A 144179-nucleotide genomic window follows, 5' to 3' on the forward strand; every position below is an offset into this window, starting at 1 on the left:
ACATAGTTGGCACACATAATTACATCCAACAAGAAGTTATTGGGCTAAGAATTTCCCTTAAGCATGCATCGGCTAATTTCCATTTCTCTTCTATTTTTATGCTCTGGAAGCCCATTCTCTCATGCCATAGATGTGTATGAGAAGTTACATATTTAGCCACATCAGTACCTTCTATAGCAGCCTATTGTGCATAAATGTCAAGATGATATAGCCCTCTATCAAGTGTTCCAGTAAGTACAATATAGTGATTGTACCGATTATCATAAATGGCATAGAGATAACCATCAAAAAGAACTATGAAGCCATGTGTGGAGATGGCTAAGATAGAAATCAAATTCTTTTTTATACCTGGAACATATAAGTTTTATGGTTTCACCTGACACCATAGTGACAAACACTTGACCAATCCCTTTCATAGGATACGTTGCATTATTTGCATGATTGACAGTGTCCCCCTTTGGAACACCACTCAATGTGTGAAAGAAATTTTTGCAGGAAGTGATGTGCTTAGAAGCACCACTATCAAAGTACCAGTAATCTGAGGCTACAAAAGATGAATCATCAAAGTAGGATTATAATGGCACTCCACAATAAATGCCCACAGCCTCTGTATTTGTGACATTAGCAGCTGGAGTATTTGTGAAACAAGACCTTGTTGTCTTAGCTATCCATGCTTCTTCTTCTCCAAAGCAATATACTTTCAGCACTTAGAGATATCATGGCTTGGTTTCCTACAATAATTGTAGTGTTTCTTCTTCTTCCTGTCAATAAGAGAGGAAGAGGATGAGGTACCAGATGTAGGTTTGGGCTTGCTGTAAATTTTCCTCCCTTTTCGTTTGCCCCTATGACTAGTAGTAAAGGCTTGATCTACATGAGTAGAAGCAGCCCTGTTTTGATGACTCTGCTCCTCTTGCAGAAGTAGGGAAACAAGCTGATTAAAAGAAGAGTGGTTGGGGTTACCCATGGCCACTTGTTTAAGTGTTGTAGCAAATCCCTCATATGAGGCAGGGAGTCCATCGAGTGTGGTGGACACAACCTATGAGTCTAGTACAATCTCATCAACATTGATGAGCTGCTCTCCTCGACTTATGTGAAATAGGCATCCATGCTATCCCCTTTATTCATCTTAACATTTTCAAATAAGCAACTCTAGCCTCATTGCATACGTAAGAACTTTTTAGTAATTTTGGGACAATTCCAAGTCCCAATGTTAAATGTTGCAAATTTCAGTAAATCTGACAAAAGCCCCAAATTTGGAGAGGGCAATTATGCTAAAAAGAGGGAAAATTGGTAAAAGCCCCAAAATAAGCTATAATTTTGCAAATGTAACCATTTCTTGCTAACGTCATTGAAAAACCCCCACTTTCATATCAAAGTAGCCAAGCATCACTGCTATTTAGGAAAATGTGACAAAATAACCTGGAAATCTAAAAATATCCTGCAATCTGCCAGCAATAGATCCAAAATCTCCAAGTGTGACATAAAAGAGGGTGAAAATCTTCAAATCCAACTGTACTATAGGCAAATCTGAGTCAAGAGGGAGAAAATCCTAGCCACATGGTGCTAGAGCAGGTTGGAGTAGCTGGAGGAAGGCCCAAATGACTGAAAGAGTCCAAATCTCAACAAAAAATAGTCCTAAAATGGTGGAAATCAACTTTGATGGATCATACAATTCCTGACAGCGTTGCGAACGTGTATGTATAGGTACATACATGATGGGGACTATGTGATTCTTTCATCATGTATCAGAGCCTTGTTTGCTAAAAGAAATATCATAGTCTAAGTCAAGAGATTAAACAAATGAATTACTCCTAGATTGAGGAAGCTTAATGTTCAATTAAGTACCATGTATTTCTAGCTTAGAGATGTTTACCTCAAAATGGCTAACTCGATGCCTATCTCCAACCTTGGGGAATTTGACAAGCTTGACATGGTCCAACTATACATTGTGGAAGATGAAGGCCTGAAGTCAATTGGTTGTCAAGGGAGTCTAGAAAATCACTACCCAAATGGAGTTACTCGAGGAAATGTTGTCAAAGTGATGATCATTATGATAGATTTGATTGTTGTGCATGATTGGGTAGAGAGAAATGTAGAGGCGTACATCATCATTGAGACTACTACCGACACCATCTTTTCTCATATTCAATTGGTTGGATTACCCACAAAAGCTTGGAAGGTGCTCAAGGAGATGCTTTAAGTCAGTAATAAAGCCCAAATACTTGACCTTGAGATAGATCTTTACAACAGGAAGACGTATGAGGGAGATTTCAATGCAATCTCTAAGGTAAAGGTGGTCCAAAATCGATTGGCTATAGTTGGTTAAAAAATGGAGTCATTTCTCATTGCCATGGATGTTTGCATGCTTTTCTAGAACTACAAAGGTTTTGTGATACTATCACTACAAGACAAAGGTGGGCACCATTTACTTTTGAAGAGTTGGTTTCATTGCTCCTACAAAAAAGGAAATAGTTGTGTCACAAGGTAGGTCGCTCAGCATTTTTGTGATTTTTGTTACTAATGCTTCGAGATTTGGCTAATTAGGCTCTATGTCTTTGTCAAATGGCTCTAGAATGCAAGTCCTTTGGGAGGGCAACTGCTAAAAGCCATATCTACATCTTTTATTTGCTTTCTTGAATCCTTAACAATGGTGATGTATTTGAGCAGCACGCAAAGTTTTGTCTAGAAATTTGATGTCAACAAATATGAAGATATTGATGAATGAAATTGTTTTTGTGTTTAAATATTGGTGAAGCTTTGGTGCATTCTCTATCCATAGAAGGCCATTGTCATGCTGGCTACCATGATGCTAGAATTATGTGATGAAGAAGAGGTGTAGCATCTTGCCAAGGATATTTTTATTTCTTTTTAATTCTTTCTTGATGGTTTGGAAGTGATGGACAAAATACCTTGCTATAGTGATTGGATCTGAATGTAAGAGATGTCAAACGGATGGCCCCTCATCTTCATCCATTGAGCGCTTGATGTCAGGGTTGATTTTCTCCAAGCATTGTAGGAGCTTCTATCTTTTAACACATGAAAATGTGACGATGAATGTAGGAGGGCCGAACTATCAAATCAATTTCCTACCTTTTCTTTACAGTCCCTGAAGTTCATATTGCTTTGAAGTCTTTATAGTGTGTTCTTGAATTGCGTAATTGATCAATGTTTATATCTTGCCGAACATCTTGTGGTCTTAGTTGTCTCCCTTGTAGTTGCCCTTTCTGTAATCGTACCTAGGTCAATGATAGGACTTTCAAAATTATTATATTCATTGTTTTGAAAAATAGATTGTTCCTTACAACTCTTCTATCCTTGTGTAGTAGCTCCCACTTTGCAACCTTTTGGTAGTGATACTTTGTTAATTTATGATATATCCTTTGTTGTCGAAAGAATAACATCAAGAAAGACATCTTCTCACCTAATGAATCTTTGAACAAACTAAGAGGTGAATGGCCTTCAGATGGTGAAATATGTGCAATGGAATTGCTGTAGTCAACAACTTAACGCATGTATAGGCCATGGAAAAACGTGTCCATTTTAAGATTTTCATCATCATTATTTTGGCATTGTTTCTATGGTTAGAAGATGTAGATTCTATTTGTTGGATTTCTTGCAAAGATCTAATGTGGTTTATCCACTCATGATTGAGTGTTGCATTATTTTTGACATATAGTGGTGTTGAGAGGAGTTCATGAAGCGCTTTCATTGTCAATAATGGTCGAACAATACCACTGATGTAGGAATTCTTGTATTCTAGTTTTTGCTTAATACCAACCTGTTAGATATCAATACTCCACTCTCATGTAACTATGCGAGAACCAGCTAACTCTACTTGTAAGCCCCCCATATGAGGAGAAGGCATTTGAGTAGCTCGGTTATCCGGTAGGTCCTAGTTTAGACACCAAATGGGGGCCATGTGTGGCCTGATGGCTGGATGGAGTTGGCACACTGCCAACTAGGCTACATGCAAGTGTGGGAAGGCATCCCATGACTGACCGCATTGAGGGTAGATGGAGCATTTTCTAGGGCAGCCCACTCTCGGGTTGCGGGGCCCGTTTGGAGCCCCAGATGATTCCGGATGGCTCTGGGCCGAATGGAAACTGTAGCTTAGTTGCTCTATTTTACACCACGGTTCTATCGTGTGGTCAGTGGCCTATTTCGAGACCGACCCCCAGTCAATTGTTTTGGGTGGACTGGGTCGGTCACCCAATTGGGTCTAACTGAACATGACTGGTGGCTATATAAGAGCAAGCCCGTGAAGCCCATTTCATCACTAGCTATAGCAACCCTGATTCCTTAGCATCTAGCCTCTATCCTCTACTGTTTCCAGCTTGCCATCGAAGCTTCTTTCATAGGAGTGCACGGTTGGGAGGCAGCACCATCTATTGTATCAGTTCTACAGTAATCAAATTTTTGATTCTCCATACTATCTACTTTTCTCTCTTGCATACGAGATCCTATTATCTATTGAGCACAAACTTTGTATTGTTTTCTTACACAACCAACATGCATCAATTGTCGCTCAGTGATCGTGGTGGTGCTTGTTGTGCTTTGTCCGTGCTTGCCATGACATTAATGAAACTTTCATGAAGACCATATTAACCCTCGTAGTTTAGCTCTCAAATTTGCATAAAAGGTATTCTTATGGACACTAGGTGTGCCTCAATGGCATTGAGCTTTGAAACATATTCGGTGCTCCTATTTAGCTACATTTTTGAATTTGCAAAAATGTTTGGCACCTGACCAGCATTCAATGACCATGGATTTTTTTTATGCATGTGCATTTTTAGAAGTAAAGGCACAATTGGCATCATTAGATGCACTCCTTAGTTTGTGAATTCCAATTTGCTTTAGTGATCAAAGCCGTTTCTTGAAGAATAAGTTCCTGCAAGAAATGCATGGGTTGCAGGGCATGTCAGCTACAGGTTGAAGTATTTTTTACTTTGACTTGTTGTGGATTACATGCTTGATTACCTGGTGTGGATGTTGGAAGGATTGGAGTCTTTGCTTCCTTTCGTAGGCGATAAATTTTAAGGCATATTTGTTTATTTGTCATCATTACCCCTGGGCAAGGCCTCTTAGATTCACCAAGAATGTCTTGATTAGAAAGTGCCCTTTTAGGCTCTAGCAAAATATGCAACATGCCGCATTGATCTGGAAGCCAATACACATGTTGTCAATGACAGTGAACATTACTTTTGCCTACAATCATTAAGGGACCTCTATCAAACATGTCATAATAGCAAGATGGCTTTAGGATTGCTTGTTGATACGTATCGGTTGTAGGTCCTTGTCTCAATCTTTTAAAGCTCTTTATATGTTATTATTAGCCAAGTCTAATCCATGAGCCTTGCGATCATATCACAATTGTGATGGAACAACATTCTAGAATTTGAACTCGTCCTAGGATCATTGAGATTCTTTGTCTTAGAGTGAGATCACTAGAATCAAGGCTATAGCAACCAATAAAAAAGGTCGCCAGACTAGCATTGTTCATCAAGTAATCCAGGAAGACATTTTTATTTTGAGGGAATGCTTGGAAAAAGGTTGAATCAATGCTCAAACTATTAATTGCTTCTATAGTTAGCGATTCCATTAGCGATTCCATGCTGTACAATGAAGGACTCAAAAAACAAAAGAAAGGAGTTGAAAAGCTTCATTATATTTTCGATTCCACATTGTGATTGCAAAGCATTTTATCCTCAAAAGAGTTAATATACAAAGAAGACTTCTATGTGTTTTTTAATTCCAAAACTACTAAAAAGGATGTGATGTCCAAAAGTCATAACTGCAAATAGTTTTTGTGTCAAAAAGACAAGATGGAATACTAGACAAACTATGGAAATTCTAGTGATATCCTTTCTTGCAAAAGCTTCTATGTGACATGAAAAACAAGTGATATTTAAACAGTTCTTAATTTTTGCAAAATAGAATACTACACAAGGCTTTATAAAGTGTAGTGGTAGCTTTGACAAAGCAAGAATTCAACAATTCTATCTCCAAAAAGAGGTTAACAGCTTCATCCACAAATCATCTGGTGATTAAGAAGAAAAGATGACAAGAATTCCAAAAATGATGCAATGCTGGAGGGTTCTAAAGACTCGTGTGTATTTTACACTATGAAAAATAATTACAAGTTTAAAGCTATTGCGGAAGATTTGGCAAAGCAATGTTGACATTAAATTTAGAAGCTAAGATCCAAAAATTGCTTTTCAGCTTTAACAAAAACTATTCCAACATTGCTTCAAAATCTTAGTTCTATACATTTAATACTTAGAACTCTGATTGCAAAAGATCAAAAGTAATTCTATATTATCCTATATTTCCAAAAGTGATCTCAAAGCATATGATACCTACAAGAGATTATGCTTAAAGATCTCTTTAGTATTTCAAAACAAAATGGTACACATGAGTATATCTCAAATTGCCAAAGCTGATTGCAAAGCATGCATTTTAAACTTGTAAATCAGATTACAAAAGATGAGAAATAACTCTATATTATCTCATATTGTAAAAACTAATATGCTACTATTCTCAAAGATCTCTTGAGCTTGTAGCATGTAATTTAGACTTGCAAATCTGATTACAAACTAGATCCAGGTAGGTACCTGTATTGATGATTGAGACTATGAAGAGCATGTTTTATTTTGATTTTTTGATTTACGTAAATGTTATAGAAAGAAGCAAGTCAAATGGCTTAAGCACAAAGTGATTTGCTTATAGCATTTAGTTATTTGAATTGTACATATAACATTTTTCAATTTGCATTCAACACAAGTTATTTGAATTTAGCAAATACCAATTTAAATTTAACACATAGCACTTTGCTTTTAGAAATTCCAATTTAGCATATAGCAAATTGGATTTGGTTAATAACTCTTTGCATTTTACGCATAACAATTTGCATTTAATCTTTGCACATAGCACTTTGCACTTAACCACATGTATAGTGTGGGGGGCACAGCTGTCTGATCACTGTGTTTAATGTTTGGCATGTCATCATTGAGATCTCATCAATTATTATGGTTTCTACATTTTGCAATTCTATGTATCATTTGTCTCACACTGCTAAGGAGGCACAAAACATATCGTGTCTCTTTGATAGAGCAAATCGATGATAGTAGTTGCTAATTGACTTAGTCTCATTGCAGCAGCTCCTGTTGTTGCTGCTAGAACAATGGATTTTCCTTGTTTTACATAATTATAAGTAACGTACTTGATCATAAATGTCTTTCCTAAACCAGGAGTACCATAAATGACATGAAGTCCGTTGGGTGATCCATTAATCTTTTTGTAAATTTCTTGTTGTTCATAAGAAAGAGTTGCATTTTCGAAGTCCTTGAACTCGTTCATCATTTGAAGTAATTTTGTGCATGCTATGTTATGTATATTGGTATCTTCATGAAGGTTGGTTGAAGCCATGAAAGAGTTTTGAATAACACATAATGGGCTTTTTTGGAGTATCATGTTTGTTAGTTGGTGGCAATTTTGATCAATTAGCAAGTGCACTTTGCAATATTGATTGATCAGAGATTCGATGTCTTCTTCTGTTTTTACAAGGTCTTAGATATGGCATTCTAAGAATTAAGATTTCATATGATTGTTTTAAAAAATAAGCTTATTCTCATTTCTAAAATTTATGTTCTTTAGTAGAAGGTTGTAAAAAAATACTTCAAAATGATGAGCAGGGTGGTAATCTATGAAACATACAATCCATGTTGATGGATATACAAAATTTTTTAAAGAATCTATGATAGTTATGTTATTTTTGTTTTTTTTCTTTGACTTTTGGACATTGTATTGTTTCCAGAATTCATAGATGGTCAAGTTCTCCATGACACTTAGACGACCACAATATGTATCTATAGGATGCATTATAGAAACACAATGTTCACGAAGGTATTTGTGGTGCATAGATGGGGGAGAGGAGTTAAGGAAATGCACAAATTCGCTTCTTTGAATGGTAAATATTTGTAAGCATGACAATGCTACCTCTGTTGGAGATGTTGGCTTTGAAAGAATGTATGCAGATATCATTTTTAATTTAATTGGATCTAGATTATCTAGTCCTAGAAGTTTCACATCACCAAGATTCAAGTTCATGTGTCCTATGGGTTCGGTTTTTATAACATATCTTAGAAGGTAATATGATAGGCCTGTGTTGGTTATTTTTTGAATATTCATATGTGCTTGCCATAAGAGTAATATTCTTGCATGGTATGGAACAACATTACGATGTTCTAGCAATGGATGGAAGTAGATCCATCTTTGTGTGAGAGGATCTAAAGTAGGTTTAGTCTCTAAATGTATAGGATATGGAAATCCACATTTGCATTTGTGGTTTGTGCTTGAGTCAAATAGATTGCATGTTGGCCTACATGTGTGGATTTGTTTTCTCTTTACCATATAGTTAAGATTTCTTTGAATTGAATTCTTTGGCCAGTTATTAAAATCATTTATGTAAGGGATATATGCATCTATCTAGTTTGATACGATCTCTATGTCTTGTTCATCTACCCATGGCATTATGTGTGCATGCATAGATCCTCAATTTTGTACCTCATATCTTATGATGTGATGGTTGACTCTACCTAGTAGTCCTTTATCACACAAAATATATCTTGCTAAGAATTGTTGCTATCTAAAATGGAAGAGCACTGGGCATTCAACTAGACAATCTCTCCATGTGAAGTTTTTATTGAATTGTTTAGCAATGGTTTCTATTTGATCGATTTCACACCATTCCATGGTTGATACCTCATCTACAGTAAGTGTAAGGAATATATTGGGAAGGCCCCATGTGTTAACCATTGCCATTAGATCTTTTAAGTTTCTACGGTGCCATGAAGGAGATCTAGGAATAGAACTTGGTATCTGAAACTTAAGAATACGTCTAATTATCTCTTGTTCAGATATTCTTGGATCTTGTCATCTTTGTTGGTCAATATCTCTTTGTAATACTGTAGTTTGAGTAGAGTTTGCTATTATAATAGATTGAAGTATTTGGTACATCAATAACAAGTATGCTTTGTAAAGAGTGAACACGGAGAACAATGTTGATATTCTCATTTTTAAATATACGTTGAAGAACATCTTGCCATCATAAGCACCATATCTGAAAGGATAGAGAAATGGGAATAATGCATACTCATGTGTTAATTTGTCACATTGTGACAGACCTTCCATAGATGTTATGAGTTGACGCTCAATAATTCTTGTTGAATCATGAAGTACAATTGTGCCGACTTGATGCGATGTATTTTTTCTGAATGATGAGTTGTAGGCAGCATGTTGATTTGTTCTAGTAATGACAAGTAGTTGTACTCATGTGTAATTTTCATAAGATCGAATGGTGAGTCAGCAGAGTGTCTTTCAAGAATATCAGAAATAACATCAACAAACTAAAAAATTCACTCGTTTCTCCCAAAACAGCTACTTCTGTCAATCTTGCATTCAATAAACATAGCAGTTCGTCTCCTATCTTGCAATAGAATGAATTGCTTCGCTATTTTTAACAAGTTAATGCTTGTAATGCTTCTTAGATAAAGATGGTTTATGATGAAAACCTTTCGCATTTGTCCACTCTGTACTGTGGAAGGATGCAAAAGCGTGATTGCAGAACATAGCGTTGATAAAAAACTGTTGAAACTGCACCCCCACTTGATACAAGGTTTTTAAGATCAATTTCAAGCTAGTGTCCTACCTTCCCATACGAGCCCCTCATTCGCTACATTTGATGGTGATGCTTCATGCGAGAAGCCTTTCACTATTTTTCAATGGTCTCCAGTGAAAATGCTTGTACAAACTATTGATTCCTCTGAGGGTGTTTGAGTGACATTACTGATTTTAACTTTGTAAAAGAACCTGTGTTAAATTCTATTCTATGACAAAATACACAATATTGCATCTTCGAAATATATTGAGAAGTAATTTGGTTCCATTCTTTTAGAAATTTATGGATGACTAGCCATGAAGAGAAACTCGGTTGTAATCATCTTTTATGCTAATGTAGGAAGCACGTTCTCTTCTTTCAATAAGTGAACTTTTCATATTTGTAAAGTAAATTATATGTTAAAGTAGAAGCACCTACTTTATTTTCTTGTTGTAGATCAGAGTATTAAAAATGACTTGAAATTCACCAATTCGAATAAAATATCAAGGTTGTTAACACTTTATATTTTTCACTCAAAATTTATAACATCTTTAGTTTATGTTGATACCAATTTGAATATAGCATATAGGAATTTGAATGTAGCATATAGCATTTCGAATATAGAACATGGTAAATAGCTCTTTCTTTTTGCACATAGTAGTTTGTGTTTAGCATATATTTTTTGGAATATATTTTTTAGCTATTTGAATTTGGGATATAGCATTTTTCATTTATCACTTTGTACATATTTGGTAGCAATTTGAATTTGAGATATAGCACTCTGAATTTTGTATATAGCATTTTGCATTTAGAATTAGCACTTAGCATTGAGCGACTAGCATTTTTGCATTTAGCATATAGCACTTTGTATCCAACACATAAACAAATAAACTTAACCACATTCGTGTAGGGGGAGAGTCGGCACATTTCCTCTCCAAAAATTATAAGACCAAGGAATGTGCCCTTCCTTGGGTTCATATCATTTTGCATTTTGCACATAGTATTTTGCATATAGCATGTAGCAATTTGAGTTTGGGATGTAGAACATAGCACTTTGCATTTTGCACATGGTACTTTGTTTTTAGAAATGCATGATTTTGTATTTTGTACATAGTATTTTGCATATAGCACATAGCATTGAGCAACTAGCATTTTTGCATTTAGCACATAGCACTTTGTATCCAACACATAAGCAAATAGACTTAACCACACATTTGTGTGGGGGGAGAGTCGGCACATTTCCTCTCCAAAAATTATAAGACCAAGGAACGTGCCCTTCCTTGGGTTCATATCATTTTGCATTTTGCACTTAATATTTTGCATATAGCATGATATATAGAACATAGCACTTTGCATTTTGCACATGGTACTTTGCGTTTAGGAATGTATGATTTTGTATTTTGCACACAGTATTTTGTATATAGCATGTAGCAATTTGACTTTGGGGTATAGAACTTTGCATTCAGTATATAGTAATTTTCATTTAAGTATTAGTGTTAAAATGGCTAACATGCCATATCAACATCTTGGGTGGTTCTTGTTCTAGGGGGGTCAAAAGTACTTTAGAGATCCTGCATAGGGCGACACCGAGAGCCCCAATTGATGTAGAGTGCAATGATCAAGCATGTGCCCCTCTTGATCACAAACTTCTAGATGCCAAATCAAAGGCTGGCACTAAAACTTCTCTCTACACTATGGATTGGTTTGGAAGGGGAGGGGTACCATCCCAAGCAACAAAGGATTAACTGATGTGGAGGACCTGATGATAAGCCAAGCTTCATCCATATGGGCCTAGCTGCATGCTATGTATGTCTTATATTTAATGTCCACTGTTGCTCGGGATCTCAGTTTTTATTGCTACTAGCTAAGAAGGATTTCAATATCCAAAAGAATTGGTGTGGAGTTGTCATGGTCACCTAGCATCAGCATGGACAGTGGTTGATATCAGCAATACAAGTCTTCATCAATAGTGCAGGTTGGCAACCAATTCGAAGTTGCCATAGGGCCTACACAACAGATGCAGTACATAGCAGACATCCGACTACCATGTGGCAAGTTAGGGCTGCTCTAGATCAGTTGAGAATCACCAAGGATCCTACACTTACCATACATAATGATGGTCAACACTCTAGACCATTTATACTGTGGCAGGTTTCTACAAAGGCTGAAAATTTGAATGTACAAGGTTTTATCACATCCTATGTTTTGAGTATATAATCTTACAAGCCTGTCGAAGCATACGATAACTTTTCAAGGGAGACACAGAGAGTTGTACAACATTATGGGAAAATATGAAAGCCAAAAAGAGTAGGATGCAACCCAAAATGGCTCCCTTTTCACTGTCGTGCTGCTTTAATCTTGCCAGATATAAATACAATCTCTTTATGGACACCCCATAAGAAACATTAATATGGACATATGTCTATGGACATCTCCCAGTGAGTTCATAGTAGACACTGCTTCATACTTGTGACTTGTCCCTATTTGGGCTCATGGATAAGGTATTAAAAGATAACATGAAGTCCACATATGCATGACTAACATGGAAATACCTTTAGACATGTGGTAGTACGTTAGTCTTTGTTAAAGTGAATTAAATGGATGTATCTTTACATGCATGTGATTTGTATCCACTTGGGCCTTGATTATGTATTAGGGAGCATGTATTCCAAGCCATGCATGCCAAACATTCATCATTTGAAGCAAATATTGGAGGTCAATCTTGCAATTTTCCACTTATAGTTTGGGAATGAACGTGGCCTTCCTATGTGTACAAAGTTCTTTTTTTTGTGTTGCCCATGACACCAAATTGCTAGATTGACACAAGCAATGGTTGTATATAATGCTATTCTTTCAGCATTTCATTCTGCAAGATGACTGCAAAGTAGAAACCAAAAGAAAATAGGCAAGGAAGATGCACGCTGATGTTTCTTTTGGACTAATTTTCTCTTCTCCTAATCGTGCTAGGTTGTACACAGAATTAAAGATGGAGCCTGAAAAGGAAATAGGCTAGTAAAGTAGCATGCAACTAAGAGCTTCTTAAAGAGAGGGCGGATGCAAAGTTGGAGGGTGGGAGATGCTATCCATGTTTCTAAATGAAGGGTTATAATACTTGCAATTGAATGTTGACAGAAACACCTTTTTGGAATCTTTAGATTGATAGCATTTCTACAACTTTGTGTCAAACCAGACCAATGGTAACTACATTGCAGTGAGGTTTGTATGACTGGCCACCTAAAAGGAAGTGATTGACAGGGCATTTGTCAAGGTCGATTGTGGCAATATGGTAGTGTTATCCTCTGCAGGTGTTGCCTGAAGATGAACACAACTGCTACTAATAGAAAGCCTTTTTCTGCTTCTTTTTGTGAGCTGATTGAGACACTTCAAACTGATTGGCAAATTGACGTACTCAGAAGCCATTAGTATGTACCTTGGTCTGACCATTTTCCATAACGAAAGGAACACTGCATATTCCCTCCTCTAGACACTTTAAAAGAAGATCTGGGATCCACAAATTTATGGAATAACTTGTCAACGACAACATTGCTGCTGTTTCTTGGTCTCCTCCATGGGCTTGGCATTGCTGTTCTTGTTTGTTGTCTACTTTCTTCCTATGCTCCTTGGCATGGGTCCTCATCTTGTTTTGTAGAAGCACTTGAGCTTTTCTAATTGGAATATGAAAATTTACCTTCTTGCCTGTTCTCCTTTTCTAAAGATCCCTATTTTCCTTTACCCTTGCCCTTTGCCTAATCATTGCGAGCTTTGTCAGTATTTGTGCCATCATACTCTTCATCCAAAGCTCTTCCTCAAGGATCATATCCTCGTACAAGCCAAGCGAAGGTTCACGCATCCAAGTTTCACCCACTGAGGCTAACAAATCTCGAACCACCTTGATTTTATTGAAAAATTCTTCACTTTCTCTAAGTTTCAGGGCATCTAGTTGGGTCTAAAGGTTCAAGAGCCTCATACACTTGTCGGTCTCATACTAACTCTTGAGAATATCCCACATAGCATGGGCATTGGTCACCAAGTGGACTAGTGGAATGAGATTGTCCTTCGTGGTCTAAATGAGCACTACAAATGCTTCTACATCCTACTCGTCCCATGTCTACACCAATGCCAGATTGGGAGGTACTGTTGTTGCACCTGTCCCTGTAGCCTGGGGTTTTGGAAAGGACCCATCTGTCACCTTCCACAATCGCCTTGAGATGAGGAGACTCTTGGCCTTGTAGGGGATAGTTAGGTCCACCAAGTGTGCCCCAGCCAAAGTTTGGCATGGGAAGGTACTTGGTTGAAGAGATTCTGCTCTTCTAACAACAAAGCAACAAAAGACTGGAAATTTGATTGGACTATCCTTATTCTGGTTGGCCTTGGCAATCACCAAGAAGCCACTGATTTACGACTAAAGGCTTCCCACAATGATAGTTACTCAATGGAGAGGGTGGATCTCCTGAGTGAAAGCTATTGACTACTCACTTGATCTCTATGCTTTTCTGCTAGGGAACCCCTAGAACGATATGCTCTGGATTCCCTCGAAACAATATAGCTTCTGATTCCCCCTCATGGCTGAATCTGAAAGGGCTTGAAGGCTTGGGATTGCTCATCCCACATGAACCCTTGTGATATGGAGAGGCTATGATGGTTGCAAGGGCTGCCTGGGAAAGCTGACGACCATTGAAGCTACTGGCTGTATTGCTACTCTGGAAGATGCTGCTAAATGAGGCCTAAGGGCCCTTGTATAGCCAAATGCTGCCCTAGATTTGGGCAACCAATACCCCAACCGAGCTGGGCTTGTATAAAACCCCCTCCTTCTCTAGGGATTGCTGCTAGCCTTTGCCTGCCTGCATGGCTTTCCTGGGGGTTGAACTGCCCTCTTTCCTACTACATACTGCTGCAACTATTATTGCTGCCTGTGCAGCTGCCACATGGACCACCTGCTGCTGCTGGACTATGCCACATCTCCTTTGACTAGATCTAACCCTGGCAGAGGGTTTAGAGCCTCTCAGGCTACCCTGTCATCAAGTAGATTGCCACAGGCACAATCCATATGAAGACAAGAATAACTTTAGCTGAGCAAGAATCAAAACAATCCTACCAATAATCACCACATGAACATACTCCATGCTCAATGTGATGGAAACAATTAGCATCCCTTACAATTATTTTCTGTCGAGCCACCTTCGAAATATATTTGGTGGCAGAATGACAGTTAGAGCACACCCTAAGGTTCTTTGTAATATGAATAAGTGTTCTTGGAGGGGTGGAAATGAGCCGAAAATCGATGAAAGCGAATCTTCTCTCTCTTCCTCATCCAAATCATGAAGCACCACATTTGTGTCAGCTGCAAATCTTGCCTCCTTCATGCATCTATTCAACCTCTGCAAGTCGGCTTGTATCTCCTCATGTGGGGGAGAGCTCCAAGTTGTCCAACACATCTCAAGATGTCCATTTAAGTGCAAAAGTGGCCCATAGCTACCCAAGATGTTGATGTGTCATGTTGGCCATGTGGACTGCAGGTCAAGGTGGAGTGATTGTCAGACCACATAGAACTATATGGAATCAATACAGATATATGGATGTTGAACAAAATTCTAGACCAGAATATTGTTTCATGGACTACAATGATTGCTGTGTGTACTCAACATGGGTAGCTTGAGGAGGCTATTGACCTTTTCAGCCAAACGTATTAGAAAGGAGTGCAAAGGTCACATTGTTTGGATTTATTCCTGCCTCCTCTCCTAGTCCACACTGAGGATAGGCAGCAGGTTGCTATCAAAGCAGCCCATGTAACTACATCTTGCTTAGGTATTTTGTCAAAAACTTGCCTGGCATGGTCTAAACATCCACAATTTCCATAAATGTTGATGAGCATTTCCCATGAGAATATCTGGATGGATGCTACTCTTTGTGATCTGCAAATGCAACCACTTGCCTTTAGGTAACAAAGCCTCACTTGCATATGCCTCCAAAACTGCAATAAGAGTCTTATCTGGATTTACCCCTTCAACTTGCATCTGAAAATATAGCTGGACAGCCTCCTGGCCCTTCACATGGAAGGCATAGTCACCTTATATGGATTTACCCCTTCCATTTGCATCTAAAAATACAGTTGTAGGCTCCCGGCCCTTCTCATGGAAGGCATAAACTGAAATCATAGTACAACATCCCATTTGTCCACAAAGAAACACAATGCTCATCCAGGGTAATAAACACTGCCATTGCATCCTGTAGGCCCCACATTCGCCATACATTCGTACAAATAGGGATTCCAAAATAGTATTTTGCTTGAGGACACTCTCAATAATTTGTCTATGAACACGCTTACCTTCTGACAAGGCCATTACATCCTCTAGGGCCCCACATTTGCCATACATTCGTACAAACAGGGATTCCAAAATAGTATTTCACTTGAGGCCACTCTCAATAATTTGTCTATGAACATGCTCACCTTCTGACAAGGCCTTTGCATCCTTACATCAGCACAATACAAAAGCACACATGCCAGGATCCACTTCAATGCCTGGACATTCCTCTCTCATTTTTGGTGTTGACTCATTCACTGCATTCTGTACTTAACGTTTGTCGTTGTTAGCAAAAGCAACAACAAATGAATAAACTTTAGTGAGGTAAGGACACTAACAAAAGGGCTTCTCTTTAACAATGGGCAGTGCATCATGATGTAAATGTAACAGACCTGTGTACAATGCACGTCACCAGCCTTTAGTGAGGTAAGGACATTAACAAAAGGGCTTCTCTTTGACAATGGGCAGTGCATCACAATGTAAATGTAACAAACTTGTGTATAGTGCATGTCACCAGACAGCCCAAGAGGATTTGCTCTTCGCCTAAACCACACAAACACCATATTCAGTAATAATTCTATTACTTGACAGGTTCTATTAGTGACAATTCAGTAACAATTCTGTTAGTGAGGTAAGGACACTAACAAAAGGGCTTCTCTTTGACAATAGGCAATGCACCACGATGTAAATGTAACAGACCTGTGTAGAGTGCATGTCACCAGACATCCCAATAGGATTTTCTCTTTGCCTAAACCACACAAATGCCATATTTTTCAGTAATAATTATGTTACTTGACAGGTTTTGAGACCTATAGAGGCTCCACACTCACATTTTGAAGATTTAGCTGGCCAAGCAATGCTACAGAAGGAGATGCGAAGGGAGGGTTGGGAGAACTGCATCCTCTCTTGAGAATGGAGAAAAATTTGGGGAGGGCAGTTTTGTCGTCAGTATGCCCACTTTTAAATCTTTCTTCAAGTATAGAGCTCAACTGGCAGAGAGGTACCTCATCATATAAACACATAGACACGAAGTGCAATTCCCTAGTGAAAGGAAATAATTTCACATTGGCACACTATGGACTCTGTGGTACGGCAAGATACACATATCTAGACCAGACAAAGGTATCTAAAAGCAATCTTGGATTCATTTTGTGACATCCGCAACACACAAAAGGGGAAAATCACCCAAATCCAAAAAGTATACAGTTTCAGTAAATTAATATAATAATTGTTTGACACCACGACGAAGCAGCATCAACACCATCGCTCATCCACTATGCGCACTCTTCCCATCCAATCTATAATAGCATCTCCAAACTTCCCACCCAATTGTTCCATCCCTTACTCGCCATTCCATCCCTCTCCTCAGATTTCATTGTCAACAACAAGCCACATCGAATGAAGGAACAACCAAAAACATTGTGAATTTAGTAAACTTCACAAGATTGAAAAGAGGCAAGTAAAAGTACCTGAGATGGCATCCAATCGCTCCGATCTGACCACAAAAAAGACGGCTGATACAAATTCAGTACAGTGCACTTTACAGCCACCTTGCGAGCAACCCATGGTTGATCTTCTCACATGCTTGTACTCTTTGGTGTCCTTAGAATAGAGAGTATCCTATGCAATTCTGCTAGATAGAGGAGCCTACTTTTGATTTTTTAGCATCTGGGTTTGACATCCAAAGCTATTTGCGAAACTCTGATTCCTGGCCATTCCCGCGGAAAGGGCATTTACCCTCAACGTAGCAGCAAGGTCTCCCTCACAATAGGACAAAGAGCCCCAAAAAACTTCATCTTTTGCTTCCCGTTCTCAAGACGCTTGAATTCTACAGAACCAAGGCTATGAGGTGCGAAAGTTGCAGTTGTAGAAGCAATGGTAGTAGCGAGTGCAGTAGATGACTACAACATGTTTAGAGGATTGCAGGAAAGTGCTGCCACAATCCATTGTAGATGGAGTCTAAAAATGTTGTGAATCAAGCCCATAGGCTCCTTGAGGGACGATTATTGAGGCTTCTATGGCAGGGGCTAAGAAAAGGGCAACGACATTACATGAGGGTCTTGGGGGTCCATGGTCGCCCCGAGAAGAAATCTGGCGAATTTTCAGAGGACATCCAAGTTTCAGGATCTCTGGAATTGGAAGCCACAACCTCAAAATGAAAATCTACTGAGAGAGCAACGCAAAAACCTCCATGAACTGCATTGCAACAAGCCAGCTAGCCAGCCCGCCAGCCCAAGAAGAGAGAGAACGCAGAGAAATCTCAAAGATTAGCATGGGGCGACGAAGCAAGAAGCATGGGGGGAGGGATAAGAAGAGCTGGTGACTTTGGCGACATCCTTGACAAGGAGAGGAGGAGGATCTGGCAGAGGCAATTGGGAACCAAGGAAGCAGTTGCCAAATTCTATAACCCTTGGATTAGTATAAATTCAAGGTTTATAAAATAGACACGTGGCTCAACTACAAGCTAGAATTTCTTTTCATTCCACAATGCTACCTGCCTAAAGATAAAAAATAATCTATATTATCTATGATTGTCAAAATTCATTACAAAACATATGGTACTGAGAAGGGATGATTCTCAAAGGTCTCTTGAGCTTGTCAAAACATAATTGTACATAGGGGTATATTTCAAGTTGCCAAAATTGATTCTAAACCATATGATCCAAAAAAGAAAGAGCTTCGAGCACCTAGTAATCTTCCCAAAGGAAAATACTGCATAAGAGTCCAAAATAACAGTAGGTTAGAGTAAACCAAACTACCTAGATTAAACTAAATTAGTAATGCTCCCTCACCAATTCTCTCAATTAACCTAAGCTTTGTTGCCCCCTTCCCTTGCCCCTCCCCCTCTTCGCCACTCAAACTCTCCCTCTCCCACCACTCTGCCTCTCCTCTCTCTCCCACTACTCCACCTCCCCTCCCTCTCCCACCACTCCGCCACCTCTCCCTCTTCCACTATGCCTCCTCTCCCTCTCCCACCACCGCCTCTTAGCATAGTCCTTTGCTTTCTGCCTAGCTCCATATACTGCGTCGATTAATTCCCAACAAGGGCTCGCAGATATAATTCTAAGTCAATTGTTGTTGGTGGCACTTAAGCTTTGATGAGTGCTAGGACGGTGGGAAGTTGGCTTATTTCAGGGCACTGGTTTCTTAACAATATCCTCAATATGTGCATTTGCATCACTTTTGTTAGTGACGTGCAACTTCCAGCATCGAGATTCTGTGGATTGCTTCTACTATGCCTCTTTGCATATGACATCTTTTGGGTATAAGCATTTCTTTAGAGCCAATGAAATTAGCTTTGCAATATGTATGAAATTGAAAACGTACAGTTAAGGTATGCAAAAGTGGCGAATTTTGGAGAGTTTCGCAAGTGCAGAATTCTAGAAAGTTCTGCAGAATGCCCTGAGCAAGTATAAGACGAGGAGCAACATGTTTCTCCTCTAGGCTTCTTCTCCCTTCATCTCCCTCTGCCGGCTACCTCCCTCCCTCTCCCTCTCCCTCTCCCTCTCCCTCTCTCTCTCTCTCTATCTCTCCCTCCAAGCTGCCTTCATCTCCCGAATGCCTCCCTCCCTCCCTCCCTCCCTCCCTCTCCCTCTCTCTCTCTCTCTCTCTCTCTCTCTCTTTCTCACACACACACACACACACACACACACTTACTATTCTCCTTTTTCTTTTATGTCCACTTAATTTTTTAATTTTCCTTTTTTCCTTAGATTTCTTATTTCCCTTTTTTAATTTCCCTTAATTTCTTCCTTTTTAACTATATTTTATCGTAATTTCCCTAAATTTTATCTTATTTTCCCCTGGTCACTTCTTAGTTTCGCTTCAATTTCGCCCGCAATCTTTTTCTTTATTTTCCCTTAATTTTCCTAATTCCCCCCCTCAAATTCCCTTATGTTTCCCTTATTTGTCTCTAATTTTCTCCGTATTTATCCTCAATCTCCCTTATTTTTTCCTAATTCCTCCTATTTTTCCTAAATTCCTCAATCCCCCCGTATTTTCCTTATTTTACTTTTTTACTTTTCCCCTTGTCCCTTATATTTCCCTTTATTTTCTTGTTCGATTTATTACTTCTTAATCTCCTTTTTTTAACTTTTTCTAATTTTTATTTATTTATTTATTTTTCCTTAATTGCTTTTAGCTTTTCCTTTTGCCCTTTATGTCCTTTGGTCTCCTTTTTGCTTTTTCCTTTCTTATTCTTCCTAATTTTCTTTGTTGTTAATTTTTTCATTTTTTCATTTTTTGGGTATTTTCCTCCTTCTAATTTTATTTGTCTACTTATTTAATTTCCTTCATTATTACTTTTTCTTTTCAGATTTTCCAAGTCTCCTTAAATTTTCCTTGTGCTTCTCCTTGCTCTCTTCTTAAAATTTTTAGAAAACTTCTTTACTAATTTTCCTTTTCCTTTCTCTCTAATTTTCCTTGTTATCTCCTTAAAAATGAAAATTTCACGAATTTTTTTCCTTTCCTAGACTATTCCTAAGTTATATCCTAATTTTACCTAAATTTCTTTTCCTAACCTTGTCCTTAAATATTCAAGTACCTTAGTCTCTCCCTAACTACATGGTTTATTTAAACCAAACAAAACCCCCCATGTTCGACAATCTCAGTCTCCCATCTCTCCAACTTTCGCTTAAGTCCCTGCTTTGAATTCCCAAAACCCTGACCCCCTCTCTTCCATGATTGCCAAACTCCCTTGCTTATTTATAGACCTCCCCTTTAATCATTCTCTCCCATCAACTTCTTGTCCTACCCAATCCCTCCTTCTCCCGTTATGTTTCGTGCCCAAAGTTCGCCTCCCATAACCTCGTAATCTGCTCCTCGCCATCTGTAATTCGTGCTCCCTAGTTAGCTGTCACCTTGACTGCCGCACCTCTGCTTAGCGTCCATTACCTGTTCTCCTTCACAAGCCTTGAATGCCCCGTTGCTTAGCCTTGACTGCCCCGCTTCTAAACTACCTTGTCTTGACTGCCCTGCGTGTAGATGCCTGCGATGGCCACGGCTTCACGGCGAACTACTTCTCGATGTACCTGACTCTTCGATATAGGTACTTTAGACTTTAAACATTACAATTCATTGATTAACTTTCCTTACCCCCCCCCAAAAAAAACCCTTTGTTGTCTAAACACTCATAACCCTCCCTTTTTTATTTCTACTCCCTTTGTCCTAATGCCATATTTTACCTCCTTGTCCCTTACCCTCCCCTTACATTCATGAGCATTAACATCCCTTTATAATTCTTTTGTGAACCCCTCTCCCCTTCCTTCCTTCCTTTCTAACCTTTATTTAATTACTTAAAACTTATATACTGCCTATACTACCTATTACTATTATTTTCATTACTCCATTTCTTTTTATCAATCTCTTTAGTGTGACCTTTCCCCTTTTCTCTCTTTCGTATTAGAGAGACATCTATGTTTCATAGCTTGTTAGTAAAACCATTGTTGCCTCATACACTACCCTAGCAATTAATTTTCTAGTTAATGTTTAATTTTTAAAAAATTAAAAGCTTTTCAAAGCTTTGTTTCAAAACTAATCCATTAATTCCCCATTTTCCTCTTTCACATTCTCCTCCTTGATACTTTTTATTGATAAATTACCTGTACAAGGTTCCAAGTTAATTTATTCTTATTCATCACTCTTCTCATAAGCACATTTTTTACTCCAACTATTTTTACACTTACTGGTCTACATCAAGCTTCATAAGTTCGTGTTTAAGCTTTCATTTTTATTGTGACCCCAATAACAAGGGAGGGGTGTTTATGGCACTTGTCTTCCCAACTAAGGTTTAAACTGGTTCTCACCAAATTTCTTGTTCGATGGTGGCAGGTAGGCAAACTCCCCTCTTCAATAAAAGTAATGCTTACTAGGACTTATCCAAGCTCAACTTCTATACAGTTTCCACAAAGTCATTTCTACAAAATGGCCTGCTGTTGGTTTCCTTTTTAAACAGAGATTCACCGGCTTGTACAAACTTTTCTGTTAATGCAATTAGTCCTATTCCATTGTCTAGCTTCGCTCTTTTGTCTTTTCACTATGCAAAGGGGTGTTGTCAAATCTTACACACACACACACACACACACATATCTCTATCTCTATCTCTTATCTATTTCTATATACATAAAGGAGACGATTACCCAACCTACCATGTGGACTTAAGGCTCAGAAAGAGAGGACGGAGGCTCGCGAGTGGTTCGGGAAGGTTTTGGAAACGAAGAGGAGAGGGTTCAAGTGCCACGTGCTGCTCTGTATGGAGGGGAGGGGCAAACTGGGCTGTGAGTCATGGGCGGCATTGCAATCGTCGGGTTCAGAGAGTGGCGTGAAGCCGTACGTCGGAGTTGCAAGGATTGTAGATAAAGAGGGGGAAATGTAGGCTCGTGCACCACGTGTCATGGTGGGAGAAGATCTAATGTTGGTGTGGCTCGAAGTTTGACGTGGGCACTAGCGCAATGGAGTCCAGAGATTGACGCGTACAGGTCGTTGCATTGGCAATCTGACGCCGCAACGAAGATGTGGGAGCTACTAGAGGGGGGACACATCGTAGTTAGGGGGTCAAGTTGGAGGGAGCAGCCGTCGATAGCTTAGCTAACCAGAAGTAGACAGAGGTGCAATGTCCTCGAGAAGGATTGCGAGTGGGCAAGTTGCCGGACTGCGAGTAGGTACATAGACTCCGACTTGCCGAGGGAGTGTGCCGACATGGGCAAAGTATTGTAGAGAGAGAGAGAGAGAGAGAGAGAGAGAGAGAGAGAGAGAATATACATAAATATAATTTCAAAAAATTATATATATTGATATAAATCACATATCTTATTTTATGAATATATTAACACATACACACACAGTGTGTGTGTGTAGAGAGAGAGAGAGAGAGAGATTTCTTTAAAATTTCTCAAAGATGGAGATATGTTATATTTTATTCCTTGAAACTAGAGGGAGCCTATGATTTCAACTTTGAGACCCGGGTCAATAACCCATGATAGACGGTCGTGCTACTGGGAAACCGATAAAGAGCATGTAAAAGGGAGAGAGGTCCTTACTGGTGTCTTTTTTGAGGGAGAGTATTTAATGTTTGGGTGTGGGAAGGATTATTCAAAAGCAATCATCCCAAATGATTGGATATGAGAAGCCCAAAGTGTGAAGGATAAAAGGGACTCAAAGTAATGTGCAAATGCAAAGAAGGGAAGGCCGATTGAGAGAGAGGAGAAGCTGATAAGCAATGCTGGTGGCTACAGATATTCCATTGCCTGTTGCTGCATTGCCATTGCAAACAGCCTTGCAACCTCGCTTGCCTGCCTTTAGCTATGGCTTTGGCTATCGCCATTGCCTCCCTCGCCGCCTTCGCATCGCCTCGCCCTCCCCCCCTCGCTCGTCCCCTTCCCCCCCCCCCCTCTCCCCTCTCTCTGACCTCTTCGATTTCATTTGCTCCGGTCCCTTGCTCTCGCCCGCTGGCCTTGATTCCCAGTCCTTGTTGACCTCCATGGACCAGTGGTTGGAGTTGGGCCTCCGCCTTTCGCGACAGCTTGGATTTAAGGAGCTCTTCTTGACGAACGAGGAGAAAATTCGGATCTACCATTACTACGTCCCCGTTTTCTTGTGGTGCAAACAGCAGCTTGCTCAACATCGGTCCCAGTTCGAGGGGGATGAGGTGCCTCCGTTGGTGGTGAGTACCGGAGCTGATTTGCCAAGTCACTGAAGGTGGTTTAAGGAAGCATATGTTGAATGTAAGAGCAGGAACGGATGAATGTGTGCAAATGAAATTCCCAAATGGAACCTTTAGCGGAAGAAATGGGATCTCTGGGTTGGCGCATTTGACTTTCAAGACAAGTCCGTCTCTCAATGTCCACTCTCATTGTTGAGCTTTGGGTCATTCTGCTTTGCAGATTGGCATCAGTGCACCTCAAGGTTGCGGCAAGAGTACACTGGTTTACTCTCTCGACTATCTTTTCAACTCTGTCGGCAGGTAATTTTCAGCTCCGCTCTCAGTGTTTATACAGCATCCCTAAAAAATAAGCTGGGAGTTTTGAAAAGGAAGACACCTTGGGATCAATGTTTCATGAAGATGGGGAGTGTTTCATGATTTCATATTCCAATCATCCATAATATTCACAACAGATAGACTGATGGATTTTGGGTTTTGGTCAGCCGTGCAATATCAGTCTCCATCGATGACTTCTATTTGACAGCGGATGATCAGGTAATCCATATTTTCTGGTAGACATGCCAGCTTGTATTTCTAAAAAAAAAGATGATTACAAAAGGGCCTTTAAGGCCACAGAAAGATTAAACTGAACATTGACTCTGATTAAACTGAACATTGACTCTGATTATCTCTGAATATCAGATAAGAACTGACTGAACCTTATCATTGTATCTGCTATACCTTTTTAAGTTTCCCTTGAGGCTAATACAGGTGGCTCAGTGTAACCTGGGCAAGAGCCGGGTTGCCCGGGAGGACAAGGAGGAGTGCATCCGGACAGCACAAGAAGCAAAGGAAGCACAAAACTGTGAGGCCCAAGAAGGAAGCTTGCATCTGTGAGGCTCAGGAAGCAAAGGAACACGGCAAGGCAAAGGAAGCAAAGGAAGCCTGCAACTGTGAGGCTCGGAAGGCTAAATAGGACTGAGAACTCATGGCAAAGGAAGATAGGGATCATACACTGCACTTGGCTCTAATCAAACTGTAGGCATCAAATAATTTATAAAGGAATCAAAACCCTGCCAAGTTGTCATTTTTGGGAAGCTCAACTCCAAAGGTACAATGGCAAGACCAACCCCTTGATTTTGATATCTTGGCTGAGTCAGTTCACGAGCTACTTCTTTGTAGTCCCCACAAAGGACAAGTCACAACGGCAAGTGCATTTTTGGCATCCATGGATCTTGCAAGTGAAACCATCAGGTGGTGGCACAAGTAGGGCATCGATCACTATGATGTAATCATGCAATGCTGAATCACTATGAGACAATGCTGGAAATAGTCAGTTATATGTGGACGGAGTTCTTGAAGGACATTAGGACTTGCTTTCTTCCACCCTTGAAGTGCTTTCTTTCACATCGTATCGGGATGGTTGTAGATTTGGTTCTTGGTGCTGTCCTAGAGTCCCAACAAATCGGTCAACAACTGAGGGAAAAAATAATGGGCAAATATTAGCCCAATGGTGAATCTAGAGGCTTCTCCAAGTTACCTGGTCTAATATTTACAGCTTTAAATTTGATAAATTTGCCCAAAGTGAACATAACTTTTCCATACGAGCTCTGAATTTAGCCCCTCGAAGCACTCAAATCAATTGACACAAGTCAAGTGGAGCCTTCTATAAGTTTAAAATTATGAAATTATGGTTTATGAAAACAAAATACTTACACCCATTGAAGCCTTGAAAATGGTAGCATGGGCAAACTCTTGTGACTCTATATTGGAAAAGTTTTGCCCAGTGACCTATACTTCCATAGTTATGTTCTGGAAAGATTTGCCTAATGACCCACGCTTCCATAACTACATTTCCCTCTTATTTTTACCTTGTCACCTATTATGCCAACCAATTCAGTCAGGCAGCCATTTAGCTACAACAGGAGAAGATCACAATGTTTGTTCATGGCCTATGATTAGAGATCCACTGGGATATTCGTAGCTTTTGTCCCAACTATACGACATTGCTTATAAGCTTGCCCCTTAATTTTGAGCTCATGAGCAGGGGTCGTAGACCTAAGTTGAGCCTCGGCAAGAAATACCAGGGCTCGACTTTCTTTGAAGATAGCAGCTCCAATAACGGAAAGAAGCTTGGGAATGGTTAGCAGTCTAGTAAAAAGTATGGGAGTGACAAAGGACACCAATGGCTAAGGAGAATTCCTAGACACCTATGGCTATTGAAAGGGCTGTAGAAATGGGAGACTATGCTCATGTTCGATATTGAGCAATGGTCAAAGGATCTAGTTTTCTTTGTGAAGGTGAACACCAACATCTAGGGCTGTACCAATAACATTGGCATCTGGTGTCTCAATATGAGAGTCTACACTACAACTACATGTCCTTCACCGATTGGGATCCCATACTTTCTTCCACAACTACAAGTCCTTCACCCATTGGGATCCTATACTTACTTTCTTCTATATGGAGGGCATCGTGCTCAAATCTATAGTTTAAGGACTCTAAGAAAACATTATGAAATTGAGTAAGACTCATTTCATTAAACATTGACATTCGGCTACTCTTACATTAGCTAAGTCCACTCGGTCTTTGGACCTCTAAACCAAAGTCGGTACACAACCATTGGATACTTTTTCAATCCATGAAAATCTCTAACTTGGCATCATGTATATGGTGCCTCCACTTCCTAAAAGCATGAATAATAACGATGTTGAAGAATCGTTCACAACAAACTTTACTCTCATCTATCATGCAAAGGTGATGGAGTAGAACTAAAAGTTGAAGCTAAAGCAAGGGAAGCTTTGAATTTGCACAAAATGTTAGCCGGAGTGGAGTTTGAAGAAGGTCGAACAAATTTTCCTATGTTGATTATAGGGCAGCCTAATGAAAGAGCTCAATCTTGCAACCATTGATGGAATATTGGCTAGACGAATAGTATTGATTGGCATGATGTTGGTAATATTGGTCCTTCAATTGACAAACTTCCTTCCTTGATACTTATTATAGAAGTATCAAGTTCTACATTGAAAAATCCTTGAATCAAAGGTGTTGACCATGTCAAGTTGGCTTCGAGAAGGCCTATGACAAGGTGGATTGGGTCTTCTTAGGAGGAGGTAGGGACTCTTGGAGGAGTGGCTTCACGGGATCTCTCTCTCTCTCTCTCTCTCTCTCTCTCTCTCTCTCTCTCAAATAGACTGCCCCTAGGCCCCTTTTGTGTTTGTGTTTGTGTTTGTGGCCGATGCATTAGGCTACTTACTCAAATTGGTAGAGGCTGGCCTGATGAGGATGCACTTACCGCTTCGAGAGAAGGACGAGCACTTGGACTCAAAATTTACGGATGACACGGCCCTCTATGTGGAGGGGTCTACCTTTGTCTTAGAGCTGGTTTATTGTTGGACGAAGTATATTTGTTAGAAAGTCCTGGCTGCACTTGTAAGTCCAACTGGTAAACCAATAACTCATGATGCCCGTACCATGTACAAACTCCCGTCTTAGGGACATCCTCCTCCCTAATACGGTTCTGATGGTACCCCGTATGTAGATCAAGCTTGGTGAAATTATTAGAAATGAACATCCCACCATAGGGTATCCCACTAGCGAAAGATTGATAACGAGCCCATGAATTACATGTGGAGGCATTTCATTATGGAATCAAATGTCATACAGTGTGTGTACTTCACAATCAATGACGTGTGTGTGCAAGCGAGAATAGACAGTGCATCCAAGACAAATATAGAAGCAACACTTATATATTTCCGTTGGTTCACAAACTGGACACAATACATTACCAAAATGTCCTCCTTACTATATGCTTTACACCTCTAGATCTTTGAGCCCGCGTGCTCCTCTGTGCTTATGTAGACTGTTTGGCTTCCATCTTGCTGTACGGAAAGCCAGCCTTATAGTCCATGCACATGCATATGGTACTATTCTTTTTGCCTACCAAAATGTCTAGTGGTCACCAGGGAGATTAATTGGGGTGAAGAACAGCAAGGAGTGCTCGGTTTGTTCTGGATACGGAGCTAGATTTGCTAGGATTCTCGAAATACCCCAATGCTCATGGTCAAAGGGATGCAAGGATATGGATGGGAGCAGTGAAGATTTGTGTGCCTTGATGAGGTGCATGGTTTGCTTTGAGAGCAGACAAACAAGCAGGTGGATCTTAAGTATGTGCATTCTTTGATTAAGCATTTGAACCTTAATAGTATGCTGTGGGGAGGCTCTATGCTTTGGATTTCTCAGGTGATGAGAGACTAGAGGGTTTATTTCTTCCTGAAAGTCAGAGGGGGAGGTGTTGGTGCCTCTATGAAGCTCAGAAGTAGATTGCTAGAAGGTGGAGATGGTGGACTTGTTGAAGCCTTAATGGTGGAGATAGGGACACTGACAAGTGAAGAGAGTATGCGGATCCAAGAAGAGTACTTGCTTATCGGTCCAGGTTTTCTGGAGAGTTTCGGCTGCAGATCTTGTCAGACGAAGGATGGCTTGAAATAGACCCGCGCAACGTTGGTGCTTGGAAGAGACTAGGCTGGTCACGCATTATGAGGGGGACAGTTGGAGATTGTTTGCATCAGGTATGTTTAGGATCACTGGCACAACCGTGAATGAAGATGGTAGTGCCTTGAGGTGCTACTGAGGATTTCATGTGCACTGGGATGGTTCAATTGTACAGGACTAGACCTGGCGAATAAAGAGATGATGATTGAAAGATCGAGAGACGATGACGACCTGAATGTTTCCAGAGGGCTTCTCCAAGGCAGCTAATGGAGCATCTGCATTGAAGAGTTGGGAATGGCCCACGATGTGTTGATGAGAGGAGGTGTTGGAAATTTTGTGGTCACGTCCCCATATGTGAGCCCCCACATGAGAGCAAAGGGGAGGAGGACGTGTGTGTGTTGGAAGACATGTGGGCATTGATTTGGGATGCTACATGGTGAGATCTTGTAGGAAAGAGGGAGAGAGCAAGAGAGTGCTGAATGTAAGTTGCAATAGATGAAGCGAGGAATACAAAAGCAGGGAAAGGTTTTGTCTAAGTGACAAAACCTTATCCTTCACAAACCATAGTTAGTGAACTAACTGGGGTTAGGGGAAAAAACCTCTAAAGAGGGAAAAGTGCCCCTAACCTACTTATTACATTGCATTGGTCACTGCTAGAATATAATAATAATTCTAACACCTCCCTGCAGTGCCAATGTCATGTACAAGGAAATGATCAATCACCAAAAGGAGATAAGTTCAGGGCACTGCGAAATGCCTCAAAGTTTTCACGTGGAAGTGCTTTGGTGAAGATGTCTGCAACATTGTCATGTGTTGACACATAGTGTTAGAAAACAGAAGGAAAGAATCACTCAAACCTCCAGCCAAGATCTCTCCCGCTCTTGCAACACTCAACTCAGATAACTGATCACAGATACAATACTCACTTAGAGAAAACTTAGACAGAGAGAGAATATATTCATCCACCGGATGGTGGGCAGAAAACTGGCTCCAGGGGAGCAATACAAAACTCAGCCAAGTGCTGAGGAGAACTGAAGGAACTCTCTCTGTCAGAAGAGACCAGATCTGAGTGCACAGCACAGCCTATGACTGAGGCTTTCTGTCCTGCACTGGATGCTGGAATGGAGAGAAGTGTGGGCCTTTTATAGGCATTCCCCAGGCCTTCTGGTCTGGCCGACCAGCAGGGTCGGTCCCTTGACTGGTGACCGACCAGAACAGTCTGGAAATCCGACCAGGGTCGGCCCTGGTCGGTGGCCCTGGTTGGGCCGACTGGCCCTGCCACAGGCCCCTATAAAAGGGTGCCCTGTGCAGCCAGTCCATAGGACTATGTATGCTTCTAGGGAGGCAAAGGGCCCCCCCCAATTCACTGCTGTTTGCAGACAGCAACCAGCCCGTGTGCTGGTTGCCAACTCTGTTTGCCTGGGTCTCTCTTTCCCATCCCTCCTTCCTCTCACTGCCCCTTGTCCCCACAAAACGGGGGCTCACAGGTGGGCACAGTGAGTCTCTAACACATAGATCATACTGATCTCTCCTGCATGCAACTTCTCTCTGACATAGTGATAGTGAACCTCAATGTGCTTCGTGCGAGCATGAAACATAGGATTCTTTGCCATTGCTATAGCACTTTGATTATCAGTGAGAATTGGAGAAGGACCCTCCAATGAAAGACGAAGATCAGCAAACAAATGACGCAGCCAAACACATTCAACTGTTGCTGTGAAAGCTGCCCTGTACTCAGCTTCACATGAGGAGGTAGCCATTGTAGATTGTTTCTTGCTCAACCAAGAAATGCAAGCATGTCCTAGAAAGAAACAATTCCCACTGGTGGACTGCCTAGTATCATAGTCTCCAGCCCAATCTGAGTCACTGCAAGTCACCCCCCCTGGGAAACATCAAGCCAAAAGACTTTGTACCTTGCAAGTAATGGAAGATGCGGTTTACAGCCTGCCAATGCATAATCTTTGGGCTGTGCATATACCTGCTCACCTGAGAAAACTGAATATCAGGTTATGTATTGCAGAGATAAATGAGGCATCCAACAGCCTGGCTATAGAGTGTGACATCAATTGATTCACCTACATCATGCATTGTAAGCTTCAGCTCCGGCTCCATGGGAGTGGACATAGGCTTGCAATCATGCATGTTGAATCTGTCCAAGAGCTTTTGAACATACTCGGACTGAGACATAACAATGCCACGTTTCTCTTGAATAAACTGGATCCCCAAAAAGAAATGTAACAAGCCCAAGTCTGACATATCAAATGTAGCTTTCAATTGGACTTTGAAATCTGCAATTACTTCCTCATTTGATCCGGTGAGTAGCATGTCATCTACATAAAGAATGATGACCAAAATATCCCCCCCATTCTTCTTGATGTAGAGGGTGCTCTTAGTGTGCAGCCCCTTGCTGGTTAGAAAGTTATCAATTTTGGCATACCATGCACGTGGGGCTTGTTTTAGCCCATACCTGATGTGCATTTCCTGAAATTTCAAAACCCGGAGGTTGTTTGATATAAACCTCTTCCAACAAGTCTCCATTAAGGAAAGCTGTTTTAATGTCCAACTGATGAACATTCCATTCAAAATTTGCAGCCATTGCTATAATTGACCTGATGGTGGTCATCCTGGATGTAGGAGCAATAGTCTCCTCATAAGCTATGCCCTTTTTCTGAAGATATCCTTTTGCAACCAGCCTTGCCTTGTACCGATCAATGGACCATTTGGCTTTCTTTTGACTTTGAAAACCCAACATGTACCTATGGCATTCTTGCCTGGTGGCAAATCCACGACATCCCAGGTCTGATTTTTATGAATGGACTGCAATCATTGTGCATGGCATTCATCCAATGCACATTATCCTTTGCTTCTTGAAATGTCTCAGGCTCCTCCTCATCAAGAAGAGGACCTGCATAAGCTGATTCAACTGAAAGAGCCCCCCCTTGTGTGCCTTACTACACTACGAGTCCTGCCAGGCAATGGAGCCTCAAGCTTACTCTCCCTGAGAGTCTGAAGCACCAATTCAGGACTGTTTTGGCTGCGTGTATCTCTTGAATTTCTTGCCTGACAAATTCATCCACACCCTGAGATTGTACTAAATCAGCTAGGGGCTGAATCTGTACATGTGGATCTGGCGGAGGTTGCTGTAAATTCTAAGTTTCAGCGGGGGAACCGAATGCTATAGGAAGCATCCCCTCAAACACATCATCTGAAGAGGTTGGAATCTGAAATTCAGCATGTGTATGTGCCCAAGAGACTCCGCGGGTCTTTAGAAACCCAGTATAGCTGCTTATGCTTGGGCATTGATGACGACATAAGTGTTGCTTTGCTTGCTAAGTATGTCTTCCTTTTGTTTTTCTTAAAAGTTTTTGTTTACCTCTTTTTTCTTCTCTTTCATATTCTCTTTTATTTTCTGTGTGGATTTTTGATCTTTAGAACAACAAAAAATCTAAATTTGTATGATTGGACTTATTCTAGTCTTACAAAGGTATATGTGTATGTGCGGAATTTTTAGAGAGTATAACATCTCTACTAACAAAAATCTTGCGTGTAGCAGGATTGTAGAGATGATAGCCTTTGCTTTGTGAACTATATTCCACAAAAATGCATTTGAGTGCCTTATCTGACAACTTGTGTCTAAACTCCACAGGCACGTGGGCATACGGAACACAACCAAAAACTCTAAAATGGTCCACTGAAGGCTTTCTTCCATGCCATGCCTCATAGGGAGTGATTGTCTTCAAAGCCTTTGTATGAGTCCGATTTAAAATATAGTTGGCATACATGAGGCCTTCTAGCCAAAACCTGTGAGGCAACTTCTTACTTGTGAGCATGCATCTATCCATTTCCATGGCAGTGCGATTTTTCCACTTAGCTTTGCCATTCTGTTGAGGTGTAAGCCTCATTGTAAGCTGATGCATGATGTCTTTTTCTTTCAAAAAAGTCTCAAATTCATGAGACACATACTCCCCCCCTCGATCTGTTCAAAGTGTATGCATCTTGAGTCCTGTCTCATTCTCAACCATAGCCACAAAGTGTTTGAAATGCATAAACACTTCTGATTTTGCCTTGAGATCATAGACCTAAGTGTAGTTGGTAAAGTCATCTATGGATGTAACAAAATAGAGATAACACCCAAAAGCAAGTGTCCTCATGGGACCGCAGACATCACTGTGAATAAGCTGTAATTTGCGTGTAGCTTTCACTACACCATCCTTTTTGAAGGGAAGTCTATGCATTTTGCCAAGAATGCAGCCTTCACATGCATGAGGAGGAGGTGACTCCAAAGGAGGCAATGCATTAACCATATCATGTCTCTGAAGTGTCGTTAAGTTGCCATAGCTCATGTGCCCATACCTGGCATGCCATAACTCCGCATTCTGCATCGCAGCAGTGGGAGTGTTAATTGATAATGCAAGATGGGATCTTCTTTTTTCATATAGATCAAGCTGAAAAAGACCCCGATACAAAGTGCCAGACAACATCAAAGCATAGTCATTCTCTTTGTCTCTGACTGCACACTTGTCATCATAAAAAACAACTTGAAATCCTCCTCTATTGAGTGAGGACACTGAAAGCAAATTCTTCTTTATCCATGGTACATAGAGAACATCTGAAATTCTGAAATCTGTGCCATCAGTGGATGTGAGAATAATGTCCCACTCCACACACTGAATAAGAAGAATTATTCGCACAAGTTACCCTCTTTTTGGTGGGTGGAGAATGCAGAGATACAAACAGACTATTCTTGGAAGTGAGGTGCTTTGAAGCACCACTGTCAAAATACCAAGTATGAAGTGTCTCATCGACGCTAAAAGAGCATGCATCCTCTGAAGGATCATAACTGCAAGTTAAGAAAGCATATGGGTCATCACTATTAGTGGCTGTAATATTAGAACTACCCATTGAAAAATCTGAAGTGCAAGATAGAAAGGCATAGTGCTCTTCAACAAAGTTGGCTGCAACATCTCCTCCATCATGAGAATGTGGAACTGATGCATTTGACACAGCCATACCGGTCCCTTTTCTTCTCTTTGGCTATGCGCTTCTTGCACTCTCCAATATAATGACCTGGCTTCTTGCACTAATAACAGATGCCCTTCTTTTTCTGCTTATTTGTATCACCCTTTGCCTTATAAGAAGGCTGTCCAGAATCAGCTTTATGCTGATGTGTGGGCTGATTGACATGTGGCTTTTGCTGCCCTTTACCCTTGGGCTTGAACTTGGAGAGCATAGCATGCTCGCCAGCCCGGGTTGCCATATTTCTACGAGTTTGTTTCTCCTGCAACAGAAGTCCTACCAACTCGTGAAAAGAGAGAGGATTGCTGCCCCCCCTCAATGACAAATTCAGCGAGGTGTGGAAACTGAGATAGGACTCGGGAAGAGAGTTCAGAGTGGTGGTGATCATCTCTGAATCCGGAATGACTTCATCAATATTCAGCAATTGTTCCTTGAGGTCTTGAAGCTTTGTGAGGTGAGAATTCATGGAATCTGCCTCCTCCATATGCGTATGGGAAAGTTCGCGCTTCAGAAAGGAAACCCTGGCATCATTTCTTGCTGCAAACATACTCTCTAGTATCTCCCAAGCTGCCATAGATGTCTTGCATGACCGAATATGAGGTATAATGAACCTCTTGGCACAGAGAGAAATTAATGAAAGAGCTTGTGCATCTCTAGAGTCCCATCTTTTCTGCTCTGTTGTGGGAGTTCTTGGAGCGGGTGCTCCAACTACTTGTGCTGCATTTGTACCTCTACCCTTGCCTCCAGCTGTAGGAGTGACAGGTGTAGTCACTGTATTTGGTCTTGCTTCATCTCCATTGACATAATCCCAAAGATGTCTGCCAACCAAGGTATTGCGGACCATGAAAGTCCACAAGGAGTAGTTGGTGCCATCCAACTTATCTTCTTGTGTGAGAACCCCGAACACCTCATTGGAGTTGTTCTGAGCCATTTTCACTAGATAATCTCAAAAAAATACAGCAGACAGACCAAGTGAAATCCCTTCCTGGGATATAAAATGCACAAGTAAAATCTACCCACAGTGAAAAATACTGTCACAGCCTCTCAAAGGCTCAGAATGCACTTCAATTATCTGGCAAATGCTCTCCAAAATTGCCTGCAAAACTCTCAAAATGCTTTTACACTGCCAAATTGCATCCGAATGCCAAAAGCCCCAATTTCTTCAGGGAAATTGCATCCAAAAGAGGGCAAATTGCTTGAAAACCCCAAAGATGCAAGAAATTGCAGTGCAAAACTAAAAGCCTCAAATTTTGAGCTGAAATTGAGCCGAATTTCACCCAAATAGTAGATCTCTTGCAAAAGCCCCAAATTCTTGGACAACCTGCAAACCAAATGCAATGTCTGTCAAACAATGGCTATCTGCAATCAATGCCTGCCAAAAAAGAACCAACTGCTAGAGTATGCTTGTAAGAATGAAACTTACACAGAAGGCTTGAGGTGTATGGTCACTGTACAAAATCTGTACAGTGTACGACTAACTGTCTGTCGGAATGTACGGAAGCAGCATGTCAAAATGCAGGACAGTACGGCCTATCAGTCTATACGTTGTACGGATGTCCCATGGCGATGTATGGAAGCAGTACGGACCTAGAGCTGATGTATTGAATGCAGGCTTTACGGCAGTACAGACGAAAGGCGCATCCGTACGGCGAATGCACGGTGGCGCAGATGTACGGGTTGGTGCAGGTCCTGTATGGACAACGCATGTATTGTACGGGGCGGAAGGTACAGGCGATGCACAGCAGCTGAACGGACGGTGTTGCAGGTGTACGGACGGGAGTCCGTACACTTGTACGGACTGTACGGACGTGCAGGAGTGGAAGCTGCGAGCAGGGAGCAGGGAGAGCTTGCGGGCAATGGAGCAGTTGAAGTGCGAGCTGTTGAGCAGAGAGCATGTCCAGGAAGAAGTCTCTGCTCTGATACCAAATGTAGGAAAGAGGGAGAGAGCAAGAGAGTGCTGAACGTAAGTTGCAATAGATGAAGTCAGGAATACAAAAGCAGGGAAAGGTTTTGTCTAAGTGACAAAACCTTATCCTTCACTAACCGTAGTTAGTGAACTAACTGGGGTTAGGGGAAAAAACCTCTAAAGAGGGAAAAGTGCCCCCGCAACCTACTTATTACATTGCATTGGTCATTGCTAGAATATAATAATAGTTCTACCAGATCTAACATGGAACAAAGGGCTGCCACATGAACAGCGCATTGGCTGTCATGTGGCAGCATACAGGTAAATATAATGCAAGAAAAGGGGCTGCCACTTGGGTAGCACATATGCTGCCACAGAATCACATATAGGAGCCTTGTAGGATCGCTGGACATTCTGGAGCAGGATGGCAAGGCGTGACAAGCTGGCAGATGACGTCAGCAGTATGGACAGCAGCCGCCTCTGTCTAGTACTGCACGGAGCGCTGCAGCAAGCAGGCTTCAGGGCTGCAGCAGGGCCAGAAAGATTGTGGAATGTCTGCATCCATACGGCGACTGGCTGGAGCATGTTTGGGTCCTAGTTTGGGCCTGTATAGACCCCGACCTTAATCTGGAAGAAGACTGGGCCATTGGTAGACTGCCACATGGCCAGGTGGGACTGACAGAGCAGTTCGCATTTGGGGCTGTATACTCCCACAGACCAGCAGGCTGGCCCCACAGACTGAGGGGTCAGCATGTCTGGACGGTCCATTTTGGAGGGCCTGTGTCCCTATAAAAAGAAGCCCTTGGGCTCACTCAAATCATCCAATTGTGAGCAAATTGGAGCTGCCAGTAGCCTGCCTCAAGGTCCTCTGGAGGAGCACATACATGCAGCAAGGGAGATGACTACAGCAGGGTTCAAAGAGCTCCTGGGTCTTCACTGTTTGGCTGTCTTCCAGGGCAGCAAGGAGGACGACAGTCAGAAGGAGCTTGTGCCTAACCATTGGCTGCACATCAGGGCAGCAAGGAGGTCAAGTCTTCACAGCATACACCTTAGTTTTGGCTGTCCGGGAGGGGCAGCTTGAAGCTGTGATTGCGAGCATGATAGCGAGGCCGACTCAAGCTCTATGGGAGCACGCAGGCTGAGTGTTTTAGAAGTGCTACAGAGTTAGGAGAACATATTATTTTTGGTAGTACCGGGGTCCACATTTTGGTGGTGCTCATGGAAGAGATGTAGAGCCAGCAATATGTATTTCCATCCTATATATGGACACAATACAAAAAGGACAAGTCCAGTGTGTTGTCTATTTACTTGCTTGCACATGTATGTGAAGTACACCTGAAGGAGAGAAGTTGGATTGAAATTAACTGCACCACTGTGTGAGTGCCTGGGTTATAATCTGTGTCTCTATTTTTTGAGAAGCTTCTGCAGCGTACCCTGTTTTGTGATTTTCTAACATGTATATCTCTTGCACAGATTTTACTTTGTTAATGAATAGGATACACCTTTGAAGTAACAACAAGAAGAGTGTTAAATTTCTGGCATATGTTTTGAATCTTAGAACTATGTCTATGCTATGGAACAATAACCTACTGTCAGCTTTTGTGGACAGGAAAAGCTGGCTGCTGAAAATACAGGAAATTCGCTTTTAGAGGTATAAAAAATTAAGTGGCTGAAGGTTGTCTTCGGTTTTCTTGAATGCAAGATAATTCTTTCTTCAGGTACAATAAATGGAGATAATTGCAACTAGGGATTTTCTCTCATGCAATTTTTTGTGCAAATAGCATCTTTAAAGCGTTTAAAGATTTACAAACTTTCCAGCTCAGGGGTAATGCAGGAAGCCATGATTTGAAGCTTGGGACAGAGACCCTTGAAGCTTTGCGTAACTTGACATCTGCAGGTAATGTTATGTGTTTTTAGTGGAGGTTCACAATGCTTATATAATTATTTTTTCATTTGGGTAAGTGAATGAAGTATTAAAAACACTTATTTTCTGTCCACATAGGCAAAAAAGTCAAAGTGCCACGCTATGACAAGGTAGGTTACTTGGCCTTTAGAATTCTGCAAGTCATATTTTATGTGTTCAGAGTTATAAGGTACACAAATATGGATTTCTTAAAGTCTCTTCCATAAAACTGTTATTGTGCAGTCAGCACGCACTGGTCGGGGTGACAGGGCGGATTCTTCCACTTGGCCTGAAATCGAGGGTCCTTTACAGGTATTTGTACTCTATTTTGTAGTCAGGGACCAGTAAAGTTTTGTGCATCTTTTGGGGAAATCTCGACCCCATATTTTTTTTCCATTTTGTGATGGCATGGATAATGTGTGAAGATGTTTGCTAGTATTTTGACTATAAATTTTGTCCATTTAAATATTATTCCTTTGATGCTTTAGGTGGTTTTGTTCGAAGGATGGATGCTAGGGTTCCAACCTGTAGAGGCTGCTGTTTACCAAGCTGTTGATCCTCAGGTGCGCAATGTGTATCCAGTACGTGCATACAGCCACACTCTTCTTATTTTCGGTCCAATTGCAACACTTCTTGTGGGATTGAATGTGGATCCTTGAAGCTGCTGCTTCATTTGTTAGCGAAAAGGTATATGGGACTCGTTCCAGACTGTTTAAAGCAACTTTCAATCATGTCATGGTCAAACTTTAGTGCTAGCCTTCTCCTTTAGTGCTAGCCTTCGTCATGGCTGAGTTTGCCCTTCACCTCCGGAGTGCCGAAGAAACTCAGTACGAAGACTTTGTATAAATGGATGCTCAGGTATGTGGTGTGTGGATTTGTATGTGTGAGAGCATACTTTTATACTATGGTCTACACCCACTGTTGGGCGCTGATGATGTCAGTGGGGATGTCATAGTAGCTAGTCCTTGCTATGTGTGATGGAGTTTATGGTTTTCAATCTTATGAGTGACTATCGTGAGATTGAAACTGCACTATGTTGTGTTTTTAGAGGATGAGTTTGGGAATGTTCCTGGATTCATCTAGGTACATGTCATGGTCAAACTTTCATACAAGATCCTCAGGTTAGGGTAAAACTTGGTCCTAAACGTCACTAAGGTGTTGTCGTTTCTCTTGCATCATGTTAATGTTGAGGAGATAAATTCCAAGACAACTTTTGATTCAGAAATCCTATTCCCATGATACCTGCAAAGACACTCACGGGATCAATTCTAAGCGAGTATCATTCTGGTTGGCTGATTATGCTCACCTTTGCTGGGCCATCGACTCCTAATACTTGTTCATGAGCCTCAAATCTGTCCTGAGCAATGACGGTTTGCTGATTTTATTAGTCATTGAGAGTGGGGGCAACTTATCTCAAGTTTGCTTGGATGTTTTGAACTTTGAAGCAAAAGTAAATGAGAGTCATTTGGATAAGAGCAATATATATCTAGCCTTGTTGTCCTTCGTTTTCCACTTAGGTGCAGCCTTCGGGCAGTCCACCATACCAGATTCCACAATTCCTTTTGCTGAGTGCAGCTTGAACTTGTTCTCCCACAAGTTTTTGTCAATGGACAAGGATTCCGTTGCAATTGTATTCGACAACATGTTTCTTTTTGCAATCATCCTTCTCACAAGGGCAGTCCACCATACCATTGATGAGATCCTGCAATTCCTTTTGATGAGGACAGCTTGAACTTGTTTCCCACAACAACTTGTCAATGGATAAGGATTCGTTGACAAATTGCATTTGACAACATGTCAGTTTGGGCCATCACATTATGCATTTGATACGCTTAAAAAAAAAGGTAGCTAGCCCCCAATTGTTAAAACCAACTTAGATCAATTCAAATGTGTTAAAATCTAAAAGGGGAGGCATGCTGCACCCAGTTTTGTGACATAACTCTGCATGCATATGGCCCTTCGCCAAACTTATGCAAGGATAGGACCTCTTTTTACACTTTCATGCTATAACCATTCTCCATTTGCACCCTCCAATTCAGCCAAATCTTTTGTAGATCTACTGTAGACTGTAAGGTTGCTATCATGGTATGCTTTCAGCATCTTGGTAGACGAATTTCCTTAAATCCTTATTGTAAATGGCTGAAACCATTGCATGCAAATATGATGGAATGATGCACCATTCCTTAAAGCCAATCGTTTCAATTCGTTTAGTCCTGTAGCCTTATGACTCAAATCTGAAATGTAGAGTAAGATCATTCCAGTCCATGCTTAAATGTTGTGCTAGCATGTATTCACGTGCTGAAATACTTTGATTCTTTTTTGCTGTTACCAAAACTTGGCATGCTCCTCCAAATGTTTGTTGTTAGGAGTGCTCTTGATGCCTACAATATACATTCAAAATGTGAAATCTTGCATTGTGGTCAAATTCTTGCATTTGTGACACCCATGTGAACTTTCATGTATCTTCATTGTTGATGAGTTGGAAAAAAGAACACATGCAGCTGAATGGTTAGCGGCTTAGGGTTTCTAAGTTAGATTTAGGATATTTTACCTTGCTTTAGGCATTCAAAGCTAACTTGAGATCATTGTACTTGAATGTTATTTAGCTGATGGGACTTACCATGGCTTAACCTAGGGTTGGATGATCTAAAATAAGTGCTAGTGGAATGCAAGATTTGGAAGGATCTATGGGTTTGAGAATGTGACTCAGGGGTAGGTAATAAGCAAGATCTCAAAGGTTGAGACTAAGTTAATCTAGCATAGGTATAGGTGGAGGGTGAGGTCACATTCGAATTGTTGGATAAGGTCTAGATTGCTCGTGGGGAGAGAGATGTTTTGAAAAGCAAGGCCTATCTACAAAAGTAGACTATCGAGGGCATAATTCTTGTAATTACATTGGGAGCTGGAATCTGGATAGAGCAAACCTAGGCTTATAAATATGCGCTAAGGGCTCATTTTTTAGGATATCTTAGGTAAGGGAGCTCCCAAGAATGTGGTACGTGTTGGGACACATGTTCTGACCATCATTCGATTTGGCTCTATTAAGCCCGCCTACACCACCACAAGCATGAATAGCATGTTGCCTTGCATTGAAACCCAGCTAGGGAGATACAACCGACGATAAATAAGAATATTTGTCTAGCTTGACTAATAGACGACTCTAAGCAAATATGTAAAGGCTAGCTCTAATACCAATACTATTATCCCATTACCCAAGATAATGTCATTCAGCATGAATCCATAAAAAATGCAAGCAAAGCATAATCATAATAACCACGCCCCTAAGGGACAAACTAGCAAGCTCACCAACAAACCATAGCTTCTATGCCATCCCAACCCTATGCTCTAGGCCACTGTGGAAGCTAATCTTCTCTTTAGTGACATCTGCAGGAATTTGGTATTTGTCAAGATAGCTATGTTCTGAAAGAGCATGCAAATACTCTGAGAAGGGGTTTTGGGTTGGAACCTTTATACAAGAGAACAATTCAGGCTGGTGCACGTCTGCTGCCCCAGCTCTTAGTTTTCTTTTTGTAAAAAGAGGCAAGTGAAGATCTTGAATTTCTATTGGTGGGTTTACTTGATGAAGGATTGGCAAATCTTTCTTCTCCAAATACATGCTGCAAGCTAGTCTACTGTGTGGGGTGTTTCAAGCCCTGGTTGTGCTCTTAAATGTAATGACAATACTTGGCATGGAATATATGCTTGTATGAGGAGGCTCAAACATACAACAATAGTGTAAATTGAAATATTTTAGAGAGGATTTAAGGGCATCAGGATTATCCCTAACCCTATCCCAAAGGGGTACACTCCTCTCTGTCCAACATAATATCAGAGTTCATGGCTTCTTGTGCTGGCATCCTTTGCGGTAGTTCTTGTGCTCATCTTGTAGCCTACGGAGAGAGCTATATTTTTTCTTTTTACAACACCTTGATCTGAGCTTCCTAGTTCAAGATGTCACAGTTTGAAGTATTCAGCTTCTTGTGACATGCACTAGATTGGCTGCCCTAGAGTGAGTCAGATGATAATGGAACGTCCGTGTGACGCGTGACACGTGGCAAGGCCACAAGAGATAGACCCATGGAATGGTGCCATGTGGCAACCATCCCCTTCATACATGATGGATGTATGTGGGGGACTTGCCACATCATGTGGCCCCTTAAGATTTGTGTGTGTATCTATATGTATACACATTTATCCACCAAAAAAAAAGTGTGTGTATATGTAGGTATCTAGAGAGAGAGAGAGAGAGAGAGAGAGAGAGAGAGACTTTTCTTAACCTTTTAATTAGTCCTAACCCAAAAATTACCCCAGGAGTGGACAGTCTATAGTTCATCACGCGCAAAATTTTTTCAGGAGTGAACTAAGTCCATAGTTCATCACTTTTTCCAACAAATTTGGTGCATTCTGATTGGGCAGACTGTGTCAGTGTGACACATGGGATGGGGCTGAAGCTGTGGCCTCTGTGAGAACCCACTGAGAAGCTTCGCAGAAAGCTTCCTTTCCTCCACACCTCCACACCTCCTTAGTTAGGGTTTGCTATATTTGGGGCTCATTGTGTGTTTGCAGTTTAGTTGCTGCGTTCCAGTCGTATACTTTCATTTTAGCCAGAATTGGCATTCAGTTTGCAGCAATTTCATTATTTGTGTATGCATTCCTACCTGCAAAGGTGGAGGGCACTGCAGTCTAGCAGGCCTTCCTGCTCGTGTTTTCTCTCATGGTATCAGAGCCACAGGTTGTTGAATCGACCTGAGAATACCCTTGGAGGGCAGTCTTCCTTCAACCTGTACACACGACCTGTGCCAAAACACCAGACCCCTAGAGGATCCTCAATAAGCCTGAGGAGAGAGAATCCTCTACACGTGAGCAGAGAAGGAGGCAGCTTAGTTGTTAGTCAAGATGGAAACCCGGCAATCAGTGATCTGCTGGTGATGCAAGAACTAACGGAATCTACAGATTAGCAATATATAAGAAGCTTTTATTCATCGTCGTGATCAAGAACTGGACAAACTTTGGCGAACCTACAAATCTGCACATTGAATCTGAAGTAGCTCTTAGATGATGAGTCAAATAGAGGTGCCAACGAAGATCTATGTAAGCAAGTCCACGAACAGATCCTAAGCACATATCTGCAATGGCCGCCAGGAGCAATTGCAACAAAAGTAAAAGTCAGCACTACTAACAACGTGATCTTGAGCAGTGTTGACCTGCAAGAAAGAAAGTAAAAAGAGCAAATGAGCAAAGTAAAGCAACGGCAAACTAATCAAGGAAGTGGTGTAAGCATGAGCTTCAGCAGAAAATGGCTTCCATAAAATGGTGACGTGACTCCAGTGACGTTGGCAGCAGCACGGCCTGAGCAAAGGCCATAAAATAATGGTTGATGATTTTGAAGTGGTGTTAGTCTGTGTTCAGTTGGATAGGTAGCAGATCTGCCTTGACAAGAGCACAATGCTGCTCCTACAAGTGGAGAGACAGACAGATTAGAGCAGCGCCTAGAAGTGGCAAGAGAAAGGGCAATGACCCGCGTATGATTTGACGTGAAAAAGGCTAAAGAGCAGATATGCAAGCAGAACATCTACATCTTCAACAAGGCTGATAATAGAGAGCAGCCATAGCTGCAAAGAAAACAGATTTCAAGGTAGAAGGCTGGTAGAAAAATCCTGGTCGATGGAAATACTTTTTTCTGTCTACAGACTGACAAATAACGTAATTGACCTTTGCAGTCTGAATTTTCATATGATTTCAGCATATGAGGTATTCCGTCTGCTTTGAGTGGTCATAAGGCACCTGAAGCCTTGCTGTGAGTATTCTCCCCTAGCCTCGCCATTTGGAGACACATTTTTGCGATGTCATATCCACAAGCACATTGTATTGAGGGCTTATGAAGACACACATTGTGTGTGTGTATTTTCTTGATCATTGAGAACCAGTCTCTTACATTTGCACATCCTCATTCATTGATTGGACGATCCTCTATTTTCATAGAGAAGGGCAATACACATTACCAGTTGTATTACGTGGGCCCTGTTTTATGTTAGGTTTTTCCCCCTAACCACAGTTAGTTTACTAACTACGGTTAGTGCAAGATAAGGTTTTGTCACTTAGACAAAACCTATCCCACTCTTCAGTTGTATCACACTCTTCTATTGCAACTATTGCTTTCAGCTCTCACTCTCCTACTCTCTTGCTCTCCTGCTCACACACTCTGCTCTCTCTCCCTTAGCACTCAGAGAGCAGGAAGACCCTGCTCCCTGCTCCTTGCCCGCAAGCTCTCCCTACTCAAAGCTCCCTGCCCGTCCGTACCTGCTTGCAGCTTTCGTCCGTACAGCCCGTCGTCTGTACAGTCCTCCGTACAATCTGTACAGACTCAGCTCTTGCACCGCCGTACCAGCTCCTGCCGTCAGGTCCGTACAAGCTCACGGAGCTCCAGCACTCCGTACATCGCTGTACAGCCGTACATCTGCGCCAGCCCGTACAACCGTACAACGCGTCAGCCCGTATAACAGTATAATCGTACAACGTACCGTCGTACATCTGCGCCAGCCCGTACATGTGAGTTTTGGGGAGAGAGAGAGAGCAAGAGAGTGAGCTGAGAGCTTAAAGCTTGAAAGCTTAGTTGCAATAGAGAGTGTGAGAGTACAACTGAAAGAGTGAGAGATAAGGTTTTGTCCTAGTGACAAAACCTTAGTAGTCACTAACCATAGTTAGTGGACTAACTGCGGTTAGGGGAAAAAACCTCTTAAAGAGGGAAAAGTGCCCCTAACTAGCTTATTAAATTACATTGGTCACTGCTGAATTATATCTATAATTCTAACACCCCCCTGCAGTGCCAATGTCATGTACAAGGTTGATTAATCACCAAACGGATATAAATTCAAGGCACTGCGAAATGCCTCAAACTTTTCACCTGGTAGTGCTTTGGTGAAAATATCTGCAACATTGTCATGTGTGGACACAAAGATCATACTGATCTCTCTTGCATGCAACTTCTCTCTGACGTAGTGATAGTGAACCTCAATGTGCTTCGTGCGAGCATGAAACACTGGATTCTTTGCCATTGCAATGGCACTCTGACTATCAGTGAGAATTGGAGAAGGACCCTCCAATGACAGATGAAGATCAGCAAATAGACGTCGCAGCCAGACACATTCAACTGTTGCTGTGAAAGCTGCCCTGTACTCAGCTTCACATGATGAGGTAGCCACTGTAGATTGTTTCTTGCTCAGCCAGGAAATGCAAGATTTACCCGAAAAGAAACAATTGCCACTAGTGGACTGCCTAGTGTCATAATCACCAGCCCAGTCTGAATCACTGTAGGCATGCATCTGCAAGTCACCCCCCCTGGGAAATAACAAGCCAAAAGACTTCGTGCCCTGCAAATAACGGAAGATGTGCTTAACTGCCTCCCAATGCATAGTTTTTGGGCTGTGCATATACCTGCTCACCTGAGATATTGCAAACTGAATATCAGGTCTAGTGTTGTAGAGATATATGAGGCATCCAACAGCCTGACTGTAAGATGTGGCATCAACTGATTCTCCTGCATCATGCATTGTGAGTTTCAGCCCCGGCTCCATGGGAGTGGCTATGGGCTTACAATCATGCATGTTAAATCTGTCCAAGAGTTTCTGCACATACTTGGACTGAGACATAACAGTGCCACGTCTCTCTTGAGAGAACTGGATCCCCAAATAAAAGTGAAGCAGCCCCAAATCTGACATGTCAAAGTTGGTCTGCAAAGCAGCTTTGAAATCTGCAATATTATCTTCATTGGACCCTGTGAGCAGTAAGTCATCGACATAAAGAAGGATGACTAAAATTTCCCCCCCATCCATCTTGATGTAGAGGGTGCTCTCAGTAGGACTATTGTGCAGCCCCTTGCTGGTCAAAAAGGCATGAATCTTGGCATACCATGCACGAGGGGCCTGTTTCAGCCCATACAAAGCTTTGTTTAGCTTGCATACTTGAAGTGCATTTACTGTAATTTCAAAGCCTGGAGGTTGTTTGACATAAACCTCTTCCAACAAGTCTCCATTTAAGAAGGCTGTTTTAATGTCCAACTGATGAACATTCCACTCAAAATGTGCCAGCGATTGCAATAACAGATCGGATGGTGGTCATCCGGGATGTAGGAGCAAAAGTCTCCTCATAATCTATGCCCTTTTTCTGAGCATAGCCTTTAGCAACCAGCCTTGCCTTGTATCTGTCAATGGAGCCATCTGGCTTCCGTTTCACCTTGAAAACCCATCGTGTGCCAATGGCATGTTTACCTGGTGGCAAGTCTACAACATCCCAAGTCTGATTTTTCTTAATGGACTGCAACTCATCGTGCATGGCATTCATCCAATGCACATTGTCCTTTGCTTCTTCGAATGTTGCAGGCTCCTCCTCATCGAGAAGAGTACCTGGATATGCTGATTCCACTGAATTAGCACCTTCCATGTGCCTTGCTGCACTGCGAGTCCTGCCAGGTAATGGAGCATCAATCTTACTCTCCCTGAGAGTCTGTAACAGCCAGTTTGGGACTGTTTTTGCTACATGTATGTCAGCAATTTCTTGCTGAACCACCTGTTCCACTGCTTGTGGAGGTGGCAAGACATCTTGTGGCTGAACTGGAGCATCGGGAGGTGGCTGTAAATTCTGATTTGCATCAGAAATATCAGCAGGGGAACCCAAGGCAATGGGTAGCAATCCCTCAAAAACATCCTTTGAAGAAGAAGGCAAATGAAATTCAGCCTGAGTGTGAGCTGAATTTTTTGCAAATATCACATCTCTACTGACAATGATCTTGCGTGTAGCAAGATTGTAGAGATGGTACCCCTTGCTTTCTGCATTGTACCCAACAAATATGCACCTAATTGCCTTATCTGACAACTTATGCCGAAATTCAACTGGCACATGAGCATATGCAAGGCATCCAAAGACTCGGAAATGATCCACTGAAGGCTTTCTCCCATTCCAAACCTCATAGGGAGTTTTTGTTTTCAAAGCCTTAGTGGGAGCCCGATTTAAGATGTAGTTGGCACACATAAGACCTTCAAGCCAGAATTTGTGAGGCATGTGTTTGCTTTTCAGCATACATCTGTCCATCTCCATTTTTAGCCTTTTGTGAAGGCTGTCCTGACCCATTGGAAGGCTGATTTACTGATGTCTTTGCCTGTCCCTTTGTTTTTGACTTGAACTTTGAGAGCATAGCTTGTTCACCTGTATGTGAAGCCAAGTTTTTCTTGGTCTGCTCTTCCTGAAGCAGAAGTCCTATCAACTCATGAAAAGTGAGAGGATTTGCAACCCCCCTCAATGATAAGTTCAGCGAGGTATGAAAGCTGAGATAAGACTCAGGAAGAGAATTCAGAGTGGTGGTAATCATCTCTGAATCAGGAATAATCTCATCTATGTTCAATAATTGCTCTCTGAGATCCTGTAGCTTTGTGAGGTGGACTGACATGGAGTCACCCTCTTCCATATGTGTATACTTAACTCTCTTTTCAAGAAGGATACCCTTGCATGATTCCGGGCTGCATACATGCTTTCTAAGATATCCCACGCTGCCTTCGAGGTCTTACACGACCGGATATGCGGAATGATAAATCTTTTCACTGAAAGAGAGATGCATGACAAAGCTAAGGCATCCCGTGAATCCCATCTCTTCTGCTCTGGAGTAGTGGCTATAGCTGCACCAACAACTTGTTCTGCAGCTGCACCCTGTGCACGACCTCTTCCACCTCCTTGCTGAGGAGGGGTATTAGGTGCCATACCTGCTGGTCGGATCTCACCCCCATTCACATAATCCCATAAATTGCGAGAAATCAGAATATTGCGTATCATAAAACTCCAGAGGGAGTAGTTGGTACCATCCAACTTGTCTTCCTGTGAAAGACCACCGAACTGGAAATCATTCTGATTTTGCTGGGCCATATCTGAGAAAGAGATTTTAGTAGATACAAGACTGAATTCCCTTACTGGGAATGAAATGCACAACTCCAAAAAAACACAGCCAAGCACTGGCTGTAAATGCAACTCAGATTTCTGCACTTGCACTGTCAGAAATCTGTCCAAGAATCAAAAACTCTCCAGAATCTGCCAAAAGTGCTGCAAAACACTTCAAGAAAGGCAGTATGAACTGAAATCTGTAAAATTGCTCTCCCAACATAAAAGCCCCAAAATAGGCCCGAAATCGCAACCAGAAAGGGGCAAATTGATCGAAAGCCCCAAATGTTGCAAGAATTGCGCTTTGTCTGCAAAAGCCCCAAATTTCACTGGGAAATTGCAGTGTAATCACAAAATCCCCAAATTTCTGCAAGAAATTATACTGCAAAATTGAAAGCCCCAAATTTCGAGCTTGAAATTGCAACCAGAAAGGGGCAAATTTACTAAAAGCCCCAAATTTTGCAATTATCTGCAAAGTCCCAAATTTTGTCTGCAAGATTGCAAGCAGAACCAAAAAGCCCCAAATTTTTGAAGTAGATTCTGCAACTTGATTGCAATGTCTGCAACAAACAAGATGCCCCAAATGTGCTCCCAAAAACTAAGCCAAACAATGGCTGTCTGCAAAATGTGCCTGCCAAAGATCACCTGCAAGGAAGGGCTTGTGCGCAAGTACAACCTGTACGGCCAGGTACACACTTGGAGTAAGAACGGTACAATTGTACGGCCGATGGTGTACGGACACTCAACGATGTATAGACCAGCTGTACCGAATGTCCTGCAGATGTACGGCGGTATGGACAGTCAACTAGTACGGATAGAGTACAGTTGATGTACGGACGAGCAGATTCGGGATGTACGGAGAAGTATAGATGTATTGCGAACTGTACGGAATCAGGACCTCTGTACAGAAGCAGGTACTACGACGAGATTGCAGGTACGAGCTGTACGGCGCTGGTCTTGCTATACGGTATGCGCAGGTACGTACGGTATGATTGCAGGTACGAGTTGTACGGCGTTGACGCAAAAAGGTACGGCGAACGTACGGACGACGATCAGAAAGGAAGCGCAGGTACGGCGAACGTACGGACGATCACGATCAGAACGGACAGCGAGATTGCAGGGAGATGTTGGGCTGGAGCTGGAGGTAGAGAGCATGAGCTGAAGGGAGCAGGGAGCACGGAGCTCTTGAACCCGCTCTGATACCAAATGTGAGTTTTGGGGAGAGAGAGAGAGCAAGAGAGTGAGCTGAGAGCTTAAAGCTTGAAAGCTTAGTTGCAATAGAGAGTGTGATCTAGGAGCAGATTGAGGACATGATTGTGGAGCTCTGAAGTCATCAGTGATGTCAGTGAGCATGTATGAGGTGCCTACTTAAGGACCTCACTCTTCTTCATTCCATAATGCAAGTATTCTGAGTTTGTGTCCACTCTTTCCTTTCCTTTCAGTTTACCAACATGGTATCAGAGCCCTTTGATCCCCCTTGAGCCCATTTCTGCCACATCATCTTCTTCTTCTTCATCTTCTTCTTCCCCATTTTCCTCCTTCTTCCCAAAATCTTTGAGAGCTTGGTTCTCTGCCTACAAACGACCATTGCCCAAACCCTCTGAGCTGTAAACTCCTCTAGTATGGGCCAACTTCCACCTGCAAGCAATTGAAAAAAAAACGTCTCTGTTGGCTGCCATTCTCCAAACAGCGCATTTTTTCGCTATTCTTCTATTGCTTAATACTCCCTGCCTGCTTCGCCATTGCCTGAGCCCTCTTAGGAGTAGATGGGCGACCTCAAGACGAAGAGTTTGAGTCATTTTTCAGCTCATTTGGTTCAGTAACGAAGGAGAAATCGTCAAAACTCAGGTTCAGCCTGCAGCAATTCCCCCGGGCAATATCGCGCGCCATTTCGTCCAACCTCTGTGCTGGATCCTCTCTGGTATATGAGCTTTCTTTTGCTTCAGAAAGCCCTCTTTTCCTTGCTTTGAAGAGTGAGCTACAAGCCCTCCAAGTTCAGCCTTTTGGTTTTGACAGTTTTGGATAAGTTTTTGAAGATGATGCCACATAAAATGCTACTCTAGCATTTCTGGTTTTTTGAAACTTTCAATAACATCAGTACAAGTGTGGCTTCAGTTTTGCTTTGAATTGCTAGACCTGGTTTTGATTGGAAAGTATTCATTTTAGCCACCTCTATGAAGCATGTAAGAAGAAGCATCATTGATTGAATATTGGTCACTAGTCTTTGCTACATCAAGTGCTTATATTTTGGAAGTCTTTTAGTTATTTTTTGCCTTGTAAGAGAGAAAGACACTGCCCAATATCTGGGTTAGACCCTCTCATGGCTACCCTATTGATTCTAGAGAAGTTCAATGGAAAGGGCTTCCACACATGGCAGATGAAGTTGAAATTTGCATTGATGAGGGAGAACCTCTGGGGACTTGTCAAACCGACTCCAACCGCTTCTTCTACAGCCTCCAATGTTGGAGAATCCTCAACTCTGACACGACCGGCAAGGGATTCCGATAGAGAGGAAAAAGCATATGGTATCATTGCTCTTGCTTTAGGAGATGATTATATTCACCACATCTCTGACTTAGAGTCTCCTAGAGTCTCCTTCAGAAGCTTGGCAGAAGCTTGACATGATTTTTGGTGCTAGCTCTCACATCTCTAAATTATCACTTAAAATCTCTTTCTTTGAATTGAAGATGGTTAGTGGTACTACTTTGGCAGCTCATCTCAACTATATGCGGAGTCTTATGACTCAATTAGCTTCTATCAACTCTCCTATTACTCCAGATGATGCTATGGCAGTGTTACTTAAGAGTATGCCTGAAGATTATGATCACATAGTTACCACTTTGAAAAATCTTCCTAATCCTAATCTTGAAGGTATTATCTCTGCTCTCCAAGAAGAAGAAAGGCATATGGAGCTCAGGAAAGGCAATGACACTGTTTATGCTGTAAAAGTCCAGAATGGCAAGTATACCCCTTGCAATCACTGTGGAAAGACAAATCACCTTTCAAAGGACTGCTTCAAAATTAATCCATGCAAGCACTGTGGCAAGAACAACCATAATGAGAAGTTTTGCAGAGCCAAAGCAAAGACAGAAAATGCAAATCTACTTTCAGTTGATGAGCCTCCACAAGATGAAGCATCCTTTGAAGATTATGCATTTTAAATCATCTCTATGTATGCTCCAGATCTCTCTTTATGTCAAGGTACTCAGCCTGGATAGTCCTCCAAAATGAATGAAATAAATTATTGTGTTTTGTGTGTTTTGTAAACACCTCTGGTCACCTTATGATGTAGGCCATGTGTATGTTTTGCTCCATGGTACCTCCTGCAGACATTGTGTGCATGTACATGCAGGGGAGATAACCATTGGAAGGTCTTTTTGTATCCCTTTTTGTTTACCTTACACCCATGGGAACCCTTGCTAGCTTGAGATCCTAGCCATTGATAGATCCATGACCACCATGAGATGGCATGAGACACCTTGTGCTAGATGTATCCTTGACATAGCGTGAGGCATTCCCTTGAGGGGGGGTTTGATGGGATATCTCAAGGTGTATGCCTCAGGCACACCTTGGTTTCTATGTGTAAGTGCTAGAGGCACAGTTAGGTTCCCATAAGCATAGTTAGGTGGTGGAGAGCCACATAGGATGATTGAGAGAATCTAGGAGCAGATTGAGGAGATGATTGTGGAGCTCTGAAGTCATCAGTGATGTCAGTGAGCATGTATGAGGTGCCTACTTAAGGACCTCACTCTTCTTCATTCCATAATGCAAGTATTCTGAGTTTGTGTCCACTCTTTCCTTTCCTTTCAATTTACCAACATGTGAGAGTACAACTGAAAGAGTGAGAGATAACGTTTTGTCCTAGTGACAAAACCTTAGTAGTCACTAACCATAGTTAGTGGACTAAGTGCGGTTAGGGGAAAAAACCTCTTAAAGAGGGAAAAGTATCCCTAACTAGCTTATTAAATTACATTGGTCACTGCTGAATTATATCTTGCTAAGGCTAGAGAGAGAAGAGAAGAATGTGATTCAAGTGATTTTCAACGTAGATCTCTGTCTTGCTTGTAAGCCTTAGCAAGAAAAGGCTGGGAGGTGAATCATGGTGCTGCTCCCGTGATCTGCAGCAGGGGCTAGACTAGTAGATAGTGTTTGACAATTGGTATCAGAGCTTGGGCTAGAGGATGAGAGGGGATTTGTGAGCTACGATGAAACGAATAGAGAAGCGTAGGCTATTCGTGAACGACCTGCGACGTGGATTGGACGGGACGTGAAGAGCGAGTGAGCAGCTAACTCTTGCAGCGTAACTTGGTAGCGAACAGCGTGGTGGCTGTTTCTGAGCCGTTGCTGGAATTCGGGATTAGGAAGGTCCTTCGACGTGGGCAGTCTGTGAATTACTGCGGATCAACGGAAAGCCTGGCACGGAAATGTGGCGTGCGTGGAACGGGACACGCAGGTGACTCGAGTAAACGAAGGATGGCGTGATGCAGAGTGGAGCTGTCGTGACGACGGTCGATAGGCTGGAGAGAGTGAGAATTGCGGGAGGCTTTCAACGCGGTACGTGAATTGGACGACGCAAAAGGCTTTCAAAGCGATACGTGGATTGGGCGACGCACAAGACCTCCACGCGACGGGCTGACCTGACGAACCACAGAGAAAGGACCGATTCCTTTGGTAGACTGACGTACGCAAGTGGCTCGTGAACGGGAAGGCCTGCAACGTGATATGTGATTACCGGTATCTCCAAGGTGCAGCCTGGCGTGACGCATGGTGGAGCGCTGCTCGAAAATAGAGAAAGTCTGGTTCACTAGGCAGGAGCGATCAACCAGGGAGCTTCCGCCAACTCTGTGTTTTTTTTTCCTGATTAGTTTCGTTGATGCTCCGCTTACATGAACAGGATCTCGTAAGTGATAAGTCTGCATGAAAGTTTTGATGCTGTAGCAGGGACAGATTGTGCTTGAGACTATGCCTGTATACTTCAGTCTGAGTTAATTTGCAGGAATTTCCCTAGTATAGGGAAAAGCGCCATCTGTGATATATGCCTGCATTAAATGCTTAATTAGTGTGAATGTGGGATTGCAGGAATTCCCTAGTATAGGGAATTGTGTCAGAGTGTTAGCACATTGAATTGTGTCAGTTTGTAAGTACAGTGTTCTAGCGGTGTTTTAAAAAAAAAAAAAAAAAGCAAAACACCCATTGACTTGAATGGAAGCAGAAGAAGGGGCTTCCAGGAGGGACCCTGGTGAATCAGGAGTCTGGCCGACCCAGCAGGGATCGCGCCCAGTAGCTCACACTTTATCTGGCAGAATTGCATTGCTGGAGGATGCCTTGCAACAGTTGTTAGCGCAGCAATTACAAGCCAACGCAGGGCAATCTGAACTTAGGAGAGCGTTACAGAGTATGTCTGCCAGACCTTCTCGAGAAGAGAAGGGAAAGGCTCCAATGGAACTGGAGTCTAGTGTCCATACGGTCGAGCCTAGGAAGGCTTAAGTGCCAAATATTGCCAATTACAGACCGGAAAAGTATTCTGGTCGGATGAACGACCGTAGCTCCGATGTCATTGAGACCTGGTTACACAAATGGGACGAGGCGTTCGCCATTTGTGAGATCAGAAATGACATCAAAAAGATCCGTGAGGCCACCCATATGTTTAGTGAGGCAGCGGATCGGTGGTGGATTAAACAACAAAAAGATGGCATAGCATCCACTACTTGGGAGGGGTTTAAAAGAGAGTTTAGGAAACACTTCTTACCTCCTGACGAAGCATCCCGAGCTTGGGATTAATATAGGAACCTTCGTCAGAGAAATTTATCAGTGGCAGAATACACTGATAAGTTTCGAGAGAGTGTAATGAAGGTTGATGAACCCCTGCCTGAATCAATCCAAGTGAAAGATTTCATATTTGGATTGAATGATCGAATAAAAATGGAAGTTCGGGCTAAGTACGCGAACACGCTAGATGATGCAATAGCTATAGCCCTGAACTACGAGGATGCCAAGGGCAGCAAGCCAAGTGGGTTTGCACAGGTCGGAACCCAGTATGGGTATCCGAAGAAATCTGGGTTTAAGAAGAAGTGGGCTAGTAGAGGGAGTGGTTCCCAGCCGAGTGGTCAAGCCAAGCAGGCGAGACCGGCTGAAACTCCTAAACCAAGTACCACCATTGGAGTGAAGAGGAAAGTAATCCCAATGGCAGCCCGGGCTTGGTCTAAGTCTCCCTTGAACCCAGAACAAAGGGAAAAAGCGAGGAGAGAAGGCTTGTGCTTTGGTTGCCTTCAACCTCATCAGTGGAGAGATTGTCCACGTAATAAAGATCGTCGGATGGCTGAGATGGTGATCTCAGAGTGCGACGTGGAGATGCAGGGAAGTCCCAGAGCGGAAGAGATGCAGATTCTGCTAGCGGGATCTTCTTAGAGGTTAGTACCTTGTTTGTTCTGTGTGTCTGTTGCTAAGTTAGTGACGAGTGCACCTGATAACATCCTATCTAAGCCCGCAGCAACGGGGTATACAGCCTTCAATGATACGGAGTTAATTAAAATGAAAGGGCAAGTGGCCAGTCATGATGTCATTGTGTTGTTTGACTCGGCGTCAACTCACAATGTGATTAACTCCAAGCTCGTGAAGAGGCTGAAACTAAAGACAAGTCCATCTGACTATGCGTATACAGTCAGGATGGCCGATGGAAGTTCACAACTGAAGTATGGGACCAAAGGGTTACCCAGTTGGAGCTTCGGATTGAGGACTATGCTGAGAAGCTTGATTTTGAAATAACCAAGCTTGCTCATGCGGATATAGCCCTGGGAATGGCGTGGCATTCTAGGAAGAATCCAGCCATTGATTGGAAGAAGCACGTATATCAATTCAAGATGAATGATGTGCTTTATGTCTTGCGAGGTGAAAAAGATATACCTCAGGGACCGTTGGTTTCCGTGATGGAAATCAGAAGGGCTCAAGTAGAGTTTTTGTACCTTTGCACAGCATCGGTAGAGTCGGTGAATGATTCTTCGACTAGCACTGATGTTACGCAAAGTGGTGAGATGGCCAAACTGGCTAATCTTATAACAGAGGAGTTCTCTGAATGTTTTAGGGATGAACTACCTTGTGGGTTACCTCCAGAGCGGAAAGTTCAGCATAAGATTGAGCTGATCCCGGGGGCAGAACCTGTAAATAGACCTCCCTATAGAATGAGTTTTACTGAAGAAGCGGAGGTGCGTAGGCAACTGGAAGAATATCTCAAGTTGGGGCAGATTCAACCAAGTTTCTCACCTTTTGCTTCACCAGTGATATTAAAGAGGAAAAAGGATGATACGTTTCGCCTCTGTATAGATTACAGAGCATTGAATAATATCACTGTTAAGCACAGGTATCCGATGGCTCGGATTGATGATTTGCTAGATGCATTACATGGAGCCGTGATTTTCAGCAAGATAGATCTTAAGTGTGGCTACCATCAGATCCGGATGAGAGGCGAGGATGTGCATAAAACCGCTTTTAGAAGCAGGTTTGGTCATTATGAGTTTTTGGTAATGCCTTTCGGACTTACCAATGCTCCAGCGACCTTCGTCATGCTTATGAACGATTTACTACGTCGTATATCGGAAAGTTCGTAGTACATTTCATAGACGATATCCTAATATTCAGTAAGAGTGTTACTGAACATCGTGAACACTTAAGGATAGTGTTCAGTACTTTGAGGAAAGCTAGTCTTTATGTGAATAAAAAGAAAACTATACTGTGTATGGTTAGGCTTGAGTATTTAGGGTTCATAATTACTCCACAGGGGGTAGAAATGGATCCGAAGAAAGTGGCTGCGATACTGACTTGGCCAATCCCTCAGAGTCTGACCGCGTTGCGATCATTCTTGGGATTTGTCCAGTTTTATAGAAGGCATATCAAAGGATATTCCGGAATAGTATCGCCATTGACTGATCTGACCTCAGATAAAGTACTTTTTGTTTGGGGACAGAATCAACAGGAAAGTTTTAACACCATAAAACAAGCTGTGGTCTCAGGACCGGTGTTAAAAATAGTTGATCCCCAGAAACCGTTGTTCCTAGAAACCGATGCAAGTGGCATTGCGGTAGGAGCAGTCCTCGTTCAAGAGGGAAGGCCAGTAGCCTTTGAAAGCAAGAAGCTTTCTCCCTCTCAAAGGAATTGGCCAACTCATGAATTGGAGTTGTATGCTGTTATCCATGCTTTGAAAACATGGAGGCATTATTTGTATGGTTCAGAGTTTTATGTGGATGTAGATCATGATACTCTGAAACATTTTTGTAAACAGCCTGACTTGAGGGGCCGCCAAGCTAGGTGGGCAGAGCTCATGCAGGAGTTTAATCTAACGATTCGGTACCGAAGAGGAAAAGACAATAAGGTAGCTGATGCGTTGTCTCGCATTATGCACAACCTGAGTTTCACGGTATTAGAGAGTGCTCTAATGATCGAGATAAGAGAAACTCAAAAGGTGGACGAGTTTGTCCAGAGCTTATGGCCTAAGGCTCATGTGTTAAAGCCCGGGGAAAGTGAAAAGGATGACCTGGCATCCAGAAAAGGCCAAACTTATGCAAGATATACCATAAGGGATGGTATGCTAGTTAGAAATGGCAAGGTTGTAGTACCTAGTCAGAATGATCTCAGGCAGAGAGTCATTCGACAATGCCATGATAGCCCGTGTGCGGGACATCCAGGAGTCGAGAAGACATATGATCTCGTGAAGCGAGATTTCTTTTGGCCAAAGATGAAAAAGCATATTCATGAGTATGTGACACGGTGTTTCTCGTTGTTGGGGTAAAGGCACATTGCCAACCCTTCATTAAAGATAGGACACCTATGACTGTCTTAAGACAGTCATAGGGTAAACCTAATCCTAATAAAACACAACTGAGTTTGTGGTGTGGCTCATTCATTCTTCACACCCGCACTTGAGTGTCACTCTCTCTCACTCTCACTCTCTTGCTCTTCTTCCCCCTTCACTCCCTTTCAACTGGTATCAGAGCCTACCTAGCCTACCCAACCCTTTCCGTACGGACGTACGGACAGTGCCGTACGGCCGTACGTCGTCCGTACAACCGTACGGACGGACCTCGAGCGGCCAGATCTGCGCAGGGCAGCGGACCAGGGTACGGCGGCGCATTTCGTTGCAGGGCGGCAGCGCATCGCGAAGGCAGGGCGCAGGGCAGCTATCATGCTACGGCGGCGCATTTCGCACGCAGGGCGACGGCGCATTTCCACGCTAGGGCCCTAGCCTCGTTTTGGCGCGGGTCCTTGCTTTGTCCAGCAGCTACTAGCTGCTCTTCGGTGCAAGGGCAGCCTGTGCACAGCATCAGGCTGCGCGAAACCAGAGCGCGCAGCGTGCGCTCAGGTACAGTTATCCGTACCTGTTGTACGGATTCCGTACAGGAGTTGTACTGCCGTACGGATCTCCACAGCGCAGGTACAGGGAGCTGTCTTTTCGTTTTTTTTTTGGCAGCAGGGAGTACATTTTTTTTGGGGGAAGCGTGCCTACTGCAGGTACAGAGAGTACAACAGGTACTCTGCAGGTACAGAAAGTACATCAGGTACTCTGCAGGTACAGAAAAGTACAGCAGGCACACAAAATTTTTTGCAAGAGGAATAGTACTGAAGCACTCTGTTTTATGCGTGGTACATGCATGTACGCGCAAGTACGGAAGTACATGAAGCGTTCCTGATGCATTCCTGAAGCATTTCAGCTGTATACTGTGCATCTGTTGAGGTACAGCAGGTACTCTCGTGTCCCTCACGTTTGAGGTGACTTGTGCCACAGTGGTGGTGTTTGCGCAGTTACTTGTCATTCAGGAAGGTCAGATGCTTGTTTTGCAGAGGCTTCTATGCATTTACTGAGTGCAATTCTCAGTTTTGGGTGACCATTTCAAAGGGCTTTTGCCTGGATGTGTTTGCAGTATATGCCTTGAGGCAGTGTGTAGCCAGGGAGCACACATTTGCTTTGTTTCCGCAGTGCATCTGGTGACATTTGTTGCAGGTCACATTCTTTGTACGCACTTTGAAAATCTCAGTTGAGCCACGCTTGGTCAGGGCGCATCGAGTTTACTCGGTTCCTAACTGCCCATTGTTGACAGTGCTCAAAAGATTTTCTTCTTGGTGTTTGTACGTTGTGATTTGTGTTGTTACTGAGTACACAGGGGCAGTCTATGCATTGCACATTGTCAGGTAAAAGTGTCAGAGAGATTTTCATATTGCATGCTACCTCAGTGTTGAGGTGTTCTCCACTTGATTCAGGTGTCAGATCAAGGGGCTTTTGCCCAGACTTTGTTTGATAGCACTTGGGTTACCGACAGAGATCTTCAGATGCATTTTCTCCCCTTGGTATAAGGGTGATTGCTTGGGATTTATCCCATTTACTGTTGCAGGTTTTGTGACAGGCTGAAGTGTCATTTTTTTTTGGGAGTTTGCCAAGTGGTTTCTGCAATTTAACTCAGTGCAATACCTCATCTGAGGTGGGAGAAGTGATCAGTACAGTCAGTACAGTACAGCAGTGTTTACAGCAGTGTTTGTGGTTTGTCAGATGATTATGCACTGTTAAGCACTTGTTGAGCAGCTGCAGCAGTCTGAAATTACTGTTTTTATGCCTCTTTGAGCACAGTACAGTGTGTCAGAAGGTACAGTATTTGCAGGGTCATTTACTGTTTTGCTGCAGATTTTCCTGACAGTAAAAACAGCACCATTGAGAGTGCTTCTGGCTCTTGAATAGAGCAGGTTTTTTTCTGAGAAATCAGAATTTTTATTCAGTCTTTTTACTTCCAGGGAGTCAGGTACTTTCCTCATCTGATATGGCATCAGGGGGAGGTGATTCTTCAATTCTGAACATAAAGAAACTGGAAGGAGCACACAACTATGCATTATGGGCAGAATAGTGCTTGAATGTACTTCTGTTAAAGAAGATTGCTAAGCCCATAAGTGTGAAGGGTGTCAAGCCATCTGACATGGCAGCTGATGACTGGGAAGAGCTTGATTTGTCTGCGAGGGCAGCTATCATGCTCACTATTTCAGACACTCTTGTGTTCAATGTACAGGCTGAAAAGACCTCTTATGGTCTATGGCAAAGACTAGAAGAATTGTATGCCCAAAAGAGCTCAGCCAGTAAGGTTTATTGGCTGAAGAAGCTGGTCGATCTTCGCATGAAGGAAGGTACAGCTATGACCTCACACTTGAGTGAGTTCAATGCCATCTTTACACAGCTGATTGCACAGGGGTTGAACCTTGATGAGGAGTTCAAGGCTACTTTCTTGCTGTGTACCCTCCCCGAGAGTTGGGACACTTTCAAGACCACCCTGTCAAACTCGAATGCCACTCTTATTTATGCTGATGTAGAGAGCTCTCTCCTTATGGAGGAGATGAGCAGGAAGAATAATGCGGGCAGCAAGTCTTCAAATGCTTTGCAGGTACAGGACAGAGGCAGGACTCAGCAGAAGGGGAGATCTGCTAGTAAGTCCAAATCCCGCAGTCAGTCCCGTGGCAAAAAGGACATTGAATGCTTTTATTGTGGCAAGAAGGGACATGTGAAGTCTAAGTGCTTCAAGTTCATACGGGATCAGAAAGCCAAGAAGGTTGAAACAAAGGATGCAGGAAATGCAAGCAAAGGCAAAGGCAAGGCCAAGGCAGATGACTTGGATGCAGTGAATGTTGCAGCAGAGGACAGTGACAGTGACATACATGATGTTTTATGCTCTTCTGCTGTAATAGCACATGCTTTGGTTATTGATGGCCATGACATGCACACCTGGCTCTTGGATTCAGGTGCCTCTTTTCATGTTACTCCTCATAGGGAGTGGTTTACTTCCTACACAGGTACTCATGGAGTTGTTCATCTTGGGAACAACTATGCATGTCAGATTGCAGGGATTGGCAGTATACAGATCGTATTTCCTGATGGACGGTCATTTATGCTTGATGGTGTTCGCCATGTGCCGCAAATCAAGAAAAATCTGATTATCACTGGCTTATTGGATGACAGTGGTTACCACACCACATTTGGGGATTCCAAATGGGTGATTACTGATGGCCAGACTGTAGTGGCTGAGGGTTTTAAGAGTGATACCTTGTACCCTCTTTATGTTTCCAGTGTGGGTAATCATGTTGTTGCCATAACCGAGCTGCCAAAGGTTTCATTGTGGCATAGCTGGTTGGGACACATGTCTGTTAAAGGAATGCAAGAACTGTCACGTTTGGGTTATCTGCCGCCTCTTTCTTTTTCAGATTTGCCTACTTGTGATCATTGTATATTTGGCAAGCACTCTGTTACTCCTCATAAGAGGAGAACTCCCCAGAATAGAGCACCACTTGATCTAGTGCACACTGATTTGTGTGAGATGCCACAGTTATCACTAGGGGGTGCAAAATATTTTATTACTTTCATTGATGATGCCACACGTAAGGTGTGGGTCTATTTCTTGAAGCATAAGGGAGATGCCTTAGATGCTTTCAAGAAGTTTGTCGCTCAGGTTGAGAATCGGACAGGTCGCAGGCTGAAATGCCTCAGATCCGATAATGGGGTTGAGTATGTGTCACATGCTTTTGTGCAGTTTTGCCAAGCTAAGGGCATCAAACAGGAACTCACAGCCCCTCATAATGCATCTCAAAATGGTGCAAGTGAGCGTATGAATCGAACTATTCAGGAGAAGGTTCGATGTATGTTGTCTTATGCTGCATTACCCCATGGCTTTTGGGCAGAAGCCGTGCAAACAGCAGTTCACATTATTAACAGGTCGCCAAACAAGGCTTTGGAGTTGAAAGTGCCAGAGGAGGTGTGGTCTGGCAAGCCACCCTCATATAAGCACTTACGTGTATTTGGCTGCGAGTGCTTTGCTCATGTACGCAAAGACCTACGCACCAAACTGGATCCAAAGTCTATCAGATGCATCTTTATGGGTTATGGTGACGAGGGTGAAATGGGGTACAGGTTATGGGATCCCGTTAAACGGAAGATTATATGCAGCAATGATGTCATCTTTAAAGAGGATAGTGTACACAAGGAACCCGTGCAACCTGTGGAATACAGGAAGGTTATTTATGATGATGTTGGACAGCAAAGAATGCCCATTTATATGCAGCAGCAGGCTGCTGCAGATCACCCTGTTCAAGAGGGTATACAGGCTGAAAATCAGCCAGATAATTTTGCCAATGATGCACCACTGGATATGCCTGCAGATGGGGCTGTAGAACAGCCAGATATGGTGGTACAGCCACCCGTCATGCATGAAGAACAGGCTGGACAGCAGCCTAATCCGGAACATTTTGTTAGGAGGAGCACCCGTGCACAACGGCCTCCTGCCAGGTTTGTTCCAGGAGCCAATATTGTGGCTGATTTTATCATGGTGACAGATTGTGGTGAGCCTTCCAGCTTCAAGGAAGCTATGGGAAGAACAGAGAAAAAGAAGTGGGAGAAAGCCATGCAGTCAGAAATGGACTCCCTACTTCAGAATGATACATGGGACTTGGTGCAGTTACCTGCAGGCAGAAAAGTTTTGCCATGCAAGTGGGTTTACAAAGTCAAAGTGGATTCAAATGCTTTACCGAGGTATAAGGCCAGATTGGTTGCCAAGGGATTTAAGCAGGAGAAGGGCATTGACTTTGATGAGATCTTTTCCCCTGTAGTCAAGATGACTACTTTGAGAGCAGTGTTAGCTCTTGTTGCTCATGACGACATGGATTTATGTCAGATGGATGTGAAGACAGCCTTTCTTCACGGAGATCTCCATGATGAGATCTATATGAGTCAGCCAGAGGGATATGCTGTTACAGGGAAAGAACAGCTTGTGTGTAAGCTCAAAAGGAGCTTGTATGGACTCAAGCAGGCACCAAGAGAATGGTACAAGAAGTTTGATGCCTTCATGCAGTCCCAAGGGTATCATAGGTGTGAGACCGATCATTGCTTATACACCAAACGGGCAAAGGATGGCAGTTTGATGCTACTCATTCTATATGTGGATGACATGCTTATTGCCAGTAAATCTCAGCATGAGATTAGTGCTTTGAAGAAACAACTGCATAAGTCTTTTGACATGAAAGACTTAGGTGATGCAAATCATATTCTTGGCATGCGGATTACTCGTGACAGGTCCAAGGGACTTTTGTTTCTGTCACAGAAAGAGTACATTGACAAAGTACTGCAGCGCTTTAAAATGGAGGGGGGGAAGTCTATTAGTACCCCGTTGCCTCCACATTTAAAACTCAGCAGTAAGGACAGCCCCAGATCAGATGATGATAAGGCTGAAATGGCCAAGGTTCCGTATGCATCTGCAGTTGGATCTTTGATGTATGCCATGGTTGCCACTCGTCCGGATATTGCTTTTGCGGTGGGAGTCATCAGCAGGTATATGGCAAATCCAGGCAAGCGGCACTGGGAAGCAGTGAAAGGTGTCTTGAGGTATCTCAAGGGTACCAAAGACTTGTGCATATGCTATGGTAGGCAGGATGCATTGGTGCATGGTTTTACAGATTCAGACTATGCAGGGAATGCAGATAACCGGAAGTCTACTACCGGTTATATTTTCACATTTGCAGGAGGTGCTATATCATGGGTGTCTCGGTTGCAGAAATGCGTTGCACTGTCAACCACAGAAGCTGAATATGTTGCAGCCACTGAGGCCTGCAAGGAAGCAATATGGCTTACTCGGCTGGTGGGAGATTTGGGCATTACAGGAGATATGCCAGTTTTGCATTGTGATAGTCAGAGTGCTATCATGTTGGCAAAGAATCCGGTCTTTCATCAGAAGACCAAGCACATAGAAGTGAAATATCATTTCATCAGGGAGGTACTGGAAGACAAGCGACTTGAGCTTGTGAAAGTGCATACTGATGATAATCCTGCAGATTTGCTCACTAAGAGCTTGCCTACAGAGCGGTTTGCACATTGCCGCCACATCATGGGATTAGGATGAGACCATTCTTACTTTATGGTCTTGTATACAGTAACTGTATATTGCTGTAATTTTTTATTCTTTTCTCTCCTTTAGGCACATTGGCCTTTAGGTGGGAGGTTGTTGGGGTAAAGGCACATTGCCAACCCTTCATTAAAGATAGGACACCTATGACTGTCTTAAGACAGTCATAGGGTAAACCTAATCCTAATAAAACACAACTAAGTTTGTGGTGTGGCTCATTCATTCTTCACACCCGCACTTGAGTGTCACTCTCTCTCACTCTCACTCTCACTCTCTTGCTCTTCTTCCCCCTTCACTCCCTTTCACTCGTGTCAGGTAAGTAAGGCCGAGCGGGTGAAGCCACCCGGACTTTTACAGCCCTTGGAAATACCACTAAGTAAGTGGGAGAGCATTTCCATGGACTTTATTGTAGGGCTACCTGCAACACAAGGAGGATATAATTCTATCCTTGTGGTGGTTGATCGTCTAACCAAGATGGCTCACTTCATTCCGACTAGAGAGTCTGTTAGTGCCCCGCAAGTGGCGGATTTGTTTATTAGACATATATTTCGTCTGCATGGATTGCCTAGATCCATAGTGTCAGACAGAGATGTCAGATTTACTGGTCATTTCTGGACAGCGGTATTTGAGACACTGAGGACTGAGTTAGGAATGAGTAGTGGGGATCATCCTGAGACGGATGGTCAGACGGAGAGAGTCAACCAAACTTTAGAAGATATGCTGAGAGCATATGTGTCATTGAGGCAACATACATGGGACAAGTGGTTGCCATTGTTGGAGTTTGCCTACAATGATAGGAAACATTCATCTACTGGGTTCAGTCCGTTTGAACTGAACCATGGTTATAGACCAGCCAATCCGACTATAGTTGGAGTACCTCAGAAAGTGCCTAGTGCCGCGAACTTTGTAGTTCAGATGCGGGAGATGCTAGCACTTGCGAGAGCTAATATCCGCCAGGCTATGGATAGAGCCAAGGTGTATGCGGATGAAAATCGGTCTATAAGAGTATTTGAAGAAGGAGAAAAAGTTTTTCTCAGAATTCCTTCGCACTTGAAGTTGTTGACTTCAGGAGAGTGTGCTAAGTTATCACCTCGATACTGTGGGCCGTGGTTAATTCTAAAGAGAATAGGCAGTGTAGCCTATAAATTAGAATTGCCACAGGGGTGTAAGGTGCACCCGGTTTTTCATGTTTCACGCTTAAAGAAATTTTTACATACAGGTGACTCACTAATCGAAGGTGTGGTTTTGTTTCAGGAGATAGAGGATATTGCAAGGCGCAAACCAACAAGAATCCTGGACCGAGGAACAATGCAAATACGAAATCGAAAGATACCCACGGTGTTGGTTGCATGGCATGGTCAGCCTCTATCTGAAGCTACCTGGAAATCCGTATATCAGTTGCGGAGAGTGTTCCCAGACTTTATCATCGAGGACGCTGATGTCTGAAGAGGGAAGGAATGTTACGCTCTAGCCGAGGTAGCATGACCTCGGAAGAATCAGTCGACATTTCCCTTAAAGGATCTATCTCTGTAATATATGTGTTTGCGCTTCATGTAAATGATCGGGAGGGATTTAATGTCAAAGTCCTAGGTGAGGGCTGATAGCACCAGACTAGATAGATCTGAGACCAAGGGCCTAGTGCTAAGATTGTGCCTAGGGGCAAAGAATTAAATGCATCCCAAGAGAGGGGTGAAATGTTGCATTAGGAAGGCCCTATATGGATGACATGTGGCATCTAGATCTATCTAGGGATTTGGGGTTTGCTAAGGCTAGAGAGAGAAGAGAAGAATGTGATTCAAGTGATTTTCAACGTAGATCTCTGTCTTGCTTGTAAGCCTTAGCAAGAAAAGGCTGGGAGGTGAATCATGGTGCTGCTCCCGTGATCTGCAGCAGGGGCTAGACTAGTAGATAGTGTTTGACAGGCAAAGTCTGGTTTTGAATCTTTTCGTTGCTTTCCCATTGAGCATATAGAGGGCCATTTTAATAATGCCAAGGACTTTTACAAGGCTGCTCGTCCTCGTGAATTGTTTTGGATGAGAACTTCACACACTTTCTTCCCAAGAGGTTTTAATTTGGAAGGAAAATCAACTCTTCGTAAAAATAAAAGAACCTCTAAAAAGAACCCTTTGATGTGGAGAACTCATATCAAGCCCTTTAACATTCATCATTACCAACATAGTCATACACCTAACATCGTATGGAAACCTAAAGTTATGTTACGAGGTTGTCCTAGCTCTCCTGCAATCTCACATATAGTTCGTGAGTTGCCTCCCTCATTTCCTCTTCCTCCACTTCCTCCTCCTTTAGTTCCTTTAACTTTCTCAGTTCCAAGAGTTTTTGCTTCTCGAGACTATAAAAGAAGACTATTCTACCTAGATAGATTAATGTCACTGGGTCTTTTTTCAATAAAAGTTTTTGAAAAATATAATGTCAAAGTTCTTTTTAAACTTCAGTACACCTTGGAAAACTTCTCTTTTGAGGATTTGAATCTAAATAAGCTCCATTATATACAACTTAAAACTTCGTTGGATCGCTTCTTAAAAGTAAAAGCTTCCTTTCAAAGCAAAGAAGTCTATCTAAATAAGGAACTCTTGATTTGTATTTTTACTTCTCCCTCACTTGACAAGATAGGCTTAAACTCCATTTTGAAGTCTCCTGAAGTAATGGATTCTCTCCCTCAGTTTGTGAGAAGAATTTGGAAGCATCCAGTAGTAGCTTGGAAGTATGTAAAAACTTTAGGACAAAAGGCTTTCAACCATGGAGAGATAGGTAAAAGGCTTTCAGAGCATTCAAAATCTTCTATCCTTAAAGAACCTTGTTGTTGTAAAAGTAAGAGATTCCAAAGCTTTATTGATACTGATTTAGGACATGTAGTCACAACTGATACCTTAATTTTGCTTTCTAGTAACCTAAGAGACCTTTTCATGGAAGGCACGAAATTTCGATTGTACTCTTTTAAAGAGTCTTGCCTTTTAAAAGCTATCGATAAGAGAATCTCAAAGTTTGTTTTGCAATTAGAAGAATGTTTAGGAGTTAAAAATATCTTATTAGAATGGAAAGGAAAGATTTTGAAGAAAGTTGCTTTGAAACTAGAAGAAGTCCCTTCGGTTATTTGCTCAAAGAAAAGTAACCATCTTTCTAAAGAAGATGAAACTCTTCTTTGAAAATTCCATAGGAATTTTGTCATTTCTTATGTGGACAAATGTTCCAATAACTTTGTTTTTATTTGCAAAAAGTTTTACTTAGAATGTCTTTTGAGAGAAGTGAACTCGTTTGCCAAAACTTACGTCCCTGCCTTAGTTTCTCAAAAGGATTTGATCTCAAAACATCATAGTTTTTGCAAGTCTTCTGGGTTTGTTTGCAATCCAAGCATACCTTTCCTTTGTGCTGCTTGGAAGTTTCACAAAACTCCAAAAAAGCCAAGATTTATTGCAGCTGCTTGTGAGACTACTTTGACGAATGTCTCTAAATGGCTAAGCTACTGCTTCAAAGCCATGTTGCCTAGTGTCCATGAACTTTGGAGGGACTTATTAAAAGAGGCAGATGTCCCCTCGAACTCAAGCTGGATTTTAAATGACTCTGTAGGAGTGATTCCTGTTGTAAAATTTTTTAATTCCTCTCGAAGCATTCAGGAAAAAGAGTCTCCTATTCTCCTTCAAACCTATGATTTTACCACGCTTTACACAAAGATTGAGCTGGAAGACCTGAAGTTTAGAATTAAAAAGCTTGTGGCTGAAGTTTTCAACCTAAGATTTGACAAAGATAGATGTAAAGTGCTAAAAGTTGAGAAAATAGCCTTATGCTTTGACTTTTTGTGGCTAAAAAATAAAGATCATGACATAGGTTCTAAAAAGAAAAGATACACAAAGGTAGTAAGTGTAGAAGATGTTTGCTCCTGGATAGATTTTCTTTTAGATAATCTTTACATCACAATAGGTGATTCTTTGTTTCAACAAGTTATAGGAATCCCCATGGGCACTAATTGTGCCGTCTTTTTAGCAAACTTTTATCTTTTCGCTTATGAATTTGAGTTTATGCAACGTCTTATTTCTATCAATACCTGCCCTATCATTTTACATAAGCTTAGTCAAGTTAGGCGTTTTATAGATGATTTATTGGTACCAGATGTTCCTAACTTTCAAGACTTTATGTACAAAGACGCTAGAGCTTTTGGAGAAGGAATCTATCCTCGTGACTCTTCTGAACTGAACTGCACTTCAAGAGGGGATTCTTGTGTTTTCTTAGATCTTAGACTTTATCAATCTACCATAGGATTAGAGTTTGATATATACGATAAATGTGAACAACCTGAATATAGTGGTTTACACATTATAAAAATGCCTCACATTGACTCAAACATTTCTGATTTGGCAAAATATGGAGTCATTTCTTCCCAATTCCATAGATTTTCCCGCCTTTGTACAACTAAGGAGTCTTTTATCACTCAATGTAGTAATTTGATCACTTTACTATTACACAAGAGGTATAATCCAAGGAAAGTAATGAAAAAAGTTCGCACATTCTTAGATATGAAGTCTTTTATCTATGGTGTTTCGGTTTTAGGTTTGTTTAGAATGATTGAACATAAGCTGAAAACAAAAAGCGGGGAGCTGAATAGCCCATTTTTCTTTTAGTTTCAAAAGAGAGTTTGTTTGAGTATACTTGTGCTTTCTAAGTTAGAAATGTATTTTTGCCTCTTTGTAGAAACGAGACATAAGTGTAAAGGGCCATTTAGCTTTTTATGTTTTAAATAAGAGAGAGAGAGAGAGAGAGAGAGAGAGAGAGAGAGAGAGAGAGAGAGAGAGAGTTTCTAGTTTTTTGGAAGTTTTTGTTTCTTGACTTGCTTGTTTATTTTTGCTTAAGTCACCTGCTTCGTTTCTTCTTTATTTCTTGTTTTCATTCTCTTTTGTTTATTTGACGTATTTTAGTAAGCACTGGGTTTGCCCAAGAGACTCCGCGGGTCTTTAGAAACCCAGTATAGCTGCTTATGCTTGGGCATTGATGACGACATAAGTGTTGCTTTGCTTGCTAAGCATGTCTTCCTTTTGTTTTTCATAAAAGTTTTTGTTTACTTGTTTTTTCTTCTCTTTCATTTTCTCTTTTATTTTCTTTGTAGATTTTTGATCTTTAGAACAAGAAAAATTCTAAATTTGTATGATTGGACTTATTCCAGTCTTACAAAGGTATATGGATGGTACCATCTACTCCCTCTGGAGTTTTATGGTACGCAACATTCTGATTTCCCGTAATTTGTGGGACTATGTAAATGGGGATGAGATCCGGCCAGCAAATGTGACACCTAATACGCCTCCCCAGCAAGGAGGAGGCAGAGGTCGTGCACAGGGTACAGTTGCAGGATAAGTTATTGGTGCAGCTATACCTACTACTCTAGAGCAAAAGAGATGGGATTCACGTGATGCTTTAGCTTTATCGTGTATTTCTCTTTCAGTGAAAAGATTCATCATTCCGCATATCCGGTCGTGTAAGATCTCAAAGGCATCATGGGATATTTTGGAGAGCATGTATGCAGCTCGCAATGATGCCAAGGTGTCTTTTTTGAAAAGAGAATTGTCTCATACACATATGGAAGAGGGTGACTCCATGTCACTGCACCTCACAAAGCTACATGATTTACGAGAGCAATTGTTGAATATTGATGAGATCATTCCTGATTCAGAGATGATTACCACTACTATGAATTTTCTTCTTGAGTCTTATCTCAGCTTTCATACCTCGCTAAATTTGTCATTGAGGGGGGGTGCAAATCCTCTCAATTTTCACGAGTTGATAGGACTTCTGTTGCAGGAAGAGCAGACCAGGAAAAACATGGCTTCACGAGCAGGTGAACATGCCATGCTTTCAAAATTCAAGCCTAAAGGAAAGGGACAAGCAAAGAGATCAGCAAATCAACCTTCCAGTGGTTCAGGACAGCCTTCTCAGAAGGCTAAGGGTGATGCAGGTAAGCCCAAGAAGAAGGGTACTACAAAAAGCCAGGTCACTACATTGGAGAATGCAAGAAGAGGCTTGCAAAAGAAAAGAAAAACAGCTCCGGTATGGCTGTTTCAGATTCAGCTCCTCATGCATCTGACAATGAGCAAGCTACAGCCAACTTTGTGGAACACGACTATGCCTTCTTGTCTTTCATTTCAGACTCAGTTGGCTGCTCCGGATATTACAGCCACTTGTAATGATGACTCTTACGCTTTTTTGACATGCAGTTATGATTCTTCCAAGGATGCATCAGCTTTCAGTGTCAATGAGACACTAAATACATGGTATTTTGATAGCAGTGCCTCAAAGCATATCACTTCCAGGAAGTGTCTTTTCACATCTCTGCATCCACCTCCCGTTGGTAAAAAGGTCACATGTGCCAACAACTCCTCCTATTCAGTTCGTGGTACAGGAGAAGTTGAACTTACAGCCATTGATGGCTCAACATTCAAAATTTCTGATGTCTTGTATGTGCCTGGTATCACAAAAAATCTACTTTCAGTGTCCACTCTTAACAGAGCTGGATTTCAGGTCATATTTGAAGATGACAAGTGTGCAGTCCATGACAGAGAGAATGACTATGCCTTGAGATTGTCTGGCACTTTGTTACGTGGTCTTTTTCAGCTTGACATGTATGAGAAAAGACCAGCACATGCTCTTGCAGTTTCCACTCCTACTGCTGCTATGCAGAATGTGGAGTTATGGCATGCCAGATATGGACACATGCATTATGGCAGCTTGATGATACTTCAAAAACATGCTATGGTTGATGCATTGCCTCCTCTTGAAACACCTCCTCCACATGCCTGTGAAGGGTGCATTCTTGGTATAATGCACAGATTTCCTTTCAAGAAGGATGGATCAGTAAAAGCTGTTCGAAAAATTACAGCTTATTCATAGTGATGTCTGTGGTCCCATGAGGACTCCATCATTGGGTGGTCATCTTTACTTTGTCACTTTTATAGATGACTACTCCAACTACACTTGGGTTTATGGGCTGAAACGCAATCAGAAGTGTTTATGGTTTTCAAACACTTTGCAGCCATGGTTGAGAATGAATCAAGACTCAAGATACAGACATTACGCACAGATAGAGGAGGGGAGTATTTGTTTGCAGATTTTGATGCATTTTTGAAAGACAAGGGCATTGCACATCAGCTTATAGTGAGGCTAACCCCTCAGCAAAATGGCAAAGCTGAGAGGAAAAATCGTACTCTTATGGAGATGGATAGATGCATGCTAAAAAGCAAAGAATTGCCTCACAAATTTTGGCTTGAAGGTCTCATGTGTGCCAATTATGTTTTGAATCGGGCTCCCACAAAAGCCTTGAAGATCAAGACTCCCTATGAAGTTTGGAAAGGGAGCAAGCCTTCTGTGGATCATTTTCGTGTTTTTGGATGCCTTGCATATGCTCATGTGCCCGTAGAGTTTCGACATAAGTTGTCTGATAAGGCAATCAAATGCATTTTTGTTGGGTACAGTGCAGAGAGCAAGAGCTACTGTCTCTACAATCCTGTCACACGCAAGATTATTGTCAGTAGAGATGTTATATTTTCAGAAAATTCAGCTCACACGCAAGCTGAATTTGATATGCCTTCTTCTTCCGATGATGTCTTTGAGGGATTACTACCCATTGCCTTGGGTTCCCCTGCTGATATATCTGATGTAAATCACAATTTACAGATACCTCCACATGCTCCGATTCAGCCACAGGATGTCTTACCACCTCCACAAGCAGTGGAAGAGGTTTTTCAACAAGAAATTGCAGATATACATGCAGCAAAAACAGTTTCAAATTGGCTGTTACAAACTCTGAGGGAGAGTAAAATTGATGCTCCATTACCTGGCAGAACTCGTAGTACAGTAAGGCACATGGAGGGAGCTCTTTTAGTTGAATCAGCTTATGCAGGTACTCTTCTTGATGAGGAGGAGCCTGAGACATTTGAAGAAGCACAGGATAATGTGCATTGTATGAATGCCATGCACGATGAATTGCAGTCCATTCAGAAAAATCAGACATGGGAAGTTGTCGATTTGCCACCAGGTAAACATGCCATAGGTACACGGTGGGTTTTCAAAGTCAAAAGAAAGCTAGATGGGTCCATTGATCGGTACAAGGCAAGGCTGGTTGCAAAAGGATATGGTCAGAAAAAGGGCATAGACTATGAGGAGATTTTTGCTCCTACATCCAAAATGACAACCATCCGGTTAGTTATAGCCATTGCTGCAAATTTTGAATGGAATGTTCATCAGTTGGACATTAAAACAGCTTTCCTTAATGGAGACTTGTTGGAAGAGGTTTATGTCAAACAACCTCCGGGCTTTGAAATTTCAGGAAATGCACATCAAGTATGCAAGCTGAATAAAGCTTTGTATGGGCTGAAACAAGCCCCACGTGCATGGTATGCCAAAATTCATGCCTTTCTGACCAGCAAGGGGCTGCACAATAGTCCAACTGAGAGCACCCTCTACATCAAGAAGGATGGGGGGGATATTTTAGTCATCATTCTTTATGTAGATGACTTACTGCTCACAGGGTCAAATGAGGATAATATTGCAGATTTTAAAGCTGAATTGCAGACCACTTTTGACCTGTCAGATTTGGGGCTGCTACACTTTTATTTGGGGATCTAGTTCACTCAAGAGAAAGTGGCATCGTTATGTCTCAATCCAAGTATGTGCAGAAACTCTTGGACAGATTCAACATGCAGGATTGTAAGCCCATAGCTACTCCCATGGAGCCGGGGCTAAAGCTTACAATGCATGATGCAGGTGAATCAATTAATGTCACGCTCTATAGTCAGGCTGTTGGATGCCTCATTTATCTCTGCAATACACGACCTGATATTCAGTTTGCAGTTTCTTAGGTGAGCAGGTATATGCACAGCCCAAAGACTATGCATTGGCAGGCTGTAAAACACATCTTCCGTTACTTGCAAGGTACAAAGTCTTTTGGCTTGATGTTTCCCAGGGGAGTGACTTGCAGATGCATGCCTACAGTGACTCAGATTGGGCTGGAGACTATGACACTAGGCAGTCCACAAGTGGCATAATTAGTCCCCCAATTAAAGGTGCTTTAGTGACTCCTTTCTAATCTCTTCATGGCTGCTTTGTGAGTCGTTTTTCTTTTTGGGCAAAGCTTGTATTTCTTGGTTGAGCAAGAAACAGTCTATAGTGGCTACCTCCTCATGTGAAGCTGAGTACAAGGCAGCTTTCACAGTTGAATGTGTTTGGCTGCGTTGTTTATTTGCTGATCTTCATCTTTCATTGGAGGGTCCTTTTCCAATTCTCACTGATAGTCAGAGTGCTATTGCAGTGGCAAAGAATCCTGTGTTTCATGCTCGCACGAAGCACATTGAGGTTCACTATCACTACGTCAGAGAGAAGTTGCATGTAGGAGAGATCAGTATGATCGATCTATGTGTCAACACATGACAATGTTGCAGACATTTTCACCAAAGCACTTCCACGTGAAAAGTTTGAGGCATTTCGTAGTGCCCTGAACTTATCTCCTTTTGGTGATTGATCATTACCTTGTACATGACATTGGCACTGCAGGGGGGTGTTAGAATAATTGTTAAAATTTAGCAGTGACCAATGTAATGTAATAAGTAGGTTAGGGGCACTTTTCCCTCATTTTTAGAGGTTTTTTCCTCTAACCACAGTTAGTTCACTAACTACGGTTAGTGAAGGATAAGGTTTTGTCACTTAGACAAAACCTATCCCACTCTTCAGTTGTATCACACTCTTCTATTGCAACTATTTCTTTCAGCTCTCACTCTCCTACTCTCTTGCTCTCCTGCTCACACACTCTGCTCTCTCTCCCTTAGCACTCACATTTTACCTATTTGATCCTGGTTGTCATCGAGAAGTACCCTCGTGTAATCATCTCATACCGTGTTACCCTCACACTAAGAGAAGCACTTACGATAGGCAGGAGATCCTCCCACACTGGGAGAAGAGCACCAGGTACTTGGCAGTGGTTTTTTGGTTTAAGGGGGAGCATCGTTATCATTCCTAGTTGACTTCAAATGGAGGTAAGGGCTTCCTATTGTTGGAATTATACTATCTGATTATGGAAGTCCTAGCTTCTAGTAACTGTCGGAACATGCAGCGGAAAGTTAAATTGGCCACAAGAAAATAATTGAAATATAGATCCTACTTCGAGATTGCATACATACATGTAAATGTAAACCACGCTGAGATCTGGAATAGACAGCAAGACATGACAACCAATAACTGAATTAAACATGCATGAGAGGACTCAAAATGTATCTCAAAGTAGTGCACTCACAAACCACACCACGTGGACAGCAGGGTGCTGCCCACTAGTACTTGAACTGAGGCCACAATGTGTTGCCCTAATCATGATGTTGCCTTAATCTGCTGTCTTCTCCCTCTGATGCGCGCCTCTGATGAGGTCTTTGATGGCTATGGGAGAAGCCTAAAAAGTCTTTCAGGTTCCCTTCGGTACCTTTGTGATCTGCTCACCACTTGAGCTCCTCACAGTGCTATGGTCTGCGGCTGCAGCCACTGGTGCCTCTGCTGCACCCTGCAGTCCGCCTTCACTCATGTCTGGGAACCACTTCTGAGTGCTAGAGTGGAAGGCTGACGTTATACAGGCGCTGGTAGCCCCCTGATCCTGCCGAGTTGGTCTGTGGCCGACCCAGTTTGTGCACTGGACGACCTAGTCTACTGCTGTCTCTGATTGGACCAGGCCCTTAGAGTCCTATAAAAGCCCCCCTGCCTGCTCCAATTCTGCCCAGGCTATCAGAGATGCAGCGGAATTGTGCAAGAGGAGAGAGCGCAGAAATGCGAGTAGAGATAGAAAATTGCGCAGGAGACTGGAAGAGAGATGTACTGGAAAAACTCTGCTTTATTACTGAGAAAACCATTTTGAAAGATACATCAAATGGGTGGAACTGCACCCTTTTTATTGAGGGGGCCCTGGTAGGTCTGCTCAGTCAGGCCGACTGGCCCTGACTGGATGCCTGGTTGGCTGGCCGGTTCAACGTGACCTGGTTGGCTGGCTGACTGACAGGTGGTCGGGTGGTTGGTTGGCCTGACTGGCCCCAACTAGTCCTGCAATGTTTATCCATAAATAGCTCCTGTAAGCCCATAACCAGCGGCATAGCCCCCCAACTACCAGCGGAATTCCAGGGAGAGAAGAGAAGTCTACTACTATCCTTGGGTGGGCACCCCCACATAACAACCCTCACTCCCTATGGTACAGATAGCAGATGACCACAATTCTAACACCCCCTCTTAACTCTTGGATTTTGAACCAAACCTAGGGAGTTTGAATGTTGACGGAGCATCTGCTGTGGTAGATACTTTGTGAAGAGATCCGCCACATTGTCCTTCATCGAATAGAAGGCAAGCCAGATGTCACCATCCAAGATCTTCTCACGAAGAAAGTGATATAACTCTATATGCTTGTTCTAGGCATGGAATACCAGATTCCGTGCAATAGCTATACCGCTATGGTTGTTGTACTAAATGATCGTAGGTTCCCTCTACTGAAACCCGATCTCGCCATGTAACCGCAGCCACACCACCTCGCACGTAGCACCACAAGCAGCCTAATACTCAGCCTTTGTAGAAACAATGCAGTAGTTGGCTTCTCGCTCTGCTCCAAGAGATCGCTCCCGAGCCAAGGGTAGAACTGTATCCTCGTGTAGATCTTCTTGTGTTTGGATCTCCTCCCCAATCAGAGTCACTCTAGCGTACACTCCCACTCCATTTTTAAAAAAAAATCCATAATCCTTTGTACCCTGTAGAGACCACAAGATGCACTCCGGCATCCCAATGAGTCTTCATAGGTGTCTACGTGAATGAGCGCAACAGCCCTAGTGGTGAGCTCAAGTCCAATCTAATGCGCAACAGCTAGATAAATGAACCAGAAAGCTTCCGATACAATGAGGCATCAACCCACTCTCGAGGATCATGTTTGGTAAGCCTGGTATTCAGGTCCATCGAAGATGACATAGGCTTGCAGCTCTCCATCCCAAAGGCCTCCAGCAACTCATGAACATTATCATTGTTGAGAACCAAAGAACCCTGTCTGAGTCTGCCAAATCTCCAATCCCAATAAGAAATGGATTAAGCTTAAGTTCATCATCTCAAACTCTTGTGACATGGCAGCCTTCGTCATGGCAATGTGCTCCACATGACTGCTTGTCAATATGAGATCATTCACATAAATGATAATTAGAGTGACCATACCTCGGTTTTGAAAGGGATGGGCAACTGATCTTTGGAAACCCTTCCTCGATCTTCTAGTTGCAAGCAGTGAAGCCAAACCCAAACTCAAGAACAAATTTTAGCCTTGCTTAGCAGCAAGAAAACACCTTCCAGAGGAAATCGCATTTCACTATTGGCACCTTGGGACAAATCGTAATCAATGCAAGACTCCTCTGGAGCAAATCGTAGAAGCTTCTGGGCCCCAATCCAAACTGGAAATCCAAATGGCAGCAAAAAGGATACTCTAGGAGCAAATCACAGCAATTGGGAAGCCTACAGATGGCCCGATAGTCAAATCGCAAAAGATATAGGCCTTCTGGATCAAATCGCGGCACTGGGTCAAGATGGCTGGGGCTGGATATTCCGTACACTCCTTAGGAAACGTGCTGAAGCTGTGGGAATCAAATCATCATCAAGATAGAGTGCTGGGAGAGAAGGGTAAGGAGTAATACACAGCAGTAAGGCCCAGAAATAAGGGCTGGACCCCCCCGAAGGTCTTTATTGCAATAGAATAAGGCGTTGTACAACTGGCTCTCACAAGACCATGGACTGAGTAACAATGTGTGTTCTAGAGCTTTGAGGCTCTTCTTTTATAGAGGCAGCCTCCAACCCGAAAGCAAGAGCTTTCTTATAAGCTGGGGCTAGCTTTTAGCTTTTTTTCTAAGCCTAAATTCTAGTCTTACAAAGGTATAAGCCTAAATTAGTCATACTTTTCTCAAAAAGCCGAGCTTTCCCTAAAATCAGCTTTAGGGGGTTTTTCTTGGAAATTGCGTTGGAGTTTCTTGCTGATTAGACCTTGTGGGTTCCTCCATAAAGTAGGCGTCCACAACTTGGTGCTTTCTGCCTTGTAGGACTTGCTAGAAACATGGTGAAAGGAGAGAGAGAGAGAGAGAGAGAGAGAGAGAGAGAGTTAGGGTGTGAGGAAATAATGCTCAAATGAAGACATTAAGAAGGTTTTCATTCATTCATCAAGTATATCATGACAAGTGAAGTACAAGCCTTTATATAGGCTACTGACACACTCTAGCACCTAGTGCATATGGGATAAGTCCCATGTTGACACGTGGCACTCACACAAGACTCACACACATAGACTAGTACTAGATTACCTAGTACTATATACTAACACTTCACACTAACACACTCTTTGACTATGATATCTCCAACACCCCCCTTCAGAGCAAAGAGTGTGAAACCCAACACGCAAGAGTAGACCGATCCCCCCTCCATCGCAATACTCCAAAGAGCAAGTCCAAATATCCAACACCTCCCGTGTGATAGTGACTCTCAGTTAGCTTTCGACCGGCAAGGGCAAACCATCATCACTCGTCATCCCTCCTTACTCTGAACTAGGTGGTCTCGATACCATCAACCAAAGTAAAACACAATACAATCATTTTTGGGGGACAACCCAGGGAAGAGGACCTCTTATTGACTCGAAAGACATTCAATTTAGAGGGACAACTCAAGGCTGAGAAGCTTTATTTGACTCAACACAAATACATATAGCATCACTGATCATCATCTATAACCTCAGAGAGGGATAGATAATGTAATATAGTAGATAGAGCTTGCTCCTCAGGTCCAGTAGATGTGGCGTATATATTCTCGAGCTTGTCCAGTGTCTCCTTGGTTGAAGTAGCGAAGTCAAGATGATGAAGTAGTTTGTTAGCCAACCTCACACCAATAAGCGCTAGTGCGTTGTCATTCTTCTCATCCCAAGCTCAGACTTGTGCGGATTGATCTTCACCCCGAGGGCGACTCTCCATGTGTGCAAACTGAGGTAACAAACTCGCAGCACCAGCTGAAGAACCAGCAAGTATGGCGGCTGGTCTAGGAATCCAAAACTCAATAGCAGCCTCCATGTGTGCACTCCATGTGTGCAAGACAGCTGACACGTCCCAGTACTCTTGAAACCTCTGATTTGCAAACAAACACACACAACGTAAGAAACTGAGCAGGCTGCTCTCCACCCAACCATGACATCTATGGGATGTGATCCCGAATCAGGAGATGTCCCCTCCGAGCCACGAGCTGAGCTACTGGCACGAACTCCCAACCAGATCCAAACCAGCCTGGTGTCCCATACCACCAGGTGGCGCTGTGAAGCTTGGGATCTGCTACTGGGCCTTGGGCTACGCTAAGATGCAAGGGCGCGTCCGCGACTCAATCCAGGATTAGACCTAGCACCTGGGAACGAAACTTGCTCCCATCGGCTCTCTGAGAACTGAACCCCCTGGGCCCCTTTTATAGACTTGGGCCCCAAGCGCCAAAAATAGCGAAGACCTCAAATTGGTTCATACCCTTGCCACTCAACCCGAGAATCAAGCCTGCCTAACTCTAAGCCTCCCCAGGCTACCTGAGCTAGTCTTGTGTACCCAGTACACGTCAGATACCAATCCGTGCACATGACATACTTCCCCTCCTCTAAGAACTCACTCCCGAGTTCGCTAAAAAACTCGGAAATGTTCTTTAGAGGTTTTGTAATGTCTCCCATGTTGCATCCTCCTCAACACGATCCTTCCACTTGATCTTGTATTCCGTGATAGATCGATTACGAATCTGTCTGTCACGAAATTCAAGAATACACTCAGGTTCGTGTGGAATAAAAGTCAAATCTGTAACTTCTATTATCTCTTGAGGAGAAACAAGTTGATCATCCGCACCCAAGACTTCTTTCAGTCTACTGACATGAAAGACTGGATGTACTTTAACATCAGGAGGCAATTCTAGTCGATATGCAACTGGTCCAATTCTTTTAATGATCTTGAACGGACCACAATATCTGGGGGATAATTTCGGAACCAAACCAGTACTTAGGCTCTTAAATTCCTGGGGAATTTGCAAATATACCATCGTTCCTTCAGAGAACTCTCTAGGTGAACGATGTCTATTAGCATAAAATCTGTCCCGATCTTGGGCACTTCTAATAGACTCCTTGGCAAACTGCAACATTTCCTGCATGTCTAGCAAGAAGTTCTTAGCAACATCATTTTGAATCCCTTTTAACCCAACCATAACTCGGAACAAATCGTTCATCATCTGCTGGAAGGTGGCAGGAGCATTGGTCAAACCAAAAGGTAATACAAGAAACTCGTAATGACCATACCTAGTTCGGAATGCGGTTCTATCTATGCGTTTAGCATAGATACGGATTTGGTGATAACCCGTACGCAAATCAATCTTAGTGAAATACTTCGCTCCGGTCAAACGGTCTATCAGATCATCGGAACCAGGTAGAGGGTATCGATTCTTAATTGTCACTTTATTCAATTGTTTATAATCCATACACATTTTAATCTATACACATTCTGCATGTAGAATCCTTCTTCTTCCTTAAGAGGACAGGTGCACCCCAAGGTGATTTACTTGGGCGAATATAGCCCATATTTAGGTAATCCTGTAGCTGTGTAGTTAACTCATCCTCCTCAAGCTGTCTCATCCTATATGGTGGTACACTAATAGGTTGAGCCCCAGGGACTAAGTCTATGCGATGATCTACTGCCCGTTCTGGAGGTAAACCTTCCGGTAGTTGAGCAGGGAATACATCCTTAAAACTATCTAACAACATTCTCAATTCACGGTGTTCAAACACACTTAAATCATTCTTGTTATTTATTGAGACAACAAATGAAGAAAGCGGAATCAAAACACACTGATAAACATCATAATGAGAAGTGTTTAATATATTCCGAAGCTGCATCGCAGATACAATAGGTCCCTGAGAAGAGGGAATTTTATCACACTGAATACAAAATTGGGTGTCCTTATCTACAAAAGAAAGGGTATGCTCCGTCCATCCAATCCGAATATTGTGGGTTTTAAACCACTCTATTCCGATTAACAAGTCTACATGCTCCAAGTGCATAACATAGCATGTAAGAGCCCCTGTGTAGGCTTGAATCCGGATAGGAAGCGCTTCAATCTTGCGATCCCAAAACTGCTTTCCAGCTGGAAGCTGCACCTCATAGGTGTGATCGCTAGGTATTGTGGACAGCCCCATCTTCTGCACAAATTTGTAATTAACAAAGTTGTGAGAGCTGCTCGGGTCAAAGAGAATGTGAACCCTTTGGTCCCTAACTTCTCCATAAACTCGGAAAAGATCATGGGAACCAAATAACGAAGTATTGAAAGTGCAATTACAAGAAAGTGGGCAGGTAATGACATTTACAGAAATACTTGTCATCGAAACTTGGTTCGCTCCCTTGGCTTTGGTACCTGGACCCGCCTGGAGCTTCGGTCCGAGCGCTAACTTTTGATTCTTGCGCTTTGGACATTCATTCTTGGTGTGGCTCCGCTTCTCGCAGTAGAAGCAACATCCTTCCTTCTTAAGCTTCAAGGTACGAAGGAAACGGGCTCGACCATTCTTTGCCTGAGTCAAGTGTTTCTTGGAGACGTTGTCTATAGACTTCGTCTCCCCGGTACCAGTCGTAGATTGAAAGAACTTCCATTTGTTCTTTCCACTCGTGTCGAAAACTGTAGTTGCCTTTGCACCGGCCATGGTATCATCATAAATACGCGTGTAATTCATGGCCTCTTGCAACGTTGTACATTTGTTGTTCTTGATTTGCAACTAGTACGAATCTGGCAAACCATCCACAAGGAAACCTAACAAGGTCACTGGATCCATCTTTGTGGCCCTGGTCTGCAGATCTCGAAACCTTTGAAGATAAACTTCAAACGACAAGTTCAGCTTAGACATATCGAGGGCTTTAAGCTTGCCAACGATATCATAGTCGTCCTCCTTCTTCAGGAACTCCTTCCTGAAGACCCTTTCGAAATCTATCCATGTAACCGGCTTAGGTTGGAGTTCCTTCCACCATAACAAAGCCTTTCCTAACATGAAGCCACTTGTGTACCTGCCACTTGTGCAACCAAGTGTCAAGAACTTTCTTGGTTCGAGACTTTTGATCTTCGGGAAAAGGGTTTGGAGTTATGTTCGGACCTAGCACTGAAGCCATGGCATCTACATGCGTGAGTGCCTGCAAGTGCTAGTCAGAAGGGTGACAGTCGTCTGAATCCCTTGGAGTTGCTGTGTCAACCCCGTTTGATTCGCATTAACCTGCTCGAATTTTCCATCCAGAGCAGTGGTGAATTCACTGAAGGCCTTCTTCTTCGTAATCAGATCGTCATAAAGACCCTGGTCTTCCTCAGCAGGGTAGTCCAAATCCTGATCTCCCATGGCAAACTCATGATTTACAGAATCAGCCATGTCTGAAATCTGATGTGAAAAGAGTATAAAACTGAGAGAGATAACTGGGGGAATCGAAGTTGGAAGGAGAGTGGAGCAGAGAAAAACCGTCCCAAGAGAAGCTGACGAAAGAAGAGGAGCCGGTCGAAAGAAGATGTTGGAAACTGACGATCAGCGGGCGTAGATGATCCCGGAGTCTCTCGTGGCTGGTTTCGCTGCAGGCTGCAGTGTACGGAAGTCTGCAGCAGACCGTACTGTACGGAAATCCTCCCGTTGGTTGTACGGATTCTGATGCAGGCTGTACAGTAGCTTGTCGCAGGTTGTACCGAATCTGACACAGGCTGTACGGTAGCCTGTCGCAGGCTGTACCGAATCTAGATGGCGCAATCCAATAGATGTGCAAGGAGGTCTTTTTGCGCACACTAGCTGAGGCTATGGCTGAGCTTGGGTCCCTGCAAGACTATATAGGGGATGTTGCAGCTAATCTAGGAAGCTATGCTTCCCAGAAAAGCTCACCCTCCCAAACTTGGAGGGTGGTGCTTTTTCGAAAAAAGCAGCTCCTCCTACAGCGTGGCCGCACCCTGCACCAGCCCCTAGCGCACCTCCCTGCCTGGCCGAATTCCCCTCCAGCCATGGTGCACCTCTCAGCCACTCGCACCTGCGTCACCTGCCTCTACGCAGCGCTGACCAGCAAACGAAAACTCCTCGCCTGCCACTCAGCTCTTCTCACACCTCTCCTACCTGCATCTCCACTCTCTCCTAGCTACGCCTCAACCCTCTCTCACTATTCCCTTCAGCAATTCCGAAATCATGACTTTTCTTCTCCTACCTTTTCCCTACATCCTGACCACCCCCGATAACCCATGAACCAACAAGATCTTGCAGCAGCAAATTTCGAAATTAGGGCATACCTGGAGGAAGAAATCGTCCAAAGTTTTCACATCAGAAGTTTCTACCTCAGGAGTTGGCTCTGATACCAATTGACACGTCCCAGCACTCGTGAAACCTCTGATCTACAAACAAACACACACAACGTAAGAAACTGAGCAGGCTGCTCTCCACCCAACCATGACATCTACGGGATGTGATCCCGAATCAGGAGATGTCCCCTCCGAGCCACGAGTTGAGCTACTGGCACGAACTCCCAACCAGATCCAAACCAGCCTGGTGTCCCATACCACCAGGTGGCGCTGTGAAGCCTGGGATTTTCTACTGGGCCTTGGGCTACGCTAAGATGCAGGCGCGCGTCCGCGACTCAATCTAGGATCAAACCTAGCACGTGGGAACGAAACTTGCTCCCATCGGCTCTCTGAGAACTGAACCCCTGGGCCACTTTTATAGACTTGGGCCCCAAGCGCCAAAAATAGCGAAGACCTCAAACTGGTTCATACCCTTGCCACTCAACCCGAGAATCAAGCCTGCCTAACTCTAAGCCTCCCCAGGCTACGTGAGCTAGTCTTGTGTACCCAATACACGTCAGATACCAATCCGTGCACATGACAACAGCTGAAGAGGTGCTTTGTAGATAGTTGCAGCAGGTCACCACAGTAAAAGTCGGCTGGTATAGGTATGCTGGAGCGCTGGAAGTAGCTCGAAAGTGGCTCTGTTGAAGGCGGCTATGTTACGCTCAAGTCGAGGTAACATGACCTCGGAAGGGTCAGTCGGCATTTTCCTTTAAAGGAGCAATGTTTGTATTATATTTGTTTGGGCTTCATGTAAATGATAAAAAAGAAATCAAGGTCAAGGTCCTTGGTGAGGGTGGCATGGCACTAGACTAGGTGGATCTAAGGCTAAGGGACCATGGTTTTAATGGTATCCCAAGAGAGGGGTAAATGATGCATTAAGGAGGGACCCTAAAATGAAGACATGTGGCATACTAGATTTTAGGAAAATTTGGGGCTTGGTGGAGATTTAGTAAGCAAGAGCTTCAACGTAAGTGATTTCAGAAAGACGAGAAAGAAAGCTTACTACCACTGAGATCGGCTGGGTGGTGATTCAATGTGCCTGCGCCCGTGATTCGACGTAAGAAGCTAGGAGTAAACAGGTTTTCGTATAATATTTGGTATCAGAGCGTAGATTTGGGATCTTGTCGAGTTGATGGGCTAATGTTGGATTGAGGAAGGATTTGGTGATAGACAATATGGAACTGGGATTTTGTCTTACGGGATCAGAGAAAAAAAAAACTAAGCTGATAAATTGTTGCGTCATCTGGTTCGGGCCATCGGGTAGTTCGTTAGCTTGGGTCGACGTTGAATTGTTCCGGGGTAATCACAATTAAAGGCGCCCCAGGATATTCAATCCGATGGTGAAGAAAACAAGCCGATGCGACTATTCGCGATCCTACTATCGTGCAACTGCGATGACGTTTGCAAATAGCTAACCTCTGTAAACGCACGGTCGTCTCTATATTTCTCAGAATCAGTTTCACGGATACTCTGACGTTGCGGTTGGTTACGGTGGCAATTGATATCCAAGACAATTGGGAGTGACAAAACCAACGAGCAGATGCGCGAAGCAATTCTATTCCCAAACGAGTCCAGCAGCTGCTTCAATACTCCCTGCTGATCATACAGGAACTAAAGCCGAACCATGGATGAAAAGCCTTGAAATTTTCTTCTAAGTCTCCTGAACGGGCAGCTTTTTCACCCACTTGTTGCAGTGGCCACGTTTGGTTGTTGCTTATGAATCGATTGCAAAAGAAGTTCATATGGAAAAGCTACGTAATTTTGAATTGGACTGGTTGTTGCCTTCATACGTAGGGCTCTCTTCATTTGAAGGTGAGATAATAGAAGATAACTGTTGAAGTGAGAGCTGGGGTGTTTTGGGTCTCCAACGAGGGTGTAGCTGAGCCACAGCTGGAACAGCTTGATCTATCCATGCAGCATGAATGACCAGGGAGCTTTCTATGCCTTTTACGTTTTGTTGTGATATATGCTAGTTTATTTGCCTCCGTGTTTGAGTTATTTCGGATTGTAGGAGTTTCCCTAGTATATGGAAAAGTGGGGTTTGTTTATAGTGTGATAAATGCCTAGCTAGCTGTAAATTTAAAAATTGGACTTTCGAATTGTAATTATAGTTTCAAGCGGTGTTTTGTTATTTACCCAAAAAAAAAAAAACAAATGGAAGTAGAAGAAGAAGCTTCTAGGATGGATCCCATAGAGTCGGGAGTCCGGTCGACCCCGCAGGTGTCGCGCCCAGCAGGTCATACACTATCTGGCAGAATTGCAATGTTAGAGGATGCCTTGCAACAGATTTTAGCGCAACAGTTAGAAGCAAATGTAGGGCAATCTGAGCTCAGGAAATGGTACATAGTATGTCTGCTAGGCCATCCCGTGAAGAGAAAGATAAATCTCCGATGGAACCGGAGTCAAGTGTTCATACGGTCGAGCCAAGGAGGGCTAAGGTGCCTAATATTGCCAATTATAGGCAAGAAAAGTATTCTGGTCGGATGTCTGACCGTAGTTTCGATATCATTGAGACCTGGTTACACAAATGGGATGAGACATTCGCCATTTGTGAAATCAGGAATGATATGAAGAAAATCCGCGAGGCCACCTATATGTTTAATGAGCCAGCGGATAGGTGATGGATAAAACAGGAGAAAGATGGAGTGACATCCACTACTTGGGAGGGGTTTAAAAAGGAATTTAGATAACACTTCCTACCTCCTGACGAAGCATCCCGAGCTTCGGATCAGTATCAAAACCTTCATCAGAGAAATTTATCAGTGGCGGTATACACTGATAAGTTCGGAGAAAGTATAATGAAAGTTGATGAACCCCTACCTGAGTCAATCCAAGTAAAAGATTCTATCTTTGGATTGAATGATCGAATAAAGATGGAAGTTCGGGCTAAGTATGTGAATACGCTAGATGAAGCAATTGCCATAGCCTTGAACTATGAGGATGCAAAAGGGAACAGACCAAGTGGGTTTGTGCAGGTCGGGACTCAGTATGGGTACCCGAAGAAAACTGGATTTAAGAAGAAGTGGATTAGCAAAGGGAGTGCCTCACAGCCTAGTGGTCAAGCCAAGCAGGCGAAACCAGTTGAGACTCCTAAATCAAGTACCACCATTGGAATGAAAGGAAAAGTAACACCAATGGCAGCCCGAGCTTGGTCGAAGTCTTCTTTGAACCCAGAGCAAAGGAAAAAAGCGAGGAGAGAAGGCTTGTGTTTTGGTTGCCTTCAGCCTCATCAGTGGAAAGATTGTCCACGAAACAAAGATCGTCAGATGGCTGAGATGGTGGTCTCAGAATGCGACGTGGAAATGGAGGGAAGTCCCAGAGCAGAACAGATGCAGATTCAGCTAGCGGGATCTTCTCAAAGGTCAGTACCTGTTTTGTTATGTGTGTCTATTGCTAAGTTAGTAACTAGTGCATCTGAGAATATCCTGTGAAAGCCCGCAGCAATGGGGTATACAGCCTTTAATGATACGGAGTTAATTAAGATGAAAGGGCAAGTAGCTAATCATGATGTCATTATGTTGTTTGACTTAGCGTCAACGCATAATGTAATTAACTCCAAGCTTATAAAGAGGTTGAAACTAAAGACTAGCCCATCTGACTATGCATATACAGTCAGAATGGCAGATGGAAGTTCAACAGAAGTATGGGACCAAAGGGTTACCCAGTTGGAACTTCAAATTCAGGACTATACTGAGAAGCTTGATTTTGAAATGACTAAGCTTGCTCATGCAAACATAGCCCTGGGTAAGGCTTGGCATTCTAGGAAGAATCCAGCCATAGATTGGAGAAAGCACATTTATCAATTCAAGATGAATGATGTGCTGTATGTCTTACGAGGTGAAAAAGATATACCTCAAGGACTGTTGGTTTCCGTAATGGAAATTCGAAAAGCTCAAGGAGAGTTTTTGTTTCTTTGTACATCATCGGTAGAGCCGATTGGTGATTCTTCGGCTAGCACTGATGTTGCTCAAAATGGAGGCCAAGCTGGCTGATCAAATAACAGAGGAGTTCTCTGATTGTTTTAGGGATGAGTTACCTTATGGGTTACCTCCAAAGCGGAATGTTCAGCATAAGATTGAACTAATCCCGGGGGTAGAACCTGTAAATAGACCTCCCTATAGGTTGAGTTTTACCGAAGAAGCAGAGGTACGAAGATAACTTGAAGAATACCTCAAGCTGGGACAGATTCAACAAAGTTTCTCACCTTTTGCTTCACCAATGATATTAAAGAAGTTTCTCACCTTTTGCTTCACCAATGATATTAAAGAAGAAGAAAGATGATACTTTTTGCCTCTGTATAGATTACAGAGCATTGAATAATATCACTACTAAGCACATGTATCCGATGGCTCGGATTGATGATTTGCTAGATGCATTACATGGGGCCGTAATTTTCAGTAAGATAGATCTTAAATGTGGCTACCATCAGATCCGTATTAGAGCCGAGGATGTGCATAGAACCGCTTTTAGAAGTAGGATTAGACATTATGAGTTTCTGGTAATGCCCTTTGGACTTACCAATGCTCTAGCTACATTCGTCATGCTTATGAACGATTTACTACGTCCGTATATTGGAAAGTTTGTAGTACACTTTATCGACGATATTCTGCTATTCAGTAAAAGTATTACTGAGCATCATGAACACTTAAGAATAGTGTTCAGTACTTTAAGGAAAGCCAGTCTTTATGTAAATAAAAAGAAAACTATACTGTGTATGGTAAGACTTGAATATTTAGAATTCATAATTACTCTTGAGGGGGTAGAAATGGATCCAAAGAAAGTGACTCCGATACTAACTTGGCTAATCCCTCAGAGTTTGACCGCTTTGCGAGGATTTGTCCAATTTTATCGAAGGCATATCAAAGGATATTCTGAAATAGTATCGCCATTGACTGATCTGACCTCATATAAAGTACCTTTTATATGGGGACATAATCAACAAGAAAGTTTTAACACCATAAAACAAGCTGTGGTCTCAAGACCGGTGTTAAAAATAATTGATCCCCAGAAACCGTTTTTCCTTGAAACCGATGCAAGTGGCATTGCGGTAGGAGCAGTTCTCTTCCAAGAGGGAAGGCCAGTAGCCTTTGAAAGCAAGAAGATTTCTCCCTCTCAACGAAATTGGCCAACTGATGAATTAGAGTTGTATGCTGTTATCCATGCTCTGAAAACATGGAGACATTATTTGTACGGGTCAGAGTTTTATGTTGATGTCGATCATGATACTCTGAAACTTTTTATAAACAACCTGACTTGAGAGACCGCCAAGCTAGGTGGGCAGAACTCATGCAGGAGTTTAACTTGACGATTCGGTACCGAAGAGGGAAGGATAATAAAGTTACTGATGCGTTGTCACGCATTATGCATAATATGAGTTTCACGGTATTAGAGAGTGCTCTAATGACCGAGATTAGAGAAACTCAAAAGGTGGACGAGTTAGTCCAGAGCCTTTGGCCTAAGGCTCACGTGTTTAAACCCGGGGAAAAGGATGACCTAGCATCCAGGAAAGGCCAAACTTATGCAAGATATGCCATAAGGTATGGTATGCTGAAAAGAAATGGCAATGTAGTAGTACCTAATCAGAATGATCTCAGGCAGAGAGTCATTCGATAATGCTATGATAGCCCATGTGCGGGACATCCAGGAGTTGAGAAGACATATGATCTCGTGAAGCGAGATTTTTTGGGGCCAAAGATGAAAAAGCATATTCATGAATATGTGACATGTTTTTCGTGTCAGGTAAGTAAGGCAGAGCGAGTGAAGCCACCCGGACTTTTACAGCCCTTGGAGATACCACTGGGTAGGTGGGAGAGCATTTCCATGGACTTTATTGTAGGTTTGCCTACGACACAAGGTGGATATGATTCTATCCTTGTGGTGGTTGATCGTCTTACCAAGATGGTTCACTTCATTCCAACTAGAGAGTTTGTTAGTGCCCCGCAAGTGGCGGATTTGTTTATTAAACATATATTTCGTTTGCATGGATTACCCAAATCCATAGTGTCAGACAGGGATGTCAAATCCTCAGAAAGTGCCTAGTGCCACGAACTTTGTGGTTCAGATAGGGGAGATGCTAACACTTGCGAGAGCTAACATCTGCCAAGCTATGGATAGAGCTAAGGCGTATGCGGATGAAAACCGATCCGCTAGAGAATTTAAGAAAGGAGAAAAAGTTTTTCTCAAAGTTCCTTCGCACTCTAAGTCTTTGACTGCAGGAGAGTGTGCTAAGTTATCACCTCGATATTGTGGGCCATGGTTAATTCTAAAAAGAATAGGCAAGATAGCCTATAAATTAGAATTGCCACAGGGTTGTAAGGTGCACCCAGTGTTTCATGTTTCTCGCTTAAAGAAATTTTTGCATATAGGTGACTCACTAATCGAGGGTGTTGTTTTGTTTCAGGAGATAGAGGATAATGCAAGACGCAAACCAACAAGAATAGTGAATCGAGGAACAATGCAAGTACGAAATCGGAAGATACCCACGGTGTTGGTTGCATGGCATGGTTTACCTCTATCAGAAGCTACCTGGGAATCCGTATACCAGTTACGGAGAGTGTTCCCAGACTTTATCATCGAGGACGCTGATGCCTGAAGAGGGAAGGAATGTTACGCTTAAGTCGAGGTAACATGACCTCGAAAGGGTCAGTCGGCATTTTCCTTTAAAGGATCAATGTCTGTATTATATTTGTTTGGGCTTCATGTAAATGATCAAAAAGGAATCAAGGTCAAGGTCCTTGGTGAGGGTGACATGGCACTAGACTAGGTGGATCTAAGGCTAAGGGACCTAAATGCATGAAATGTGCCAAGAGGCAAATGGTTTTAATGATATCCAAAGAGAGGGGTAAATGATGCATTAAGGAGGGACCCTAAAATGAAGACATGTGGCATACTAGATCCATCTAGGGAAATTTGGGGCTTGGTGGAGATTTAGTAAGCAAGAGCTTCAACGTAAGTGATTTCAGAAAGACGAGAAAGCTTACGATCACTGAGATCGGTTGGGTGGTGATTCAATGTGCCTGCGCCCGTGATTCGACGTAAGAAGCTAGGAGTAAACAAGTTTTCGTATAATAGGCTATGCAGCTGCATCACATTAAAAGTCGATTTTGGTGATGAAGAACTTTGAAACAGCCCTGAAAGGTCCACATGTGCAGGTGCAATGGGCCGACCAGCAAGTAATAGGCTGCCAAGGGTGCCTAAAGCTCCAAAAACTCCCGAATGGAGGCGGCAATGAAGGCAGGCTGTGGAGAGGCTCTAGTTGGGTGCAAACAGCTAGAAAATGGAGGTAAAACAGGGCGAAATGAAGCAGGGCTGAGGCGGCTGCAGGCTGTAGGAAGAAGGGCTGAAGCAGAAATAGGGTTAGGGCAAGGGGGACGAATTAGGGTTAGGGCAAGGGTGACGTGGCAGTAGCTATGGAAGGTGGTTCTGATACCATGTTAGAAACATGGTGAAAGGAGAGAGAGAGAGAGAGAGTTAGGGTGTGAGGAAATAATGCTCAAATGAAGACATGAAGAAGGCTTTCATTCATTCATCAAGTATATTATGACAAGTGAAGTACAAGCCTTTATATAGGCTATTCACACACACTCTAGCACCTAGTGCATATGGGATAAGTCCCATGATGACACGTGGCACTCACACAAGACTCACACACATCTAGTACTAGATCACCTAGTACTACACACTAACACTTCACACCAACACACTCTTTGACTATGATATCTCCAACAGGACCTGCTTTTCACACTTTTCCCTTAATTCTAGGGCTTTTTATGCACTGCTTTTGGTTATACACATTGCCACAAACAAATACCAACAGTTTAACCCGTTAAAGGTTAGTCTAATGCATGTATTCTAGTTCTTGGACTATTTCTAATCCCTTGTGGGCATCCCCACAGTTCTTTTTTTACCCATGCAAGGCAAAAGTAAAACCGATAAAACTTATTCTTGGTTAACCAACTTCACCATTCTTTGACCGGATTCAATTTTAATAAAGATATCTCTTTATTTTCGGAGAAGTCCCAAATGGTGACAAGTAGTGGGAGCCTGCTTGAGACAATTTGTAGACCATACCTGCTGCCTACCTAGGCTGACACACAGGGCTGCAAGGTTGAGAAGATTATTTTGGACGGAAAGTGTACAGATGCTCGAGGTGGAGCACGTGGGCTTGAGTCTAGAGATAGCCGGCAGATAGTAGGAGGACCTTGTGTAAGATCAGAGGACCACACCATTGGTGGGACTCTGGATCTATCTCTTTTGTATTGTGTCCATAACTTTGAACGGAAATATATTATTTTGGCGTCTTCTATATCTGGTTGGTTCATTGTCTATTGATGAGTTTGCACACCTATGCTATGCACATAAGTTTAAGAAGTTTGTGACTCCACACCCCACACCACACTGTGTGAGCTCCTGGGCAATTCTAGTAGTCTTCCGTTGTGCGTACCCTCTGTTGGTCAATTTCTAACATGTCCAACCCCTTATTTCTGGGCCCTAGTGTGTGTGTTCTCTGTTTCTTCTCCCCCTCTCTCAGTTTATTTAGTTTCCCAGAAGAAATCTGCTGCTGCTCCTTGTCAGACGAAGCTATTAGATGCTGTTTTTCCTTGGTATCTTTAAAATTCAAAATCTATCTCGGTGATTATCTGCTACGAATTGAGGATCTAGGCTGTGTTTCTACTAGAAGTGATTTGTTTTTCGGGTTTTTGGGCTGGTTACCAATTCGTTTTAGGGTTTCAAGGCTGATTACTAGTTCATTTTAGGGTTTCTGGCTGGATTACAGAGAGCATCCTCCCACTTTAACTTCGTTGCATGGTTACCTCATCTTTGAGGAGACTAAAAGGCAGAGCAAGAAGTTAGGTAATTGGGATGATATTGCATTTACGACTAAAACTGGAAAAAAATAAATCATAAACCCCGATTCAATTCTAAACCAAAGCAGAATTTTACTTCTTAGTGTCAAACAAAACTCTGCAGGTGCTCCTATCATGTCAACCCCCCATTGCACAATAAGGCCACTCTATGGACCAGTAAAAGAGGAGATCCCAAGGTGGAGCATCACAAAGATCCCAGCCCATATCTACAAGTTAGATGCTGATTTTACTGTATAGTGTAGCTAACAAAATCTGGTTGACTGCCATTTGGATTCTTGAATTGCCATGTTTGCTCCTCTAGATTTCATTGCACCTCCTTAAAGGGGTTTAACGCCTCAGGACAGATCAAGTAGCTCCCCTGATGGCGCTAGTATCCTTTCTACTTGTGCCCTTGGCAACCGAATAAGGCAGAGGGCAGATGGAATGGCTCCTTGTACTAATGGGAATTGGTTTGGGCAAGAGGTGATAAGCAAGAATTATCTGTTATCATTATTTCTTGCTATGTATCCCCTGGTAAAGCCAAGACAAATGCCTTCTCCTCTGTGCCCTCTCCACGAATAAACATTTCAATTGTGACTTGCTTGACATTTTAATACGGTTTTTATGTGGTATCATTTATGGAGACATGTTTCGAAAGATGAGCTTTGTTTCTAATATTATGTACGAATAGCCAAGATCTGAACAGTCATGTTTTTTGCCATGCAGCTCGAGGCGGTGAATAGAAAGCTTGCAGCTTATCATAGTGCTTGGGATCAATACATTGATTCATGGATCATCATCAAAGTGAACAATGTTGAGGCTGTATACAAATGGCGTCTCCAGGTAATTGAGCTCCATTTAGAGCTGAGCTGGGAGGAATTCTTTTGAAAAAAAAAAGCAATTTAAATTTATTGCAGCTGAAGAGTTATTGCATGACAGGCTGAAATTGCAATGAGATCAACTGGAAGGCCTGGTATGACAGATGAACAGGTACGGATGATTTTCAACTTTTGATTTTTTGGCATACATGCTACACCTTTAGCTCAGTGTTCTTATCTGCACTTTTGGTTGGCTTTTGCATCTTGAACAGGTTAAAGATTTTGTCTCCAGATACATTCCAGCCTATAAAGCCTATCTGCCAGGGCTCTACAGCTCTGGACCGAAAAGCGCAAGGCCAGATAGAACATTTCAGTTCAATATAGATGAAAATAGGAACCCAATTGGTTGAATGCCATTTTATAGAAAAGTGACTACAGATCTTTCAGTTTCCCACAATCTAAATTGCTCGGAGGCTTCTTTATTACAATTTTGTGAAAGATGCACAAAGAAGTTGAGAGCTGGAGCTGCTATGAGCCATAGCTGTCTATGGACGGCTTTGAACATTTCATCAATTCAACACACGTATTCATAACAGACTATTTGAACATGGAAGCATAAGATACTATCAAAAGATAAGAAACTTACACACCAAGGTCTACGCTCCTTACTATCGATTACACTAGTAATAAGAATGTGGACAATCATATGACTATAGCCAAATTTATTCAATTTGATTTGTTTGTTTCTCAATGGAAATTTATAAGAACAGATTCACATGTAACAGCCACCAAGTTTTGAGTTAAAAAGAGAGTATATTGTATGTCAATTAAAGAAGCAACTTTATGCTTTGATGGCAAGACCCAAGTATTTCAAGGCATGAGAACTTGATGACTCCCATGCTCAAGTTATCCTATCGCTACATTTAAGTAGTCTAATCTTCATACATCTCCTTCATTGCTTCTACTATTTGTTCAATTGCATGCTTCATCGTCTAGCTAATCTATTTCCTTCATTTGCTAGATCATTACCATTGCATATACTATCCTTCATCATTCTTCAAAGACAACATCTTGATTGTGAAACATTTTCTTAGTTATCAGATTGTACATATTGTATGCTCTTTTTTTTTGTATCCAAAATGTATGCATTTGTCACTCTTTTATGCTCCTTGTATCCTTCTAAGAGACTACGCAGGTCTTTAGAAACCCAGTATAGCTGCTTATGCTTGGGCACTGACGACGACATAAGTGTTGCTTTGCTTGCTAAGTATGTCTTCCTTTTGTTTTTCATAAAAGTTTTTGTTTACCTCTTTTTTCTTCTCTTTCATTTTCTCTTTTATATTCTTTGTAGATTTTTGATCTTTAGAACAACAAAAAATCTAAATTTGTATGATTGGACTTATTCTAGTCTTACAAAGGTATATCCTTGTATCCTTGTATCCTTGTATCCTTCTAAGTATGAGCCAAATCCTTGGAGATGTCTCACTTGGGCTTTATTCTTGTCCATGGTCCCTTTGGCCCTGGAGTGCACATGACTTGGGGCTTTATTCTTGTCTATGGTTCCCTTGGCCGTGAAGTGCACATGTTGGTGATCAGTTAATAAACATAGATCAACATTTCTACTTATGTCTAGAAAGAATTTGCCCACTTTCACAAATCACCCTCTTATTATTTAGAGCATCTGACTATGGGATTACCCTACATGTTAAAGTGAACATACAACTCATACACTCTACACAAATAAGAGACACCAACGTATTGGCTCTCACTAGTAAAAAGAACATCATAAGTTCACATGGACTATTCATATCTGGATTTAAGTCCCTATTTATCTACACCATATACTCATATTCCTAGCCATCTACCCCATGTATATGACATAATTCCACCACATGTACATAGATGATGACCATGCCAATGACCCATACATACTTCAACACCCCCCATAATTGGATGGTCTTCATCATTTGGAGGGACCTGTCTAGTTAGTTTTTGCATTTTTCGAACTTCTCAAGAGGCAAGGCTTTTGTGAACAAATCTATTGCTTAGGCCTTAGAATGAACTAGCTAGACAGGTCCCTCCAAATGATGTCATATGAATTGGTTACGAATGTTGATATGATTTGAGGTTTCATGATCCTTTGAATTCCTTGCCATGGCAATAGTGCTTTAGTTGTCAATCACAAAAGATCATGGTTGCATCATCTTGGACTATACCAAGATCATGGTAGCACTATTGCCAAGGTTGGTTGCATCATCTTGGAATATACCAAGATCATGGTAGCACCATCTTGGAATGCACCAAGATCAAGCAAGAGCCTTCAAATCCAAATCAACCAAGATCAACCAAGAGCCTTCAAATCGAAATCACTTCACATGCACACTCGGTAAGAAAAATGTAAACCCTTTGCTATACATAGTGCCATAGTGGCCTATTTCTTGCTAGGCTAAGATACACAATAAAATTTCCAACTTCTACATGTCATGCTTGGTCTCAATAGGCTTACATAGACATATGCCATTTAGCAATCTGAACTACTTTAACATGGAGTCAATGTATCTTATTTGGCTTAGAAATATGCTTGCCTCCTTTTGATCATTCCCAACACCAAGAAACCCAAATCATGCATTTTAAGCTCTTTAGAAAAATTACACTTCAAATCCAATAGGGCAAGACACACTAACCCTCACATTATATCCCCATACAACGAAGGAGACATAGCCTACCGAATGGTAGAAAGAATATGGCCTAACACACATTCTGACACACCAGTGGACACACAACCCAAGGAAATTGAGAGTAGCAAAAAATCGAAAGAGTAAAAGATGGGGGGAAGGTAGCTAACACAAGATCTTTTCTCACTCAATTATTCAAATTGCTAGCTCATTCACTTTCACCTACTATATTGAATCATTATCTCTAATACCATATTGAACATGCTCTCATACCATGTAGAACATGCTTTGATACCATGTTGAAGTGAATATTTCTAGAAGCATATTGAGGTGAATGTGCAGCTAATATACACTCTACACACAGGGAAGAGTAAAAAATCACCAACCTATTGGCTATATAAATTGACACACACACACACACTGTGTGTGTGTGTGTGTGTGTGTGTGTGTGTGTCTGTGTCTCTCTCTTACAAAACAAAAGAACATGATACAAAATATATTGGTTGCTCTAGTATAAAAAGGACTATTCACACTATCATGACTTAATTCCCTTCTAGAGTTCTCTACAACTTACAATCTATCCATGCACACATCCATGTATAACATATGTACACATATATGACACCTCCAACGACTAACATATTAACAAAACTCCATCCAAAGTATCCAAATTTTTAGGTTCAAAAGAGCCAATAGACAAAGGAAAAATAGAGATTGATAATTTTTTTCTTGAGATTTTACCATGGAAGCCCCAAAGGTTTTAGACATGATACTATCCTATGATGAAGTCTCAATGAAGTACTGAATGCTTCATGCTTCTTTCTTAATATAGAGTCTTTTGCAAACTCCTTGGTTTCCACTCTTTAAGTTTTCTTATGTGGAGTGTGCGATATTAGAATGTGCCTCCATAGAGATCCTTTTCTCAAAATGATATAAGTGTTCTACTTTTGACACATTCTCACTATCGAGAAGATTATAGATGTTGCTATGAATCGTTGGGCACCTTATGAGGCTTACAAATGGTTTTGAAGGCTATGAAACCACATAAGTAGCTAGTTTTTGTTACAAGACACAAAGGTGAGGGCCTAACTTGTAGTGTGTTGTATACGAACACAAGCATATCCTTTTGAGGATGCTTTTGCATGATGTGGTGACCATGCCATGCCTTTCAATTTCTATGAAGTAGTTATTAGGTGTAGGGAGATCGAGTTCTAAGGTCATTAAGATGGGCTAGCTAGTTGATCATCTTTCATATCCCTTCATATTCTCCAAGTTCGTGCTCAAGTGTTACTCCACTATTCTACAAGTAGCTATTTTTTGTCATTTTTTTGCAACACTTTTATGTACTTAGAATTTTTTTCAAACTAAGAAAAGGAATTCCATCCCAAGTTTTGGTGTAGCTATTGATATTTGTATTGATATTTTAATATGTATTTTTATCGGTATAAACATTGGTATTTTCATCAATATATGCCATGGTGGCCATTGTGTATATAGTTGGAATTACTCATGTGTATACCAATACTAAGATTGTTAAAAGTGCTTAAAGAGCATGCTTTTGTGAAACTCTCATAAAAAAACCACTTTGTACTTTTCATAATTCAAAAGATAAAATTTCTAAGAACTTCCATACCAAGTTTGCGTTTAAATACCTTCATATAAGCGTGATGAATTAAAAAAATAAAATGTTATTATGAAAATACAAGTTAAGTGGAAAAGGAAGAAAAGATCTATCCATGATGAATTCTTCCAAAAGTATTTACATCAATATTTGCATCTTTAACCAAGTCTTAAATCCCAAATCAGCCTATCTTTAGCTCTATCCCTAAGTCTTGGGATCTATAGTAGCTAAAAATTTATCCTCTAACGGTGGTGATGATGCAGTAGAAGATGTGCTATCCTTGGATCCCTTAATAGAAGATGATTAATCATATTTTAAGACGACTTCTCCAATAATACAAGACCTAATGGAAACACAATGTTAGTAACACAATGATAATGTTTTATAAAAACCTAATCCTAGACCCTAAACCCTTAAACCCTAAGTCTTAACCTCCAAACTCTAAGCAACCTTAATCCTAGACCTTAAACCCTTAAACCCTAAGTCTTAACCTCCAAACTTTAGACTACCTTAGTAACACTAGGTCCAAATCATATTCTCACATAATATTAGTAACACAATGACAACATTGACAATGATTGTGATAAAAGACTAAACCTTAAACCTCAGACCATAAGTCCTAAACTCAAGCTCTAAATGTAACTTACTAAAGATGAGACACTATGTGGTCCAATCTTAATCTTACACAATGTTAGTACCATGATATAATGGTTAGTAAAACCCTGAACCCAAAATCCAAAACCAAAATCCAAATTATAATCTCACACAATGTTAGTAGCATGATGAAAATGATTGATAAAACCCTAAACCTTATAGCATAAATCATAAGTCTTAAACTCTAAATGTACCTCAATAAAGATGAGACACAGATGGTCCATTTATAGTCTCACACAACATTCGTAACATGATGATAATGATTGATAAATTCCTAAACCCTAATGATGATAACATGATAATCTCACACAGTGTTAGTAGCATGATGCTAATGATTGATAAAACCCTAGACCTTAGGCTTTGAGACATTGTGTTGAGGATTCATCTCAACATCAGGTGATCATATGTGCTAAAAGGCACAAGGATTGGAAACCCTAACCCTAAAGGGATTTGTATATATTCATAATTTTCAACTAATTTAGTGTAAAATTAGTCATTTGTGGTGTGCTCTCTAGTAGCTGTTCCCTCTCCTCTCCACTCTTCTCATCCCCCTCTCCATATTTGTTCAAGGGATCAGAGCTTGGCTGTGTCTTCTACTGAGGCAACATCCTTGTTGAGAGTGTGAGAGAGATTGTGATTGAGAGGTTTTATTCTTTCATTACATTGGTGAGAGAATTTCCATCCATTCTTCCAATTCATTGAGAGATCTTCATAAGAATTTCCATTGTGAGAGAGATAGATCTACTTTGTGAGGGATAGGTCTATTCCTTGAGAGATTAAAGAGAGAGAAATTTGAGAGATAGTTCATTGAGAGAGGAAATCCATTCAGATAGGTTTTGAGAAATTGTGAAAGGCATAGAGAGAGACGCTTTGCTTCTACTCTTAGGAAGAGCTATCATCACTAGACCTAAAACACAAGTACAAGCAACGACAACTCACTTCTACTCGATTGCAAGCAACTCAAATACAAGTACAAACAAGCCACAAAGCAAGGCGAGTGCCTAAAGCTTCATCAACATGCTTGAGCTCTCGGCTATGGCAAAGTAGCCACCACAGTCTACAACCTACTCTAAATACCTAGTATCTCAAGCACAAAGCAGCATGAGTGCCTAAAGCTTCATCAACATGCTCAAGCTCCTAGCTATGGCAAAGTAGCTTCAGCCTACAACCAGCTCAAAATACCCCTAATAGGTCAAGCACATAGCAATGCCATCACTCAACTACTATGCAACATTTACAAGTGCATGCATATGACTGCCCCACAACACAACAACACAAGCAAAGCAACCTATAAGTGACATCCTCACCAAGAACTAACGATCAACAAGCAACAAACAATAGCATTAAAAGGCAACAATGGTGCAGCTATTGCACCAACAGTCACCTTCACAAGTCTAGGCACTTCAGCAAAGCCATAGGCAAACCATGCCCATCTACACAAGCAACAAAGCTATCATAGCACTCGACCAACAATGCCTCAATGAGTTCGGCAGCCCACAAGACTTCACAACACAATAGTCAACCAATGCTCAATGAAGCCCCACAAGAGCAGCACCGCTTCTCCATGCAAATAGCACACATAGAAGAGAAATCTTGTACATAGTGAGCAGGGTGCCAATAACAAATGCAACTCAGCATAGATTGATGATGATTGGTAGTGCCACTCCAATGCATGTCAATGGACACGACCATGGAATTGTGCGATTTCAACAGAATCTCGAGATTTTGAAGAATCTTATAACCTCACTGGTGTTGGTAAAAAATTTACCATGTGACACTACTTGGTTTACCACATACATTGGCTTGGACTATACATTGCCATGTGGAAACCTCACCTTATCTTACTACGTGGCATATCTACCACATCAGTAGTGGCCACCCCATCTATCCACGTTACCAACTTATAGTGCCACCTCAAGACACATGCTAGTAGCCATGTTAGCATCCACATGTTAAGTACCATAGCATCATTGACCATGTCAATAGGCCTCGTCACTTGTGACACATCATCAAGGACACGATAGCAACCACGTGAGAACACTACTGCAACATCTGCTACATCATAGTGCCACATCATGATTTTGAAGTTTTTGGCCCCTCCACCTTGATCAAGCCTTATGTCTTGATCTAGGAAGAATTTCAGGGTGCTTCAAAAAGGAAAGTTGCTTGATTTTTTGTGCTCTATATGACTGTCAAATCATGTATAGATTCTACAACTTGTATCACACACTTTTTAGACTCAGCATCAAGTCCAATTCTTGCACACATTCAAGCCTCTACATCGACGCATCTAATCCTGAACTTATAGGAGCAAAATAGAAAGAAATTATTTCTTGATTTTCATTGCTCGATGTTTGGTCTAGCTTAAATTAGTTTGCCATAGAGGAGACAACTCCAAAGAAACCAATGAAAGCCATGCCTACCACTCAGAGTTAGCTTCACATCATTACATGTCCTAAAACTCAATCTTCCACATATCAGTGGTGGGTAGTTTGCAGATTTCAGAGTTTTCAGAGGCATTGGCACCTCAGTTAGTGGTGGGCAGATTGCACACTATTCATTTTTCACTTCACATTGCCTACATTGTAAAGCCTTATATGCTATTTTTTTGGCATTTTTGCACATTATTTAAACCTTAGAAAGCCTCTTGGCTATTCTCGACATCAAGTGCAGAAGAAAGCAATGATGTGTGGTATGTTGACTCAGGTGTCTCAAACCATATGACAAGTCATGTAGAATGGATGCAGGATGCAAGGAAAATGGAAAGATCAGGATTTGTGGAGACTGGTGATGATACTGCACATCCTATTGTGTAGATTGGTAAAATTCCTTTGTCTATGCAGGATGGAAAAAAGAAATACCTGTCTGATGTATTTCATGTCCCGAATATCACCAAGAACCTAGTTTCTGTTGGTCAAATAGTTGAGCAGGGCTTGCAGGTTAGATTTAATCCTCATGGATGCTTTGTTGAGGATATGAAAAATAAAGGTCGCTTGATAGAAAAAGGGAAGAAGAAGGGCAGGATGTTTACGTTGGATGCGGACATGCCTAAATTGAGTGCAGCAATGTTTGCACATGGGACCGGTGTAGTTGCAGATATTGATATTTGGCATAAACACATTGGTCATGTTAATGTACGACTTAAATTAATGCAGGCCCAAAATATTGTTGCAGGATTTTCCAAGTTCAAGGTTGCAAAAATGCATAAGGTATGTGAAGCCTATCAATTTCGAAAACAGGTAAGGTGTGGGGGTTAAAGGTCACTGTGCCTTTACCCTGGTTATGTACAATACTCAAACACATATATAAATGAATGAAAAAGAAGATTAGGGTGGTTCTGCACCCACCAAAACTTGTGTGGCTCTCTGTTTCTCTCTCTCCCTCTTCTGTTCTTGCTTCTGTTGAGAGCACTCTCAACTGGTATCAGAGCCCAGGTGATCTAGCTGAGCGTGCGTGAATGCTTGAAGCTCAACAGCTCTGTGGGAGGAAGGAGAAGCTCTGTGGGAAGCTTTGTGGGTGACTTTACTTGCATCCGAGTGTGTAGAGACCTTAGAGGAACCTTTGGAAAAGTCACTTTGGTTTTGCGAAGTGGTTTTGAGAGCCTGTTACGTGTTTTCAAAGAAAAAGTCGTTTTTTGTGCTTTTCCCTGTTCCGTTCGATGACAGAGACTCCGTATTGACTTGTAGAGGCAACTATTGCTTGCTTTTGGTGTCCACTTCACTTCAGGAGCTTGGAAACACCTTCATTCTTGAATCTAGGATCATTTCGTTGGATTTCTGACTCACTGTGTCAGTTTCTGCGTTTTTCTGCCCGGGTGTTGGAACTCAAGTTTGGAGCAACCATTTGCAGATCTGTCAGTTCCGGTGGACTCACGAGGTCCTAAAACTTCTATGTTGCTCATCATTTGCACTTCAGTGGAGTTTACAAACAGCTCTGTTTCCAAAAACGTTTTCGGTCCGTGTGTTGGACCCAGTGATTGAGACCACGGTTTCAAAAACCGTCTGTCCCATTGCGTTTCGAACGCCCAAAAACCCCTACCTTTCAGTTCTTACGCGATTTGGTGGAGGATTTCCAGAGTTATAGATTTCTGTGTATTCGATTTCGTCTCTCTGTTATGCATTTTTCATTCTAAGGTTTTGAAACCTTAGATTTATGCCACATGGCAGTGGATAAGTGTTGACTCCCATTTCTCACTCATCGGTTGGGATTTTGGAGTTCCGGCAGAAGAGAGATATTTGTAAATTTTCTTGCTGAGTCCAATAATGCAATGGTGCCCATGTTTTGAGGCATCTCAGGTTCTATTTTCAGTAGTGGTCATTACCATGGGACTATGATTTCTTGAGCATACCTTATGCAGATCACTCTGGTTACAGTTTGAACAGTGTGTGCGCTCATTCGTGATGTGCATTGGGTTGCAGTGGATGATTTATAGGCCATTTGGATGCATTGCAGTCCTTATTAGATGCGTTGATATGCCCAAATTGCCTTGTGGGATGCTATTTTTATGGATGCTTTACTCATGGATGCTATTTTATGCTGAGGGACAGGTTTGACACATTGCACATGATGCACTGATAGTGCTATGCTCTCTTGGATGAGATATTATTGATGCATATGCCAGCAGATGGTGTTTATGCTTGAGTCATTTGGCACTTATTGGCATTTTGGATTGCCATTGCAGTTGGCATTTTCTTTTGGGCTAGATTTACTCATATGGATGCATAGTATATGCACATGAGTCAGATGCTTTCAGACATGAGCTTTGGTGATATTTCACTCTATTGTGGCATACACATTTGGGTGCACCTGGTATTTGGTGTGATTCTCTCTTGTAGGCACTAGCATTTGGGATTTTGCTTTATTTGCATTATGGCATCCTCTTCCATGTCTAAAAAGGAGTTTTTCAACATTAAAAAGTTTGATGGGACAAACTTCTCTTCGTGGAAAGAACAGATAAGGGATGTGCTTATTCCAAAGAAGCAGATTAAACCCTTGGCAGGGATTGAAGGTAAGCCTGCAAATATGTCTGAGGATGATTGGAATGAGTTGGATGCATTAGCAAATTCTACTATTAGACTTCATCTTGTAGAGTCGGTTTATTTCACAGTAGTAAATGAGCAAACTACAGAAGATTTATGAAAGAAACTGTGTGCCACTTATGAGAAGGAAACTGGCTCTAATAAAGTTTACCTCATGAAGAGGTTGTTTGAGCTGCAGATGAAGGAAGGGGTCTCCATTGCTTCTCACTTGAATGAATTCAATATTATTTTCAGCCAGCTTCAGGGTCAGAAGATGAATTTTGATGCGGAGACTAAGGCAATATTTCTCTTATGTTCATTGCCATCCTCATGGGATACCTTTCGTACAGCTGTCAGTAACTCTGCACCTGGTGGAGTACTGAAATTTGATGATGTTGTGGGTGGCTTGTTGGCAGAGGAGATTAGACCGAAGTCTATGGATGGCAACAAGCAGGATGCAGCCTTAAATGTGCAAAGGGGCAGATCACAATTCAAGGGGAAGTCCCAAGAAAGAGGGAAGTCTCGTAGCCAATCCAGGGCACGGAACATTGAGTGTTACCATTGTGGCAAGAAGGGCCATATGAAAAAGGATTGCTACAAGCTGAAAAGAGAGCAAAAGGATAAGAAAAAGAATACAAATCGGGGTGCAAATCAAAAGGAAGAGAGTCCAAGGGATGAAAAAGGAAAAGTGAAGATCGAGGAGATCAATGCAGTCACACATGATAGTGACAATGACGTTCTCTTCATGTCTAATTTATCTATAGAGTTGCTTACCACTTCAGATGATGCATATTCCCAAGATTGGATTTTGGATTCAAGTACTTCATTCCATGTTACTCCCCATAGGGAATAGTTCTCCACTTATGACAGTGGAAAGACAGGTTGTGTGCATCTTGGAAATGACTATGCATGTGACATAGTCGGAGCAGGTGACATAAAGTTTTCTTTTGCAAATGGGTCTGCATTTATTTTGAAACATGTGAGACATGTGCCTAAGTTGACCAAGAGTCTTATTTCAGTGGGTTAGCTAGATGATGCTGGTTTTCACACCACTTTTGGCTTTCAGAGTTCGAAAATTCAGAAGGGCTCTATGCTTTTAGCCAAGGGTGCCAAGTGTGGGACTTTGTATCCCTTACATGTATCAGGGGTATTTGATCATGTTGTTGCAATAACCGAGCAGCCAAGCACTTCTTTGTGGCATTGCAGGTTGGGGCACATGAGCCAAAATGGAATGAAACTCTTATGCCGTTTGGGTTATGTACCGCATTTGAGTTTCTCTGATTTTGAATTTTGTGAGCACTGTCTCTATGGGAAGCAGACTAAATCAGCCCATAAAAGAAGGGGAAAGAAAGAGTTTGAAAAGCTTGATTTGGTGCATTCAGACGTATGTGATCCCATGCCTACACGATCATTAGGCGGGGCTGAATACTATGTGACATTCATTGATGATGCAACTAGGAAAGTGTGGGCTTATGCTATAGCTCGGAAGAGTGATGTGTTCCAGGTATTTCAGAAATGGCTGGCCTTGGTTGAGAATCAGTCAGGTAGAACGCTTAAATGCCTACGGACTGACAATGGTGGAGAGTATCTCTCTCATGACTTTCAGCATTTCTGTGATACACGTGGGATTAAGAGGGAGCTCACATCCCCTCATACTCCAGAGCAAAATCCAGTTGCAGAAAATATGAATCGTACCATTCAAGAAAGGTTACAATGCATGCTTTCCAATGCAAGTCTTTCTGGTGGTGTTTGGGCTGAGGCAATGAAGACTACAGTGCATGTGATCAATAGATCACCTAGTAAGAGTTTGGATGGCAGTATTCCTGAAGAGGCATGGATTGGCAAGAAGCCCTCTTACTCTCATTTGCGTATATTTGGGTGTGAGGCATATGCACATGTGCCAAAAGAGCTTCGAAAGAAGCTAGATCCTAAGTCTAGGAAATGCATCTTTCTGGGTTATGGTGAAAGTGGAAAGATGGGCTATCCTCTCTGGGATCCAGAAGCAAAGAAGATCATATGCAGCCATGATGTAGTCTTCAATGAGAAGAAGATGCATAAGGCACCCATGAGGGATGTGGAAATGAGGAGAATCACTTTCCAGGATGTGAATCCACCTACATATGTTGATAGACAGCAAGCTGTCCATGCACCAAATGTGCAAGAAATGGTACCACCAAGTACTCCCACAGGTATACAATCAAGGGTAGATGATGGATCATCTATTGGTGGAAATGATGAGCCAAATGTGGCTAATATGCAGGTGGGACAACAAGCTGAAATGCCCTTGAGAAGATCATCTAGAGTGTCTAGACCGCCTGATAGGTTTGTTCCAGGGGTAGACTATGTGATGCTTACTGATTGCGGGGAGCCTTCTTGCTACAGAGAGGCTATGATGTGCGAGGATCAATGCAAGTGGGAGTATGCCATGCAATCAGAGATGAGTTCACTTATGAAGAATAAGACTTGGGACTTGGTTTCTTTGCCACATGGAAAGAAAGCATTGCCATGTAAATGGGTCTACAAAATGAAGGTCACAGGTGATGATGTGCCTAGGTACAAGGCCCGTTTGGTCGCTAAAGGGTTCAAGCAAGAGAAGGGTGTGGACTTTGATGAGATATTCTCTCCGATTGTGAAGATGACCATAGTTAGATGCATGCTTGGACTAGTGGCATTAGAGGATATGGAGCTTATGTAGATGGATATTTAGACAGCTTTCTTGCATGGGGATTTGCATGAGGAAATTTACATGGTGCAACCGGAAGGCTTTGAAGAAAAGGGCAAAGAGCATTTAGTTTGCAAGCTGAAGAAGAGTCTCTATGGTCTTAAGCAAGTGCCTAGAGAATGGTATCAGAAGTTTGATGCTTTCATTCAGTCCCAGGGTTTTAGAAGGAGTGAAATTGATCACTACATCTACACTAAAAGGGCTAAGGATAATAGCTTGATAATCTTGGCACTATATGTGGATGATATGCTATTGGCTAGCAAGAATACTTATGAGCTAGATGCATTAAAGGCCAAGTTGCATGAGGCCTTTGATATGAAGGATTTGGGACTTGCAGGTCATATTCTTGGTATGCGCATCACGCGTGATCGGAGTAGGAAACTCCTTTGGCTTTCACAAAAAGAGTATGTTACAAAAGTATTGCAGCGTTTCAATATGGAGGGGGGGAAGGCAGTGAGTACTCCCTTGCCTCCATATGTGAAATTGAGTCACACAGATAGTCCCAAATCAGATGAGAAGATGGCCATGATGGCCAAGGTTCCTTATGCATCAGCAATTGGGAGTCTTATGTATGCTATGATAGCTACTAGACCAGACATTGCATTTGTAGTGGGAGTTGTTATCCAATATATGGCTAATCCAGGAAAGAGGCATTGGGAGGCAGTTAAGTGCATCATGAGGTACATGAAGGGTACCAAGGAGATGTGCATTTGCTTTGGTAGAGGAGACATGCGTGTACTTGGGTACACAGATTCAGACTATGCAGGGCATGTGGATAGTAGGAGATCCACTTTTGGTTATGTGTTCACCTTTACAGGTGGTGCAGTGTCGTGGATGTCTCGCGCACAGAAGTGCGTTGCTTTGTCTACCACAGAGGCTGAGTATGTTGCAGCCACAGAGGGTTGCAAGGAGGCTATATGGCTTGATCGGCTAGTGGGAGATTTGGGGATTCATACAGGTGTACCGACATTGCATAGTGATTCCATGAGTGCTATTCAGCTAGCACTATTCAGCTAGCATGGAATCTGGTCTTTCATGCAAAGACCAAACACATTGAGGTTAGGTACCATTTCATTAGGGAGGTACTTGAGGACAAGCACATAGAGCTTGTCAAGGTTCATACAGATGATAACCCTGCAGATATGCTGATGAAGAGTCTATCTAGTCAGCGGTTTGAGTATTGTCGTGTATTGATGGGCATTGGATAGTATGCTCACTGGTTGTTCTCCCTTAAAGGCACATTGTCCTTTAAGTGGGAGGTTGTGGGGGTTAAAGGTCACTGTGCCTTTACCCCGGTTATGTACAATACTCAAACACATATATAAATGAATGAAAAAGAAGATTAGGGTGGTTCTGCACCCACCAAAACTTGTGTGGCTCTCTGTTTCTCTCTCTCCCTCTTCCATTCTTGCTTCTGTTGAGAGCACTCTCACAAGGAAACAATTTCCTAGACATGTTCAAGAGAGTAAGAGGCCTTGGAATTAATCCACTTTGATGTGTGAACTACTAAAGCTGTACCTATTGGAGGCTATCATTATTTTGTCACTTTTATTGATGACTATAGTAGAAAAGTTTGGGTGTATTTTATGAAAAAGAAAAGTGAAGTGTTTGGGCATTTCAAAGCTTTTAAAGCTATGGTTGAAAAAGAAACAAGCCTGTAAATAAAATGCCTAAGGTTAGATGGAGGGGGAGAGTACCTCTCAAATGAGTTTGCAAGTTTCCTGCAGGAGCATGGCATAAAGCAGTAATATTCATGCAGTCATACCCCACAGCAAAATGGACTTGCAGAAAGGAAAAACAAGCATATTGGAGAGGTATCTCGTGCGATGCTCAACGAAAAAGACCTGCCAGATTATTATTGGGCTGAAGCAGTTGCTACAGCAATCTACATAATGAACAGGACCCCCACTGCAGCAATACATGGCATGACACTAGAGGAGAGGTATACTGGTAGGAAACCAGATATTTCTCATTTGAAAGTTTTTGGTTGCATTGCCTATGTTCATGTGCCAGATGAGTTGAGATCCAAGTTGGATCCAAAAGTTGAGAGGTGAATCTTTATTGGTTATTCTCTGCAGCAGAAAGGGTATAGATGCTTTAACCCTTCTACTCATAAGTTTACAATAAGCAGAGATGTTTTTTATGAGATGAGTAGCTGGTATAAAGCAATAAATGTGATTGATGATGTAGATGCACAAAATGGTAATGCTACACAGAATTCACAGCAGCAACCACAAAATATTAGTGGACCTGTAGTGTCCTCTAGCAGTGGTTCACATACTTCACCATGGATAGGCAGATTGAGATCAGAAGGATCTCCTCAAAGCAATGTAGATATTGGTATGCAAGTATCATAAAAGGAGAAGAGAAAGTAGATCAGCCCATGGTTGATGTGAATGCAGGTCACTCTTATGTGGATGGTGAATCCAGTGGCTCAGAATAGAGCCTTGATGATGAGTTGGGTATTCCTTATGTTGTTACACCTAGAGTAACGAAGACAAGGGATGTTTTGAGAGCACCTGATAGTGAGCCTATTTTGTGCAGGTCTACCAGAGCTAGGTTTCCTGTGGATAGGCTAAAATATGATGGAATCATAGCCATTCACTATGTCTGTATGGTCAAAGTGATACATGAACCAGAACCCACTTCTTTTGAGCAAGCCATGGGAAAAGAAAAATGGGAGAAAGCCATGGATAAAGAAATGGATGCCTTGGAAGCAAATGCTACATGGGAATTGGTACCTTTGCCTAAAGATAAGAATGCAATTGGTTGCAAGTGGGTTTATAAGGTGAAGCACAATGCAGATGGTTCTGTGAACAAATACAAGGCAAGATTAGTTGTCAAGGGGTATGCACAAACATATGGAATTGATTATGAAGAAACATTTAGTCTGGTTGCAAGGATGGCAACCGTAAGAGCAGTCATTGCTATGGCTACGTCAAAGGGATGGTCTTTACATGAGATGGATGTAAAGAATGCTTTCTTGCATGGTGATTTGCAACAAGAGGTCTATATGGAGCAGCCACGAGGTTATGTTCATGTTGTTCATCCTAAGTTTGTTTGCAGGTTGAAGAAAGCCTTGTATGGTTTGAAGCAAGCACCTAGAGCATGGTTTGACAAGATAGGACAATATCTTGTCACTATTAGCTTTTAGATTTCCAAGCCAGATTTCTCACTTTATGTGAGAAAAACAGAGAAAGGCATTATGCTGCTTGTCATTTTTGTTGATGATTTGATCATCACCAGTGATAGTGATGAAGATATTCTTCATGTGAAAATGCTATTGAAGTAGAAGTTTGAGATGAAGGATTGGGGAGAGCTACGTTACTTCTTGGGCTTTGAGGTGTTTCAATCCACAAGTGGGATATGGCTCTTGCAGAGGCGGTATCAATTGGACATGCTGTCCAAATATGGGATGATAGGCTGTAAGCCTTTCAGTTCCTTTGGAGCAGAATGTGAACTTTAGTGCAGATGCAGGTGAGCTTCGCAAAGACCCTACTATGTACAAATGCATAGTACAAAGTTTAATTTATATGACTATTACCAAGCCAGATTTGAGCTATGCTGTTGGGTTGGTAAGTCAGTTTATGTAGGCTCCAAGGAAACCGCATTTGGATGCAGCTAGACGCATATTGAGGTATGTGAAGTCCACATTGCAGTATGGACTATTTTATGAGACTGGGGTTTAGATACAGTTGCATGGATACACTGATGCTGATTGGGCTGATAGTATTTCTGATAGACGATCTACCAATGGATATGTGTTCTCTTTTGGGAGTGCTACAGTCACTTGGAGCAGCAAGAAACAGCCTACAGTTGCCTTATCGGAGCACAGAGGCTGAGTACAGGGGTGCAACAATGGCTGCATGTGAGGCAGCTTGGTTGCATAGGCTACTTTATGATATGCATCAATCTATAGATGGGCCAGTTGTCATTTATTATGACAACATGAGCAGTATACACTTGGCAAATAACCCAGTCTATCATGCTAGAACAAAGCATATTGAGGTGCATTATCACTATGTGCGGGAGAAGGTTCTAGTAGGTTGTATTGATCTAGTTTATGTCAGCACAGAGGATCAGGTAGCTGACATATTCATGAAGGCATTGGGTGCAGAGAAGCTACACAAGTTCAGAGACCTGCTTGGTGTGCAGGAATTGGGATTGAGCTCAAGGGGGAGTGTTGAGATATCGAGCTCCACTGTGATATGCCAAGGTTACCATTGTGCATTTATGTCACCGACTTGTTAGCTGTAGATGCGGTTGGTACACCGCCCATGAATAATAGCTAGATGACAGCTACCTTTATGTACTCTTATTAGTGGCTCAGTTAGTATTCCACCTTAGTTAGCTGAGTTTGGTTTGAGACCCACATATAGCGTTCACCTATTCTTTTGTACTAAGAGAGTTCTTTTGGCTTTTACAACTAAGAAGAGGAAAATTGTTTTCAGCCTCCACCTTTGCATATATTCCCCCATCGTGTATGTGAGAAAGCCGCAAGTGAGACTCCTTCCTTCTCTCCCACTTTCTTTACAACAGTCACTTCCTAGTGATGATGATGCATCAACAGGCAATAAGAATGATTATGTCACTCCCAATATCTCTGCGCATAGGCATACGGTGTAATTTTTGTGATAACTTTTCACCGACTTGCAGAACAGTGTTCACATAGCAAAAACTGGGCACTTTCCTGAGTGCCTGCGGAAAACTTCCACCACCAAAATGGGCCCCAAAATGGCCCTGTAGCATATACTGCTCTTTCGCCACACTACGAAGGGTGTCCCAATCTGAGACAGTGCACTCTTGCACTTTTCGGCTGTGCTACCCCTAAACTCGAAAAAAAGGAAAGCAACACTGATCCTCTTACTAGGACACCGCGAACTTGGTTTGCTTTCTTGAGCTCCTTACCACGAACCGCCGAGCTCTAATACCATGTAAAGAGAGTGGGAGAGAAGGAAGGAGTCTCACTTGTAGCTTTCTCACATACACAATGGGGGAATATACACAAAGGTGGAGGTTGAAAACAGTTTTCCTCTTCTTAGTTGTGAAAGCCCAAAGATCTCAAAGTACAAAAGAATAGGTGAACCCTATATGTGGGTCTAACTCAGCTAACTAAGGTGGCATACTAACTGAGCCACTAACTAGAGTACATAAAGATAGTTGTCATTCAGCTATTACTCATGGGCGGTGTACCAACCGCATCTGCAGCTAACAAGTCGGTGACATAAATGCACAACGGTCACCCTAGCATATCACGAGTGGAGCTCGATATCTCAACACCCCTCCCACATTAATTGGCCATGGATCGAGCCATACTTTGGGGTGGAATTGAACATCCAAGGCACATTGATTCGGGCACTTTAGTAGTTGACATGAAGAACGCAGGAGCGGCAACATTGATCGCATCCTACAACAAAGTACTATCTTTTGCAAGACCTTGGTGATAAAGTGGGAAGAGAGAGAGAGAGAGAGAGAGAGGAGTGCAGATGATATAGCTACCTATACACAATGTTTTATTGATTAGAATCATGAATATATACATGAGAACCCCTTAGGGTTAGGGCTAAGGGTTTCCCCTAATGCCTTTTAGGTATGGTGTGATTTACACCGTCCTCAATAAAGTGGGGAGAGAGAGAGAGAGAGAGAGAGAGAGAGAGAGAGAGAGAGAGAGAGAGAGAGAGAGAGAGAGCGGAGTGCACATGATATAGCTACCTACCTTAATGCCCTTAAGGTATGGTGCAATTTACACCATCCTCAACACCCCCTCTTAAATTGCACTGGCTAACTAGAGGGTGCATTTACAAGACCTTTTTGTGGTTTCGTTTTGTGCATATGATAGCATCCAAAACTAAAAAGAATCAGAGTAGTATGTGCATTTGTGAGCACAGTGCCTACATAGCGGAAGCATCTACAATGAGTACAACTTATGATCATGTAAATAAATGCACATTTTCCCCTCTTAAGTTTGGGTCATCCTTTGCCTTTGGGAATAAAACCAGAAGATAGGCTGAAGGGAAGAGGAAGGACATATGCAAAAAGTAAAGTCCACCTGGATCAAAAGACTGGTCAATCGAAAGATGACTGCGTAGATGACTACATGTATGGTTGCATGATGAACATGACATAAGTCATCATGGACTATGTAGTATAGAAGATTTGAAGCTAGTCAGTGTACTCGTAAATATGTGATCCAGTAGGTTATGACATACAAGAGTATCACCAACCCAAAAGAATTGACATCAATGTTGGAGGTATGCTACAGTAGAACTATAATCTTTATCAAATGATGCAATGGTGTGGACGACTACATATTCGATGTGGATAGAGTGATCCAAGGGGGGCCAAGGGTGCAAATGTGATACTCTACTTTGCTAAAGAAGAGGCTCGTAAAACTAACAAGATACGGCAACCTATCAAACATGTATTCTCAACTGTCCATGAGCTGAAGGTGATCTGATGTGTGCATGGCTAAGACTCATCAAGAAGGAGCTAACATTAAGAAGGCCTAGAAGCCTAAAATACAAGTGAGGAAACATAAGATATCCTTGAGGCATATGCGGTGCTGAATGCTGATGTTGGGATAGATATATAATCCTGGATCCAAGCAATAATCTACATCAAATAAGGACTGTATGCTATAGCCATAACTGCATACTGAAACACTAAGGTTCCCTAGGTTGCACTATAACTGAACTTGATGATATTTACTACACTGGGGTAGGACTGCACTGATGCATAAATATCCTCATGCTAAGGAATGATACGCTGATCGAAGGTGGTGATAATTGGATCCAAGGGTGGACAATGTAGCATGACTAAGTCGATGTGCTAGAGTATCATGAACACTGATATGTTGATCTGTACTACTAATGAAAGCTATGCCCAAGGATGTAATCTGCTCCATATCAGAGGTGAAAGCATTAGGGATTGATGCCAGAATGAAGTCACTTGAAGAGCTAAATGCACTGTGGCATATATCTCCACATGCTGTTGGAGATGTGAGTGCCTCACACTGAGTACTTACCTGCTAAATAATAGCATGACCGAAAATGAACTCTTGTTGTGTATCTACATCTCATGTGATAGTAAATGGAGTTGGATCCATGCATGGATGTGTTGTACATCACTAGAATCAAACTGTGCTAATGTAGATGGGATTGCCTCGAGCTAAGAGCTTACCGTCAAATGTGCCTGATGCTGAGGGCTTATCGACAAATGTGCATGATCATAATGTGAAGGCTGATCCATGCTAACATGTGGAACATCTATGTCTGATCTCTCAGTACCAATGAGGCTCATAAATTGGTACATATCCTATGGCAATGAATACGCACGGATCTCATCCAGAGTCATGACTGGTGTATCATCAAATGCGTGATGTGAACAACTCCATGCTGGAGACAGGGTTCGGTGCTCTATGCTAGAGGCTTACCTGTGTATTGAGGAGAGTGTCTACCCATGGGAATAATACATGAGGGCTGCAACTAGGGTCTTATGCAACTCGAGCTTCCGCTAGGGGATTACACTAGATGCTCAAAATCAAGTCATGTGATGGAAGAACCTATGTATGCCAAAGATCAAGCTTGTAAAATGAAGATGACAACTCTATGTTGGGAGTAGCTAAGAGGCTATACAAGGCTGATGGATACGCGTAGGAATCAATGCCAAAAAATAGTCAAAAATATGTGAATTTACATAGGTGGCATATGTGTGTGCAAGATGTATGAAGCAATCCTGAATGAGGAGGAGAACTCTGCCAAGGGTCATACTGAAGTGCTGAACTACCGAATGCCAAGAGACTGCTAGTGTTAGATGTATGAATGTGTATAACAATGATAGATCCGAATGGACTAGCACCGATGGGAGATAATTGTGTGATATGGCAATGGCTTACTTGGCTTCGTGGAGTTTAATCTCTCCTTTAAGGCTGTGCTAGTCTATAGCTAGACTACACATCAAAGTGAAAAGTGTAGCAAAAATGAATTTAGTTCGTTCATTTTTATGTGCTGGGGGGCTACAATGATTCAAGAAGTGGTTCCAATGTGATGAGGTCGGAGAGATAGTGAATTAGTTGAACAATTCCTTCTTCTAAACGATATCATATGAAATGGTAACGAATGCTAATGTGCTTTGACCTCTCATGATCTTTTGGATTCTTTGACAACTCAATGGTAATCTGATTGTCACAAAAGAATATCACCATCTCAAACTACACCAAGATCCTCCAAAAGCCACCAAAGCCATATTGCTTCCGATGCACATCATGCAAGAGATATATATGCAACCTCCGCTATAGACAATACCATGGTGGCTTGCTTCTTGCTAAACCAAGACACACAATGAGTATTTAGCATAAATGTCCACACCCAAAATGTAATGCAAGAATCCCAAATCATGCCTTTTCAAACTATCTGCAAAGACTCACCTTGGCCTCCATAATCAACTTATAGTTATTGCTCACTATGATAAGGCCATCCACATATGCAATGATTGTGAGAGCATCTACATTTCTCTCCACATACACCCCATAATCAGGTTCAACTTCTCTTGAAGCCTTCTTGTCTTACATAAGTATCTATCTTGCTGTATCAAGCCCATGGGGCTTGCTTGAGACCATAGAATGCCTTTTTTAGCTTGCATACCAAGTGCTCAGATCCTTTCTCCACAAAACCTTCTGGCTGCTTCATATACAACTCTTCTTGGAGATCTCCATTGACGAACATAGACTTGACATCCATTTGGTGCAAATCTAACCCCATACTACAAGCACGAGAAAGAGCAAGGCAGATTGTCTCCATCCTTGTGACTGCTGCTGAAAATGTCTCCTCATAGTCAATGCCCTCCTACTGAGCATATCCTTTGGCCACCAAACTTTCCTTATACTTGTCTACACTTCCAATCATCTTCTGCTTGACTTTGTAGTCTCATTTGTGGCCAATGATATTCTTCCCTTTGGGTGGTTCCACCAACTCCCAAATATCATTTTTTAGAATGCCATTATACTCTTCTTCCATGGCATCAACCCATTCCTTGGATTTCACCGCTTCTCAAAAGTTGATATGTTCTTTAACCTAAGCCATGGTTTGCAGTCCTCTAGGCTTCATCTCCTTGAGAATGTCCTTTGCCTCATCCACTAGCTTCTTTGCCCACATTAGCATCTGCTTGGATGGTGTGGATTCTTGCTCATTTTGACCGTGAGATGCATTATTCACTTGAGAATTTATAGAGTTTCTAGGAGATACTCCCGCATTCCATGGACTGCTCCTACTCATGCTAGGTAGCATTTTATCCCCATTTCATCAAACATTTCCATGGATGTCTGAAAATCTGCATCTCTAGCATTGTCAACCACTTGATTCTTTTTGCTACTCCATTCTTTGTTGTGTTTTAGGGAATGAAATTTTTTGCATATTTCCATTACTTGCAGAGCTCAGTAAACTCTTTGGAGGTATATTCTCCCCCATTGTCTTATCTAAGGCATTTGATTTGACAACTAGTTTGAGCTTCTGGAGAACTTCTAGAGATCCCTTGCCTATATTAAGTGTCTTGAACCTATCACGTATGCAACACATGTTGTGATGCACCTAAATACACAATCTACACATCTCCATCAATTGTCTTTGGCGCACCCAATGCTATGCATAATTTGAAGTCCTTGATGTATACATCATTGCATGATCTATTTGTGACAATCATCACATGTCTTGTGATGCACCTGAGTCCACTATCCACACATATCAATTAGTTTTCTTTGATGCACCCAATGGTGTGCTTTGACTTTATGTTCTTGATGTATACATCATTGCATAATTTATCTACAACAATTGGCATCTTGTCCTTGCATAACACATTTTTCCTGAGGCATCACCCCTTTCTGACCCATTAGAAGCATACCCAACTTTTGCTGCATATGCTCTCCATGGTTTCTTGCCATTATTCCCAAGCCTAGCCTTTTGCTTTCTACAACATTCTCTGGCAATCTGACCCAACTTGCCACATTCGTAGAAATTTATTTTACTCTTTGCCTATTACTTCTTCTTACCAAAAGAGCATTGTCTTTGTTAGGTTTGATTGTTCTTATGATGTCCAGGCTTGGGCTTAGAACTTCCACCATGCTGTGTAGTCCTTTGATGCTTCTTGCCTTTGAAATGCATATTGTGCACCTTTGTCACCAATACACCCTTGACATGGTCATCCCTCAATCCTTTTCATCTTGTTCAGATGTTCTAGCAAGGCATCACCTTCTTCCGTATGATGTTTTGCACACTGTGTCTTCAAATTCAAGCATGTAACCAATGTTTTGCCCTCATAAATGGACGTCAGTGTTGGCCACAATTCAATGTATTGTCAAATACATCACTTGAGCAAACATTGTGTTCTTTGGGCATATTATAAAAATATTCCATCTCCATGGCACACAGTGTCTTCAAATTCAAGCATGTAACCAATGTTTTTCCCTCATAAATGGATGTCAGCGTTGGCCACACTTCAAATGCATTTGTCAAATGCATCACCTAGGCAAACAATGTGTTTTTTGGACATATCATAAAAATATCCATTTCTTTGGCGTTCAACTCATCATAAGCATCCTTGTTTGCTGGTGTGGCATTCTATGTTGGCGCTACCACTTTACTATCAACAACCCTCCACAGCCTCCTACAAACACACAAATTCTTTATGCACATTTCTAGATGTGGAAGCTATTCCCATCAAAGAGAAGAGTGTTTGGCACACAAAATTTGGCTACGGATGTCATCTTGGTGATGACTCAAGCATTGAAAGTTGGAGTTCTAATTCCACTTTCCACCAAGTTTTCTAAAAATGCCAAAGAGGCAATGCATAGTAAAGATCTTGATGTGCTCTCCGTTTTGGTTTAGACAACTTTGAATTTGGGGTCCTTAGCAATAAGTTGTGCTCCCCCAAAAATTGATGCTTTTTTAATGCCAAAGATGATGGGTTTTGGCCTCGGAGTGCCCAAAAGAAAATTGACTTTGAAGAAAAATAAACCTTGGAGTGCCCACAAAGAAAATTCTTTGGAAGCGTATGGACTTTAAAGACCTTTGAACACCACGTTGGAGATTTTTTCTAAGCCAATATTAGATCTTCGCGGGACGAAGAAGATCTAATATTAGCTCAAAAACTTTGTAGCATTTGGGCCTTTGGGGGTTCAAAATCCCTTGTACAAAAAAATTTAGTGTGCATGCTCCCAACAAGAGAACCCCACAACCTCTTGAGGAAGGGTGGAAAGACTAACAACTAGGTTAAGTAGTCTCACGTGGGGTTGAAGGGAGAGAGGTATTTTATTTTAAAAAAATTGAGGGGAATTTCAAAAAGCACATGTGGCAAGAGAGGGGGCCTCTCCACCCTCCCCTCTCCCTCTCTCTTTGCTCCTCCCTCAGCCCTTCCCTCTCCCTCCACTCAACCCTCCCCTCATGTTCCTCCTTCTTCAATGCTACTTATCGCAATGGTTGGGAGGCTTTCACAGCCCCCCCTTCTCCTCTACCCTTCTCCCTTCACTCCAACTGCCTCGAATCTTCCAATCTTCTGCAATTCTCAAACTTACATTAATCGGCCCTCGAACCTTACATTAATTGCCTTAATAAAGTGCCCCGCGCACAAATTAATCAACTAGCATCATTTTCTCACGGGGGCTCCTATTTGTAAGTGCCCTCGAAGCCAATGCTCTCGTCCTCGTTCCACTCTTCGCAATCCATTAGGGCTATCGCCCAAGTCACTCCCTCCTTCCAAGCTTTGTGCCTCTTCTAGTCTCCTCTTTAGTTTCACAACTCTTTGTGTATAGAGTTTCGGCCATGTATAGAGCTCTTTCATAGACCCGATCATGAGCTTCAACTACTGGGTGTCGTGGTTCATCCTATGAGTGGTTTGCAGTTACTTGGTTTCAAGGTTGTCTGCTTGACATCATTCGTCTGAGCTTCTTTCTGTAGCATCTTTTTTTGCTTGACTGTCTCCTTCCAAGCCACACCTAAGATCCTGAGAGCTCTTACTTGCTCGCTTGTCTTGGAGTTTTGGAGATTCTCTTCTCTCCAGCTTTGCTCCAACACCCAACTCAATCATCTCGGTTCTCTCTTTGCCTCTATTGGCATATGGTTGTTGTGAGCTCCTATAGCTCTACATAGCGACTTTTTGTGCTTATAGACAATATTGTTTGTGAAATTTTCTTTTAAGTTTCTCTTTGCTTGCTCCACTATAAGCTCAAGCCTTCTTATGTAGTATTGCCTTTTGGGCTCATAAATGCTCCTGTGATCTTCTAGAAGATAATGAACGAATATCTGGGGAAATTTATAATGGTATTCTTAAACGAATTTATGGTATATAGCCACTCTCTTGATGAGCATGTCGAGCATCTCGACATTGTGCTAGCAACACTAAGGCATGAGAAGCTGTATGCGAACAAGTTTACAAACAAGTTCTTTTGTAAAGAACTCTTGTACCTTGGACATAAAATTTCCCAAGAGGGCATGTGCATCGACCATGAGAATATCCAAGATTGCCATTCCTCCGTTAGTAAGGCAACTTCATGGGTTCCTAGGATTCATTGTCTTCATTTGAAAGTCTGTGAGTGACTATTCAAAGCTAACCATTCCCTCGACGAACCTTCTTAAGTCCATCTTCAATCCAACAATCCTATCTCCTAGAATGATAAACTTAAAAAGGCTTTCTAGACTCTCAAGTAACCACTTGTATTGGCCTTACTGGACCTTGGCCATGAGAGTAAAGAGCTAGATGACACAAGTTGTTCACACTTTGCAAACTTGGAGACATTATCGATATGTAGCCAAGTTTGTTGTATTGATGGACCATGAGATTATCAAATACATATGTGATAGGCCTGACTTGATTTGAGTTACCTTGATGAGGTAAGCTCTTTCATTCTTACTAAGATAGGAGCCGACCTTTATGATTCCATGAGAGGGCTATGTAGGACTGATAGTCATTTTGTCCAACAGTCAGTTTGGTTAGGATTGGTAGTAGGTCCAAATAGGAAGCTCCACACTGTAGACCAAGACTCAGGGGTCATACCGACAGTTCTACATTCAAAATTGCTTGTTCCGAAATGGAAAGGTTTGTGTTCCTAATGATGCAGACATTAGGCAAAGGATACTATATGAATGTGTTGGCACTCCAAACGCAAGTCATCTTAAAATTCAATGAAAATATGGTTTAGTAAAATGGATACTTTATTAGCCTAATTGCCAGTTTGTAGAATAACTTTCGAGATTTTTTTAAAGAGCAAACACTTAAACAAGATGAATTTCATTCATGTAGCCTACCCGAGATGGTGCGTGAAAAAGAGGGCAAATTGAAAATGCAAGCTAAGAGAGAGAGAGAGAGAGAGAGAGAGAGAGAGAGAGAGAGGGGGGGGGGGGGGGGGGAGAAAAAAGTGGAGGATTTAAGGGATAAAGAAGAAAAAAGAGAGAAAGGGGGAGAAAAAGATGGAGAATTTCATGGGATAGAAATAGAATACTCACATGTTGCTCCAATCAGTGCATGCCCAAAAAAAGTGAACAAAAAACTAAGTAAATACTTGATTTTTCTCTTTCAAAGGCAAGCGATTACTAAGGCATACCCATTGGGGGCAAGCCAAAAAGGGAAATAATGTTATGTGCCTAGATGCTAATCCTTGGACTAGTGGACTTAATCAGGGGGCCATAAATTAAGGGAAGCAAGCTAATGAGGGACTAGAGGACTTAAAACATTAGCAAAGGGCCAATAGAATATATTTAGCCAAGACGCTTTCTAGAAAGCAACTTGTTATTCTATATCAAAGTGACCAATGCCATAGTGTTAGCATTCAGTGTGTTGACGCCACTAGATGGTCTGGTCTGGATGATAAGCCTAGACTTTTGCCTTCTACATAGCGAATCATAAGATATTATACTAAAGGTTTTCTGTGGACGGTTCCGATGGTATGGGACGTTGGAGCTATGAGCATAACCTTGTGGGAGTTTGAGCCCATGTGCTCGAGGGCGACTGGCATGTGAGTTGCTTGATGACACTATCATGATTTGTTGATTATGTTCATACTGGCTAGGCTTAGATCCTAGTGGAGATGCATCAAGAGGGCTACAAAGGAGAGGAGCATTTGCTTGTGCTGAAGAAGGGGTAACATGCGCAACTTGAGGTATTGAGGCGAGAGATAGAACATTGGAAGCAAAGCAATGGGTGGAGCACGGAGTAGAAGCGAGAGCATTGAGCAACAACATGAAGCAAGAGCGCTGAGCGGGAGGGGTAAAGACTAAAAGGGAGACTCATGGCTTGAAAGCTTCGGCAACATGGGAGGGGGGGTTTGAAGCTCCATGCAGGAGCATAGTCGTACATGGTGCAATGGGAATGCACAAGAAAAAAAGCAATCCCCAAATTTAAATTAGATACTAATGGGAGCCAAAATCAAGCAAATATTTTAACTTCACAACTAAGCATGTTCTATTGCGTTAGAGAGTTTAATTTAACATAACAGTATGTCTGAATAGGCCCATAAAGAACAAAATTTCACTCTTGGCAAAGTAGATATCCATTACTTTTATCCAAATACATATAGGGGTGGATTGAAAACTCAACCAACCATCCAAACATCTACACAAGTGAAGACTTATTTTATCACAATAAACACATTACTAGACATCCCAAACCATGATCTACATTAGGTCAATCAACATTACCATTGACTCAAAGCGCATCTATCCAAGCTTTGCCTTTGAGTTCCTTGCTCATATAGCTGGCTAAGTAATCTCCCACCCTAATCGAACGATAGCATGGCAAATCATTCGATGAAGCAATTGGATTGAGCACTACATCAATGGTGGGGGTATAGAAGACAACTACAGACAACCTGTCCTGGTCCTTGCTGACCACAGCCTGATGCTCATTACTCAAGCACTTCCCATTGCTGACTAGCTGTGGTGTGTCAAATTAGCAAGAATAGTCAAAATTAGGTTCAAGTTAATTTTTCCTTTATACTTCATACTAAATGATGGGAAAAATAAGAGAGAAGTAACGCAAAACAAGTAAATTTATGTGTGTGTGCGCGCACGCGTGTGCATGTGAATCTCTCTCTCTCTTTGCGTGTGTGTGAGAATGAGAGAGTGTGTGCATGCACGTGTGTGTGTGTGTGTGTGTGTGTGTGTGTGTTGAAATAAACACTTGCCCTCATCATACCGACAATTGGGGCACCTTCCAAGTGTGTGCGCATGCTTGCGTGTGTGTGTGTGTGTGTGTGTGTGTGTGTGAGAGAGAGAGAGAGAGAGAGAGAGAGAGAGAGAGAGAGAGAGAGAGAGAGAGAGAGATGAAGCTTTTCACTTGCTTGCATCATATCACCGATATTAACAATCAAATCAGGGCACCTTGCTTGTGTGTGAGAGATAGAGATTCACCCAAAAAAAAATGTGTGTGTGTGTGTGTGAGAGAGAGAGATTCACCCCAAAAAAATGTGTGTGTGTGTGTGTGTGAGAGAGAGAGAGAGAGAGAGAGAGTTCACCCAAAAAGTGTGTGGTTGTGTGTGTGTGTGTGTGTGTGTGTGTGTGAGAGAGAGAGAGAGAGAGAGAGAGAGAGACTTAACTCTCTTTTTTAAGTGTGTGTGTGTGTGAGATATCACAAGATGTGCTTGTGGACATCGTGGATAGTAATTCACTCGCAGGATCATTTGAGCATCTTCATCCACCAAATGTATTGTCCAGATGATGGGCATTCAAACCAAGGTTGCCAGATTAAATACCGATAAGTCTCCGTATTCCTATTCCGTAAGCTTCAATCGTTTCCCTGCATACGTGCGATGTCAATATTTATGCTGTAGAAACGAATATAGTAGCTATAGTTACATTCCGAGCGTTATTGGAGAGCAATTTGGCATACCTATATTCAACGGGACTCGCAGGCCGGTAATCTTCGTCCTTGAGAGCAGGGGGAGCCAAGAAGTGTATCAGGGCATCTACCCAGTCCAGAATCGTGTCATCAGAGAAGGCAAATAGGCGACCGTAACCTGTGGGATGCGAAGAGTCGTATTTTATAGGTCGTAGTTGCTTCTCTTCCATGGGCAAATCGAGAAAAGCCTTAACTACTTTCTTTACTTTTTCAAGCAGCGACAAAGAGATGCCGTGATTCACAACCTGCACAGGGATGAACACACTGTCCAACCTCAGGATAAGGTCACATTTGGGAGACCGAATGACTGCCACGAAAAACAAGCAAATCTGGAAAAATCCCCATTCCTGACAGGCGAGAGCGATGGCTTCCGACACTGAGCGCCCATCTCCGTCTTGCAGCGCGCTAAGGTCGATAAGGGGGATGCTCTGCGGCTGATCCAAGAGATTTAGAGAGGCTCTCTTGGCGGGAGGTTGAACGAATTGGCGAGGCAAATCAAGGCCATTTCGAGAGATGGTTTGGGTAAGGGATACAGAACTCGCAGCCATGGGGAGGTGGAGGCTCACTCGATAGCCAAGGCCCTTGGCACCAATTTCATGCTTCAAGATTCACTTTTCTTTTTTTATTGGGGGGGGGGGGGCGTTGAGAGGGGAGGGCGGAGGATGCCGATTCAATTAAAGGGGTGGTCAGCCCAACAAAAAGGAGACACTAGTTTTTTTTTTAAATTGAAAGAGGAGACACTAGTTTTTGAGACCTAAGTTTTGTAGTAGTTTTTGAGACCTTAGTTACAAAACTTGGTCATATTATCGGTTATCCACCCTCGACCCATGCTGCAAGCCCTATCTTTTTGTAGCAGCTTCAAGATTCACTCTTTGTCACAAATAATGTACATGATTCACTCTTTGTCATAGACGCTATACACATAAATTATTACTGCAATCCTATCCCTATTTGCTCTCCTAATAATTAATCATTTCTTCTATTCCAACCCATTAATTAATTAGTTTGGTGCATGGAGGCTTAATTAGCCTATGTTTATCCATGGCTTTATTTATTTATGCTTTTATTAACTTAAGTTTTTCTATGTCTATGGCTTAATTTATTCCTGCTTTGTGTATCTCCACGGCATAATTTATTTTATGCATAGACCATGGCTTCTCGAAACGTTTGAACTCAAAACCTTCTTTTTGCCACGAGTGAGCCCTACCACTAAGGCCATGTGCACACATTGCTCATTATGCGCAACTAGTGATGGTTTTCACAAAAATCAAGAAAAAGTGGTGGCGCTCTAGTTCTCTAAAGTGCGCTCGATTTTTGAAGGTGCCAAAACCAGCACTGATGCGCGATTTTTGCAAGCTCCAATGCAAGCTTGCCATCTGGCTCTGGCCTTAGGCTCCATATCTTTAAATGTGGCTGCACCATCTGCCCAGCCAATAAGAAAGAACTTTGCAGCAGTCATAGAGCTCACTGCAGGGAGACAAAGCTCACTACAGGGTCATCAATGGCCAGTATTGCGTACTACAAAGTAGTAAATGAGGTAGGTGCATTTTCGTTCACACTAAAGAATTCGGTCGAGGCTCCAACTGCGCATTTTTTTACCCTATGTGCAGAGACCCTAAGCTATAAAGTAATAATATGTGACCCTTTCCAATATTATATATCCTTCCTCATCCCCCTCCCCCTTTGGGTTGTCCTTTCCTCTTTAATGCCCTTCATAAGTGGTCCCCCTTTCCAATATTATATATCCTTCCTCATCCCCCTCCCCCTTTGGGTTGTCCTTTCCTCTTTAATGCCCTTCATAAGTGGTCCCCCTCCACCCATCCCTCCCTCTTTAATGCCCCCCCCCTTTTTAAATTCAAGCTCTCCCCCTCCCCCGATGAGACGGTGAGACTAATTATTGCCCCTCCCCCTCCCCCTTTATTTATTTCAATCCCTCCCCCCTTTATTCCTAAATATTTTGCCATCATATACCACTCCCCCCTCCCCTTCCCCCCACACCAACTAATTAATTAATAGGAGTATTCACCAACTAGGGGGCCCTATTGTCATAGACACTATACACATAAATGTATTCAAAAATCTATAACTCGTTATCCAAAGCTCCCATAAGGATCATACCGTGACACTAGTCTCCCTAACACGCCGACATTCACATGTCCTTCAATGTCATAAACGTTGCACACTCTGCGCTATAGGTGCCTAGTTGTTGTACCTTTTCTTGATGTGCCTTCAGATTGTTGATGGCAGCTTTGTCTTGGGCTGCCCGCTTCTTCCTTATAGATGCTCTCATGTTGTGGTTGTCCTTCTCGTACTCCTTCCTATCATCTACAGACCTAGTTTGTTGTTATGTAAGTTGTAGAGACGTTGGGTTTCGCAATGGAATTCAAGAATAACGAACAATAGTCTCATTCCCATCACATCACCACCGCAATCCTCGCCACCCTACTTTTGGAACTTGTGCAATCCAATATAGCATATTGCCAATTTGACCGCACATTTATCTTCACTTCAAGTTTCACACCTACCACACCCGAAGAGGATATTTATCTCTGGTTGGACGAATTCTCTAACCTTGCAAAGTATCACCACTGGTTCGATCAACAGAAAGTGGAAGAAATCAAACCCTCTTTCCAAGGATTGGCAACAACATAGTACCATCAGCTTGGCGAGAATATTAAGCGATCGTGGGTACATCTGGTTCATGCTTTGACAACTGTATTCGGCAACATAGACACTATGAAAGATGCACTTATTGAACTTCAAGATCTCAAGCGATTACCAACTGATCGGTGTGTCCCAATTTGATGTCAGGTTAACTCATCTATTGATGCATATTGATCCGAATCTGGAGGAAGATTTAAAACTTTTTTTCTTGTGGCCCAGAGTCAGATCTAATGTGTCACACAAAACACAGGACCAAGGACCAAGGACCTAAATCATTGAATGAAGCTCTAATAATCATGCAACAAATCGATTCCATGGGAGAGAACATGACCAAAGTGCCTCCTCTCCCTCCCTTATTACCGATTCCAGCAGTAGTGACACCAATGGACATTGATCATGTCCAAAATGCGCAAAACTTTCAAAGAATTAATTTTTGTTCTAATCGACCTCAATCTGCTCTAGACTGACCTAAGTTACTAGACCGCGACCAACATGGCCGATGACATTGTTTCCAATGCAACAAATATGGTTACGTATGAAAATATTACAGAATGTTGCAACAGGTACAAAGTGTGCAGACACAACAAATACAACTTTCTTGGTTGCAGGAAAAAAACATCTAAAGCCATGAAGGAGAACCGACTTCATATATCCCACATTTTCCTCCAATAGTCGAAGCTATGTACTGCAAGAAGCCATTGTTGGGCCTCATCAAGTCGGGGAGTTCACTCACCTAATCCCATCATCCTTTCATTTCTAATGAAGAAATACCTCTTTATTTCTTGTCGAGAGGTCATGTAACATTTAGTGATAACCAGACAACAGTTAATACTTGTTTAGGAGCAACACTTGATATTCAAATAGCTAACTCTACTTTCACTGTCCCGACAACTATATTGCCACATCAAATATTCCCAATCACATGAGGATGTAATTGGTTATTAGAGCATGGCACAATCATTGATGTCAACAGCAAATCACTAAAGCTAAATCATTCAGTAAGTGGTCCCTTGGTTGTATTCTGCCGTCACAAACTCTCATCAGTTGTGTTCAGTAGTTCAAGAAGATAATTTTTCGTCAAGCATAGATCAAGCAAATGCTTCAAATTTCAAACATGCTTTTGCAGTTCCTACTACAACGACTGCAAAGATCTATCATGAAATCCCTATCGAGACATCATGTCCCATTTTAACTGCACAAAGATGCTAATCAATCAAGGAGATCCAAGTGTTGAGGTAGCACATCTCCAACATACTACGCAATAACATAATTCAACATTCCAAAAGCCTATGTGCTTGTGAGCCACACTTTGTCCAAAATGAGGCTGGATCATATCAATTTTGTATCGATTATTATCAATAAGGTCACAATACGTGATGAGTATGCCCTTGAAGATGGGGCAAAGATAGCATTTTGCACACCTTTTGGGCTCCACTAGTTTTTAGCATTATGCCATTCGGGTTAAACAATGCCCCGGGTGCTTTTTAGTAAATGAGAGTTTTATTCTACATGAATTGATCGTGGAGGGCAAGGTACTTGTATATCTTGATGATATGGGAAGAACACAAGCTTGTACTTTAGAAAGTACTTCATCTTTTACAACAATACAACTTAAAATCAAATCCACAAAAGTGTAACTAGGCACAGTCAAAGCTAAAATATCTAGGATTTATCATTGCAAGCAACGGCATAAGGCCAGATCCATCCAAAGTCAAAGCGCTCGATAACTTTTCAATTCCAACTAATGCTAAACATTTGCAAAGGTTTTTGGGAATGACCAATTTTAGTTCCAATTTATGCTAAATTGTCGCATATTTTAGCGCCACTCATAAACTTGTTGCAAAATCATGTAAAGTTTGTTTGGAACGCAAAGTATCAAGAAGCGTTCAATCAAATTTCAAATATGCTCAAAGAAGATACACTGCTTCGACATCCGGATGTGCAAACACCTTTTTGTATTGACGCTTTAGAGGAAGGTCTGGGAGCTCTTCTACTTCAACATGATGATCAACAGAATCTTCATCCTTAGTCGTTCATTAATGGCTCATGAAAAACCATATGCCGCAATTGACCTAGAATGTCTAGCCATCGTGTGGGCAATCACAAAGTTGCACATGGTACAACGTTTCAAATCCAAACTGATCATGCGACATTAATAGGTTTGATGAAATAAAAAGAATCTGACAAGCCATCTAGCTCATTGGGTCTTGCTTTTGCAAGGTTTTCCTATCAACCTAGCAAACTCAATGAGATTCTAGATGCTCTATCTTGTTCCCACATAACAAGCGCTCAAGATGCTGGGGTTCACCTTTACATCAACTACTTGCAATCATGTTCAACATGGCAATCATTCAAGACACCTTTGACAAAGCCTCCTGGTGACCTCACATCAATATTTGTCACTTGACATTCGAGTTAGTGGCGTATGATATCATGGGTCCTCTTCCAACAACTATTTTAGGCAACAAGTATATAATTGTCTTGATGGATTATCTTACATAATGGACCATAGCACAGCGGCTCAAAACTGCTACAACCAGTGAAGTCATTGATTTTTTGATGCAACATCTAATTTTTTCGCATGGCTATCCTAAATAGATACTATCTAACCAGGGAAAAAACTTCAAGTCAAAAGCTCTTTGCATCATTGTTGACAAACTCAATATCAAACAACAATTCACCAGTTCGTATCATCCAGATTGCAACGAGCTAACAGAGAGGCTCAACATAACAATAAAATTGATGATGGCCATGTATGTTGACCCGACTCACTCCAATTGGGATGTCTCACTACCCTACGTCATGGCTGCATATAACATGGCAATTGAAGAGTCTAATGGAATCAGCCCATTTGAGGCATTTTTTGGAAGACCTCCTACCGTTCCTCTAGAAATTGGGATAATCGAAACAAGTCAGATTAAACACAAAGAAACCCGATAGTGGGCTGATTATCTTTGTTGTTCATTTGGAAAGATGCCACGAAATATCTTTGCCATGCACAAGGATGTCAAAGATTGCTCTACAACAAATGCCACAAATTCACAAAATTTTCTCTAGGGGGATTTGGTCATGTTGCATTACCTAATTCAAAAGAAAGAGTTGGCAAAGAAGTTTCTTGCCAAATGGTTTGCTCCCTACCAAATCCTCAGGCCTGTTGGAAAAACAACCTATTAGCTCTCAAGTGACGCAGTCAGGATCATTGCCGTACTCATACAATAGCTCACATTCTTGGGTTAAGACTTTTTATGCATGAGCCCTCTTTTCTCAAGGAGGGGAAGATGTGATGAGTCTCACTGACACGTTGACATCCATGTCTCCTTTGATGCCATAAACATTGCACACTCTGCGCTATAGGCACCTAGATGTTGTACCTCTTCTTGATGTGCCTTCAGAGCCATTGAGGACAAGTATATGATCTTGTAATGCATTGTTGATGTGGCAGCTTTGTCTTGCGCTGGCTGCTTCTTCCTTTTTGTACTTTTTCCTATCATTTGCGTAACTAGTTAGTTGTTATGATACCAACTCCGACATTTTTCTATTCTAACATAGAAAAATGACATGACATAAAATGGGTTGGATTTATAGGTTGAAATTTCACATTAATTGACCTTAATCAAGCATAATACATACCCAATAATAAGAATAGATGTGAAGTAGAATTCAATCAAACCTATTGTATTAAGGAGGAAGCATCTCTTCAAATTTCTTTATGATTTCCCCTCTACGAGAGTATGGAATGAATCAGTTGATTGCTCTGCTCCATTCTTACATTAGTTATGTTTCTTGTTTAGTGTATAGCTATGAAGGATAGCCTTTTAAATTAATTTAAGCTAATCCACCCTCCCTAATCTGAACTAAACCCAACCCATAAACTAATTATAACCTAATCTAACCTAGCAATTATAACTTGAGCCATCCCACATTGCCAACTACCACCAAACCTGCTTCCTCCTTTGCTTTGACTGTGATTGCCATAGCTAGAAGCCATCGCTGGGAACTTGTGATCAGAAGGAGTACCCTTTTTGTCTTCCTCTGCAAGAACACATTGCCACCAAGAACTTGACAAAGTCAAGCACCAAGCACCTAGAGAACTAGAGAAGTATATCTTGATCAATTACTACCAGAAGAGATAGATAGCCAAAAGGTACTAGGGCCAGTATATGGATGGTAGAAACACTTCAACTAGAGAGACGAGGGGAGAGACAGGGAGACGAAAGGGGACAGAAGTAGTAAGTCATGGAGGAGTTGGGAGAGGAGGAGGTAGGTAGGTGGAGTGCCAAATGGGTGCTTCTCTTTGATGGGATATCTCAAGGTGTATGCCTCAGACACACCTTGGTTTCTATGTGTGAGTGCTAGAGGCACAGTTAGGTGCCCATAAGCACAGTTAGGTGGTGGAGAGCCACATAGGATGATTGAGAGAATCTAGGAGCAGATTGAGGAGATGATTGTGGAGCTCTGAAGTCATCAGTGATGTCAGTGAGCATGTATGAGGTGCCTACTTAAGGACCTCACTCTTCTTCATTCCAAAAATGCAAGTAATGCAAGTATTCTGAGTTTGTGTCCACTCTTTCCTTTCCTTTCAGTTTACCAACACTCTTGACCTTAAAGAAATGTCTCTTTGTCTGAGCCTCACAGATGGCTGATGAAGAAGAAGATACTATACAACGCCGAGTCTTTGCTTTCATTTTCTATCCTCCCCTCCCTCCTTCACCTTGCTTGGCCCTCCTCTTGTGTCTCTCCTCTCCAATATTTGCACTAACCCTTTGTCGTGCGTGCCTTCTATGACACTGGCTCCTTGACAACAATGCTAGATGAATAATGAGATAGCTAGGAGGGCTACAACAGAGAGGAGAGAGGGATGAGCAAAGGGAACAATGGGGGATGGTGGGCTTGAGCCATGTAGACAAGGAGAGAGAGCAATGGCAAGACCTAGGACGGTGGACTGAGCAAAGGGAGAGAGGGGGAGGGAGAGGATGGGTTGAGGAAAGGAAGAGAGGCGGTAGGCTAAGCAATGAGGAGGGGAGAGGGAAGGGATGATGGGGTGGCTGAGCAGGGCAGAGAGGGTTAGGGACAAAAGATAGGGTAGGGATGGAAGCATTAGTGTCTCCATTGCGACGATGACATATGTGTAGGCCAATCCACCATACATGTAGGAGCGCTTGTTCTTTTTGCTATAGTTTGCTAATGCTATGTCACCAATGGTTTCCATCCCCATGTAGAGCTCTAGGGATGGAATTGTAGAGGGGCTAGTTTGCATGAAGCAAGAATGGTAGGATTTTATGTGCCCCTAGCAAACTAAATCAAAAGTGATATAAGTCAGTTAGCCCCCCTTGGAAGTTGAGGCCTGACCTTAGCCCCTTGCCCTCCCAGCTCCTCATTCTCCCTCTTCTATATCTATCTTGCATCTATAGATTATGTGTAGTTGAAGTTGTTATCTATATATTATTAAAGTTGTTCTCTCTATAAACTCGACATGCTCCCTCTCTACACGTGTCACCTTCATAAAGCTTGATTTTAAAAGAAACAAAGAAGTGGCATGATCGAAACAAATGTTCTCAGCCAATAGCTCCCTCATCGGCTTGAGTCCCTCCTTTGGATTCCAATCTTTCACCACCTCGTAGCTTGGATTTGGCCTATTCTCCCATGGAATGCAACAGAGAAGATCGAAGAAGTCATAGGAACTAGAGCAATAGTAGCTATTGTGAGTCTATGGCCTCATAGACTATACATCAATGGCCATGAGGATGTCTCCGTTGAACGCTCCGCTATTCCTTGGATCTGCATAAGACTTGATGGCTATCAATCACTCCCCCTCATTGCACCCTAGATTTTCCTCTTTGTTGAGGGTTCAAGACCACATTGGACCTTGATGTTCAACTTGAGCAAGAGATTTTTATGTTGTGCCATAGCAAATCATGGGTCTCCTAGTAGCCTTCAATAGTTTCCTTATTTTTTGAGGTGCCATATGGCACCCAAAGGACAATACAAAATGACACCCCTCCTTGAGGATCCTTGCCCCACATGGCAAACCTTTGAGAAGAGGCAAGTGTTGGCATGGAGTGTTTTGCACAATGATTTTCAAAGAAAAAAAAAGAGCTCTCTCTCTCTCTCTCTATGTGTGTGTGTGTGTGTGCGTGCACGTGCGCATGCATGTGTGCGTGTGTGTGTGTGTGTGCTCATGCATGTGCTCCTTCATCTCTATGTGTCATCTCTATTATTGTTAGCCTTTGTTGCAACAATATCTTCACATTTGTCCCCCTTTTTGACCATATGTCCTCTACCTCCATCCCTTCAGTTGTATCTCTTCTTCATCTCATTGCATGCACCCAGGCTTTTAGCAGATGGATTATGTGGACAGGGTTATCCTAGATATTATGTTTTGGTCCATTGTCAATAGAGAATTTTGATCAAGCTTATGCAAGTTTTTGGCTTCATGCTCCTTTATTTATGGTATTATAGGGTCATGAAGAATCCAAAGCAGTTAGTTGATTCCATCACTCTGTTTCTTGCTAAATCTTTGTTGGCCAAGGAATACAGATGGCCCCTAGATGGCCATGGCTGGTATTCTTCCTCATCCTTCCAGAGTTTGCAAGATGGGCTAATGGGGGACATCTATTTGGACACGATGCTAAAATAATCTCCCATGTTGACATGAGTTTCACTAGGTAGAGATGACAATTAAACCCGATGATGAGATATAGGTTGTGTCTTCATCTATTTCTTTGTCCAAAATCATGACTTCCTTCTCCTTTTGTGGCTTCCCCTTCAATAACTCTGAGTTGCAAAAATGGCTTCTCCGACCTCCAACTCTTCATAGTACAAGCTATTAGCATGCACACACAAGCACCACACACTTTCTTAAGCTTCTTGTGTTGAACTTCCCTTGATCCAATCTTACCAGGACACCACGAACTTGGCTTGCTTTCTTGAGCTCCTTACCACGAACAAGGCTCTGATACCATGTGAAGATTGTGGGAGAGAGGGAAGGAGTCTCACTTGCGGCTTTCTCACATGCACAATGGGGGAATACACACAAAGGTGGAGGCTGAAAACAGTTTTCCTCTTCTTAGTTGTGAAAGCCAAAAGAACTCTCGTACAAAGAAAATAGAAGAACCCTATATGTGGGTCTCAAACCAAAATCAACTAACTAAGGTGGCATACTAACTGAGCCACAAACTAGAGTAGATAAGGATAGCTGTCATCCAGCTATTATTCGTGGGTGGTGTACCAACCGCATCTCCAGGTAACAAGTCGGTGACATAAATGCACAATAGTCACCCTGGAATATCGCGAAAGGAGCTCGATATCTCAACAAGGATCACCACATTTATATGAATGACTCTCAAGATTTGCTTTAGTCACTCCTACTCATTGCAATTATCCTAACACATGGATGTATACATACACAGAGAGAAAGATATCCATAACTTCGGTGGATAAAATGTACAAATGGGTGTACCCATCACTACTCACATGGTCGAATCTTCTTGCCAAAAGTAGCTTACGACATGATGTGAGATCCAATAGTGAATCCTCTATTGACCTATGAAGCTTGTGTATGATTGTCCCTGGACTAGGGCTCAGGAAGAGGCCACGACATACCACAAAATCACCCATTTAGGGATTTGTTTGGTATGCTGATGTGGCCAATGTGTCACCTTGCACCCAACTCCAAGGGTGCATCTGACATTCCCTCCTCCTTAATTTGGTGGTAAGTGCATCGCTTCCAAGTAGTCTACAATACGTGTGGGAACCCTTGGAAAAAACTTTCATCTAACCATACTGCTTCATGGGTCCCTCGATCTTTGAACTTGGTGTATAATTTGTGGATGCTATTGTCCTGACCCATGTTTCCATTTATGGAGGAGAACGTGCTCTACTCTGGATCTATAACTTCTGCATCATCTATCACTTCAAGTTGTAGCTCATCTCTGATATGACTGCTGAGCTGATATAAGGCTTCAACCATGGTACATGAAAGACATTGTACATCGCCCAACTATCTGAAAGCTACAACTTCATGGAGACGTCGTCAATCTTTTAAATAATCTAGAAGGGGCCAAAGCTTTTGAAGGAGAGCTTAGGGCAAGGCTTACCTGCTTGTTTCAACCTTTGCTTGATAATCCTTAAATAAACCCATTCTTCCTCCTTGAAATTAACATCTCGTCGTGATTTGTTGGCTTGGTGCATGTACGGTGATTGTACCTTGGTGAGGCAGTCTTTAATGGTCTCCATACTCTCTGCCATGGATTGTGTACTTTTATTGGCTTCAATAGATGGAGAGTTCATCCTGGTAAGGAGTGAGGAAAAATTTCTACAAAATGCTACTTCATATGGTGTATGACCCTCGATGAATTGGTATCATTAAGGATTGCTTGTACGAGTAGAAGATACTACTGCCACTTTGACTGTGAATCATGACAATAAGATTTTAGTACATCAAAAGCCAGTTGATCATACACCCATGATTTCCCATGTGTCTGTGAATAGAATGCATTGGACATCTAGCGAAAAATCAAGATATCATCCAAGAAGATAAATAGACGCACTCCTATATACTCAACAAATACCCATGACATCATTTTATTGAAAGTTGATGGCGCATCCTTGAGACCATTGTACTCAATGCGGGGCATTGGAAACTTATTGCTGAATCTATTCTTATCGAGTGCCCTATAGTCAACACATAATCATGTTGACTTATTCTTTTTCTATACAAACAATGTGGGAGCCGCAAATGGTGATGAAGATAGCTGGATAAACCTAGTGTAAAGTAAGTGAGTCCACTGTTGTTCTAACTCCCCCCCAAAAAAAACTTACTTGGTGGAGTGGATTCTGGTACTAACTCGATATGATGCTCCTCCAGTCTGTGAGGTGGAAGATATGGTGGCAAATTGTCTTGGTGCATGATGTCTTGAAACTCCTGGATGAGATCGTCGGCCATGGCTTGCCCCAATGGGGAGCTAGCTAAAGCATACATAAACAAGTGCACACATTATGACCTTGCGGATAGCACGTCCTTGAATATGAGAAATCAAGGCTACATCTCAAATAATCCTATCCCCACAAATAATGATCGGCCTAGGTAGTCATTCGATGATCATGAAGGAATACTACCACCAATCGGGCACAGGTAAATATTCTTGGAACCACTGGGGATCCCCAATATCATGTCACACCCCAACAAAGGCGTGAGGATGAAATCTCACTGAAAGACCTTACGTGTGATTTGTGTGCATAGTTTGGGCACAAACTTATCCAGAGCAAGCTCATGAGGCACTAGCATGCACCCCATCTTCTTGGCTAAGTGAGGGGAGATAGCATCTTCTGAGCTCCCCATGTCAAATAAGACAACAAAGCACTGCCCTGCTAGAGGCTCTGATGAGAGCCTTCTTTTGCTCATAGAGATCGCCCTCCTACTTACCTTCAAAGAACACCAATGGAATGGTGTTCAAAGCAGGAAGTTGTAGCTAATGTTGGTGAGGCATAGAAGTTGGTGCTTTTGCAGCCTAATTTGGCCAACCACTTTAGGCAATCTTTCTTTCCATGCCTTGCAATACGATGGCAATGGAAACAACAATGCTCTATGTGGTACTGCTTCTGTTCGTTGGTTGTAAGTAACCTCCTATGATACGCGCTTTAGCTTTTTCATCTCAAGTCATTTTCGGCCTAGACGACTCCTTCTGACCAAACGACTACTTCTGAAACTGATTGTTCTTTGATGAGAGCCTTTACCCGTTGGGTCTAAAGGCTGCTATGGGATTTATTGGCTAGACCTGCTTAGGCTTTTCTCATTCAAGATCATCTCTTGATTCTGAGCCAGGGTAAATGCACACTCAGAGGTGAGCGAGTTAAATTTTTGAATAGGAAAACGAATGTTGGAGTCCAATCCTTTGATGAATTGCTTCAACTAGTTCGTCTTCAGCATGCCTAATTGTTGTGCCAGTCTGATGACTTTGTTGCTTTAGGACAACACAATGGTAATGTAATGGATTCCAAGTCTTGGGGGAAGCGCTTCAACACTCCTTCGAAACGTGCTTTCTCCCTGGGTTTGGAGAGACGAGAAAACTCATGTACTAGATTCAGCATATATTGAGGAAGTAGAAACCGAGCTTAATGTATCCCATACGAAACTAGTGACATGCGTAGTAGGGTCAATATCGCTACTGGCCCAATGCTGCTACCACGTAAATGCCTCGTCGGTGAGATGAAGGCTACTAGGTGGATTTTTTCGTGGTCATCCTAAATGCGTGCTAATGGAAAGTGAGCAACAAACTAATCTATTTGAGAGAGAGAGAGAGAGAGAGAGAGAGAGAGAGAGAGAGAGAGAGAGAGAGAGAGATCCCACAAAGCTACTCCTCCGAGAGACCCTACCTCCTCCTAAGAAGACCCAATCTACCCTGTCATAGGCCTTCTCGAAGCCAACTTGACATGGTCAACACCTTTGATTCAAGGATTTTTCAATGGAGAACTTGATACTTCTATAATAAGTATCAAGGGAGGAAGTTTGTCAATTGAAGGACCAATATTACCAACATCATCCCAATCAATACTCTTTGTCTAGCCAATATTCCATCAATGGTTGCAAGATTGAGCTCTTTCATTAGGCCACCCTCTAATCAACATAGGAAAATTTGTTGGATCTTCTTCAACCTCCACTCTGCCGGCTAACATTTTGTGCAAATTCAAAGCTTCCCTTGCTTTAACTTCAACTTCTAGTTCTACTCCATCACCTTTGCATGATAGATGAGAGTAAAGTTTGTTGTGAACAATTCTTCAACATTGTTATTATTCATTCTTTGAGGAAGTGGAGGCACCATATACATGATGAAAAAGTATCCAATGGTTGTGTACCAGCTTCGGTTTAGAGGTCCAAAGACCAAGTGGAGTTAGCTAATGTAAGAGTAGTGGAATGTCAATGTTTAATGAAATGAATCTTACTCAATTTCATAATGCTTTCTTAGAGTCCTTAAACTGTAGATTTGGGCACGATGCCCTCCATATAGAAGAAAGCAAGTATGGGATCCCAATGGGTGAAGGACTTGTAGTTGTAGAAGAAAGTATGGGATCCCAATGGGTGAAGGACATGTAGTTGTAGGGTAGACTCTCGTATTGAGACACCAGATGCCAATGTTATTGGTACAGCCCTAGATGTTGGTGTTCACCTTCACAAAGAAAACTAGATCCTCTGACCATTGCTCAATATCGAACATGAGCATAGTCTCCCATTTCTACACCCCTTTCAATAGACATAGGTATCTAGGAATTCTCCTTAGCCATTGGTGTCCTTTGTCACTCCCATACTTTTTACTACTACTAACCATTCCCAAGCTTCTTTCCGTTATTGGAGCTGCTATCTTCAAAGAAAGTCGAGCCTTGGTATTTCTTGCTGAGGCTCAACTTATGTCTAAGACCCTTGCTCATGAGCTCAAAATTAAGGGGCAAGCTTATAAGCAATGTCGTATAGTTGGGAAAAAAGCTACGAATATCCCACCGGATCTCTAATCATAGGCCATGAACCAACATCGTGATCTTCTCTTGTTCCTGTTTTTGTAGCTAAATGGCTACTTGAGTGAATTGGTTGGCATAATAGGTGACAAGGTAAAAATAAGAGGAAAATGTAGTTATGGAAGCGTAGGTCATTGGGCAAATCTTTCCAGAACATAACTATGGAAGTATAGGTCACTGGGCAAAACTTTTCCAATATAGAGTTACAAGAGTTTGCCCATGCTACCATTTTCAAGGCTTCAATGGGTGCAAATATATTGTTTTCATAAACCATAATTTCATAATTTTAATCTTATAAAAGGCTCCACTAGACTTGTGCCAATCGATTTGAGTGCTTCGAGGGACTAAATTCAGAGCTCGTATGGAAAAGTTATGTTCATTATGGGCAAATTTATCAAATTTATTAGACCAAGCAACTTGGAGAAGCCTCTAGATTCACCATTGGGCTAATATTTACCCATAATATTTTTCCCCTTAGTGGTTGACCGATTTGTTGGGACTCTAGGACAGCACCAAGAACCAAGTCTACAACTATCCCGATACAATGTGAAAGAAAGCACTACAAGTACGATGGTGGAAGAAAGCAAGTCCTAATGTCCTTCAAGAACTCCGTCCACATATAACTAACTATATCCAGCATTGCCTCATAGTGATTCAGCATTGCATGATTACATCATAGTGATCGATGCCCTACTTGTGCCACAACCTGATGGTTTCACTTGGAGTTATGCTCTTAGAACTCCTCTCTTGACACGACCCCAACACTCCTGAAACCTTGACCTGCAAGCAAATACAAGAACACACGAAACATGAAGAATATGAGCAAGCTGCTCACCACCCAACCATGACAAATACGAGAAAAGATCCCGAATCGTGAGATGGCCCCTCCAAGCCACAAGTTGAGCTGCTGGCACAAACTCCCAACCACCAGCCTAGTGTCCCATACCACCACGTCGTGCCTAGATGACTTGGATCTGCTGTTGGGCCTTGGGCTACGCTAAGATGCAGGCGCGTGTGTCCGTGACTCAATCCAAGATCAGACCTAGCACTAGGGAACTAGACTTGCTCCCCTCGGCTCCTTGAAGACTGAACCCCTAGGCCGCCTTTATAGGCTTGGCCCAATGCACCAAAAATAGCAAAGACCTAAATCTGGTTCGTACCCTTGCCACTCAACCCGCGAATCAAGCCTGCCTAGCCCTAAGCCTCCCCAGCTACCTGAGCTAGTCTTGCGTACCCCAGTACAGACCAGATACCAATCCATGCACATGATATCTCTCCTTTCGTGCTCCATGGTGCTTGGATGTGTGTCCTTTCCAGATCTCAACACAACCATGCGCTCATGGTAGTCAAGCTGGATTGCAGACCAAAGGTCTGATACCAATGTCACATGTAATGGTCAATGATCGTGTAATCATAGCGAGACCACCTTTAAAACTTATTGCGAGGCATATTTGTGTATGCACCACAGAGAGGAAGAGAGAGTTCAGGGTTAGAGAAAAGGAGTCGATAGCCGATTGGGTCCCTGTACCAAGTGAGGGCCCCCTCCCCCAACATAAGGGAGGATTTGCTTTAAACCTAGAGAGGTTGAAAATACAAAAGACACTCCTCATGAGTGCACGGAATGCAACTCTGAGCTTGACACCTTGAACAAGGAGAGCTGACCCACAAAGCCTGAGAAACAGTCTAGCCACAACCAAGGCCTCAATGCTGTGCACACTGACGTTGTAGATCACTGTGCAAGGCTATCGAGGAGGCTAGTGTTCTCCACGGGCATGCAGTAGAACTGTGTGTGAGAGAGATGGACAGAGGTGAAACTCAAGACGGAAAGAGCTGAGATATGCAGCTAAGAAACTGAGACATGTTAGAACATGAAGTCAAGTTAAGTGTTCTAGTGTGTACTAGGAACTAGTATTTGTGTGAGAGTGCCACGTGTCATATTGGGAATTATCCCATATACACTAGGTACTTTAGTTTGTGTGTGCACTCTATAAGAGTGTTGTACTTCCTTGTGTCAAATCAGAGGAGTCTACATCTACATCAAGCTTTCCATCATGTGAGTACTTTGGTTATCTTTGCTTTGCTCTAGCATTTTCATTATGTCTTTCCATTCCATTCTTGCACCTTCATGTGGTATCAGAGCCATGTTCTCTCCTCCTTTCCCCTTCTCCTAGCTCAGCCTAGAGGATGAGGGCGGCCAGAAAAGGAAGTTGCCCTCTTCCTCTATGATGGAGCTCCCCTTCCCTTAACCCCTTCATGAGGAGCTGGAACTTCCCTTCGATCTTCAACATGAGTTGCCCACCATCTCCGTCTACTTCTGCCCACCATCTTCCTGAAGTTGCCCGCCATCATCTTGCCATGTTCTTCTCCTAATTGCAGCCCACGATCTACTCCAATATTCAGCGCACCATTTCATCCTTCTTTGCCTTGCCATTTCCAGCTGCATTCTGCCTGCCATTCTGCACATTATTCTTGCCATGTTTTGCCCCAAATCTGCGTCACATTCAGCTCCAAAAACAGCGCCACATTATGCTCAAAATCTGCGCCATTTTCTTCTCATTCTGCCTGCCATAAACTGCCTCAGATCTGCGCCATTCTCTGCTGAATTTCTGCACCACATCTTGCTGAAATCTGTGCGCCATGTCTTGCTCAAAATCTGCCACAAATTGTGCTGATTATGTTCGTTGTCTTCCCATGAATCTGCCCGCCATTTTCAGTTCACTGTCTGCGTGCATGGGAGTTGCATATTGCTGATCTTCACTTCGAGTTTGGGGTACTTTCCAGCTTGATCATGATGAATACTCACGTTGCCATTGAAAAGTTCAATGGCCAAGGATTCCACACCTGGCAAATGAAGATCAAGTTCCACTTGATGAAGTACAATCTGTGGAATCTGGTCAAGGGAACTTCTTCATCAAACGAGAGGGAAAAGGAACCTCAACGTCTCGAGCAAGCATTCGCAATCATTGCATTGGGTCTTGGAGACAATTATCTGCATCACATTGCCAATCTTGAAGATCCTGCTGAAGCTTGGGCTGTGCTTGACCACTTATTTGGTGCAAGTAGCAAGCATTCTAAGCTGTCACTCAAGATTGAGTTCTTTGAGTTAGAGCTGACATCTGGAGCACCTCTTGATGCTCACATCAACAAAATGAGAAGTCTCATGAACCAGTTGGCTTCGGTTGATTCACCGGTGACAGAAGATGATTCTATGGCAGTGCTTCTCAAAAGCATGCCAAAAGAATACGACAACCTGGTAACCACGCTGAAATATGGTCCTAATCCTTCATTTGAAGGAATCATAAGTGCATTGCAGGAAGAGGAAAGGAAGAAAGAGAAACAGAAGGATGAGGGAGAACTAGCTTTGGCAACCAAGTTCAAAAGGATGAATTTTAAAGCTTGTAGACATTGTGGCAAAAACAATCATGATGAGAAAGATTGTTTTCGCATCAAGCCATGTGGGATTTGTGGCAAGAATGGCCACTCTGAAAATAATTGTTTCTCAAAGAAAAATTCAGCAAATATGGTGGAGGAAATAAATGATGAAAGTGCTTTTAGTGTCGATGAACTTGATTTCTGTTTCTAGGGTTCCCTGCCTGGATCATGTTTCCAAAAAGGATTTTGTAAACCTGTTGCAACCGCTATGAGTATGCAAAGGTATCTTGTCTTATCTGTTTGACCTCTCAGAGGTATCTATTATGTTTTGTGTGTTTATCCTGGTATATCCCATATTATGTACCTACCCAAGGATGTCCAACTTGCATGAGAGACTAGAGCCGTGGATTTATCCTTGACCAGAGACCCTGGCATGAGAGACCATGAGCCTATGATTTATCCTTGCAGTGTGAGGCATTTCCTTGAGGGGGGATTTGTTGGGAATATCAAGGAACTGCATCTTTTATGAACTCATGCTATCACTCACCTTTCCTTCATGGGGGGGTGTTAGAACATGAAGTCAAGTTGAGTGTTCTAGTGTGTACTAGGAACTAGTATTTGTGTGAGAGTGCCACGTGTCATATTGGGAATTATCCCATATACACTAGGTACTTTAGTTTGTGTGTGCACTCTATAAGAGTGTTGTACTTCCTTGTGTCAAATCAGAGGAGTCTACATCTACATCAAGCTTTCCATCATGTGAGTACTTTGGTTATCTTTGCTTTGCTCTAGCATTTTCATTGTCTTTCCATTCCATTCTTGCACCTTCAAGACATGCACTGAGTGAAAGCTGAGAGAGAGAACTGTGGAAAGAGTTGAGAAAAGAGCTGTAAGGAGTTGTAAAACTGAAAGGAAAAGCTGCTGAAACAGAACTCAAACCTCCTTGCTTGTGCTGGCTCAAACTCGGAACTCGTGTTGCAAAACCACCCTCTCCTTGGGCCTGATCTGTACGGCAGCTTGGTGCTGCTGTATGGAGGCTGGCTGGAGGAGGATAGGAGGTGCATAAGGTAAGGCTGCACTGGAAGGCTCGGAACTGAATGCTGAAACGAGGGGCAAGGCCCCCCTTATAGAGGGGCTGTAGGGCCGCCCCATCAAGCCCCGCAAGGCCAACCAGCCAGTCGGCTGGACGGCTGGTAGGGCTCAATTGAGCAGCCCTATGGGTCGACTAGGGAGGGGCAAAGGCAGCCTATAAAAGGCACCTTCCCCAGCCCATAAGCCCTTGCTTGGAGCTGCCTTTGGGGACCCCTCCGGGGCTCCTACCATGGCTGCTCCTTCCCTCTTCCATAGGCCAGCCTTTGGGGGGTCCTTTGGGGCTCCTACCCTAGGCTATGACCTAGGATATGCAAAGGCGGCCTATAAAAGGCACCTTCCCCAGAGCTCCTTTGGGGGCTCCTACCATGGCTGCTCCTTCCCTCTTCCATAGGCCAGTCTTTGGGGCTCCTACCCTATGCTATGACCTAGACCTAACTAAACCCCTAAGACGGAAACACTACTCCTATTCTGTAGTGGGTATCAGCGAACAAGAACTTGTCCTAAAGCTTGACCTACATAACTTGTGCCTAACTGTTCCTAGACTTGGGCTCACAAAGGGGTCATGGGATACGACAAAATTGCCTATTTGGGGATCTACTTAGCACTTGTTGATGTAGCTAGTGTGTCATACCCAAGTGCAGGGGTGCATTTGACATTAGTGAGATCTTTGTACAGTGGCATGTGCAAGGAGGTAGCTCTTCTCTAAGGAAAACCCAACACATGGCAAGTTTGCCTTATTCCTCTTTCTGACCACTTATTCACCTTTCTATCCTCTTGTTCCCATCATCTGTAGTGACTACTCAAGACGCCCTATAATGTTAGTAATGAGTAATTGAATGAATCATCATATCAAAATCAAACCTAACATATTTACGCTTTTGACAAGTAAAATGAAACACAACACCAAGCACATAAGCGCCATTAGTATTAACCAGAAATAACCCACATTACTGAGTAAGGTAGCCTGACCAAACATATAATTAGGCGTCCCCAACTACAACTCACAAAATGAATCCTCTAGAATGCCTGCCTCGCTCGGTGCCATTCCATGCAACATTTTGCCGAGTCTTCCATTCACTATGGATCTTGTATGAGCAAAACACTGTATGAATATAAATATAAATATGGGTCTCGTATGAGCAAAACACTGTATGAATATAAATATAAATATGGGTCTCGTATGAACAAAACACTGTATGAATATAAATATCCTAAACAAAAAAATATAGCATTGCTTTATTAACAAAAATTCTGAAGCATATCCCCCCAATCAAATTCATCATGCCTATGAACCTGGCCATGATTAACCGATCACATGTTGGTGAAGACCACATAATTGATTATGTCTAAGAAGAATTAAGAAGAATTATAACCAGCCAATAATAAGCTAGGTTGATCTTTGCCTCCCTGAGCACCACTGGGTTCAAATCCCAAAAAGGGATGCTAGGACATCCTGTCCGTATAAAATCAGGTGGGTGAGTGTGGTTCTCTTCCACACAAATCATAAAGAAAGTATTCTATAAATTTACAAGGCACCAACCCTGGAGAGGAATCTGCCTATTGATGACCGACCTCTATATAAACTCTTTTGGCGTTATCTTGAAACAATGAGGGCTTTATTCATCTGTTGCAGTCGCCATCTGCCTTTTGATGGCCAACCTCTATATAAACTCTTTTGGCATTATCCTTGAAACAATGAGTGCTTTATTCATCTGTTGCCGCCATTATCTGCCTTTTGATGGGCGAACAAACTGTTGTGGCATTATCCTTGAAATGATAACGGCATTGTTCATCTGTTGCATGATTCATCATCTTGGATATCGTTTTGCCAGCATTGTACTCAGATATCATGGCAACCTCAAAAGATACAGAATATTTCTTCCAGCACAATCCATCTTCCTTGTCCACATACAATTGAGACATAAATCTTCATGATAGCCACATAGCAATATGGCATGTACTCTCCTCACTTCATTGTCACAGTCATCTATCGCATATTGCATAGCTGTGAGCTTCTGCTTCCCAGTGCAATTTGATCCCGTCCATCTTCCACTTGTTCTCAGCCCTGTTTTGTCTCCATCTCTTTACATGCTGATACAAGGATGTTTGTTCCGTATTAAAACCCAACAGTCTGTGCCATTGAAAAACATGACAGATATGGTAATTTTTGTCTTTAAATTATGTTTGGCAATGACTGAAGCACGATCTCCACCCCACATTACTGAGCAGTAATGGAACTGGTCAAACAGATCTGACTGCAGGTATAATGGCCTGTGACACAATGTTGCACCATGGCATGTATCCTTCTTTATTTAATGTCACAAGCAGCCGATCTAACTTTTGATAAATATTGTCACTTAATGGATGGCTTCTATCCCCCACTAAAAAATCATGCACCTTGTTGTCCACCTCAATAGAGGCCTTCCCAGGTTGCTTCCATGCATTAGCAGCAGTTCTCAGTTTTTCTATCCTGTCTGCATCCTTCCACATGCCAGCATGGGCATATGTGGCTAGCATGATCATATATGGAGTGGCAGCTTCCCCATTCACTGTGGCTAGATGATCAAAACATCTTCCTCCTAGATCCACATTACCATGTGTTTGGCAATGACTAAGCAAGGACCTCCAGCCCACATTACTGAATAACAATGGAAAAGCTTGTAGCAAATCCTCTGCCTCACTCAAGCGTCCTGCACGCCCAAGAAGGTCAGCCATGCAGTTATAATGGTCTACAATTGGTAACATGCCATTGTATTCTTCCATTGTCTTAAATATTTGGCAGCCATTGTCCATTGAGCCCGCATGGCTGCATGCTGAGATGAGAGAAACAAATGTCACAACATCGGGCTGTAAACCTTCTTTTTGCATGTTCTCAAAAAGTTGCAAGGCCATCGAGGAGTCATTATGCTGAGCATACCCTGCAATCATCGCACTCCATGTCACCACATCCGGTTTTGGCAATTTGTCAAACACCCCACATGCATCCTCAAGGCTACCACACTTGGCATACATGTAAATAAGGGCACTGCCAACTTTATCATTCGATGCAAGGCCATTTCTCAAGATGCAGCTGTGAATTAGTTTGCCCTGGTCCAAAGCTGCTATATTGGCACATGCTTTCAGGATACACACAAACGAGGCCTCGTTTGGCTCTATGCCCTCCTGTTGCATTTCCTGAAAGAGTTGAAGAGCCTTTTGGCCATGCCCATGCTCAATGTACCCTGCAATCATTGCAGTCCATGCTACCACACCACGCTTTGGCAACTCTCTAAACACACTGACCGCATTGTCAATGTTTCCACATTTGGCATACGCATCAATAAGAGTGCTTGCAATATAGATATCCAGCTCAAAACCATTTTTGAGGATGAGAACATGAACCAGTTTCGTTTGCTCTATGGCTCCTAAGCTAGAGCATGCTTTCAAAACCGTAACAAAGGTAATTTGGTTTGGTTCAGCAGCTTTCTGTTGCATTTGGTGGAAAATTTGGAGAGCAGCCAGACTGTCCCCATGTTGAACATACCCTGTAATCATCGCATTCCATGTCAGCACATCTTGCTTTGACAGCTTGTCAAACACCCTTACTGCATTTTCAATACTCCCACACTTGGCATACATGTCGACCAGGATGCTCCCAACAAGTGCACCTGACTCACAGCCACATTCAATAATTAGGCCATGAATGAGAGTGCCCTGATCTAAGGCTCCCAAACTGGAACATGCTTTCAGAACACCAATAAATGTTACCTCGTCGGGTTTTATCCCCTCCTGTTGTATCTCCTGAAAAATCTGGAGAGCTTCCTTACCTTTCCCATGCTGTACATATCCTGCAACCATTGCATTCCATGCCACTATATCTTGATGTGGCAGTACATCAAACAGCTTGCGTGCATCCTCCATACTCCCACATTTTGTGTACATGTCAATGATGGTATTCTCAATAAAAGCATTGCACTTGAAACCACTTTCTATTATCCAAGCATGAATCAGCTTACACTGATATGTGGATGCCACACTAGAAACAGCTTTCAAGGCAGAGACAAGCGTGGCCTGATCTGGCTCCACACCATCCTGCTGCATTTCCTGGAGAAGTTGGAGAGCCTCTTGATAAGAATTGTGCTGGGCATAACCTGCAATCATTGCATTCCATGTTACAACATCACGATTTGGTAACTTGTTGAATACCCTCCGTGCATCCTTAATGCTTCCACATTTGGCGTACATATCTATGAGGCTGCTTGCAACAAATAATTCCAATTCATATCCACTTTCACTAATGTGGGCTTCAATTAACTTCCCTTGATCTAGGTCTGTCACACTTGCACATGCTTTGAGGATGCTTATAAAAGTGACATCATCTGGTTTCATGTCCTCTCTTTGCATCCGCTGGAATAGTTGCAGAGCCTCCTTACCATACCCATGCTGGGCATATCCGGCAATCATTGTATTCCATGTCACCACATCTTGCTTCTGCAAGTTATCAAACACCATCCGTGCATCTTCAAGGCTCCCACACTTTGCATACATGTCTATGAGGGTATTTCCAATAAAGGCATCCAACTCCAGACCATACTTTATAATGAGACCATGAATCTGCTTGCCTTGATCTAGAGCTCCTACACCTGGACACGCTTTCAATATACACACAAATGTGACCTGGGTTGGCTCCAAGCCATGCTGTTGCATTTGCTGAAATAACTGGAGAGCATACTCTCCATGCCCATGCTGAGCATATCCTGAAATCATTGCATTCCATGTTACTGAGTCTTTATTTGGAAGCCTTTCAAAAACGTGGTGTGCATTATCAATGCTTCCGCATTTGGTATACATGCTCACAAGAGTGTTCCCAACAAATACATCCAACTCCAAACCATGTTCAAAGATGCAAACATGAATTTTTTTGCCTTGTCTAAGGGTTGCTTCACAGGAACATGCTTTGAGGACAGAGACAAAGATATGTCTATCTGGTTTTAAGCTTGACCACTGCATTTGGTCATAGAACATGAAAGCTGCGTCATTTTGTCCAAGCTTCACATGAGCTGAGATGATCGCAGTCCAAGTAAATACAGTTGGTCTAGGAAGTTTGAAAAATACCTGTCTAGCCTCTGACAAGCTCTGGCAGACGGTAAACATGCGTATTAGATGACTTGCTAAAAAAGCATTTGATTCGCATCCAATCCTTGTTATCAGGCGATGCAATTTCCTGCCTAATGCCAAGTCCTTCTTGGTGATGCACACCTGGAGAAAACAGAAAAGAATGTTGACTGATACAAGAATTCCTTGCTTATGCAAAGAATCTATAGCCTGAAATGCCTCTACGAGTCGCCCATCGTCACAGAGACTTTTCAAATATCCAAATGAGTTGTCCTTCAAAGCGAACCTGCATAAGAAAAAGAACACTGCAAGCGTTAGAACTGTGATTCAACTTCAGACGCCTCTCGTTCCTAGGTCAGACTTAATTCATTCATGCTTTTCAAAAATCGTTGCAATATGTTGAGAAGACCTTGTACAGTCTCTTGTACGACCTTCGATACCCATGGCAGAACAGAATCTGTACAGTGTTCGAACTTTCACGTCACAAGCAAATGGTTCTCGGAAGCTTACATTTTTCTGTTACATTATATCAGCAAGAGGGATTGAAAAACATTAGCCTTTTGTGGCAATGCCATACACATGACAATCACTGCCAAATTAAGAGCGATGCACTGAGCAAGCAAGCAGTTGAAATTACAAATTTAACATTCACCTTGTAGAGCCTACTGTCGCAACTTTTAAAAGGGTCCACGACACACTTTGGCCATAACTTGTGCACTGCCACTGCCATAACTACGTGCGAGGATCGTAAAAGGGCGTCTGGGCATGGTACTAAGAGAAGTGAAAATTGTTGGAATAGTCGGATATGAAGGTTAAGATCAACTCAGCTGAGCCAAATATTCATGATTGTACACAGATCGAAATACCCAATCTATCTAGTGCTCTATTTCTGTCTCTCATCTCGTGCGTATTTGTCTCTCATCTCGTGCGTACTTGTATTATTGCACATCTCTCAGCTTCCAATAAAATCAGTGTTACTATGCAATAGTAAGAATGTTACTATGGTTGCGTTCCAAGTACCTCCAAGAATTGGAAGATGCGCTTATTTGTATTACTTCACTTCCAACTAGAAAGAGTGATTGTTACTAAGGGTGGGTTCAAAGCACTTGTGCCCCCCATGGAGGAGGAAATAGAATTGGAAAATGGGAGTGGTTCACACCACTTTGCCGTCATGTTTTATAAAGTTCCAACATGTGATTGGTGTAGCTCCATCGGAGGAAAATCATGTAGCGGTTGGAGGAGTTGGCCATTGAGAGGGTGGCGTTCATGTGCCGAACGCGGACGGCAGCCCTTCACTTACAATTTTGGAGGATGGCCGCCAGGTGGTGTGAATCCGGCCTAAGGAAAGTTTCACACATAGGCACACACGGGGATTCGTTGGCACAAAATAATTGGTGGGATTTCACGTCCTTAGTATTTATTTTCACCCGGCCTGGGTAGGCCACCTAGGGCAAAAAGGTAAAAGTCTAAGGGCCCCATCTCATGTCGATGTAATCGATTGGGTAAAAGTTGATTTTTGTTGCTTTGATTTTGTTGAACCTTTTGCAAATTATGTTAATAAGAATTTTTTTGGTGAGGGAAAGCTATATTCTTTTACTATATTTAGGCCTTTCATTGTCTTTATTATGAGATCCCAAAGAATGAGAATGATGAATGGATTTCCCAAGTGTATGTAAAATACTAATGGTTTAGAATGCAATTCAATAATTCAAGTTGCTATGAAATGATTCAGAGGACCTATCCAAACATTAGAAGGAAATAATTATGGACTTTCAAATGAATTATGGAGGTAAACTAGTGAGCAGGATTGACCCATCCTAATGAATCTCTTCCATCTTGAACACCCAACCCAAGTTTTGATATGGCAATTGATTTAGTGTCCTTGACAGAATTTTATTGCAAATAATGAACAATTTGCTACATATCTCTATCCCTCAAAATTTGTAGAATGAGAGCCTACAGTATGCATAATTGGGTCCATACAAGTGCTTCCATGTGGAGCTAGGGAGTCTTCACATGAAGGTCATAGGTCATCATAATTGAAGAAAAGCGGGACTTTATTTTATGACTAAATG

General features: G+C 42.2%; 3 protein-coding genes across 4 annotated transcripts; 1 reads left to right on the forward strand and 2 right to left on the reverse strand.

Annotated features, from left to right (window-relative positions):
• The first annotated feature begins 23058 nt into the window (after nt 1-23058).
• LOC147891013 (P-loop containing nucleoside triphosphate hydrolases superfamily protein) lies at nt 23059-90595 on the forward strand. Its single transcript, XM_087389314.1, has 11 exons — nt 23059-23617; nt 23838-23917; nt 24100-24151; nt 36622-36663; nt 36831-36909; nt 37015-37046; nt 37159-37227; nt 37404-37478; nt 89714-89830; nt 89927-89977; nt 90078-90595. Exons 1-11 carry the CDS (start codon nt 23174-23176, stop codon nt 90213-90215), a joined length of 1179 nt encoding a protein of 392 aa, XP_087245440.1. The 5' UTR covers nt 23059-23173; the 3' UTR covers nt 90216-90595.
• Nucleotides 90596-118196: 27601 nt separating this feature from the next.
• On the reverse strand, nt 118197-118922 carry LOC147891014 (protein LATERAL BRANCHING OXIDOREDUCTASE 1-like). The gene is made up of 2 exons (XM_087389132.1): nt 118366-118922; nt 118197-118272 (listed from the first exon to the last, which is right to left on the reverse strand). The coding sequence occupies exons 1-2, from the start codon at nt 118920-118922 to the stop codon at nt 118221-118223; spliced, it is 609 nt and encodes a 202-aa protein (XP_087245258.1). The 3' UTR covers nt 118197-118220.
• Nucleotides 118923-138279: 19357 nt separating this feature from the next.
• LOC147891015 (pentatricopeptide repeat-containing protein At5g27110-like) lies at nt 138280-143004 on the reverse strand. 2 transcript variants are annotated; one of them, XM_087389895.1, is made up of 3 exons: nt 142757-143004; nt 142514-142620; nt 138280-142390 (listed from the first exon to the last, which is right to left on the reverse strand). In XM_087389895.1, the coding sequence occupies exons 1-3, from the start codon at nt 142832-142834 to the stop codon at nt 139252-139254; spliced, it is 3324 nt and encodes a 1107-aa protein (XP_087246021.1). In that variant the 5' UTR covers nt 142835-143004; the 3' UTR covers nt 138280-139251. The 2 variants fall into 2 exon arrangements, with proteins under 2 accessions (XP_087246021.1, XP_087246022.1); XM_087389896.1 differs by having other exon boundaries at nt 142536-142620; nt 142757-142806.
• Nucleotides 143005-144179: the final 1175 nt, after the last annotated feature.

The sequence above is a fragment of the Dipteris shenzhenensis genome, chromosome 18 (genome assembly GCF_047967505.1).
Source record: "Dipteris shenzhenensis isolate YYH24624 ecotype China chromosome 18, Dip_SZ_1.0, whole genome shotgun sequence".
NCBI lineage: Eukaryota > Viridiplantae > Streptophyta > Polypodiopsida > Gleicheniales > Dipteridaceae > Dipteris > Dipteris shenzhenensis.

Bases quoted from the DNA above. Each gene is read 5' to 3' on its own strand.
- LOC147891013 (XM_087389314.1), top strand. From the start codon at position 23,174: ATGCTGGTGGCTACAGATATTCCATTGCCTGTTGCTGCATTGCCATTG. The intron at 37,479-89,713 runs GTGCGCAATGTG...TTTGCCATGCAG, and splicing joins ACCAAGCTGTTGATCCTCAG to CTCGAGGCGGTGAATAGAAA. The intron at 89,831-89,926 runs GTAATTGAGCTC...ATTGCATGACAG, and splicing joins TATACAAATGGCGTCTCCAG to GCTGAAATTGCAATGAGATC.
- LOC147891014 (XM_087389132.1), bottom strand. From the start codon at position 118,922: ATGGCTGCGAGTTCTGTATCCCTTACCCAAACCATCTCTCGAAATGGC. The intron at 118,273-118,365 runs GTATGCCAAATT...GCACGTATGCAG, and splicing joins GCGAGTCCCGTTGAATATAG to GGAAACGATTGAAGCTTACG.
- LOC147891015 (XM_087389895.1), bottom strand. From the start codon at position 142,834: ATGGCAGTGGCAGTGCACAAGTTATGGCCAAAGTGTGTCGTGGACCCT. The intron at 142,621-142,756 runs GTGAATGTTAAA...ATAATGTAACAG, and splicing joins GCGACAGTAGGCTCTACAAG to AAAAATGTAAGCTTCCGAGA. The intron at 142,391-142,513 runs GTCTTCTCAACA...TTTCTTATGCAG, and splicing joins CGTACAAGAGACTGTACAAG to GTTCGCTTTGAAGGACAACT.